This window comes from Poeciliopsis prolifica, unplaced genomic scaffold (genome assembly GCF_027474105.1).
Source record: "Poeciliopsis prolifica strain line A6 unplaced genomic scaffold, Auburn_PproV2 SCAFFOLD036, whole genome shotgun sequence".
NCBI classification, from domain to species: Eukaryota; Metazoa; Chordata; class Actinopteri; order Cyprinodontiformes; family Poeciliidae; genus Poeciliopsis; species Poeciliopsis prolifica.
In genome coordinates this window covers 6,159,389-6,264,054 of record NW_026562411.1, presented here as the reverse complement: position 1 = coordinate 6,264,054, position 104,666 = coordinate 6,159,389, and the positions used below count along the sequence as shown (strand labels likewise).

Below are 104,666 nucleotides of genomic sequence, written 5' to 3'. Positions count from 1 at the left end.
CTTTAAAACTCCAGCTGTCACTCTGGATAAAGAGGGTGCTTCAGACCATTCCGCCTGCAGGTCTTGAACTCAGACCCATCGAAACCGCAACGCATGTCTTTACGCAGTGCGCCAACCGAGCACTCACCCATCAAACCGCTCGAACTCCTAAAAGTACCTCAAAGTCGATCTTCGTGTTTAACTTTCAAAACTCCAGCTGTCACTCTATAAAGAGGGTGCTTCCGTCCGTCCGCACCCGGGTCTTGAAGTCAGACCCATCGGAACCGCAACACATGTCTTTACGCAGTGCGCCAACCGAGCACTCACACATAAAGCCGCTCGAACTCCTAAAGTACCTCAAAGTCGTTCCGTGTTTAACTTTAAAACTCCAGCTATCACTCTGGATAAGAGGGTGCTTCAGACCATTCGCCTGAAGGTCTTGAACTCAGACCTCGGAACCACAACGCATGTCTTTACGCAGTGCGCCAACCGAGCACTCACCAATCAAACTGCTCGAACTCCTAAAAGTACCTCAAAGCGGTCTTCCGTGTTTAACTTCAAACTCCAGCTATCTCTGGATAAAGAGGGTGCTTCGGACCATTCCGCCTGCAGGTCTTGAATCAGACCATCGGAACCGCAACGCATGTCTTTACGCAGTGCACCAACCGAGCACTCACCCATCAGCAGCTCGAACTCCTAAAAGTACCTCAAAGTCGATCTTCCGTGTTTAACTTCAAACTCCAGCTATCACTCTGGATAAAGAGGGTGTGCTTCTGACCGTTCCTCACCCGGGTCTTGAACTCGGACCCATCGGAACCGCAACGCATGTCTTTACGCAGTGCGCAACCGAGCACTCACACATCAAGCCGCTCGAACTCCTAAAAGTACCCCAAAGTCGGTCTTCCGTGTTTAAATTTAAAACTCCAGCTGTCAACTCTGGATAAAGAGGGTGATTCGGACCATTCCGCCTGTAGGTCTTGAACTCAGACCCATCAGAACCGCTCATGTCTTTACGCAGTGCGCCAACCGAGCACTCACACATCAAGCCGCTCGAACTCCTAAAAGTACCTCAAAGTCGGTCTTCCGTGTTTGAGAGTCCCTCAGAGGGCCTCTCAGGCCCTGAGAGTCCCTCAGAGGCCTCTCAGGGCCTGAGAGTCCTCAGAGGCCTCTCAGGGCCTGAGAGTCCCTCAGAGGGCCTCTCAGGGCCTGAGAGTCCCTCAGAGGGCCTCTCAGGGCCTGAGAGTCCCTCAGAGGGCCTCTCAGGGCCTGAGAGTCCCTCAGAGGGCCTCTCAGGGCTGAGAGTCCCTCAGAGGGCCTCTCAGGGCCTGAGAGTCCTCAGAGGGCCTCTCAGGGCCTGAGAGTCCCTCAGAGGGCCTCTCAGGGCCTGAGAGTCCCTCAGAGGGCCTCTCAGGGCCTGAGAGTCCCTCAGAGGGCCTCTCAGGGCCGAGAGTCCCTCAGAGGGCCTCTCAGGGCCTGAGAGTCCCTCAGAGGGCCTCTCAGGGCCTGAGAGTCCCTCAGAGGGCCTCTCAGGGCCTGAGAGTCCCTCAGAGTTGTTTTTTTTTTTGGTTGCTCTTATGGGACTGCGTAACTGAGCACCTTTCCATTCGAGTTCTACAGTACCAAGGACCATCGGAACAGTTAGTCTTCCATGTTAACTTTTAAACGTCCAGCTGTCTCTCTGGATAAAGAGTGTGCTTCAGACAGTTCCGCACACGTGTCTTGAACTCTCACTTTAGACCCAGTGAGAGTCTAACGTTGTCCATTGTTGCTCCCATGGACTGAGAACTTTAACTTCCTTCTCTTTCCAACATTACATAGTACATTCTGGATGCAGTGTATGGTGCAGACCATTCCATAAGCAGATCTTGAACTCCTCCACTTTCCACCTCTCTGAGTAAAGCCTCCTAACATGTGCGGAATAAAGCACATGTTAGAGAGTTGGCTCCCTCACTGACACTCTGCATACAGACTATGCTTCGCAGTGTTCCGCCTGCAGGTCTTGAACTCAGACCCATCGGAACCGCTACGCATGTCTTTACGCAGTGCGCCAGCCGAGCACTGACCCATCAAGCTGCTCGAACTCCTAAAAGTACCTCAAAGTCGGTCTTCCGTGTTTAACTTTAAAACTCCAGCTGTCACTCTGGATAAAGAGGGTGCTTTGGACCAATACCGCCTGCAGGTCTTGAACTCAGACCATCGGAACCGCAACGCATGTCTTACGCAGTGCGCCAACCGAGCACTCACCATCAAGCCGCTCGACTCCTAAAAGTTCTCAAAGTCGGTCTTCCGTGTTTAACTTTAAAACTCCAGCTGTCACTCTGGATAAAGAGGGGCTTCAGACCATTCCGCCTGAAGGTCTTGAACTCAGACCCATCGAAACCGCAACGCATGTTTTACGCAGTGCGCCAACCGAGCACTCACCCATCAAACCGCTCGAACTCCTAAAAGTACCTCAAAGTCGATCTTCCGTGTTTAACTTCAAAACTCCAGCTGTCACTCTGGATAAAGAGGTGCTTCCGTCCGTTCCGCACCCGGGTCTTGAAGTCAGACCCATCGGAACCGCAACACATGTCTTTACGCAGTGCCACCGAGCACTCACACATAAAGCCGCTCGAACTCCTAAAAGTACCTCAAAGTCGGTCTTCGTGTTTAACTTTAAAACTCCAGCTATCACTCTGGATAAAGAGGGTGCTTCAGACCATTCCGCCTGAAGGTCTTGAACTCAGACCCATCGGAACCACAACGCATGTCTTTACGCAGTGCGCCAACCGAGCATCACCAATCAAACTGCTCGAACTCCTAAAAGTACCTCAAAGTCGGTCTTCCGTGTTTAACTTCAAAACTCCAGCTATCACTCTGGATAAAGAGGGTGCTTCGGACCATTCCGCCTGCAGGTCTTGAACTCAGACCCATCGGAAACCGCAACGCATGTCTTTACGCAGTGCACCAACCGAGCACTCACCCATCAAGCAGCTCGAACTCCTAAAAGTACCTCAAAGTCGATCTTCCGTGTTTAACTTCAAAACTCCAGCTATCACTCTGGATAAAGAGGGTGCTTCGGACCGTCCTCACCGGGTCTTGAACTCGGACCCATCGGAACCGCAACGCATGTCTTTACGCAGTGCGCCAACCGAGCACTCACACATCAAGCCGCTCGAACTCCTAAAAGTACCTCAAAGTCGGTCTTCCGTGTTTAAATTTAAAACTCCAGCTGTCACTCTGGATAAAGAGGGTGATTCGGACCATTCCGCCTGTAGGTCTTGAACTCAGACCCATCAGAACCGCAACTCATGTCTTTACGCAGTGCGCCAACCGAGCACTCAACCATCAAGCCGCTCGAACTCCTAAAAAGTACCTCAAAGTCGGTCTTCCGTGTTTGAGAGTCCCTCAGAGGGCCTCTCAGGGCCTGAGAGTCCCTCAGAGGGCCTCTCAGGGCTGAGAGTCCCTCAGAGGGCCTCTCAGGGCCTGAGAGTCCCTCAGAGGGCCTCTCAGGGCCTGAGAGTCCCTCAGAGGGCCTCTCAGGGCCTGAGAGTCCCTCAGAGGGCCTCTCAGGGCCTGAGAGTCCCTCAGAGGGCCTCTCAGGGCCTGAGAGTCCCTCAGAGGGCCTCTCAGGGCCTGAGAGTCCCTCAGAGGGCCTCTCAGGGCCTGAGAGTCCCTCAGAGGGCCTCTCAGGGCCTGAGAGTCCCTCAGAGGGCCTCTCAGGGCCTGAGAGTCCCTCAGAGGGCCTCTCAGGGCCTGAGAGTCCCTCAGAGGGCCTCTCAGGGCCTGAGAGTCCCTCAGAGGGCCTCTCAGGGCCTGAGAGTCCCTCAGAGGCCTCTCAGGGCCTGAGAGTCCTCAGAGGGCCTCTCAGGGCCTGAGAGTCCCTCAGAGTTGTTTTTTTTTTTGGTTGCTCTTATGGACTGCGTAAACTGAGCACCTTTCCATTCGAAGTTCTACAAGTACCCCAAGGACCATCGGAACAGTTAGTCTTCCATGTTAAACTTTAAACGTCCAGCTGTCTCTCTGGATAAAGAGTGTGCTTCAGACAGTTCCGCACACGTGTCTTGAACTCTCACTTTAGACCCAGTGAGAGTCTAACGTTGTCCATTGTTGCTCCCATGGACTGAGAACTTAACTTCCTTCTCTTTCCAACATTTACAATAGTACATTCTGGATGCAGTGTATGGTGCAGACCATTCCATAAGCAGATCTTGAACTCCCTCCACTTTCCACCTCTCTGAGTAAAGCCTCCCTAACATGTGCGGAATAAAGCACATGTTAGAGAGTTGGCTCCCTCACTGACACTCTGCATACAGACTATGCTTCGCAGTGTTCCGCCTGCAGGTCTTGAACTCAGACCCATCGGAACCGCTACGCATGTCTTTACGCAGTGCGCCAGCCGAGCACTGACCATCAAGCTGCTCGAACTCCTAAAAGTACCTCAAAGTCGGTCTTCCGTGTTTAACTTTAAAACTCCAGCTGTCACTCTGGATAAAGAGGGTGCTTTGGACAATACCGCCTGCAGGTCTTGAACTCAGACCCATCGGAACCGCAACGCATGTCTTTACGCAGTGCGCCAACCGAGCACTCACCCATCAAGCCGCTCGAACTCCTAAAAGTTCCTCAAAGTCGGTCTTCCGTGTTTAACTTTAAAACTCCAGCTGTCACTCTGGATAAAGAGGGTGCTTCAGACCATTCCGCCTGAAGGTCTTGAACTCAGACCCATCGAAACCGCAACGCATGTCTTTACGCAGTGCGCCAACCGAGCACTCACCCATCAAACCGCTCGAACTCCTAAAAGTACCTCAAAGTCGATCTTCCGTGTTTAACTTCAAAACTCCAGCTGTCACTCTGGATAAAGAGGGTGCTTCCGTCCGTTCCGCACCCGGGTCTTGAAGTCAGACCCATCGGAACCGCAACACATGTCTTTACGCAGTGCGCCAACCGAGCACTCACACATAAAGCCGCTCGAACTCCTAAAAGTACCTCAAAGTCGGTCTTCCGTGTTTAACTTTAAAACTCCAGCTATCACTCTGGATAAAGAGGGTGCTTCAGACCATTCCGCCTGAAGGTCTTGAACTCAGACCCATCGGAACCACAACGCATGTCTTTACGCAGTGCGCCAACCGAGCACTCACCAATCAAACTGCTCGAACTCCTAAAAGTACCTCAAAGTCGGTCTTCCGTGTTTAACTTCAAAACTCCAGCTATCACTCTGGATAAAGAGGGTGCTTCGGACCATTCCGCCTGCAGGTCTTGAACTCAGACCCATCGGAACCGCAACGCATGTCTTTACGCAGTGCACCAACCGAGCACTCACCACATCAAGCAGCTCGAACTCCTAAAAGTACCTCAAAGTCGATCTTCCGTGTTTAACTTCAAAAACTCCAGCTATCACTCTGGATAAAGAGGGTGCTTCGGACCGTTCCTCACCCGGGTCTTGAACTCGGACCCATCGGAACCGCAACGCATGTCTTTACGCAGTGCGCCAACCGAGCACTCACACATCAAGCCGCTCGAACTCCTAAAAGTACCCCAAAGTCGGTCTTCCGTGTTTAAATTTAAAACTCCAGCTGTCACTCTGGATAAAGAGGGTGATTCGGACCATTCCGCCTGTAGGTCTTGAACTCAGACCCATCAGAACCGCAACTCATGTCTTTACGCAGTGCGCCAACCGAGCACTCAACCATCAAGCCGCTCGAACTCCTAAAAGTACCTCAAAGTCGGTCTTCCGTGTTTGAGAGTCCCTCAGAGGGCCTCTCAGGGCCTGAGAGTCCCTCAGAGGGCCTCTCAGGGCCTGAGAGTCCCTCAGAGGGCCTCTCAGGGCTGAGAGTCCTCAGAGGGCCTCTCAGGGCCTGAGAGTCCCTCAGAGGGCCTCTCAGGGCCTGAGAGTCCCTCAGAGGGCCTCTCAGGGCCTGAGAGTCCCTCAGAGGGCCTCTCAGGGCCTGAGAGTCCCTCAGAGGCCTCTCAGGGCCTGAGAGTCCCTCAGAGGGCCTCTCAGGGCCTGAGAGTCCCTCAGAGGGCCTCTCAGGGCCTGAGAGTCCCTCAGAGGGCCTCTCAGGGCCTGAGAGTCCCTCAGAGGGCCTCTCAGGGCCTGAGAGTCCCTCAGAGGGCCTCTCAGGGCCTGAGAGTCCCTCAGAGGCCTCTCAGGGGCCTGAGAGTCCCTCAGAGGGCCTCTCAGGGCCTGAGAGTCCCTCAGAGGGCCTCTCAGGGCCTGAGAGTCCCTCAGAGTTGTTTTTTTTTTGGTTGCTCTTATGGACTGCGTAAACTGAGCACCTTTCCATTCGAAGTTCTACAAGTACCCCAAGGACCATCGGAACAGTTAGTCTTCCATGTTAAACTTTAAACGTCCAGCTGTCTCTCTGGATAAAGAGTGTGCTTCAGACAGTTCCGCACACGTGTCTTGAACTCTCACTTTAGACCCAGTGAGAGTCTAACGTTGTCCATTGTTGCTCCCATGGACTGAGAACTTTAACTTCCTTCTCTTTCCAACATTTACAATAGTACATTCTGGATGCAGTGTATGGTGCAGACCATTCCATAAGCAGATCTTGAACTCCCTCCACTTTCCACCTCTCTGAGTAAAGCCTCCCTAACATGTGCGGAATAAAGCACATGTTAGAGAGTTGGCTCCCTCACTGACACTCTGCATACAGACTATGCTTCGCAGTGTTCCGCCTGCAGGTCTTGAACTCAGACCCATCGGAACCGCTACGCATGTCTTTACGCAGTGCGCCAGCCGAGCACTGACCCATCAAGCTGCTCGAACTCCTAAAAGTACCTCAAAGTCGGTCTTCCGTGTTTAACTTTAAAACTCCAGCTGTCACTCTGGATAAAGAGGGTGCTTTGGACAATACCGCCTGCAGGTCTTGAACTCAGACCCATCGGAACCGCAACGCATGTCTTTACGCAGTGCGCCAACCGAGCACTCACCCATCAAGCCGTCGAACTCCTAAAAGTTCCTCAAAGTCGGTCTTCCGTGTTTAACTTTAAAACTCCAGCTGTCACTCTGGATAAAGAGGGTGCTTCAGACCATTCCGCCTGAAGGTCTTGAACTCAGACCATCGAAACCGTAACGCATGTCTTTACGCAGTGCGCCAACCGAGCACTCACCCATCAAACCGCTCGAACTCCTAAAAGTACCTCAAAGTCGATCTTCCGTGTTTAACTTCAAAACTCCAGCTGTCACTCTGGATAAAGAGGGTGCTTCCGTCAGTTCCGCACCCGGGTCTTGAAGTCAGACCCATCGGAACCGCAACACATGTCTTTACGCAGTGCGCCAACCGAGCACTCACACATAAAGCCGCTCGAACTCCTAAAAGTACCTCAAAGTCGGTCTTCCGTGTTAACTTTAAAACTCCAGCTATCACTCTGGATAAAGAGGGTGCTTCAGACCATTCCGCCTGAAGGTCTTGAACTCAGACCCATCGGAACCACAACGCATGTCTTTACGCAGTGCGCCAACCGAGCACTCACCAATCAAACTGCTCGAACTCCTAAAAGTACCTCAAAGTCGGTCTTCCGTGTTTAACTTCAAAACTCCAGCTATCACTCTGGATAAAGAGGGTGCTTCGGACCATTCCGCCTGCAGGTCTTGAACTCAGACCCATCGGAACCGCAACGCATGTCTTTACGCAGTGCACCAACCGAGCACTCACCCATCAAGCAGCTCGAACTCCTAAAAGTACCTCAAAGTCGATCTTCCGTGTTTAACTTGAAAACTCCAGCTATCACTCTGGATAAAGAGGGTGCTTCGGACCGTTCCTCACCCGGGTCTTGAACTCGGACCCATCGGAACCGCAACGCATGTCTTTACGCAGTGCGCCAACCGAGCACTCACACATCAAGCCGCTCGAACTCCTAAAAGTACCTCAAAGTCGGTCTTCCGTGTTTAAATTTAAAACTCCAGCTGTCACTCTGGATAAAGAGGGTGATTCGGACCATTCCGCCTGTAGGTCTTGAACTCAGACCCATCAGAACCGCAACTCATGTCTTTACGCAGTGCGCCAACCGAGCACTCAACCATCAAGCCGCTCGAACTCCTAAAAGTACCTCAAAGTCGGTCTTCCGTGTTTGAGAGTCCCTCAGAGGGCCTCTCAGGGCCTGAGAGTCCCTCAGAGGGCCTCTCAGGGCCTGAGAGTCCCTCAGAGGGCCTCTCAGGGCCTGAGAGTCCCTCAGAGGGCCTCTCAGGGCCTGAGAGTCCCTCAGAGGGCCTCTCAGGGCCTGAGAGTCCCTCAGAGGGCCTCTCAGGGCCTGAGAGTCCCTCAGAGGGCCTCTCAGGGCCTGAGAGTCCCTCAGAGGGCCTCTCAGGGCCTGAGAGTCCCTCAGAGGGCCTCTCAGGGCCTGAGAGTCCCTCAGAGGGCCTCTCAGGGCCTGAGAGTCCCTCAGAGGGCCTCTCAGGGCCTGAGAGTCCCTCAGAGGGCCTCTCAGGGCCTGAGAGTCCCTCAGAGGGCCTCTCAGGGCCTGAGAGTCCCTCAGAGGGCCTCTCAGGGCCTGAGAGTCCCTCAGAGTTGTTTTTTTTTTTGGTTGCTCTTATGGACTGCGTAAACTGAGCACCTTTCCATTCGAAGTTCTACAAGTACCCCAAGGACCATCGGAACAGTTAGTCTTCCATGTTAAACTTTAAACGTCCAGCTGTCTCTCTGGATAAAGAGTGTGCTTCAGACAGTTCCGCACACGTGTCTTGAACTCTCACTTTAGACCCAGTGAGAGTCTAACGTTGTCCATTGTTGCTCCCATGGACTGAGAACTTTAACTTCCTTCTCTTTCCAACATTTACAATAGTACATTCTGGATGCAGTGTATGGTGCAGACCATTCCATAAGCAGATCTTGAACTCCCTCCACTTTCCACCTCTCTGAGTAAAGCCTCCCTAACATGTGCGGAATAAAGCACATGTTAGAGAGTTGGCTCCCTCACTGACACTCTGCATACAGACTATGCTTCGCAGTGTTCCGCCTGCAGGTCTTGAACTCAGACCCATCGGAACCGCTACGCATGTCTTTACGCAGTGCGCCAGCCGAGCACTGACCCATCAAGCTGCTCGAACTCCTAAAAGTACCTCAAAGTCGGTCTTCCGTGTTTAACTTTAAAACTCCAGCTGTCACTCTGGATAAAGAGGGTGCTTTGGACAATACCGCCTGCAGGTCTTGAACTCAGACCCATCGGAACCGCAACGCATGTCTTTACGCAGTGCGCCAACCGAGCACTCACCCATCAAGCCGCTCGAACTCCTAAAAGTTCCTCAAAGTCGGTCTTCCGTGTTTAACTTTAAAACTCCAGCTGTCACTCTGGATAAAGAGGGTGCTTCAGACCATTCCGCCTGAAGGTCTTGAACTCAGACCCATCGAAACCGCAACGCATGTCTTTACGCAGTGCGCCAACCGAGCACTCACCCATCAAACCGCTCGAACTCCTAAAAGTACCTCAAAGTCGATCTTCCGTGTTTAACTTCAAAACTCCAGCTGTCACTCTGGATAAAGAGGGTGCTTCCGTCCGTTCCGCACCCGGGTCTTGAAGTCAGACCCATCGGAACCGCAACACATGTCTTTACGCAGTGCGCCAACCGAGCACTCACACATAAAGCCGCTCGAACTCCTAAAAGTACCTCAAAGTCGGTCTTCCGTGTTTAACTTTAAAACTCCAGCTATCACTCTGGATAAAGAGGGTGCTTCAGACCATTCCGCCTGAAGGTCTTGAACTCAGACCCATCGGAACCACAACGCATGTCTTTACGCAGTGCGCCAACCGAGCACTCACCAATCAAACTGCTCGAACTCCTAAAAGTACCTCAAAGTCGGTCTTCCGTGTTTAACTTCAAAACTCCAGCTATCACTCTGGATAAAGAGGGTGCTTCGGACCGTTCCTCACCCTGGTCTTGAACTCGGACCCATCGGAACCGCAACGCATGTCTTTACGCAGTGCGCCAACCGAGCACTCACACATCAAGCCGCTCGAACTCCTAAAAGTACCTCAAAGTCGGTCTTCCGTGTTTAAATTTAAAACTCCAGCTGTCACTTTGGATAAAGAGGGTGATTCGGACCATTCCGCCTGTAGGTCTTGAACTCAGACCCATCAGAACCGCAACTCATGTCTTTACGCAGTGCGCCAACCGAGCACTCAACCATCAAGCCGCTCGAACTCCTAAAAGTACCTCAAAGTCGGTCTTCCGTGTTTAACTTTAGAAATCCAGCTGTCACTCTGGATAAAGAGGGTGCTTCGGACCATTCCGCCTGCAGGTCTTGAACTCAGGCCCATCGGAACCGCAACGCATGTCTTTACGCAGTGCGCCAACCGAGCACTCACCCATCAAGCAGCTCGAACTCCTAAAAGTACCTCAAAGTCGGTCTTCCGTGTTTGAGAGTCCCTCAGAGGGCCTCTCGGGGCCTGAGAGTCCCTCAGAGGGCCTCTCGGGGCCTGAGAGTCCCTCAGAGGGCCTCTCGGGGCCTGAGAGTCCCTCAGAGTTGTTTTTTTTTTGGTTGCTCTTATGGACTGCGTAAACTGAGCACCTTTCCATTCGAAGTTCTACAAGTACCCCAAGGACCATCGGAACAGTTAGTCTTCCATGTTAAACTTTAAACGTCCAGCTGTCTCTCTGGATAAAGAGTGTGCTTCAGACAGTTCCGCACACGTGTCTTGAACTCTCACTTTAGACCCAGTGAGAGTCTAACGTTGTCCATTGTTGCTCCCATGGACTGAGAACTTTAACTTCCTTCTCTTTCCAACATTTACAATAGTACATTCTGGATGCAGTGTATGGTGCAGACCATTCCATAAGCAGATCTTGAACTCCCTCCACTTTCCACCTCTCTGAGTAAAGCCTCCCTAACATGTGCGGAATAAAGCACATGTTAGAGAGTTGGCTCCCTCACTGACACTCTGCATACAGACTATGCTTCGCAGTGTTCCGCCTGCAGGTCTTGAACTCAGACCCATCGGAACCGCTACGCATGTCTTTACGCAGTGCGCCAGCCGAGCACTGACCCATCAAGCTGCTCGAACTCCTAAAAGTACCTCAAAGTCGGTCTTCCGTGTTTAACTTTAAAACTCCAGCTGTCACTCTGGATAAAGAGGGTGCTTTGGACAATACCGCCTGCAGGTCTTGAACTCAGACCCATCGGAACCGCAACGCATGTCTTTACGCAGTGCGCCAACCGAGCACTCACCCATCAAGCCGCTCGAACTCCTAAAAGTTCCTCAAAGTCGGTCTTCCGTGTTTAACTTTAAAACTCCAGCTGTCACTCTGGATAAAGAGGGTGCTTCAGACCATTCCGCCTGAAGGTCTTGAACTCAGACCCATCGAAACCGCAACGCATGTCTTTACGCAGTGCGCCAACCGAGCACTCTACCATCAAACCGCTCGAACTCCTAAAAGTACCTCAAAGTCGATCTTCTGTTTAACTTCAAAACTCCAGCTGTCACTCTGGATAAAGAGGGTGCTTCCGTCCGTTCCGCACCCGGGTTCTTGAAGTCAGACCCATCGGAACCGCAACACATGTCTTTACGCAGTGCGCCAACCGAGCACTCACACATAAAGCCGCTCGAACTCCTAAAAGTACCTCAAAGTCGGTCTTCCGTGTTTAACTTTAAAACTCCAGCTATCACTCTGGATAAAGAGGGTGCTTCAGACCATTCCGCCTGAAGGTCTGAACTCAGACCCATCGGAACCACAACGCATGTCTTTACGCAGTGCGCCAACCGAGCACTCACAATCAACTGCTCGAACCCCTAAAAGTACCTCAAAGTCGGTCTTCCGTGTTTAACTTCAAAACTCCAGCTATCACTGTGGATAAAGAGGGGTGCTTCGGACCATTCGCCTGCAGGTCTTGAACTCAGACCCATCGGAACCGCAACGCATGTCTTTACGCAGTGCACCAACCGAGCACTCACCCATCAAGCAGCTCGAACTCCTAAAGTACCTCAAAGTCGATCTTCCGTGTTTAACTTCAAAACTCCAGCTATCACTCTGGATAAAGAGGGTGCTTCGGACCGTTCCTCACCCGGGTCTTGAACTCGGACCCATCGGAACCGCAACGCATGTCTTTACGCAGTGCGCCAACCGAGCACTCACACATCAAGCCGCTCAAACTCCTAAAAGTACCTCAAGTCGGTCTTCCGTGTTTAAATTTAAAACTCCAGCTGTCACTCTGGATAAAGAGGGTGATTCGGACCATTCCGCCTGTAGGTCTTGAACTCAGACCCATCAGAACGCAACTCATGTCTTTACGCAGTGCGCCAACCGAGCACTCAACCATCAAGCCGCTCGAACTCCTAAAGTACCTCAAAGTCGGTCTTCCGTGTTTAACTTTAAAACTCCAGCTGTCACTCTGGATAAAGAGGGTGCTTTGGACAATACCGCCTGCAGGTCTTGAACTCAGACCCATCGGAACCGCAACGCATGTCTTTACGCAGTGCGCCAACCGAGCACTCACCCATCAAGCCGCTCGAACTCCTAAAAGTTCCTCAAAGTCGGTCTTCCGTGTTAACTTTAAAAATCCAGCTGTCACTCTGGATAAAGAGGGTGCTTCAGACCATTCCGCCTGAAGGTCTTGAACTCAGACCCATCGAAACCGCAACGCATGTCTTTACGCAGTGCGCCAACGAGCACTCACCCATCAAACCGCTCGAACTCCTAAAAGTACCTCAAAGTCGATCTTCCGTGTTTAACTTCAAAACTCCAGCTGTCACTCTGGATAAAGAGGGTGCTTCCGTCCGTTCCGCACCCGGGTTCTTGAAGTCAGACCCATCGGAACCGCAACACATGTCTTTACGCAGTGCGCCAACCGAGCACTCACACATAAAGCCGCTCGAACTCCTAAAAGTACCTCAAAGTCGGTCTTCCGTGTTTAACTTTAAAACTCCAGCTATCACTCTGGATAAAGAGGGTGCTTCAGACCATTCCGCCTGAAGGTCTTGAACTCAGACCCATCGGAACCACAACGCATGTCTTTACGCAGTGCGCCAACCGAGCACTCACCAATCAAACTGCTCGAACTCCTAAAAGTACCTCAAAGTCGGTCTTCCGTGTTTAACTTCAAAACTCCAGCTATCACTGTGGATTAAAGAGTGCTTCGGACCATTCCGCCTGCAGGTCTTGAACTCAGACCCATCGGAACCGCAACGCATGTCTTTACGCAGTGCACCAACCGAGCACTCACCCATCAAGCAGCTCGAACTCCTAAAAGTACCTCAAAGTCGATCTTCCGTGTTTAACTTCAAAACTCCAGCTATCACTCTGGATAAAGAGGGTGCTTCGGACCGTTCCTCACCCGGGTCTTGAACTCGGACCCATCGGAACCGCAACGCATGTCTTTACGCAGTGCGCCAACCGAGCACTCACACATCAAGCCGCTCAAACTCCTAAAAGTACCTCAAAGTCGGTCTTCCGTGTTTAAATTTAAAACTCCAGCTGTCACTCTGGATAAAGAGGGTGATTCGGACCATTCCGCCTGTAGGTCTTGAACTCAGACCCATCAGAACCGCAACTCATGTCTTTACGCAGTGCGCCAACGAGCACTCAACCATCAAGCGATCGAACTCCTAAAAGTACCTCAAAGTCGGTCTTCCGTTTTGAGAGTCCCTCAGAGGGCCTCTCAGGGCCTGAGAGTCCCTCAGAGGGCCTCTCAGGGCCTGAGAGTCCCTCAGAGGGCCTCTCAGGGCTGAGAGTCCCTCAGAGGGCCTCTCAGGGCCTGAGAGTCCCTCAGAGGGCCTCTCAGGGCCTGAGAGTCCCTCAGAGGGCCTCTCAGGGCCTGAGAGTCCCTCAGAGGGCCTCTCAGGGCCTGAGAGTCCCTCAGAGGGCCTCTCAGGGCCTGAGAGTCCCTCAGAGGGCCTCTCAGGGCCTGAGAGTCCCTCAGAGGGCCTCTCAGGGCCTGAGAGTCCCTCAGAGTTGTTTTTTTTTTGGTTGCTCTTATGGACTGCGTAAACTGAGCACCTTTCCATTCGAAGTTCTACAAGTACCCCAAGGACCATCGGAACAGTTAGTCTTCCATGTTAAACTTTAAACGTCCAGCTGTCTCTCTGGATAAAGAGTGTGCTTCAGACAGTTCCGCACACGTGTCTTGAACTCTCACTTTAGACCCAGTGAGAGTCTAACATTGTCCATTGTTGCTCCCATGGACTGAGAACTTTAACTTCCTTCTCTTTCCAACATTTACAATAGTACATCTGGATGCAGTGTATGGTGCAGACCATTCCATAAGCAGATCTTGAACTCCCTCCACTTTCCACCTCTCTGAGTAAAGCCCCCCTAACATGTGCGGAATAAAGCACATGTTAGAGAGTTGGCTCCCTCACTGACACTCTGCATACAGGACTATGCTTCGCAGTGTTCGCCTGCAGGTCTTGAACTCAGACCCATCGGAACCGCTACGCATGTCTTTACGCAGTGCGCCAGCCGAGCACTGACCCATCAAGCTGCTCGAACTCCTAAAAGTACCTCAAAGTCGGTCTTCCGTGTTTAACTTTAAAACTCCAGCTGTCACTCTGGATAAAGAGGGTGCTTTGGACAATACCGCCTGCAGGTCTTGAACTCAGACCCATCGGAACCGCAACGCATGTCTTACGCAGTGCGCCAACCGAGCACTCACCATCAAGCCGCTCGAACTCCTAAAAGTTCCTCAAAGTCGGTCTTCCGTGTTTAACTTTAAAACTCCAGCTGTCACTCTGGATAAAGAGGGTGCTTCAGACCATTCGCCTGAAGGTCTTGAACTCAGACCCATCGAAACCGCAACGCATGTCTTTACGCAGTGCGCCAACCGAGCACTCACCCATCAAACCGCTCGAACTCCTAAAAGTACCTCAAAGTCGATCTTCCGTGTTTAACTTCAAAACTCCAGCTGTCACTCTGGATAAAGAGGGTGCTTCCGTCCGTTCCGCACCCGGGTCTTGAAGTCAGACCCATCGGAACCGCAACACATGTCTTTACGCGCAGTGCGCCAACCGAGCACTCACACATAAAGCCGCTCGAACTCCTAAAAGTACCTCAAAGTCGGTCTTCCGTGTTTAACTTTAAAACTCCAGCTATCACTCTGGATAAAGAGGGGCTTCAGACCATTCCGCCTGAAGGTCTTGAACTCAGACCCATCGGAACCACAACGCATGTCTTTACGCAGTGCGCCAACCGAGCACTCACCAATCAAACTGCTCGAACTCCTAAAAGTACCTCAAAGTCGGTCTTCCGTGTTTAACTTCAAAACTCCAGCTATCACTCTGGATAAAGAGGGTGCTTCGGACCATTCCGCCTGCAGGTCTTGAACTCAGACCCATCGGAACCGCAACGCATGTCTTTACGCAGTGCACCAACCGAGCACTCACCCATCAAGCAGCTCGAACTCCTAAAAGTACCTCAAAGTCGATCTTCCGTGTTTAACTTCAAAACTCCAGCTATCACTCTGGATAAAGAGGGTGCTTCGGACCGTTCCTCACCCGGGTCTTGAACTCGGACCCATCGGAACCGCAACGCATGTCTTTACGCAGTGCGCCAACCGAGCACTCACACATCAAGCCGCTCGAACTCCTAAAAGTACCTCAAAGTCGGTCTTCCGTGTTTAAATTTAAAACTCCAGCTGTCACTCTGGATAAAGAGGGTGATTCGGACCATTCCGCCTGTAGGTCTTGAACTCAGACCCATCAGAACCGCAACTCATGTCTTTACGCAGTGCGCCAACCGAGCACTCAACCATCAAGCCGCTCGAACTCCTAAAAGTACCTCAAAGTCGGTCTTCCGTGTTTGAGAGTCCCTCAGAGGGCCTCTCAGGGCCTGAGAGTCCCTCAGAGGGCCTCTCAGGCCCTGAGAGCCCTCAGAGGGCCTCTCAGGCCTGAGAGTCCCTCAGAGGGCCTCTCAGGCCCTGAGAGTCCTCAGAGGGCCTCTCAGGCCCTGAGAGTCCTCAGAGGGCCTCTCAGGCCCTGAGAGTCCCTCAGAGTTGTTTTTTTTTTTGGTTGTCTTATGGACTGCGTAAACTGAGCACCTTTCCATTCGAAGTTCTACAAGTACCCCAAGGACATCGGAACAGTTAGTCTTCCATGTTAAACTTTAAAAGTCCAGCTGTCTCTCTGGATAAAGAGTGTGCTTCAGACAGTTCCGCACACGTGTCTTGAACTCTCACTTTAGACCAGTGAGAGTCTAACGTTGTCCATTGTTGCTCCCATGGACTGAGAACTTTAACTTCTTCTCTTTCCAACATTTACAATTGTACATTTCTGGATGCAGTGTATGGTGCAGACCATTCCATAAGCAGATCTTGAACTCCTCCACTTTCCACCTCTCTGAGTAAAGCCTCCCTAACATGTGCGGAATAAAGCACATGTTAGAGAGTTGGCTCCCTCACTGACACTCTGCATACAGGACTATGCTTCGCAGTGTTCCGCCTGCAGGTCTTGAACTCAGACCCACCGGAACCGCAACGCATGTCTTTACGCAGTGCGCCAGCCGAGCACTGACCCATCAAGCTGCTCGAACTCCTAAAAGTACTCAAAGTCGGTCTTCCGTGTTTAACTTTAAAACTCCAGCTGTCACTCTGGATAAAGAGGGTGCTTTGGACAATTCCGCCTGCAGGTCTTGAACTCAGACCCATCGGAACCGCAACGCATGTCTTTACGCAGTGCGCCAACCGAGCACTCACCCATCAAGCCGCTCGAACTCCTAAAAGTTCCTCAAAGTCGGTCTTCCGTGTTTAACTTTAAAACTCCAGCTGTCACTCTGGATAAAGAGGGTGCTTCAGACCATTCCGCCTGAAGGTCTTGAACTCAGACCCATCGAAACCGCAACGCATGTCTTTACGCAGTGCGCCAACCGAGCACTCACCCATCAAACCGCTCGAACTCCTAAAAGTACCTCAAAGTCGATCTTCCGTTTAACTTCAAAACTCCAGCTGTCACTCTGGATAAAGAGGGTGCTTCCGTCCGTTCTGCACCCGGGTCTTGAAGTCAGACCCATCGGAACCGCAACACATGTCTTTACGCAGTGCGCCAACCGAGCACTCACACATCAAGCCGCTCGAACTCCTAAAAGTACCTCAAAGTCGGTCTTTCGTGTTTAACTTTAAAACTCCAGCTGTCACTCTGGATAAAGAGGGTGCTTCAGACCATTCCGCCTGAAGGTCTTGAACTCAGACCCATCGGAACCACAACGCATGTCTTTACGCAGTGCGCCAACCGAGCACTCACCAATCAAAACTGCCGAACTCCTAAAAGTACCTCAAAGTCGGTCTTTCGTGTTTAACTTCAAAACTCCAGCTATCACTCTGGATAAAGAGGGTGCTTCGGACCATTCCGCCTGCAGGTCTTGAACTCAGACCCATCGGAACCGCAACGCATGTCTTTACGCAGTGCACCAACCGAGCACTCACCCATCAAGCCGCTCGAACTCCTAAAAGTACCTCAAAGTCGGTCTTTCGTGTTTAACTTCAAAACTCCAGCTATCACTCTGGATAAAGAGGGTGCTTCGGACCGTTCCTCACCCGGGTCTTGAACTTGGACCCATCGGAACCGCAACGCATGTCTTTACGCAGTGCGCCAACCGAGCACTCAACCATCAAGCCGCTCGAACTCCTAAAAGTACCTCAAAGTCGGTCTTCCGTGTTTAACTTTAAAACTCCAGCTGTCACTCTGGATAAAGAGGGTGCTTTGGACAATACGCCTGCAGGTCTTGAACTCAGACCATCGGAACCGCAACGCATGTCTTTACGCAGTGCGCCAACCGAGCACTCACCCATCAAGCCGCTCGAACTCCTAAAAGTACCTCAAAGTCGATCTTCCGTGTTAACTTCAAAACTCCAGCTGTCACTCTGGATAAAGAGGGTGCTTCCGTCCGTTCCGCACCCGGGTTCTGAAGTCAGACCCATCGGAACCGCAACACATGTCTTTACGCAGTGCGCCAACCGAGCACTCACACATAAAGCCGCTCGAACTCCTAAAAGTACCTCAAAGTCGGTCTTCCGTGTTTAACTTTAAAACTCCAGCTATCACTCGGATAAAGAGGGTGCTTCAGACCATTCCGCCTGAAGGTCTTGAACTCAGACCCATCGGAACACAACGCATGTCTTTAGCAGTGCGCCAACCGAGCACTCACCAATCAAACTGCTCGAACTCCTAAAAGTACCTCAAAGTCGGTCTTCCGTGTTAACTTCAAAACCAGCTATCACTGTGGATAAAGAGGGTGCTTCGGACCATTCCGCCTGCAGGTCTTGAACTCAGACCATCGGAACCGCAAACGCATGTCTTTACGCAGTGCACCAACCGAGAACTCACCCATCAAGCAGCTCGAACTCCTAAAAGTACCTCAAAGTCGATCTTCCGTGTTTAACTTCAAAACTCCAGCTATCACTCTGGATAAAGAGGGTGCTTCGGACCGTTCCTCACCGGTCTGAACTCGGACCCATCGGAACCGCAACGCATGTCTTTACGCAGTGCGCCAACCGAGCACTCACACATCAAGCCGCTCAAACTCCTAAAAGTACCTCAAAGTCGGTCTTCCGTGTTAAATTTAAAACTCAGCTGTCACTCTGGATAAAGAGGGTGATTCGGACCATTCCGCCTGTAGGTCTTGAACTCAGACCCATCAGAACCGCAACTCATGTCTTTACGCAGTGCGCCAACCGAGCACTCAAAACCATCAAGCGCTCGAACTCCTAAAAGTACCTCAAAGTCGGTCTTCCGTGTTTAACTTTAAAACTCCAGCTGTCACTCTGGATAAAGAGGGTGCTTTGGACAATACCGCCTGCAGGTCTTGAACTCAGACCCATCGGAACCGCAACGCATGTCTTTACGCAGTGCGCCAACCGAGCACTCACCCATCAAGCCGCTCGAACTCCTAAAAGTTCCTCAAAGTCTTCCGTGTTTAACTTTAAAAATCCAGCTGTCACTCTGGATAAAGAGGGTGCTTCAGACCATTCCGCCTGAAGGTCTTGAACTCAGACCCATCGAAACCGCAACGCATGTCTTTACGCAGTGCGCCAACCGAGCACTCACCCATCAAACCGCTCGAACTCCTAAAAGTACCTCAAAGTCGATCTTCCGTGTTTAACTTCAAAACTCCAGCTGTCACTCTGGATAAAGAGGGTGCTTCCGTCCGTTCCGCACCCGGGTTCTTGAAGTCAGACCATCGGAACCGCAACACATGTCTTTACGCAGTGCGCCAACGAGCACTCACACATAAAGCCGCTCGAACTCCTAAAAGTACCTCAAAGTCGGTCTTCCGTGTTTAACTTTAAAACTCCAGCTATCACTCTGGATAAAGAGGGTGCTTCAGACCATTCCGCCTGAAGGTCTTGAACTCAGACCCATCGGAACCACAACGCATGTCTTTACGCAGTGCGCCAACCGAGCACTCACCAATCAAACTGCTCGAACTCCTAAAAGTACCTCAAAGTCGGTCTTCCGTGTTTAACTTCAAAACTCCAGCTATCACTGTGGATAAAGAGGGTGCTTCGGACCATTCCGCCTGCAGGTCTTGAACTCAGACCCATCGGAACCGCAACGCATGTCTTTACGCAGTGCACCAACCGAGCACTCACCCATCAAGCAGCTCGAACTCCTAAAAGTACCTCAAAGTCGATCTTCCGTGTTTAACTTCAAAACTCCAGCTATCACTCTGGATAAAGAGGGTGCTTCGGACCGTTCCTCACCCGGGTCTTGAACTCGGACCCATCGGAACCGCAACGCATGTCTTTACGCAGTGCGCCAACCGAGCACTCACACATCAAGCCGCTCAAACTCCTAAAAGTACCTCAAAGTCGGTCTTCCGTGTTTAAATTTAAAACTCCAGCTGTCACTCTGGATAAAGAGGGTGATTCGGACCATTCCGCCTGTAGGTCTTGAACTCAGACCCATCAGAACCGAAACTCATGTCTTTACGCAGTGCGCCAACCGAGCACTCAACCATCAAGCCGCTCGAACTCCTAAAAGTACCTCAAAGTCGGTCTTCCGTGTTGAGAGTCCCTCAGAGGGCCTCTCAGGGCCTGAGAGTCCCTCAGAGGGCCTCTCAGGGCCTGAGAGTCCCTCAGAGGGCCTCTCAGGGCCTGAGAGTCCCTCAGAGGGCCTCTCAGGGCCTGAGAGTCCCTCAGAGGGCCTCTCAGGGCCTGAGAGTCCCTCAGAGGGCCTCTCAGGGCCTGAGAGTCCCTCAGAGGGCCTCTCAGGGCCTGAGAGTCCCTCAGAGGCCTCTCAGGGCCTGAGAGTCCCTCAGAGGGCCTCTCAGGGCCTGAGAGTCCCTCAGAGGGCCTCTCAGGGCCTGAGAGTCCCTCAGAGGGCCTCTCAGGGCCTGAGAGTCCCTCAGAGGGCCTCTCAGGGCCTGAGAGTCCCTCAGAGTTGTTTTTTTTTTTGGTTGCTCTTATGGACTGCGTAAAACTGAGCACCTTTCCATTCGAAGTTCTACAAGTACCCCAAGGACCATCGGAACAGTTAGTCTTCCATGTTAAACTTTAAACGTCCAGCTGTCTCTCTGGATAAAGAGTGTGCTTCAGACAGTTCCGCACACGTGTCTTGAACTCTCACTTTAGACCCAGTGAGAGTCTAACATTGTCCATTGTTGCTCCCATGGACTGAGAACTTTAACTTCCTTCTCTTTCCAACATTTACAATAGTACATTCTGGATGCAGTGTATGGTGCAGACCATTCCATAAGCAGATCTTGAACTCCCTCCACTTTCCACCTCTCTGAGTAAAGCCCCCCTAACATGTGCGGAATAAAGCACATGTTAGAGAGTTGGCTCCTCACTGACACTCTGCATACAGGACTATGCTTCGCAGTGTTCGCCTGCAGGTCTTGAACTCAGACCCATCGGAACCGCTACGCATGTCTTTACGCAGTGCGCCAGCCGAGCACTGACCCATCAAGCTGCTCGAACTCCTAAAAGTACCTCAAAGTCGGTCTTCCGTGTTTAACTTTAAAACTCCAGCTGTCACTCGGATAAAGAGGGTGCTTTGGACAATACCGCCTGCAGGTCTTGAACTCAGACCCATCGGAACCGCAACGCATGTCTTTACGCAGTGCGCAACCGAGCACTCACCCATCAAGCCGCTCGAACTCCTAAAAGTTCCTCAAAGTCGGTCTTCCGTGTTTAACTTTAAAACTCCAGCTGTCACTCTGGATAAAGAGGGTGCTTCAGACCATTCCGCCTGAAGGTCTTGAACTCAGACCCATCGAAACCGCAACGCATGTCTTTACGCAGTGCGCCAACCGAGCACTCACCCATCAAACCGCTCGAACTCCTAAAAGTACCTCAAAGTCGATCTTCCGTGTTAACTTCAAAACTCCAGCTGTCACTCTGGATAAAGAGGGTGCTTCCGTCCGTTCCGCACCCGGGTCTTGAAGTCAGACCCATCGGAACCGCAACATGTCTTTACGCAGTGCGCCAACCGAGCACTCAACATAAAGCCGCTCGAACTCCTAAAAGTACCTCAAAGTCGGTCTTCCGTGTTTAACTTTAAAACTCCAGCTATCACTCTGGATAAAGAGGGTGCTTCAGACCATTCCGCCTGAAGGTCTTGAACTCAGACCCATCGGAACCACAACGCATGTCTTTACGCAGTGCGCCAACCGAGCACTCACCAATCAAACTGCTCGAACTCCTAAAAGTACCTCAAAGTCGGTCTTCCGTGTTTAACTTCAAAACTCCAGCTATCACTCTGGATAAAGAGGGTGCTTCGGACCATTCCGCCTGCAGGTCTTGAACTCAGACCCATCGGAACCGCAACGCATGTCTTTACGCAGTGCACCAACCGAGCACTCACCCATCAAGCAGCTCGAACTCCTAAAAGTACCTCAAAGTCGATCTTCCGTGTTTAACTTCAAAACTCCAGCTATCACTCTGGATAAAGAGGGTGCTTCGGACCGTTCCTCACCCGGGTCTTGAACTCGGACCCATCGGAACCGCAACGCATGTCTTTACGCAGTGCGCCAACCGAGCACTCACACATCAAGCCGCTCGAACTCCTAAAAGTACCTCAAAGTCGGTCTTCCGTGTTTAAATTTAAAACTCCAGCTGTCACTCTGGATAAAGAGGGTGATTCGGACCATTCCGCCTGTAGGTCTTGAACTCAGACCCATCAGAACCGCAACTCATGTCTTTACGCAGTGCGCCAACCGAGCACTCAACCATCAAGCGCTCGAACTCCTAAAAGTACCTCAAAGTCGGTCTTCCGTGTTTGAGAGTCCCTCAGAGGGCCTCTCAGGGCCTGAGAGTCCTCAGAGGGCCTCTCAGGCCCTGAGAGTCCCTCAGAGGGCCTCTCAGGCCCTGAGAGTCCCTCAGAGGCCTCTCAGGCCCTGAGAGTCCTCAGAGGGCCTCTCAGGCCCTGAGAGTCCCTCAGAGTTGTTTTTTTTTTTGGTTGCTCTTATGGACTGCGTAAACTGAGCACCTTTCCATTCGAAGTTCTACAAGTACCCCAAGGACCATCGGAACAGTTAGTCTTCCATGTTAAACTTTAAAAGTCCAGCTGTCTCTCTGGATAAAGAGTGTGCTTCAGACAGTTCCGCACGTGTCTTGAACTCTCACTTTAGACCCAGTGAGAGTCTAACGTTGTCCATTGTTGCTCCCATGGACTGAGAACTTTAACTTCCTTCTCTTTCCAACATTTACAATTGTACATTCTGGATGCAGTGTATGGTGCAGACCATTCCATAAGCAGATCTTGAACTCCCTCCACTTTCCACCTCTCTGAGTAAAGCCTCCCTAACATGTGCGGAATAAAGCACATGTTAGAGAGTTGGCTCCCTCACTGACACTCTGCATACAGACTATGCTTCGCAGTGTTCCGCCTGCAGGTCTTGAACTCAGACCCACCGGAACCGCAACGCATGTCTTTACGCAGTGCGCCAGCCGAGCACTGACCCATCAAGCTGCTCGAACTCCTAAAAGTACCTCAAAGTCGGTCTTCCGTGTTTAACTTTAAAACTCCAGCTGTCACTCTGGATAAAGAGGGTGCTTTGGACAATTCCGCCTGCAGGTCTTGAACTCAGACCCATCGGAACCGCAACGCATGTCTTTACGCAGTGCGCCAACCGAGCACTCACCCATCAAGCCGCTCGAACTCCTAAAAGTTCCTCAAAGTCGGTCTTCCGTGTTTAACTTTAAAACTCCAGCTGTCACTCTGGATAAAGAGGGTGCTTCAGACCATTCCGCCTGAAGGTCTTGAACTCAGACCCATCGAAACCGCAACGCATGTCTTTACGCAGTGCGCCAACCGAGCACTCACCCATCAAACCGCTCGAACTCCTAAAAGTACCTCAAAGTCGATCTTCCGTGTTTAACTTCAAAACTCCAGCTGTCACTCTGGAAAGAGGGTGCTTCCGTCCGTTCTGCACCCGGGTCTTGAAGTCAGACCCATCGGAACCGCAACACATGTCTTACGCAGTGCGCCAACCGAGCACTCACACATCAAGCCGCTCGAACTCCTAAAAGTACCTCAAAGTCGGTCTTTCGTGTTTAACTTTAAAACTCCAGCTGTCACTCTGGATAAAGAGGGTGCTTCAGACCATTCCGCCTGAAGGTCTTGAACTCAGACCCATCGGAACCACAACGCATGTCTTTACGCAGTGCGCCAACCGAGCACTCACCAATCAAACTGCTCGAACTCCTAAAAGTACCTCAAAGTCGGTCTTTCGTGTTTAACTTCAAAACTCCAGCTATCACTCTGGATAAAGAGGGTGCTTCGGACCATTCCGCCTGCAGGTCTTGAACTCAGACCCATCGGAACCGCAACGCATGTCTTTACGCAGTGCACCAACCGAGCACTCACCCATCAAGCCGCTCGAACTCCTAAAAGTACCTCAAAGTCGGTCTTTCGTGTTTAACTTCAAAACTCCAGCTATCACTCTGGATAAAGAGGGTGCTTCGGACCGTTCCTCACCCGGGTCTTGAACTTGGACCCATCGGAACCGCAACGCATGTCTTTACGCAGTGCGCCAACCGAGCACTCAACCATCAAGCCGCTCGAACTCCTAAAGTACCTCAAAGTCGGTCTTCCGTGTTTAACTTTAAAACTCCAGCTGTCACTCTGGATAAAGAGGGTGCTTTGGACAATACCGCCTGCAGGTCTTGAACTCAGACCCATCGGAACCGCAACGCATGTCTTTACGCAGTGCGCCAACCGAGCACTCACCCATCAAGCCGCTCGAACTCCTAAAAGTTCCTCAAAGTCGGTCTTCCGTGTTTAACTTTAAAACTCCAGCTGTCACTCTGGATAAAGAGGGTGCTTCAGACCATTCCGCCTGAAGGTCTTGAACTCAGACCCATCGAAACCGCAACGCATGTCTTTACGCAGTGCGCCAACCGAGCACTCACCCATCAAACCGCTCGAACTCCTAAAAGTACCTCAAAGTCGATCTTCCGTGTTTAACTTCAAAACTCCAGCTGTCACTCTGGATAAAGAGGGTGCTTCCGTCCGTTCCGCACCCGGGTTCTTGAAGTCAGACCCATCGGAACCGCAACACATGTCTTTACGCAGTGCGCCAACCGAGCACTCACACATAAAGCCGCTCGAACTCCTAAAAGTACCTCAAAGTCGGTCTTCCGTGTTTAACTTTAAAACTCCAGCTATCACTCTGGATAAAGAGGGTGCTTCAGACCATTCCGCCTGAAGGTCTTGAACTCAGACCCATCGGAACCACAACGCATGTCTTTACGCAGTGCGCCAACCGAGCACTCACCAATCAAACTGCTCGAACTCCTAAAAGTACCTCAAAGTCGGTCTTCCGTGTTTAACTTCAAAACTCCAGCTATCACTGTGGATAAAGAGGGTGCTTCGGACCGTTCCTCACCCGGGTCTTGAACTCGGACCCATCGGAACCGCAACGCATGTCTTTACGCAGTGCGCCAACCGAGCACTCACACATCAAGCCGCTCAAACTCCTAAAAGTACCTCAAAGTCGGTCTTCCGTGTTTAAATTTAAAACTCCAGCTGTCACTCTGGATAAAGAGGGTGATTCGGACCATTCCGCCTGTAGGTCTTGAACTCAGACCCATCAGAACCGCAACTCATGTCTTTACGCAGTGCGCCAACCGAGCACTCACCCATCAAGCAGCTCGAACTCCTAAAAGTACCTCAAAGTCGGTCTTCCGGCCTGAGAGTCCCTCAGAGGGCCTCTCAGGGCCTGAGAGTCCCTCAGAGGGCCTCTCAGGGCCTGAGAGTCCCTCAGAGGGCCTCTCAGGGCCTGAGAGTCCCTCAGAGGGCCTCTCAGGGCCTGAGAGTCCCTCAGAGGGCCTCTCAGGGCCTGAGAGTCCCTCAGAGGGCCTCTCAGGGCCTGAGAGTCCCTCAGAGGGCCTCTCAGGGCCTGAGAGTCCCTCAGAGGGCCTCTCAGGGCCTGAGAGTCCCTCAGAGGGCCTCTCAGGGCCTGAGAGTCCCTCAGAGGGCCTCTCAGGGCCTGAGAGTCCTCAGAGTTTTTTTTTTTTGGTTGCTCTTATGGACTGCGTAAACTGAGCACCTTTCCATTCGAAGTTCTACAAGTACCCCAAGGACCATCGGAACAGTTAGTCTTCCATGTTAAACTTTAAACGTCCAGCTGTCTCTCTGGATAAAGAGTGTGCTTCAGACAGTTCCGCACACGTGTCTTGAACTCTCACTTTAGACCCAGTGAGAGTCTAACGTTGTCCATTGTTGCTCCCATGGACTGAGAACTTTAACTTCCTTCTCTTTCCAACATTTACAATAGTACATTCTGGATGCAGTGTATGGTGCAGACCATTCCATAAGCAGATCTTGAACTCCCTCCACTTTCCACCTCTCTGAGTAAAGCCCCCCTAACATGTGCGGAATAAAGCACATGTTAGAGAGTTGGCTCCCTCACTGACACTCTGCATACAGACTATGCTTCGCAGTGTTCCGCCTGCAGGTCTTGAACTCAGACCCATCGGAACCGCTACGCATGTCTTTACGCAGTGCGCCAGCCGAGCACTGACCCATCAAGCTGCTCGAACTCCTAAAAGTACCTCAAAGTCGGTCTTCCGTGTTTAACTTTAAAACTCCAGCTGTCACTCTGGATAAAGAGGGTGCTTTGGACAATACCGCCTGCAGGTCTTGAACTCAGACCCATCGGAACCGCAACGCATGTCTTTACGCAGTGCGCCAACCGAGCACTCATCCATCAAGCCGCTCGAACTCCTAAAAGTTCCTCAAAGTCGGTCTTCCGTGTTTAACTTTAAAACTCCAGCTGTCACTCTGGATAAAGAGGGTGCTTCAGACCATTCCGCCTGAAGGTCTTGAACTCAGACCCATCGAAACCGCAACGCATGTCTTTACGCAGTGCGCCAACCGAGCACTCACCCATCAAACGCTCGAACTCCTAAAAGTACCTCAAAGTCGATCTTCCGTGTTTAACTTCAAAACTCCAGCTGTCACTCTGGATAAAGAGGTGCTTCCGTCCGTTCCGCACCCGGGTCTTGAAGTCAGACCCATCGGAACCGCAACACATGTCTTTACGCAGTGCGCCAACCGAGCACTCACACATAAAGCCGCTCGAACTCCTAAAAGTACCTCAAAGTCGGTCTTCCGTGTTTAACTTTAAAACTCCAGCTATCACTCTGGATAAAGAGGGTGCTTCAGACCATTCCGCCTGAAGGTCTTGAACTCAGACCCATCGGAACCACAACGCATGTCTTTACGCAGTGCGCCAACCGAGCACTCACCAATCAAACTGCTCGAACTCCTAAAAGTACCTCAAAGTCGGTCTTCCGTGTTTAACTTCAAAAACTCCAGCTATCACTCTGGATAAAGAGGGTGCTTCGGACCATTCCGCCTGCAGGTCTTGAACTCAGACCCATCGGAACCGCAACGCATGTCTTTACGCAGTGCACCAACCGAGCACTCACCCATCAAGCAGCTCGAACTCCTAAAAGTACCTCAAAGTCGATCTTCCGTGTTTAACTTCAAAACTCCAGCTATCACTGGATAAAGAGGGTGCTTCGGACCGTTCCTCACCCGGGTCTTGAACTCGGACCCATCGGAACCGCAACGCATGTCTTTACGCAGTGCGCCAACCGAGCTCTCACACATCAAGCCGCTCGAACTCCTAAAAGTACCTCAAAGTCGGTCTTCCGTGTTTAAATTTAAAACTCCAGCTGTCACTCTGGATAAAGAGGGTGATTCGGACCATTCCGCCTGTAGGTCTTGAACTCAGACCCATCAGAACCGCAACTCATGTCTTTACGCAGTGCGCCAACCGAGCACTCAACCATCAAGCCGCTCGAACTCCTAAAAGTACCTCAAAGTCGGTCTTCCGTGTTTGAGAGTCCCTCAGAGGGCCTCTCAGGGCCTGAGAGTCCCTCAGAGGGCCTCTCAGGCCCTGAGAGGCCCTCTGAGGGCCTCTCAGGCCCTGAGAGTCCCTCAGAGGGCCTCTCAGGCCCTGAGAGTCCCTCAGAGTTGTTTTTTTTTTTGGTTGCTCTTATGGACTGCGTAAACTGAGCACCTTTCCATTCGAAGTTCTACAAGTACCCCAAGGACCATCGGAACAGTTAGTCTTCCATGTTAAACTTTAAAAGTCCAGCTGTCTCTCTGGATAAAGAGTGTGCTTCAGACAGTTCCGCACACGTGTCTTGAACTCTCACTTTAGACCCAGTGAGAGTCTAACGTTGTCCATTGTTGCTCCCATGGACTGAGAACTTTAACTTCCTTCTCTTTCCAACATTTACAATTGTACATTCTGGATGCAGTGTATGTGCAGACCATTCCATAAGCAGATCTTGAACTCCCTCCACTTTCCACCTCTCTGAGTAAAGCCTCCCTAACATGTGCGGAATAAAGCACATGTTAGAGAGTTGGCTCCCTCACTGACACTCTGCATACAGACTATGCTTCGCAGTGTTCCGCCTGCAGGTCTTGAACTCAGACCCACCGGAACCGCAACGCATGTCTTTACGCAGTGCGCCAGCCGAGCACTGACCCATCAAGCTGCTCGAACTCCTAAAAGTACCTCAAAGTCGGTCTTCCGTGTTTAACTTTAAAACTCCAGCTGTCACTCTGGATAAAGAGGGTGCTTTGGACAATTCCGCCTGCAGGTCTTGAACTCAGACCCATCGGAACCGCAACGCATGTCTTTACGCAGTGCGCCAACCGAGCACTCACCCATCAAGCCGCTCGAACTCCTAAAAGTTCCTCAAAGTCGGTCTTCCGTGTTTAACTTTAAAAACTCCAGCTGTCACTCTGGATAAAGAGGGTGCTTCAGACCATTCCGCCTGAAGGTCTTGAACTCAGACCATCGAAACCGCAACGCATGTCTTTACGCAGTGCGCCAACCGAGCACTCACCCATCAAACCGCTCGAACTCCTAAAAGTACCTCAAAGTCGATCTTCCGTGTTTAACTTCAAAACTCCAGCTGTCACTCTGGATAAAGAGGGTGCTTCCGTCCGTTCTGCACCCGGGTCTTGAAGTCAGACCCATCGGAACCGCAACACATGTCTTTACGCAGTGCGCCAACCGAGCACTCACACATCAAGCCGCTCGAACTCCTAAAAGTACCTCAAAGTCGGTCTTTCGTGTTTAACTTTAAAACTCCAGCTGTCACTCTGGATAAAGAGGGTGCTTCAGACCATTCCGCCTGAAGGTCTTGAACTCAGACCCATCGGAACCACAACGCATGTCTTTACGCAGTGCGCCAACCGAGCACTCACCAATCAAACTGCTCGAACTCCTAAAAGTACCTCAAAGTCGGTCTTTCGTGTTTAACTTCAAAACTCCAGCTATCACTCTGGATAAAGAGGGTGCTTCGGACCATTCCGCCTGCAGGTCTTGAACTCAGACCCATCGGAACCGCAACGCATGTCTTTACGCAGTGCACCAACCGAGCACTCACCCATCAAGCCGCTCGAACTCCTAAAGTACCTCAAAGTCGGTCTTTCGTGTTTAACTTCAAAACTCCAGCTATCACTCTGGATAAAGAGGGTGCTTCGGACCGTTCCTCACCGGGTCTTGAACTTGGACCCATCGGAACCGCAACGCATGTCTTTACGCAGTGCGCCAACCGAGCACTCAACCATCAAGCCGCTCGAACTCCTAAAAGTACCTCAAAGTCGGTCTTCCGTGTGAGTGTCCCTCAGAGGGCCTCTCAGGGCCTGAGAGTCCCTCAGAGGGCCTCTCAGAGGGCCTGAGAGTCCCTCTCAGAGGGCCTGAGAGTCCCTCTCAGAGGGCCTCTCAGAGGGCCTGAGAGTCCCTCAGAGGGCCTCTCAGAGGGCCTGAGAGTCCCTCTCAGAGGGCCTCTCAGAGGGCCTGAGAGTCCCTCTCAGAGGGCCTCTCAGAGGGCCTGAGAGTCCCTCTCAGAGGGCCTCTCAGAGGGCCTGAGAGTCCCTCTCAGAGGGCCTCTCAGAGGGCCTGAGAGTCCCTCTCAGAGGGCCTCTCAGAGGGCCTGAGAGTCCCTCAGAGGGCCTCTCAGGGCCTGAGAGTCCCTCAGAGTTGTTTTTTTTTTTTTGGTTGCTCTTATGGACTGCGTAAACTGAGCACCTTTCCATTCGAAGTTCTACAAGTACCCCAAGGACCATCGGAACAGTTAGTCTTCCATGTTAAACTTTAAACGTCCAGCTGTCTCTCTGGATAAAGAGTGTGCTTCAGACAGTTCCGCACACGTGTCTTGAACTCTCACTTTAGACCCAGTGAGAGTCTAACGTTGTCCATTGTTGCTCCCATGGACTGAGAACTTTAACTTCCTTCTCTTTCCAACATTTACAATAGTACATTCTGGATGCAGTGTATGGTGCAGACCATTCCATAAGCAGATCTTGAACTCCCTCCACTTTCCACCTCTCTGAGTAAAGCCTCCCTAACATGTGCGGAATAAAGCACATGTTAGAGAGTTGGCTCCCTCACTGACACTCTGCATACAGACTATGCTTCGCAGTGTTCCGCCTGCGGGTCTTGAACTCGGACCCATCGGAACCGCAACGCATGTCTTTACGCAGTGCACCAACCGAGCACTCACCCATCAAGCCGCTCGAACTCCTAAAAGTACCTCAAAGTCGATCTTCCGTGTTTAACTTCAAAACTCCAGCTATCACTCTGGATAAAGAGGGTGCTTCGGACCATTCCGCCTGCAGGTCTTGAACTCAGACCCATCGGAACCGCAACGCATGTCTTTACGCAGTGCACCAACCGAGCACTCACCCATCAAGCCGCTCGAACTCCTAAAAGTACCTCAAAGTCGGTCTTCCGTGTTTAACTTCAAAACTCCAGCTGTCACTCTGGATAAAGAGGGTGCTTTGGACAATTCCGCCTGCAGGTCTTGAACTCAGACCCATCAGAACCGCAACGCATGTCTTTACGCAGTGCGCCAACCGAGCACTCACCCATCAAGCCGCTCGAACTCCTAAAAGTTCCTCAAAGTCGGTCTTCCGTGTTTAACTTTAAAACTCCAGCTGTCACTCTGGATAAAGAGGGTGCTTCAGACCATTCCGCCTGAAGGTCTTGAACTCAGACCCATCGAAACCGCAACGCATGTCTTTACACAGTGCGCCAACCGAGCACTCACACATCAAGCCGCTCGAACTCCTAAAAGTACCTCAAAGTCGGTCTTCCGTGTTTAACTTTAAAACTCCAGCTGTCACTCTGGATAAAGAGGGTGCTTCAGACCATTCCGCCTGAAGGTCTTGAACTCAGACCCATCGGAACCACAACGCATGTCTTTACGCAGTGCGCCAACCGGGCACTCACCAATCAAACTGCTCGAACTCCTAAAAGTACCTCAAAGTCGGTCTTCCGTGTTTAACTTCAAAACTCCAGCTATCACTCTGGATAAAGAGGGTGCTTCGGACAATTCCGCCTGCAGGTCTTGAACTCAGACCCATCGGAACCACAACGCATGTCTTTACGCAGTGCGCCAACCGAGCACTCACCAATCAAACTGCTCGAACTCCTAAAAGTACCTCAAAGTCGGTCTTTCGTGTTTAACTTCAAAACTCCAGCTATCACTCTGGATAAAGAGGGTGCTTCGGACCGTTCCTCACCCGGGTCTTGAACTCGGACCCATCGGAACCACAACGCATGTCTTTACGCAGTGCGCCAACCGAGCACTCACCCATCAAGCCGCTCGAACTCCTAAAAGTACCTCAAAGTCGGTCTTCCGTGTTTAACTTCAAAACTCCAGCTATCACTCTGGATAAAGAGGGTGCTTCGGACCATTCCGCCTGCAGGTCTTGAACTCAGACCCATCGGAACCGCAACGCATGTCTTTACGCAGTGCACCAACCGAGCACTCACCCATCGAGCAGCTCGAACTCCTAAAAGTACCTCAAAGTCGATCTTCCGTGTTTAACTTCAAAACTCCAGCTATCACTCTGGATAAAGAGGGTGCTTCGGACCGTTCCTCACCCGGGTCTTGAACTCGGACCCATCGGAACCGCAACGCATGTCTTTACGCAGTGCGCCAACCGAGCACTCACCCATCAAGCCGCTCGAACTCCTAAAAGTACCTCAAAGTCGGTCTTCCGTGTTTAAATTTAAAACTCCAGCTGTCACTCAGGATAAAGAGGGTGATTCGGACCATTCCGCCTGTAGGTCTTGAACTCAGACCCATCAGAACCGCAACTCATGTCTTTACGCAGTGCGCCAACCGAGCACTCAACCATCAAGCCGCTCGAACTCCTAAAAGTACCTCAAAGTCGGTCTTCCGTGTTTAACTTTAGAAATCCAGCTGTCACTCTGGATAAAGAGGGTGCTTCGGACCATTCCGCCTGCAGGTCTTGAACTCAGGCCCATCGGAACCGCAACGCATGTCTTTACGCAGTGCGCCAACCGAGCACTCACCCATCAAGCAGCTCGAACTCCTAAAAGTACCTCAAAGTCGGTCTTCCGTGTTTGAGTCCCTCAGAGGGCCTCTCAGAGGTCTGAGAGTCCCTCAGAGGGCCTCTCAGGGCCTGAGAGTCCCTCAGAGGGCCTCTCAGAGGTCTGAGTTCAAGAACTGTGTGCGGAACGGTCCGAAGCACACTCTTTACCCAGAGTGACAGCTGGAATTTTAAAGTTTAACACAGAAGACCGACTTTGAGGTACTTGTAGGAGTTCGATCGGATTGATGGGTCAGTGCTCGGTTGGCGCACTGCATAAAGACGTGTTGTGTTTCTGATGGGTCTGAGTTCAAGACCTGCAGGTGGAACACTGCAAAGCATAGTCTGTATGCAGAGTGTCAGCCAGGGAGCCAACTCTCTGACATGTGCTTGATTCAGCACATGCCAGAGAGGCTTTACTCAGAAAGGTGGAAAGTGGAGGGAGTTCAAGATCTGCTTATGGAATGGTCTGAAGCAGAGGTGCTCAAGTCCAGTCCTCAAGAGCTACCATCCTGAAACTTTAAGTTGCAGCCTTACTCCAGTAGACCAGGCTCAGCTATGAACAGGTCTGGTAACAAGTCATTCATTTGATTCAGGTGTGTTGGAGCAGGGATGCATCTGATAGTTGCAGGATAGTACCTCTCGAGGACTGGACTTGAGCACCCCTGGTCTGAAGCATACGCTGCTTCCAGAGTGTACTAATGTACATGTAAGAGAGTTGGAAGGAGCAGGAAGAGAAACTTCTCAGTCCATGAGAGCAACAATGGACAACTTTAGACTCTCACTGGGTCTAAAGTGAGAGTTCAAGACCCGTGTGTGGAACGGTCTGAAGCACACTCTTTATCCAGAGAGACAGCAGGAGTTTTAAAGTTTAACATGGAAGACTAACTGTTCCGATGGTCCTTGGGGTACTTGTAGAAGTTCGAATGGAAAGATTGGTAGGTGCTCGGTTGGCACACTGTGTAAATACATGAGTTGCGGTTCTGATGGGTCTTCATGGGTGAGCTGAGGTCGCTTCACATCTAGGAGTAGAGCATCTAGAATGCGGCGAGAAACCCCAATCATTCTTTCCCAAGTCCCACCCATGTGGGACGCATGTGGTGGGTTGAATTCCCAGGTGCACCTCTGTTCTGTTAGATAGTCTTTGATTGTGTTATTAGGATCCTTCGGTGATAGTTTCAGCTCATTACAGGCGCCAATAAAGTTGGTCCCTCTGTCAGACCTGAGTTGCTTGGCAGGTCCGCGGAGTGAAAAGAATCTCCGGCGAGCGTTGATGAAGCTTGAGGCAGTCATTGTTTCCACAATCTCAATGTGGGTGGCCCTGGTAGACATGCATGTGAACAACACCGCCCACCTCTTGTTGTTTACTTGGCCTCCTCTTGTACGTTTTGTCACAATCTCCCATGGGCCAAAGACATCCAGGCCCACATATGAGAATGGTGGGTCCACTTTGAGCCTTTCTTCAGGTAGGTCGGACATGAGTTGTTCTTCTGACAGTCCACGTAGCTTTCTGCAAAACACACACTTGTGAATGATGGTACTTATGAGCCGCTTACCTCCAACCAACCACAGTCCACTGGTGCGAACAGCTCCTTCTGTTAGATGCCTTCCCTGGTGTTTCACTCTCTCGTGATGATGACGCACTAGCAGAGTTGCAATGTGGTGTTTGTTGGGTATTATGACCGGATTTGACTCATTTCTTTGTAACATAGAATGCTGCAAACGTCCTCCAACACTCAGGAGCCCATTGTTGTGGATGAATGGATTGAGTCTGAGAATAGGGCTGTTCTTTGGTAATCTTTGGTCTTTCTTGACTGCAGAGATTTCCTGTGCGAAACACTGTTGTTGCACTGTGTGAATGATCAGTCGCTCTGCTTTATCCATTTCTGAAGATGAAATGTTGCAGTAATGCCAACCTCGACAGCTGTTACTGTTTTTGTTTGAGAAGCTTTGAGCAATGTGAAGGAGTCTGGCAACCGCTTTCAGGAGAGATTTCCAGTTGGAAAAATGTTCAAAGCGATTTGAAAATAGTTTATGAGTTGATGACTCTGTTACCACATTGGTGGCATTCACTCTGACCTCTGTGTCATCATGTGGATTGATAAGCAAGTATTGTTCGTCTGAACCAATCTTTGTCGAGTTCATGTCTGTGAGGAATCTCGGTCCAGTTAACCAGAGGGTGTTGACAAGCTCTTCTGCCGCAGCTGATCTCGAGCCACAATCTGCTGGATTGAGTTCGGTGGGCACAAATCTCCACTGATTAGGCTGAGACACTTGTCTGATGCGCTGCACTCTGTTACTGACAAAAACATAAAATCTTCTCTCATTGTGAATGTAGCCTAAAACTACCTTGCTATCTGAGAAGTACCTGACGGCATCCAGTTTTACATCTACCTCATGCATAATAGTTTCTGCAACTTCTACTGCTAGGACAGCTGCACAGAGCTCTAATCTTGGGACTGTTAGCTCAGGCTGGGGGGCGAGTTTTGATTTGCCAAAGATGAACCCCACTTCATGATGACCATCATCATGGGTGACTCTCAAATATGCGACAGCTGAGATAGCCTGTACTGACGCGTCAGAAAAAACACAAAGCTCAATTGTCTTGGCTTGACTCACTGGAAATGTGACGTATGTTCTTGGAATATGAAGGTTTTTCAAAGCTGAGAGGGACTCTTGTCAGCGTCTCCACTCTTCGTATTTACTTTGAGGCAGCGGAGCATCCCACTCAATATTGTCTGTAGTAATGTCTCTGAGAATCATTCTTCCTCTTATTGTGATGGGTGCTAGAAAGCCCAATTTGTCGAATAAGCTATTTACCGTAGACAGCACACCAGGTCTGGTGAATGGTTTCTGATTCTCTGGGACCTTGAATGTAAAAGTATCTGTCACGAGGTTCCAGATAACCCCCAGGCTGCGCTGTGCAGGAAGATCATCTGTGAACAGGTCCAGGTCTTTTATATCCTTGGCTCTGTCTTCAGCTGGGAAGTGGTTGATGACATTGACACTGTTTGACGCTACCTTGTGTAGTCGCAGGTTGGAAATGGACAGCATTTCTTGAAGCTGCTTACTGTCTTTGTGGCCTCAGCTTCTGATGTGAAAGACAGCAGTGCGTCATCCATGTAAAAATGTCTCTCCACCAACTCTGTTGTTTTGCTGCCATAGACTTGCTCCATTTCCTTTGCTGCCCTCGTAGGCCAAAATGGCGATTGCAGGTGATGGACTGTTCCCAAATATGTGAACTCTCATGCGGTATTCAACCACTTTGTTACCTGGCTGATTGTTGCGGTACCACAAAAACCTGAGCATGTCCCTGCACTCTTCTTGAACCACAAAGCAGGGGAACATCTGCTCTATATCTGCTAAAACTTCTATTGGGCCTATTCTGAATCTCATCAGAACTCCAAGTAGACTGTTATTTAGGTCTGGACCCTGCAGCAAAACGTCATTCAATGAGACGCCGTCGAACTGTGCAGATGAATCAAACACGACACGTATTTGATTGGGTTTTTGCGGATGATAATCTCCAAAAGTGGGTAAGTACCATCTTTCCTTTTCTTCTTCGAGTGGCGGAGCAAGCTCAGCATGATGATTATCAAACAATCTTTGCATAAACTCAAAAAAGTGCCTTTTCATTTCAGGCTTCTTCTGAAGATTGCGTTCCAGAGAGGCAAAACGTTTCTCTGCATATTCTCTGTTATTAGGTAGCTTACGACGAGGATACCGGAATGGGAGAGGGGCGACCCAGCTATTTGAGTCATCTTGGAGAAAGCCTTTTTCCATTATTTTCAAGAAGCGTTTGTCTTCAATAGAGGGAGCTAACTGGTGATCCTGAATTGTTCTTGAAAACACTGAAAGTGTGTCTGATGTTTCTGTGTACAAGTCTCTTACTTTTATTTTGTTCTCACACTCTAAAAATGTAGAAGGTCTGCCACTGTCAGATATGCATGTCTTCATGCTGCTCACTGTTGGAGACCCATGCATTCCATTGACACAGACATCACCGACTATCACCCAGCCGAGGTCCAGTTTTTGTGCAAATGGTTCATTATTCAGTCCGTTTATCTGTTTTCGTACTTTGTGCACTCTCAACAGATCTCTTCCTATCAGCTGGAGAATCTCAGCCTTGTGGTCGAGAGGAGGGATTTCTGAAGCTATTTTGTTCAGGTGTTTGTGGTGATAGGCCGCTTCCGGTGTCGGGATTTCTTTCCTGTTGTTAGGGAGATTGTCACATTCAATCAATGTGGGAAGCTGCAGACATGTTTCTTTGTCTAGAGACTCTATGACATAACCATGGGCTCTTCTTCCATAGGCTTGTGTTGCGCCCATACATGTTGTGATGCTGTAAGGAGCCTCAGTGCCGTGTATGTCAAACTTATCAAAAAACTCACTTCTCGCCAGGGAGAGATTGCTCTGGTCATCCAGAACTGCATACATCCTCATACTCCTTTGCTGTTGACTTGAGGGATACACGTTAACCAGAATAATCTTGGAACACGATTTACCACTTTGTCCTATGCCACAGACTTTAGTGCAGTTTGAGCTTATTTCCTGTTTCGTCTCTTCCTCCCCGCCGTCCTCTGCACACGGTGGGGGCTGTCTTGAGGATTGAACAGTGCTTGTTCCACTGAAATGCATGGCACTAACATGTTTGTCACTTGCACATTCCAAACATTTGATTGGAGCTTGACAGTTTTTGGCCATATGACTTGTAGAAGCACAGCAGCGATAGCAGATCATGTGTTCTTTGAGAAGTTTTTTGCTTTCATCGAAAGTCATTTTAACAAATCCTCTGCACTTACTCAACGGGTGCGGATTTTTATGGATAGGGCATTGTTTTTCTGGGTTAACAGGGATTTTCTCTGTTGGTTTGACAGGAGTGCTTATTTGATCTTCTGTGACATTTGTTTTATTGACAGCAACTGGGTGTCTGACTGGTGCACCTTTTTCCTTTCTCTGAGGAGCACACGTGAGTGAGAGAGTCTTAAAACTTGGGTCATTCCTTACTTCAGCTTCTGAGCACACAAATTCTTTGAAGAAGGAGAATGGTGGGAAAGACACGTTATATTCTTTTTAAATCTAGAACCTTGTGACATCCAGCGTTCCTGTAGAGGGTAGGGGAGCTTCTCTACAATTGGCTGGACACCTCTAGCCGTGTCCAAATAGGCTAAACCACACAACTTGCCACTTTGCTTTGCAATCTGTAGCTCTTGTAGAAGATCTGCTAGCTCTTGAAGTTTGCGGTTATCTCTCGATTGGATTTTGGGAAAAGCTTCAAGTCTTGAGAAAAGAGCATTTTCAATTGCCTCTGGTGAGCCATATATTTTGTCCAGTCTTGCCCATATTGCTTTTAGTCCATCCATAGGGTGGTTAACATTAACTGCTCTTATTCTGGTTGCATGCTCACTTGACTCCTTGCCAAGCCATTTCACCACCAGATCAACTTCTTCACTAGGTGTCAGCCCTAGTGGTTCTATAGCATTGAGGAATGAAGCTCGCCATGCTTGATAATGTTCTGCAGTGTCATCAAATTTGACCAAGCCAGATGTTATCACTTGGTTGCGTGCTAGAAACCTTGCCAGATCAAATGTGGGATTTCCTGGGTTTACGTTAGAGGTAGGGACAACAGTTTTCACATTAACATTGTGCATTGTGTCACCTCCATGGTAAGAGTTGAAGTTGGGGGATTGTTCCATGTGTCCTCCTATCATGTCTGCCTGATGAATGGGAAGAGACTTGAATTCATCTGATGCTGCACATTGAGTGGTTACAGCAGCAGGCATAGGTACTGTATATTGTTGCATGTTAACAGCATTGGGCATAGTGTTAGATGGGTGTGAGTGAGCCCGCTCATCCTTGTGGTTGTACTGACTGAAGTAAGATGACTGCTCTTTTACATAGTCTTCTGTCTTATTCAATGTTCGTATGGCTACAGACCTGTGCTCGGATGCCTCACTGTATTTTCCTTCTTCTATGTCTGCGGCTACTGCCTCAAATACTTTTCCTTCAGCATTAGCAGCTGTAACTTCCCTTTGGAGAGTGAGTGCATGCGGTGATGCTTCAAGTTTTGCCTTCTCAATCTGAATATATGTCTCTTTTTCATGAAACTCCAATTTAGCTTTAGCTGCTTCAGCCTTAGCTCTTGCTTTTGCTGCTGCCAAACTGACTGAGGAGCACGTAGATGAGCGTGAGCTACAGAACGGACATGGTACACTGTATTTTGATCCATGTCCTTATTTGATTGCACATCACTTGCCTTCTTTTCATTGTCTTTGTTGTCCATGGCTCAGAAGTTGTCTTTTTCCTTCGTCTACTTCTGCACGGGACGTCTTTTTACTGTCCTGGCCTCGCTAAGCACTGTGACTTTTAACAGTAACTCAGCTATACAGGTAGCTAAACACTTTCCCATCCGTCCACCAAAAAGCACTCTATTTGGTTCTTTAGCAGGATTTAATGAGAATCGTGTAAAACTGTAACACACAAAAGTACAGAAAATGAATGCCAGTTAGGCTAACGCGTCGGGCTAACACGAGTAAAAGAAATATCTATCGTCACATAAAACATGTCAACGGGTTCCAAATTATGATTTATATGACAAGCAAATTAGAATAGTACTTACAGACGATGCCGTTTCTGAACTTAGATTAAAGAAAAACACAACAAAGAGGGCCCCTTTCGGACTACATGGGCCAACGGCTTTCTTCCTGTCTCGTAAACAAACCGTAGTAATAAAAGTAACCACAAGATGGCGTCAGTAGATTAACTTAACATTGAATAACAGGTTAAATTAAAGCTGCAAGCAGCCTCGAGCGGCCCTCGGCTGAATCCCATCCATTAATTAGGTATTAATCACAGGAAGTGCTGCAACTAAATATTACAACCCCAATGAATCGGTAAAAAGATACTTAGCATTTTCTCAGAGCTCTTTTAAACGACATTTTAAACATCTTCTATACATAATAACAAACAACTCTCAATGTATGAAACTGGATGTATCACACACACTATTCAGTTTATTGAATTAGTAAAGCGCTTCGTTAGCATTAAAAACGTTGCAGGCCTCAGGCATTGGGTTAGCATCCTCCTCAGAATAACTGTTCCAAACATGACGGCTTCCAGAACCAGCAGGAAGGAATAAATTACTCACCGCACCGCGAGTTACACTGTTTAAACGAACAGCAATGGGCTCTTTGCACCTGCCGCGCTGACGTCACAACTGTATACCCGAATGCGGCTCTTTATTCCACTTTCAGAAACTATGACTGCTATAAAAGACAAAGTCGTACTTAAGACACAAATAAAACAATACTATGTACTTTGTTTAAGTTTTCATGGATTTCCAAGCCATCCTCAATTAAGACAGCTTGTAAATATTCGTTGCTACAAGTTAAAGCTACCACTTGAAGCTAACGCCGTACACAACGCTCTAAGCACCGTCTTAATGAGCCATTCACAACAAGCATGCAAAAGTAATAAAACGAAATAACACAGAAATCTTAAGCAACACTGCCATATTTTTCTAAAAGTAATAACTCTGAAGCTGAACAGTCAGCTGAACTAGAACTCCGATACCAGAGTAAGCTCTGGCTGTTTTTCTTCGTCATAATTCAAGCAAAAACTCTGAACTGTAATCTGCCCCCCCACCCCCTCTCCAGTTAACAATAAACACACGTAATATGCTTGAAAATAAGGCACAAACTGTCCGTTAGAATGGCTGAGAAATATTTAGATAATTAAATAGCAGATTTTTCCTAGAAAGCTAGCAGGCTTGTGCTAGCAGTTTAAAGAAAATAAAACTCATATCTGTGAATGTATAACGAGGTGAACATCTTAAAACCTTTCTTTGCCTTACTTGTTGGGGTTTCGGATCGATGTACATTATTAATTGTTACCTTGGTGTAACCGGTGTATACTAACAGAGTTCTTTTCTGGGAGTCTTATACAACTGGTTAACCTTGATATGTTCTGCGTTGTGTTCAATTGAAGAAGGGAGTCGAACCACAGGAGTTGCTGGTTGTTCTTTAATGCAGGTTACTGGCAGAGGCCTGGACAAAAAGAAATAAAAATGTCCTTTAACATGCAGCTCTTCCATTCACAGGAGTCGGAATTCCCCTCTTCTCAGGCAGCCTAGCGCCAACTGCAGGTAGTACAGTACTCTAGTTCTTGGAAATAAATCTACAATAATATAAAAAGTAGATTTGTGACCTTAATACAACCAGTTTAAACATTGTGGAACAAAAGAACCAAATACACATACCTGGACAAAAAGAAATAAAAATGTCCTTTAACATGCAGCTCTTCCATTCACAGGAGTCGGAATTCCCCTAGCAGATAAGCACATGAAGAAACCCTGTGACTAACTAATAACTAATAACAATATCTGCCCTAACATTTAAGTAAAATGTTCTTAACTCGTCCAAAAGAATGCTTCTCTGTTTGTATTAAAACAAATAGACATTCACAGCTGCATGTACATACAATTATTTCAAATATTTCATAAAATGTGAGCTCAACCAAAAGCAAAGAAAATCTCCTACCTCTTCTCAGGCAGCCTAGCGCCAACTGAAGGTAGTACAGTACTGATGTCATAAGATGCTCTCTTAAAGTGACAGTACAGATACTGGTGCTTATCAGAATAAGTAGACTAATACAATTCTTAAAATATAATAGAAAAATAAGATTCTTCAGAATTAATCAGGATTTGGTGGAATTTCAAACATTATAATAAAAATAAATAAAAGCATATTTTCTAAAGTTGTTACATTGGCAAAACATTTCAGCCGTTTTTCCCGAACGCGTAAGCTGAGGTGCAAAGAGCCCATTAAACTTCTCCAACTCCGGTCCAACAGAGCCTTCTTGCTCAAAAGCGTGGTTCGGATTTGCAACTCCAAAATCCAAGCAAAATGTTGAGAGTAGTCCAGTTCTGTGGCTCCAAAAAGCAGGCAAACTGTTCAGGAAAACTTCGCAGCTCCAGCTGTCGCGGGCTGACTGTTATTACGTAGCGTCGATCTGTTTTCTCATTGATGGAGTACCACTGCCTCCTGCTGGCGCAATACTGGTATTGCACTAGCAGTACCAGTATTTCGCCACAAGGTGCCAGTGGTACTCCATCAACACTGACCCCAGGGTGTTCTTACTTCGCTGTGTCATAAGTTTTGCTGAATGACTTTGTTTGTATTATTTCTAGCAAAAATGAATGAATGTTTGTACTTTAACCCACAAAATAAACTTATATATATAAAAACTTATAATAATGTATATTTAAATAATTAATAACATAACATAACCTATGGGCTGCTGTTTTCTAGGGGGCGCTAGAGAGAAATTAGGCCACGCCCTACAAATATTGTGATGGCTTCCTGTAAGGGAGTGTATGAGGATCCATCCTTGTGAGTTTGGAGCAGCTGGGCCCGAAAATGTGGAATTGAGAGCCAAACGTATGGTGATGGCGTTACAGGTCACTTCGCCACGCTGCCCCGCCCACCTACTCCATCGAAGCTGGTTGGGGTTGGAATCCTCAATACACCAACATGTCTTCTGTGTCTGGGCACAGTTTCATGTTGATGAGGTCAAAGGGGTGAGATAGCGACCGTTAACAGTAAAACATTACACTTCCTGTTCTCAGGGGGCGTAGCCTAAGTGATGTCATCATTCGACCATAGGGTATTGTCGGGCAGCCGATGATGATCAATCACAGTAACTTTGGTGCCTCTGTGAGTTTGTGTGTAGGAAATATAGCAGTTTATGTTTTTATGGCGTGTAGGTGAACTTTGACCCCTGCTAGCCCCCCTTCAGCATTCTCAAAAACTCACCGTTTAGATAACTTTAGATGGGACATGCCTTATGAACAGACTGACTGAGTTTCAAGCCGATCAATGAAAATCCCTAGGAGGAGTTCGATCAAATACCAACGCTGTAAATGGCAAAAATGGGGTCAAAATCTGAACTTCAATCTAAAATGGCTGACTTCCTGTGGGGTTTAGACCATGGCTCCAAGAGACTTTTTTGTAAGTCCTGACAAGGTACACATGTGTACAACGTTTCGTAATTGTAGGTTAAAGCATGGCTTGGGGCTGATCATTTAAAGTTTTCTAGGGGGCGCTATAGAGAATTTAGGCTACGCCCACCAAATATTGTGATGGATTCCTGTCAGGGAGTGGATGAGGATCCATCCTTGTGAGTTTGCAGCAGCTGGGCCCGAAAATGTGGAACTGAGAGCCAAACGTATGGCGATGGCGTTACAGGTCACTTCGCCACGCCGCCACCACCTGCTCCATCGAAGCTGGTCGGGGTTGGAATCCTCAATACACCAACATGTTCTCTGTGTCTGGGCACAGTTTCATGTTGATGAGGTCAAAGGGGTCAGATAGCGAAAGTTCACAGTAAAACATTACACTTCCTGTTCTCAGGGGGCGTGGCCTAAATGATGTCATCATTCGACCATAGGGTATTGTAGGGCAGCCGATGATGATCAACCACAGTAACTTTGGTGCCTCTGTGAGTTTCTGTGTAGGAGATATAGCAGTTTATTTTTTTATGGCGAGTAGGTGAATTTTGAGCATCTTGGGGAGCTCTACAAGTGTACCAAATTTCATGTCTCTACGATGAAGTAAATGAATAGCAAAGGGTCCTTTGAAAATTTCTAGGTGGCGCTATTGAGCCATTTCTTGTGCAATTTTTGTGACGACTTTAAAATACGTAAATTTGAAAGAGGCTTAAGGCCTCCGCCAAGTTTGGTGAGTTTTTGAATATGATAAAGCCCCCAAAAAGCCAATTCATTTGGAGGGAGAATCGTAATAATAAGAAACAGTACAGAAACAATAGGCCTTCGCAGCGCTTAGCTGCTCGGGCCTAATTAAACAGGTTTCACTACATAGTGTATTAAATACACTTAAATAAATACACTGGTTGAAAAATTTATCTTAATTTTAATATACATGAAAATCTTGCTTCTTTATATGTAATGAACTTTAATACTCTAAGACACATGAATCCTTCAGATAAATTGGTGAAAGAAATGCGAGTTTAAAGAAAATCTGATTAAGACAACATTAACTTACCATAATCCCACCACATACACTGTATCTATCTGTAGTCTGCAACATGTACTAATTTTCTAAAGAGAAAATGACAACCACATTATTTTTCTTTTGGATTTATTAAAAAGGTTCGTTCCACAGTAGTTCATAGTCTGGCAACAACATAACAAAACAAAAGAAAAACCAAAAACAGTAAATAAAAATAAAGTTTACACCCCAAAAATAGCACTGAGCAAAATGCCTAAGTAGAAAGGGATAAATAGAAGTAAAGGCTTTAAAAATGCAAACATGTAATTTAAACAGATTTTGTTTGCAAATTTATCAACAGTTTTGGTCAGTGAGCTTTGAGTTTAATTTTTTTTTTGAAAAAGTTTATCTATTTCCTTATTTTAAGAAAATACTAATTGTCAGCTACAGATAATGTCCACATCTGATGAATTGAAAAAAAAAATGTACACAGTAAAAACGGCTGGCAAATATAATACCACACCAAAAGTAACAGTGCTTATTTTTTAGAAAAGAAGGTTTGTTTAGTTCATTTTTTTTCCCTTTTCATTTAAAAAGCAGAATAGGCAAATGAATTCCTAACCTGCCCAACAGAAAGCAGCACACTGACCACAGAAAGACAGAACACCTGAAAGTAATTTTAAGAAACAATAAAATACTGTATGGCTTTGCAATTCTTCTCATAAAAATATTTTTGATTTGAAAATATTTCTGCATTTGAAAAATGCAAGTTTTTGTAAAATGCTGAATATTGAATTAATTTGTTGCAGTGGCACAAAAATAGACAAGATGTAAATTGCTAAAACAATTTTAAAATGTTTTTTGTATATTTTTGCCTATCTTCAGATATATTTTTATTTTAGCAGAAGAAATAAAGCTTGTAGAATTACTTCCAAACCTTTCTGTGTGCAGTGCAGTATGTTTTGTGCAGTGCAGTATGTTTTGTGAATCCGAGTTTAAGGTGACGTTGCAGTATTTGTGCTGTGAGAGATTTGTGTAAAAAAATGTGAAAGAAAAAATGTAAAAAATTCTCCACTTCTGCTGTAATTTATAGAGAATCAAATCACTCCAGATCTTTGATAAGGCACAGAGTTCTTTAAGGCACAAAATGTAGGTGCGGTGAAAATCCTTAAGGCACAAATGTGATGGAAATGTTGTTTCTTGATGCACCAGGAGGAAACTTCCTTCTTGAAGTGATGACATTTTCAAGGGTTTCACTTCACAATTCCTCCTTTCTTCCCACTCCTTCTCTACTCCAAGGGGCTTTGAGCATCTGCTAGCAGCTCTGGATTTAAACATTCAATTGGACACTGGATGTTCTGTAAGAAAACAACAAGAAAATAGGTTTTAATTCTATCTGGGATGAATAGAATCACAAGTACATTTTTAAAAGGTTCACAATGCAAACCTATTTGCACTAAGCATCTAAGAAATGCCCAAACCATACATATAAAAAGTTAATCAATCATCAGAAAATGAATTCCTGATGCTCAATTCAGTATAACAAAACAGAGTCTCAAAGATAAATTCAATATTCTTTCTAAGAGTAAAAACATCCACTGACCAGTTTACGTAGAGCATTTTCCCGGTAGCGCTGGAAGGCATCTAAGCCACCAGGCTGCAAGACCTCAGCCTCCACATTGGTTTGTCCTCCAGGCCTTCTGCAGTTCTCACATCGCCAGCCCTTTACGAGGAGTTAAATAGCACAGTCAACACAAAATTAAAGCTTTCTGTCCATCAAATATATAAATGTTATGATGCAAACTGAAATCAAATTTCAGGTTTTCCAGCCTGATTAGTGACCAGCTGGTGCCTTTTTTGTGCATCCAGACCAAACAAAGGCCAGCAGACACAAACAATCAAAGAAAAGTTCATACAGTTTATTTTAAGAGTTTTCTAGACAATGCTAAATTATGCACATGAAAATGCAAGATTAAAGAGTGCTGTAAATTTTTTGAAAATTCAATTTTCCAATCAAAATGTACATTCTAATTGCTAAGAGGTTGCTAAAATGACACATCAGCAGATAACAAGAAGCCAAGCTTCTCCATTCTTTTGAACACTTGACATTTTTGAGGATTTTTGAAAAACTCTGTACCAAGTAACTTCAACCTTGCAGAAATAATGACTGATCAAATCTATCAAATTTTCTAAACTTTTTTTTTTACAATTTTGTTTTCTTGCAAGAAATACTGAATCATTCATAACATCTCTATTTTATTTCTTCCAAACTTTACAAAGACACTACACTGAGTAAAAAGCAGCCGTGATGACAAAATGAAAGAGCCAGACACTTTAAAAATGCAGTCTAGGTTGCATTAATCTTTGACCCAAACATTTTTTAGATGAAAAAACAATATTTCAATCAGCATCTGATTGAAAAAAAAAGTTTTCTTCTTTTTTTTTTGTAAAACTCTAAAATGCCATTCATTACTTGCATGTTTTTATCAAACTGATCGGGCAATATAAATACTGAGCTGGAATAAATCTGTTGCATTACAAGGCCTAAAACGTTTGCATTACCAGGACTAAGGCATTACAGCCTCATCTCACCTGTTGTCCTCCATAGCAGGTACAAGTACAGATGGCACCCATATATTCCTTCTGCCACTGGTTCCCAACTTGATACATTTTTCCATCATCGTAGCAAGTGGACTCATCTGAAAAATAAAGCAGAGTAATAAAGATCAACGAAAAACAATTTACATGACAATTAAGGCGGAGTATATAATAATTTGAGATTTAAAGAGTTAAAATTTTGAGTACATACGTGGTTCGCATTTGAACTCTCCTTTGCCGTTGCCCAGACAGGTGCAGCTCATCATATGACCGTTCTCAGCACGACGATCCCACTTTTCTCCAATGTGGTAATTATTACCGTTATCATGGCACCACTCTGTGAAAGGGAGTGGTGGCAAACAAAGGCAGAGAGGATAGAGTTGAAGTGAAGAGGCAGGTGAAAAAGTTCAATACATGTGAGAAGAAGGTCTTTAAAGAGTGCATTTATTTATATTAAACAAATATAGAACTCTCAGTGAAGTTGTCTAATTATGTGTGGAATAAACTTTTTTTTCCCCAGAGTAAAGTACCAAATATAATCCAGTGATTCTGATCCCAGTTCCTGGTATTGTCATGTTAGCTGTTAACTGTTATGGACAATACAAGAAACTGAGTTCTGATGCTTAGACAGAGCAGAGGCTTTGGCATGGGCCTTCAGACGCACTCACACATCTAAAATCTGTTCAAGGTGTCCACCATGAATATCTGCAGCACATAGAGCTCTATGGCATTTAATTCACAGCTAAGGAATTTATACTGAGGATAGTATTTTATGTTTATTGCCAGCATTTAATCTCAGTTGGCTGAACAATACTACATTAATAAATTCCTTTTGTGTAAAAGTGCTGCAATGAGTTATTAAGTGTTTGCAAAGCACTGCAGAGATGGGTTAGTAAGCCACTCACTGGATGAATCACACCTAAAGTGACCACTGCCGAGCCCCAGGCACCGGCACCACAACTTGAAGCCTGTCTCGGACATGCGTTCCCACTCAGAGCCCATCTGGTGGTATGTGTGCGTGAATGTGTCGTAGCACACGTCTCCATTGGTGGTAACAGGAATGTCATCTGGAACTTCAAGAGGAGTCCAAAAAAGAAGTGAATTTATGTAGTCTTGCTAAAAATTTAGATGGAATGTTGACACGGAATTTAAAACAAGATTCTCTACCTGCATTGCCAACAGTAACAACTTCTTCCAGAACTGTCTGTTTGTTTCCATCCTTCACAGCCTCTACGACAACATTATAGGATGCTCCAGAAGTCAGTCCGATCAGGGTGGCGCTGTTGGAGGTGCCTGGCAGGCGCATCTGAGTGTCAAACAAGAAGGAGGCTTAGTTGTGATTGCTACTTTAGATTTCATGTATATTAATATAAAGAAAAATGTCAATGAATACCTGAATGCCTCCTTCCTCCAGGTCTGTAATTGGGCTGCAGGACACCTCGTACTCAGTGGTTTCAGGGACAGGTTGCCAGGAAATGGTTGTGATTGTCTTTGCTTCTTGGGGGAGATCAGTTTCGTTGTCAGGGAAGCCGAAAGCGAGGCCAGGCAGTGGGGTGTCGCTCACCTACCGGTTCCAAAGGCAAAGTTAACTCAGTAAACAGAAGACAAACACATTTCATTTATAAATATTGAAAGAAAATGCATAGGATTGCACATGACAATGACAGTCATTACCATGAGCAAATCTTATACTTTACATATTTGACCTTAAATATTTTGCACTGTAGAACTGAAGTATAAGGAATTCTTGTTAGATAATAGATTGGTGTTAGAAAATGCTTAAGGGTATTTAAAAGGTAAACTTGGTAATTTAAAATAGTAACACAACATTAGAGTTTTCTAAAACAGCAGGTCAAAGTGTTTTGAAAATCCAAACTTGTAAAATGGACACTATAATCTGATCAGTGAATCTCCATGGCTATGAAGCAGACCAAACCTCAGTGCATAAAAGGTTCCATAGCACCATAAGCTTCATTAAAAGGCACTGTGCCTGAAGAATGCAACAATGAATGTATGCACTTAAAATATGTAAATAATTAAAAAGAAAAATTCTAAATCTAAAAAGGTGTTTTAAAACAAAATTTTCTTAGGTTGATTCTTAGTCTTGGTTGACTAAATATATATTATGGGATCAGATTAGGAACGTAATGCAAATATTACACACCTTGACCAGAGGTACTCTGTTTCCATCAGGACCAGCGACAGGAATATAAATCAGGGGCTCTCTGACTGTGGGTCTCCGGCCTTCCTTGGGTCCACCATAGGGGCTAGGAAGTCCAACATTTGGGCCCAAGTTCTGATACTCTGTATAAATGTGCTGCCCCTGCTGGCCCGGTTGGTTCTGACCACTTGTGCCAGCCAGATGGACATAGTTAGAGTCAAAACTGAAAAAAAGGGAAATACATGCAAATGAGAACAAAATGTGCACTAAAAGGTGTTTTAAAATAATCCCAGCTATTTCATCAAATCATTTTCATAAGGTCCTTATTTATGCCTCACATCTTTTCGTTCAAGGTCTCTGGAACATCCAGGATGTCGGTGCTGGGCCGATGGGAAAGTTGCGGCAGTTCAGGTACCAACATCTGATGAACAGTGGAATAGTCTGCAGCTGGCTCTGATTTCACAAAGAGACAGATAAATGTAAGAAGGAAATACTTTAACCACCTTTATCTATACAACATTAAAAACAAATTCTGGCCTAAACTACTCCAGTTAAAATAGCGCATCTAAGCATTTAAAAAAAAAATACAAACATGTAAGATATAGTTAATCTGTCGTTTTTATTTTTAAAAAACTGAGCAATCCATATGATTCTACTACAGCTTTCTTTTTTCTTTTTTGCTAAAGTCACCTGTTTATTGTGCTTTCATTTTCGTCATGACAATCTGGAATTTCACTGCCTTTTGAAGATGCAATTTTGAAAACCAACCAGCTGCTAAAATACATTTTAAATACAAAATATTACCTGAAAAAAATATTCCATTTTATTTGTTTAAACACCACTTGTTTGTGTGATTACACGGCAGAAATCACCAAAAAGATTAACATACTCAATGTGGTTATTTAACATTATTCTAAACCACTAGAGGGCAACACCGACTAGATTAAAAACGCACTAGGTTAAACTATAAATGTAAGACAAGACACCATTAAGTTATGTCTATGATAATGTTTTATTTATGATTTTCAATCTAAATTTACTAATAACAATTATGTTACATGCACAACAGAAACGCTACCATCTTGTAAAATCTAAAAAAACTGTAAAAACAAACAAAAGAAAAAAATATATATATAGTTGAACTTACGGGTTCTGGCCTTGCCCACAAGCGGTGTGCTTCTCAAAGAGTTCTGCAGTGCCACAATCTTAATGACATACTCCGTTCCTGGTTTAAGACCTAAGAACAAATCAAAGCACAAAATTAAAAGTTTTTTTTCAACATTTGCCGAATTTAGTGAAATATTTATAGAATTTGTATTTAGCCTTTTTCATTAGCCCACTCACCATCGATGGTGGCGAAGCTCATGCCTGCGTGAGGTCTAGGAGTCAGCTCGCGAGGCAAACCCCCAGCCTCCTCATAAGTGACATAATAGCCGGTGATCCTCGGACTGTGTGATGGCTCCCACATGAAGGAAATGCTGGTAGGATTCAGTGAGGTAAAGCGAATGTTGGTGGGAGGAATGACTGTTGGTTGAGCTATAAATCAAACAAACAAAATATTACTCAGAAAAACTTGTTTTCTCATCAATTTGAATAGCATTTCTTGATAAATAGCTGACATCTAATCACGTTTTGCTACTTATTATTGTCATCTTCCTGCAACTGCAACAACATAAACTACACCTGATACTTCTACACTCTCTGTGCTATAAACCCATAATCTTTTAAGTTCACAAACAAAAATAATTTAGATTGAAAAGTCAGGAAAGTTTAGTAGAAAGTAAAAAACAAAAAGCTAACCGAAGATGTAATAATATAGCTGATGTTTTCTTTTTACAAAATTTCACAAATACATAATTCACACACTAAGAATCATAATTGAAAATAGACAACAGAGAGATCAGTAAGACTGAAGATGAAAGGACTGAAATGCTGGTTAGTACAGTCCTGGAAATGTTATAGAGGACAAACTGTTTGCATTGCAGATATCCTCAACTGCATAATTAAAACTTCATCACCTATCTTAACTTTGCTTTCATGGTGCACTTTTGAAAAGAGACTGCTGACAGAGTGGTGAGAACAAAAGTAGAATAATTGAAAGGCTTTTGGCAAAATCCTAAATGATCCTGTAAACAATGACCTGTAAACCCCATTTTCAAACATTAAGCTGCGTGTTTTTGTTTTCATTTACCAGGTAAAGTCACGTGGAGTTATTTTTAAAGCTGTACATAAATAAATAATGTTTTCCGGGCAGCTAACGCTAGACAACAAACCTGACAGCCTCTTATGCAAACAGAAACAAACTGGAGATTTCTACTATGCTTCCCTCTCTCCTTTCAAATGTCCAAGTTTCTCAACAACTCTACCAAAACAAATGAACAAAACTAATAGTTGGAGAGAGGTTTTACCTCATACATTTTTTTTAATAATGACTGATTTTTTTTACAGCAACAATAAAATTTTACTGTGGAGTTTTAATAAAAAAAATCTATTTCTGAATATTTCCTTAGTGTAATACATCTGTTTCTGAACACAGGCGATTGATTACCTGTGGTAGCTGTAAGTGTAAAAGGTATGCTGCGTCCATTGCCCTTCAGTGTATAGAGATTGACCTTGTAGGTGGTACCAGGCTCCAGTCCTACAAGTGGACATAAACAAGTTAGTGTATCTAAGTAAGTCTAAAACCAAAACTAGAAGCTTTTTGCATTCTTGTGATTTGAGAAACTTGTCTACCTTTGAGAACGTATGTGCGTGAGTCAGGCCCGATTGTCCTCTGAATGGGAATGTTGCCTGGAGAAGTGGTGGTGGGCGTGGCTTCGATCAAGAATCCAGAGATGGTGTCGACCTTTGTCCTCCAAGTGAGGGTGATGGAGGAATCTTTAACTTCGGATATACGCACACGTCGAGGCGGGCTGATATCTTCACGAAAGTGAGTAAAGGAATAAAGCATGACTTTGCATAATGTTACACCAAAAACTGTCAGTCTTTCAAAATGTCAAAATTAGAGACTAACTTTCCAGAGTGGTGACCTCTCCTTCAACTGGTCTGCTGGTGAGAGAGTTCTTCAAAGCATAAACATAGACTTCATAGGTTGTTGCAATCTATTAAGAGATAAATGAACAAAATGAATTACAGTAGAGACTGAGACAGTTTTGTTTATGAACCTGTTTTGTCACAATAACAACTAAATGTGCAGATCTCCATCTCATTAGTTATTGTGCATGCAAGTTAAAAAAGATGAAAAACTTCCCATTAGAAACATTTATTTTGCAAAGTACTTTGAGGTGATATTTGTTGTGCATTGGTGTTATACAAAGTGATTGAATATTTTTATCAGCTAGCTCACTATAGTCAAGCATTGTATCCATGGCATACCCTAAATACATTTCAAGTGTCTTCTGGTGGATTTCAGTCACACTCACCATAAGTCCAGGGATGTGGGCCTGAGTGGTATCTGGGGCTAGGTTGATCTCCTTGGTGGGTCCACTCTTCTTCTTTGGGTTTACTACAACACGGTATCCAGTGAGGCCCGGAAGACCAGTAATCAGATTTCCCTGACCGGGTGCAGTCCAGCGCATGGTAAAAGACGTTGGACCAACATCAGAGAACTGGAGGTTGGTGGGAGGGGAGATGGCTAGAAGGAGTTAAAAAGAAAAAGAGTCAGAAAGAAATAATGATCTGTGTTTTATGAGCCATAAGTTTTACAAGAAAAAGATAAAACAAGTACTGCAATGCTGGATAAAGTAGTTGTAAAAGTTTCTTACCTGTAGCTTGTGTACCGATCAGAGGAGTACTGGTTGTACCATCATGCATGGCAATAACTTTCACTGTATATTCGGTTCCTGGCTGTAGTCCACTGATAATGGCTGACTCAGCATCTCCTCTCGGAGATGGATACAACTCTCTCTCGCCTTCCTCCGAACTTGAGTACAAAACACGGTAAGATGTGACAAATCCCTCTGGACTATCCCAGGAGATCCGCAAGGAAGTGGAATCAACGTCTGCGAAGGTAAGGTCCTTGGGGCGGTCCACATCTAAAAAGGTCAGATTTGGGGTTTTATTCCTGTTTGTGCATGGTAAGTTACAGTTATCACTTCTCTCTAGAGCAATAGACTTACTTGTCACAGCATTCACCACCAAAGGAGAGCTCTCACCATTTTGACCAAGGGCATTCACACTAAAAATGTATTCTGCAGTCGGCATCAGGCCTGAGAAAGTGAACTCAGTTTGATCTGAAGAAGAAAGCCAAAATGCAGCAATTAAATCTCAACTCATGCTAAAATAGCACATACCATACAAAGATATTTATGGAAGGTTTCCGTATTTTGTCAGGTTTGTGTATTTTATTATAATTTTAAGCAATAGGTGAACAGAGTCTTGCTGCAAATACATTTGGTAGAAAAAGTGAGTTCAAACACTATACCTGGAGCCACCACTTCAGTGAATGACACCCCTTGTCCATTTCTAGGAGCCCCAGTCACCCTGTAGCCTTTGATTGGACCCTGAGCTGGACTCCATCTCACTGTGATGCTGTTGTCATTCACATTTGTCACCTCCATTTCAGAGGGAGAATCCACGCCTAATAAAGGAAAAGAAAGAGAAGAAGAAAGAAAGACAGGTTCTCAACCACAAAAAGCTTAATTGCCACTAATGTTAGTGTGTCTGGTGTGTGTGCATACCAGTCCTGTGTGTAACGTAGATGGGAATGCTAGAAGCAGGACTGTCTCCTCTACCTGTCACAGCATAGACTGTGATAGTGTAATCAGTACCAGGCCTTAAATTGCTGATTGTAGCAGTTGACTTGGTGCCAGGCACAGTAAACTCCTTAGTGTGACCACCTGAGGAAAGCAGCGAAAGTGTCAGACAATTTAATTTTATCTTCAGATCTTTTTGTCAAGCATAGAAAAAAGAAAGACTAATCAGAGATGCTAATTTTTCCTGATTAAATCACTTTTAGGTATGTTCTCTCATTTGTTTAAAACATTTTGAACTGCTGTGAATTATAATAAAAACTTTTAGGGTTACTTTAAAAAAGTAGAAATGTGTAACACAAGTAAGTGCTTTTCTTCTAAAAGACTTTTCTCACTAACAAATCAAACTTAATTTTTGCAGCAAAATACAACTAAATTGGTTCAAATATGCAATCTTTTTTTCATCAATTAATGGTCACCTGACTCTCCGTGAGTAATCCTGTAGTAGCGCACTGTGACTGGCGGCGCGGCCCAACGAACGGTGATACTCGTCGGGGTGGAGTCAAGCACTTCTAGGTCAGTTGGAGCATCAGAAACTGGACAAACAGTAAAATACCACTATTGACATATTTGTGGCAATGTGACCACTTAAAATATAATTAAATACATCCTGGATCCATACTTGTTTTCTGTGTCCCACTGAGCGGGAGGCTCTCTTGTAGTCCGCTCACAGCATAGATGTTGACCAAGTAGTCAGTGTCCGGAGTGAGACCAGTCATTGTAAAGTGGTTTCTTGAAGGTGGTAACCTCTCATCCTTGGCTCTTCCACCACTAATCATCTGATAGCGAACTCGGTATCCAGTGATTCTACTTTGAGGAGGTTGCCAGTGGATGGTGAAGGAGTTTGTCATGATTTCAGAGAAACGCAGGCCAACTGGTGAATCCAGAGCTGCATACAACAAAGGACAGTTAGAGATAATAAGAGAAAACATGTCCACAATGCCAATGCATAAAACAGGATACAATAGACGCTGAGAGTTTGTTTTTTAGAATCTCAAGTCACCTGTTTTCTTGACACCAATAGTAGGTGAGCTCTCTCTCTGCTCGTAAACACACACCACTCTCACCAGATACTCTGTGTTCGGCAGCAAATCTAAGAATAGCAAAAATATCAAAATTAGAAAATGCATCCACTCCTGTATTTGCATGTTCTTGCATCATCTGCGCTCAAAGCAACTTACGTCTTAGCACCACTCTATTTGTATCACCTCCAACACTGGTTTCTGTAATTTCATCATTATCAATGGGGTGGTATCTAAATAAAGAACAGTTCAGTGGTGAGGGTACAAACACAAATTAAAAGGCCTGAGATATAGTAATATACTGTTCAAAAATGCTCAATGTTTTGTTTATTCTTATACCTAATGATGAAACTGTTAATGTCTGAGGTGTTTGGAACTTGAGGAGAAACCCATGTGACCTCAAGACTGTCTGGTCCAATTTCACCAAAGTTCAAATTAGTGGGGGCTGGTACAGCTAGTGGAGAGAAAGGTCAGCTTAATTCAGCATATAGCAATAAAAAAACAAAAAAAACAAAGTGAACAAAGAATCTGTTGTTACCACTGGTCAGAAAGTTATGTTTTTAAAAAGTGACAACAAAAAAAAGACAATAACAAAAACAAAATTCAAGAGTGAAACTATGACATTGCCATATTTTGTCATATGAACAACAGGGTTTGTGTGTCAGTCTGACATTTAACAGCCTGTTTAAATTTAAAGACCAAGAGGTAATAAAAGCGTTTTAATTGAAGCCAGATGGTTCACGCGTACACTGAGGCACAAAATCTTACTAAACTGACAACACAGCATATAAAGCAATTTCACCAGCAATTTTAAAGGTTTTTCATTTGAAGTTCCAGAAAATTAAGGTTGCCAAGAACATTTTTCAATCTGAATATCTAATACTTTATAAAAAATATTGTCTGTGTTTAAATATGCGCAGTCAATTATTTTGTGAATATTGAGATCGATTATATGTTCATTAAGCTCATAATTTAGACTAAAGTTGGTAAAAAGAATAGTTAATGGAACAAACACTGATTTAGAGAGAAAATATCTCAAATAGGCAAAAACATCTGAGAAATCAATGCATAAGTAGGAAATCTTACATGTTTGTTGTGTGAACGTGGTGGGTTCACTCTCGCCGTGCTCTGTTACTGTGGTAACGCTAATGTCATAGTCGATTCCAGGTTCCAGACCATACACCGTGTACTGGCCAGTGGTCGGCGTCACCATGTCTTCAAAAATGGGAATGCTCTCACCAGCTGCAACGACTGTAATCTTGTACCCCGTAACGACAGTGGTGTCAAGCGGCGACCAACGGAGACTGATGGTTGTGTCAGTCACTCCTTCGAAGGTGACGTCGGTCAGTTTTGGGACTTCTGGATGAGTGGGAAAAGAAAGAGCCACACAAGCTTCAGGATGCTAGCAGGTTGTACAGCTAAAATGCACAAGTTTTTCTTTAAAGCTATTCATTTTATTTCATATCCATGTTTTAATGTTTACCCCAAGAGACAGTGTTACATGCTAAAGCTAAAGATGAAGGAGTTCCTAGATCAGATTTATCACATTTTCTGTCTATTTTAGAGCATAATCAGCTAGTTTAGATTTAGTTTTCTAAGTATTACCTGCCAGTTATCAACACAATGAAGGCTAACAACCACATATTCTGACAGACAATCTGTTGTTTGACCTGAAGCCAACATAAAGTTGTTCTGTCTGTCTTTGAAAGCACCTCAAAGCCTACAAGATGTTCTGGCAGGTAGGTATCTGGTTCAGGAGAGGGCCTAGTGTGGGATTGTGTTGTGGGATGCTTTCCTGAATCTGATGAATGAGCAGCAGAAATGGAGCCATTAATCCAGAGAGAAGAGAATGAGGGGAAGAGGACGAGCAGAAATCAATCTTTCTGCCTCTTTTTACTCCTTGGCCTCTCGTTTGTAGCTCCCCAGTTATTTTTCTTTTAATCTGAAAACTTTTTCCATCTTTAATTTTATTTCTTATTGCATATTAGACATTGTGCTTTTTATTTTTTACTGTTTTGTACTCATGTTTTATTTTCCCTGCATCGTATTTAAGTTTCTTCCGCTTATGTTGCTGTTGCCATATTTTTCTGATGGTTTTTCTCATCCTATCCAGCACCTGTAGATGACTTGTAAGCTACATTTTCTTCTTCCTGGATCTCTTATAAAGATACCTCGTTAAAATGTGTTTTGATGCAAAACGATAGAAATAAAATTTTGTCTTTGGAAATGAGTGGAGACTCTAGATTCTTGCTGAACAATGTGCATAGAGGCTGATAAGTCTAAGACTGAGTTTTTTCCACTGATGGGTAAAAATATTAATTCTGTACATTTATGCTTTAGTAAATAAGAATTATATATATTTAAACACCAACTCCTCGTAGACCGCACAGTTGCCCGAGACTGCAAAACCCAACACTCCAACCTGTGCATGGCTTGGATTGAATCCGCATACTTGGATTATTGAATGCTTAGAGATGTATAACATCAACAGGACTCTGAGAGCCTTCATTGCAAACTCGATGAGGCTGTGGAGAACCACCCTTGAAGCCAACTGCAAACCACTTGCACAAGTGTCCATAAAATGTGGCATATACCAAGCATATACCGCTACTGTTCTGCATAGGCCTGAAACCCCTCAGCCAAATTATCAACAAGACTGGCTACGGATACAGACTCAAAAATGGGGCCAATATCATTCACCTTCTCTACATGGATGACATCAAGCTGTACGCCAAGTGTCAACGAGACATCGACTCACTGATCCACACCACCAGGATCTACAGCACTGACTTTGGGATGTCATTCGGACTAGAGAAGTGTGGTCGGCTGATCACAAAGAGGGGGAAGGTCATCCGCACAGAAGGGGTCTCACTCCCACAAGTAACAATAGCAAACATAGAGGACAGTTACAAGTACCTAGGTATACCACAAGCAAATGGCAACCTCGATGAGGTCACAAGGAAAGGAGCCACAGCCAAATTCCTCTAACGAATAAGGCAAATCCTGAGAAGCCAGCTCAATGGCAAGAACAAAATCCGTGCGATAAACAGCTATGCCCTGCCAGTAATCAGATACCCTGTTGGAATAATTAGCTGGCCAAAGGAGGAGATAAAAGCCACAGATATTAAGACTAGAAAACTACTAACAATGCATGGAGGGTTCAATCCCAATTCCAGCACCCTGAGACTGTACACGAGCCGCAAGGACGGAGGGAGAGGACTAGTGAGTGTGAGAACCACTGTCCAGGACGAAACAACTAAGATCCATAAATACATCAGGGACAAAGCCTCAACAGACAATGTGCTCAGTGAATGTCTCAGACAACAGGGAACGGAGGTTGAGGTGCCAGAGATACCATCATGGGAGGACAAGCCCCTACATGGGATGTACCACCAGCAAATAACCCAAGTGGCTGGTATCAGTAAATCCTACCAATGGCTGGAAAAAGCTGGACTCAAGGACAGCACAGAGGCCCTCATCCTGGCCACCCAGGAACAGGCCCTAAACACCAGAGCAATAGAGGCCCAGATCTACCACACCAGACAAGACCCAAGGTGTAGGTTGTGCAAGGAGGCCCCTGAGACAGTCCAGCACATCACAGCAGGGTGCAAGATACTGGAAGGGAAAGCGTACATGGAACGACATAACCAAGTGGCAGGCATAGTGTACAGAAACATCTGTGCAGAATATGGACTGGAAACCCCGAGATCAAAGTGGGAAACACCCCCAAAGGTAGTGGAGAACGCCAGAGCTAAGATCCTGTGGGACTTCCAGATCCAGACAGACAAAATGGTAAGGGCGAACCAACCAGACATTGGCGTAGGGGATAAACAACAGAGGAAAGCCGTTGTGGTAGATGTAGCAATACCAAGTGATTGCAACATCAGGAAAAAGGAGCACAAGAAACTGGCGAAATACCAGGGCCTCAGGGAAGAACTGGAGAGGGCCTAGAAGGTGAAGACCATAGTGGTGCCTGTGGTCATCGGGGCCCTCGGGGCAGTAACCCCCAAACTGGATCAATGGCTACAACAGATCCCAGGAACAACATCAGACATCTCAGTCCAGAAATGTGCAGTCCTTGGCACAGCCAAGATACTGCGCAGGACCCTTAAGCTCCCAGGGTAGAGGACCCGAGCTCAGAGGATAAGAACCACCCGCGGTGGGTGAGAAGGGAATTTTTTAAAATATTGAGCCCTCATTTTGACACCAGTTTAACGGTTGGTTCTTTCCAGAATCCCCTCACCCCCTGTCGCTGCCAATTACATCAACAATCACAGAACAAACATCCGGCACTGTTCTCAAACCAGAATCTTTCCGACTTCTTGTTGTGTGCAAATATTCAACTCAGAAAGAAACTTAACTTGATTGTCTTTCAGCTGTCTTTGTCCTGGCATTGTGATCAGACCGTTAGCAGCCAACGGCTCCCAACCGCTAACGGCTCTGTGATCCAGGTTTCCTGTTTAGACAATCTCTGATGAATTTTCTCCAATGGTGTGCAGAAAAATCACTGCAAACACTGTGATATTCAGGTCACCGTTGAATGTTGAATCCAAACCAGAAACTGCTGCTGCGCAATTGACGCAACGGGGTGTTGCTATGTAACCAAAGAATGAGTGAGTTGCTAGGTAACAATAACTGAATACCAGCTTGTTGTTGTTAAGCCAGGTTTACGTCAGGCAAAGAACGGCACAGACCTTCATCTCTGCAGAAACCCTCAGCCTCAGATGCAACAAATCCACTTTCTTATTCTTATTCTTATACAGTCGGAAATGGTGGCTTCCAAGACATCACCTGGGTTTCCCCTTTTTCTACTTTTGGGCACCATTTGACCATCGGTCCTCGCACCCTGCCGTGCAAGTCCATTGTCCTCAAGAGCAGCTGTCTCCCAAGCGTGGATTTCAGCCTTGGTGATGTATTACCAGCTGAACTGTCTCCAGTGGCCATCAGCTTCAGCTGTAAAGGTTGTTTTTATTCAAACTTCAGCAGTTTTCTAGTTGTCCTTCTGAGGTAGTGACATCAATTTGTGACATCACGCAATTTGATGTCACAAAGAGTGATGCACCCTTTTTGGAGTGAGAATGCATCACTTCTGAATCTACGGTCATAGCTATTGCAGCAGTTGGAGAGAAAGCACAAGTGTTATACTAATCATACTAACAAGCAAACAGTCAATTTTCTGATCAATTTTCAGATTTTTTCAGAGAAAGAATTAAAAATTAATAAGACCAGTAAGATGAATAAGCCTTTTGATTTAAAAGACAAGGAAATGCAACAGACCATAGCGAGACAGATGCAGCAGCTCAATGACTATGTGAAAAAAGTCAGCAACTTGTCCATTGAGCGAAAGTCTTTGCTTAAAGCAAATGAGGAGCTGAACGCGCAAGTTCTAATTGTGAAAAAAGCTGCGCTTGAAGTTGACACTCTGCTTCGGGAGAAAGACAGGGAATTAAAAGAACAGCTAGAGGCAAACAAAGCTTTAAAGAAAAATATCACTGCTCTAGAGAATGAAAAGACCACCTTGAAGAACGAAAAGACGGCCTTAGAGATAGAAAAGACCGCCTTGGAGATAGAAAAGAGCGCCTTGGAGATAGAAAAGACGGTCTTAGAGAACGAAAAGACGGCCTTGGAGAGGAAAAAGACCGCGTTAGAAATAGAAAAGACCGCCTTGGAGAACGAAAAGACGGCCTTGGAGAGGAAAAAGACCGCGTTAGAAATAGAAAAGACCGCCTTGGAGAACGAAAAGACGGCCTTGGAAGAGAGAAACGTAAACTTGGAGCATGACAAGGCTGCCTTGGAGGAGAAAATCACCATCTCTGACCACATAAACATGATCTGGAAAGAGGAAAACACCGCCCTGAAGCTGAAAAGCGGCGTCTTGGAGCAGACAAACACCACCTTGGTGCATATAAACTCCACCCTCGAGCAGGAAAAGAATGCCTTGGAGGAGGAAAACACCACTCTGAAGGTGAAAAGCGCGGCTCTGGAGCAGAAAACTGACGTCTTGGAGCAAACAAACACCACCTTGGCGCATATAAACTCCACCCTCGAGCAGGAAAAGAATGCCTTGGAGGAGGAAAACACCACTCTGAAGGTGAAAAGCGCGGCTCTGGAGCAGAAAACTGACGTCTTGGAGCAAACAAACACCACCTTGGCGCATATAAACTCCACCCTCGAGCAGAAAAAGAATGCCTTGGAGGAGGAAAACACCACTCTGAAGGTGAAAAGTGCGGCTCTGGAGCAGAAAAATGACGTCTTGGAGCAGACAAACACGGCCTTGGCACATATAAATACCAACCTTAAGCATGAAAACACCGCCCTGAATAAGGGAAAGACCGCCTTGGAGGAGGAAAATACCGCCCTGACACTGAAAAGCACTACTCTGGAGCAGAAAACAACTGTCTTGGAGGAGATAAACAATGCATTGGAGCATAAAAAACGTGCTCTGGAGCAGAAAACTACTGCCTTGGCTCAAATAAACAACATCCTCAGACAGGAAAACACCACCCTGGGGCAGAATAGAACCATCTTGGAGGAAGAGAACACCACCCTGAAGCTGAGAAACACCATTCTGGAGAAGAAAAGAACCCTCTTGGAGAGGAAAACCACTGCCTCGGAGCAAATAAATGCTATCCTCAAGCGGGAAATCACTGCCCAGGAGAAGAAAATCACCGCTTTGGAGGAGGAAAAAAGCTCCGTGGAAAAGGAAAACACCACCCTGAAGCTGGAAATCGATACTTTGATGAAATATAGCACCAACCTGCAGGTACAAAAAGAGAACATGGAGAAGATAACCAGTGCTTTAGAGGATATAAACACCGCCGTTGAACTGCAAAACACCGCCCTGAAGCTGCAAACTATCGGAAATGTGTGGGAAGAGAAAAAGCAGAACAAAAAGATGAGGGACAGAGTGGAACAGCAGAACCAGCAGCCACCTACAGAGGAAACCCATGAAGACAGCCCGTCGGATTCAGACCAGCCATCAGTAATTACACGTGTGGTCAGAGGTATCTGTAAAACATATCAGAAAATGTACGAAAATGGTACTCTGAGATACTGGACTGAACTCTAATTTAAAAAGTGTAATGATATTTGCTTCAGGATTGATTATCAGTGGCAGAAAAGTTTTACAACAAAAGGTGTCAAGGGAGCTTGACGCTTAGGGGCTGATGGCGGAAGATGTTGGCAGAAGAGCTTGCGGCCCGCAGGACTGCGGTGCCATGGGAACTTGAGGCCTCGAGTTCCCAGACCATCAGACTACAATCCCATTTGTCGCCAGGTCATCAGACACTCTCTGGGTTGACCTCCGTGGCTTCGTATGGAGTCCCGTTGGACTCCGGCTGACCTCCGGGGCTTCGTATGGAGTCCCGTTGGACTCCGGCTGACCTCGGGGGCTTCGTATGGAGTCCCGTTGGACTACGGCTGACCTCCGGGGCTTCGTATGGAGTCCCGTTGGACTCCGGCTGACCTCCGGGGCTTCGTATGGAGTCCCGTTGGACTCCGGCTGACCTCGGGGGCTTCGTATGGAGTCCCGTTGGACTCCGGCTGACCTCGGGGGCTTCGTATGGAGTCCCGTTGGACTCCGGCTGACCTCTGGGGCTTCGTATGGAGTCCCGTTGGACTCCGGCTGACCTCCGGGGCTTCGTATGGAGTCCCGTTGGTCTCCAGGCTGATCTCCAGGGCTCCGTGCCAAGTCCCATTGGTCTCTGGGCTGACCTCCAGGGCTTCGCAAGGAGTCCTGTTGGTCTCCTGGCTGACCTCCGGGGCTTCGTTCTGAGTCTTTCTGCACAAAGTTTGCATATTCCCCCCATGCTTGTGTGGGTTCTCTCCGGGTACTCCGGCTTCCTCCCAAAGTCCAAAAGCATGACTGTTAGGTTAATTGATTTCTCTAAAATAAATATGTTAGCATTCCTGTATATATATATATATATATATATATATATATATATATATATATATATATATATATATAGGGGTTGGACAATGAAACTGAAACACCTCTCAGTTTAGTGTGGGAGGTTTCATGGCTAATTGGACCAGCCTAGTGGCCAATCTTCATTAATTGCAACTGCACCAGTAAGAACAGAGTGTGAAGGTCCAATTAGCAGGGTAAGAGCACAGTTTTGCTCAAAATATTGCAATGCACACAAAATTATGGGTAATGCCAGCATACCACCAAGAAGAACGAACCACATCCAACAGTATTATACTCTAATACATAAAAACACGGCTGCTCAAATCACGGCAGAATTAAATGTGCACCTCAACTCTCCTGTTTCTACCAAAACTGTCTGTCATGAGCTCCACAGGGTCAGTATACACGGCCGGGCTGCTATAGCCAAACCTTTGGTCACTCGTGCCAATGCCAAACATCGGTTTCAATGGTGCAAGGAGCGAATATCTTGGGCTGTGCACAATGTGAAACATGTATTGTTCTCTAATGAGTCCGCCTTTACTGTTTTCCCCAACATCCAGGAGAGTTACGGTGTGGAGAAGCCCCAAAGAAGCGTACCACCCAGACTGTTGCATGTCCAGAGTGAAGCATGGGGATGAATCAGTGATGGTTTGGGCTGCCATATTATTGGTATTTCCTTGGGCCCATACTTGTGCTGGATGGGCGCGTCACTGCCAAGGACTACTGAACCATTCGGTAGGACCATGTGCATTCAATGGTTCAAACATTGTATCCTGAAGGTGGTGCCGTGTATCAGGATCACAATGCACCAATACACACAGCAAGACTGGTGAAAGATTGGTTTGGTGAATATGAAAGTGAAGTTGAACATCTCCCATGGCCTGCACAGTCACCAGATCTAAATATTATTGAGCCACTTTGGGGTGTTTTGGAGGAGCGAGTCAGGAAACATTTTCCTCCACCAGCATATCAGAAAATGTACGAAAATGGTACTCTGAGATACTGGACTGAACTCTAACTTAAAAAGTGTCATGATATTTGCTTCAGGATTGATTATCAGTGGCAGAAAAGTTTTACAACAAAAGGTGTCAAGGGAGCTTGACGCTTAGGGGCTGATGGCGGAAGATGTTGGCAGAAGAGCTTGCGGCCCGCAGGACTGCGGTGCCATGGGAACTTGAGGCCTCGAGTTCCCAGACCATCAGACTACAATCCCATTTGTCGCCAGGTCATCAGACACTCTCTGGGTTGACCTCCGTGGCTTCGTATGGAGTCCCGTTGGACTACGGCTGACCTCCGGGGCTTCGTATGGAGTCCCGTTGGACTCCGGCTGACCTCCGGGGCTTCGTATGGAGTCCCGTTGGACTACGGCTGACCTCCGGGCTTCGTGGAGTCCCGTTGGACTCCGGCTGACCTCCGGGGCTTCGTATGGAGTCCGTTGGACTCCGGCTGACCTCCGGGGCTTCGTATGGAGTCCACTGGACTCTGGCTGACCTCCGGGGCTCCGTGCCAAGTCCCATTGGTCTCTGGGCTGACCTCCAGGGCTTCGCAAGGAGTCCTGTTGGTCTCCTGGCTGACCTCCGGGGCTTCGTTCTGAGTCTTTCTGCACAAAGTTTGCATATTCCCATGCTTGTGTGGGTTCTCTCCGGGTACTCCGGCTTCCTCCAAAGTCCAAAAGCATGACTGTTAGGTTAATTGATTATATCTAAAATAAATATGTTAGCATTCCTATATATATATATATATATATATATATATTATATATATATATATATATATATATATATATATATATATATATATATATATACACATATACATATATATATATATATATATATATATATATATATATATATATATATATATATATACACACATATACATATATATATATATATATATATATATATATATATATATATATATATATATATATAGGGGTTGGACAATGAAACTGAAACACCTCTCAGTTTAGTGTGGGAGGTTTCATGGCTAAATTGGACCAGCCTAGTGGCCAATCTTCATTAATTGCAACTGCACCAGTAAGAACAGAGTGTGAAGGTCCAATTGGCAGGGTAAGAGCACAGTTTTGCTCAAAATATTGCAATGCACACAAAATTATGGGTAATGCCAGCATACCACCAAGAAGGATGAACCACATCCAACAGTATTATACCTAATACATAAAAACACGGCTGCTCAAATCACGGCAGAATTAAATGTGCACCTCAACTCTCCTGTTTCTACCAAAACTGTCTGTCATGAGCTCCACAGGGTCAGTATACACGGCCGGGCTGCTATAGCCAAACCTTTGGTCACTCGTGCCAATGCCAAACATCGGTTTCAATGGTGCAAGGAGCGAATATCTTGGGCTGTGCACAATGTGAAACATGTATTGTTCTCTGATGAGTCCGCCTTTACTGTTTTCCCCGACATCCAGGAGAGTTACGGTGTGGAGAAGCCCCAAAGAAGCGTACCACCCAGACTGTTGCATGTCCAGAGTGAAGCATGGGGATGAATCAGTGATGGTTTGGGCTGCCATATTATTGGTATTCCCTTGGGCCCATACTTGTGCTGGATGGGCGCGTCACTGCCAAGGACTACCGAACCATTCGGTAGGACCATGTGCATTCAATGGTTCAAACATTGTATCCTGAAGGTGGTGCCGTGTATCAGGATCACAATGCACCAATACACACAGCAAGACTGGTGAAAGATTGGTTTGATGAACATGAAAGTGAAGTTGAACATCTCCCATGGCCTGCACAGTCACCAGATCTAAATATTATTGAGCCACTTTTGGGTGTTTTGGAGGAGCGAGTCAGGAAACATTTTCCTCCACCAGCATAACGTCGTGACCTGGCCACTATCCAGCAAGAAGAATGGCTTAAAATCCCTCTGTCCACTGTGCAGGACTTGCGGCTGTCTTGGCCGCAAAAGGAGGCCCTACACCATACTAATAAGTTATTGTGTTCTAAAACCAGGTGTTTCAGTTTCATTGTCCAACTACTCAGATGCGTAACATGCCGGCACAGACGTTGCCCGGCCAAACAAGGTCTGCGTCAGGTGTTGGGGAACCAGAGCCCCTTGATGAAAAATGGGCTAGTGGAATAAGACGGAAATGGGCGAGAGGTGAAAATGTGGATCTGTTGGAATGCTACTACTCAAGTAACCCTAATCAGAGAGGTTATATGCAAAGACTGGGGAAGGAATGGTTACTTCAACATCCCGAATCAACATTAAGCACGAAACAAGTGCAAACGGCAACTGCTATCACAATTTGAGAATGACGAGATACAACACAAATGCTACGATAAAAAGGAGGAACCTGGATGTCAGAACTGTGGGGACTTAACTACAAGTCCCCAACCAGCGAGGGGATACACGGCCCCAATAAGCAAATCAGAGCTGAAGGAGATAGCTGCTGACCTGAGAAAGAGAATCATGACCCAAATGACATGCTTGAGATGCTTGGCTATAAGAGCAACCATGACACCCAATAAAATCAAGGAAACAAGGAGGGAAGTGAGCCAACTGTCAGAGCTCTACAAGGATGCAATGAAAAGACCAGTACCCAGAAAGTACAGGCAGATGCCCATTCTCAAAACTGCCGAATAGAGGCTCCAAGCCTTGGCCAGCCGCCTAAAGAGATACACAAGGGAGAATGAATCCAGAAGGATTAACTGGCTAAGGTGTACTCTCAATAACAATGGAGCAGACCCGCCAAGGCTGGAGACTGAACAATACTGGAAAGGCATATGGGAAAGGGAGGCATCCCACAACAGCAATGCACAGTGGTTGATCTCTCTACGAGATGCCCCGGTAACCATCACTGTAACAGATGTCCAAGAAAGAGTTTCAGGCCAGTAGGCATGATCATGCCTACTGGCTAAAGAAACTCACTGCCCTCCATGAGGGACTGGCAGCCCAAATGAACCAGCTGCTACAAAGTGGGACTCACCCTGAATGGTTAACTGAAGGGCGGACAATCCTAATCCAGAAGGATCCAACATAGAGTCCAGACCCACCCAACTACTGACCAATAACCTGGAAGCTCATGTCAGGCATCATAGCGGCCAAGATAAACACATGAGGTGTAAATAGTTGAGGAGTCAAACACCAACTTCTCGTAGACAACTGTGTGGTCTATGAGAAGTTGGTGTTTGGCTCCACACAGTTGCCTGAGACTGCAAAACCCAACACACCAACCTGTGCATGGCTTGGATTGATTACAAGAAAGCCTATGGCTCAATGCCGCATACTTGGATTATTGAATGCTTAGAGATGTATAACATCAACAGGACTCTGAGAGCCTTCATTGCAAACTCGATGAGGCTGTGGAAAACCACCCTTGAAGCCAACTGCAAACCACTTGCACAAGTGTCCATAAAATGTGGCATATACCAAGCATATACTGCTTCTGTTGTGCATAGGCCTGAACCCCCTCAGCCAAATTATCAACAAGACTGACTACGGATACAGACTCAAAAATGGGGCCAATATCAGTCACCTTCTCTACATGGATGACATCAAGCTGTACGCCAAGTGTCAACGAGACATCGACTCACTGATCCACACCACCAGGATCTACAGCACTGACATTGGGATGTCATTCGGACTAGAGAAGTGTGGTCGGCTGATCACAAAGAGGGGGAAGGTCATCCGCACAGAAGGGGTCTCACTCCCACAAGTAACAATAGCAGACATAGAGGACAGTTATAAGTACCTAGGTATACCACAAGCAAATGGCAACCTCGATGAGGTCACAAGGAAAGGAGCCACAGCCAAATTCCTCTAACGAATAAGGCAAGTCCTGAGAAGCCAGCTCAATGACAAGAACAAAATCTGTGCGAGAAACAGCTATGCCTTGCCAGTAATCAGATACCCTGTTGGAATAATTAGTTGGCCAAAGGAGAAGATAAAAGTCACAGATATTAAGACTAGAAAACTACTAACAATGCATGGAGGGTTCCATCCCAAATCCAGCACCCTGAGACTGTACACGAGCCGCAAGGACGGAGGGAGAGGACTAGTGAGTGTGAGAACCACTGTCCAGGACGAAACTACTAAGATCCATAAATACATCAGGGACAAAGCCTCAACAGACAATGTGCTCAGTGAATGTCTCAGACAACAGGGAACGGAGGTTGAGGTGCCAGAGATACCATCATGGGAGGACAAGCCCCTACATGGGATGTACCACCAGCAAATAACCCAAGTGGCTGATATCAGTAAATCCTACCAATGGCTGGAAAAAGCTGGACTCAAGGACAGCACAGAGGCCCTCATCCTGGCCACCCAGGAACAGGCCCTAAACACCAGAGCAATAGAGGCCCAGATCTACCACACCAGTCAAGACCCAAGGTGTAGGTTGTGCAAGGAAGCCCAACCTGGATATTAGACTGTCCAACACATAACAGCAAGGTGCAAGATACTGGCAGCGAAAGCGTACATGGAATGACATAACCACGTGGCAGGCATAGTGTACAGAAACATCTGTGCAGAATATGGACTGGAAACCCCGAGATCAAAGTGGGTGGAGAACCCCAGAGCTAAGATCCTGTGGGACTTCCAGATCCAGACAGACAAAATGGTAAGGGCGAACCAGCCAGACATTGGCGTAGTGGATAAACAACAGAGGAAAGCCGTTGTGGTAGATGTAGCAATACCAAGCGACTGCAACCTCAGGAAAAAACAAGAAACTGGCGAAATACCAGGACCTCAGGGATGAACTGGAGAGGGCCTGGAAGGTGAAGACCACAGTGGTGCCTGTGGTCATCGGGGCCCTCGGGGCAGTAACCCCCAAACTGGATCAATGGCTACAACAGATCCCAGGAACAACATCAGACATCTCAGTCCAGAAATGTGCAGTGCTTGGCACAGCCAAGATACTGCGCAGGACCCTCAAGCTCCCAGGCCTCTGGTGGAGGACCCGAGCTCAGAGGATAAGAACCACCCCCGGTCCACCCACAGGACAATACAACAGGTAAACATAGACAAAACGGGAGAGAATTGAGAAAAGGGAAAGAAGAGAGCACAAGAAGCAGAGTTTAACGTGAGTATCAGAGTTTCTCTGCTTCCAGCATTTTGTTTCACCAAACAAATCAAGTCAGCTTCTCCTCATATGCACTAATGACGCAATGCAATTGCCTCGGAAGTCAGAATTCAAATCTTGAGAAAAAAAATTTCTCTCAGTCAAAATATATTTCAGTGATATGTCTGAAAGCCAGCAGAGGTTGTCATTTATTTCATTGATGGCTAACTCCAAGACATTAGCAATGCAATTCTCAGAGTTCTGTGCATGGCAGCCATGTTGGATCTTGAGTTTGGGGATTGTGATTAACCTCAAAGTCTCCAAGCCAAATTTTTAACTTTATAGACATTTCACTTCCAAGAAATTCTAACTTCAGAGGATAAATTGAATACATCATTTATCTTTTAGGCTACTCAATGAAACAACTTCATTGAACATGTAGTTAGCAGCTTTTATTGTGTGTTAAATGCTAGGATGTGAAGGAAGTGATATTTTGATAAATCTTGCAAATGAAAAGAAAAAGAAAACTTAAAAGAAAAGGTACTAAATTGTCAGAAACCTTTTTAAGACATAAGGAATTCTTAGAAACCGACCTGGGGTAATGACAGTTGAGACAGGAGTGCTTTCCATGTCATCCTTCACCGTGACAACACTGACATTATACTCCACCCCAGGACTCAGGTTTTCCAGGGTGCAGGAATTCTGCCCAGCCTCCACAAATTCCTCCAGGCTGTTTCCTTGTTGCCCGCTAGTGGGGGTGCATTTCACTCTGAAGCCTGTGATGTCTAAATGGCAAGAAAGTTAAGTTTATATTTGGAAACAGATCTTAAAGCATGTTTCTCATTTGACCAATTGTTTTAATTTTCAGTGTGTACCTGGTGTGTTTGGTCCATTCCATTGGACAGTAATGTCACTGTTGGTTGGGTTGGACTCCAAGTTCAGATCAGTAGGAGGAGACAAAGCTAGATTTAAAGGGACAAATATTTTGAAGTAAAACGTGGTTAAGGATACACACAAGAAAAAATTGGAGGAGTAAAGATTTACAGATACATACGCGTGACAACATGTCGAGTGATTGGGGTGCCTTGCTCTTGACCATCAAAAACTGGCTGGACACTGTAGGTGTATTCCACTCCAGGAGTCAGACCAGAAATATAAATACTTCCTGATTCAGAGATGACGTCTCTGGGAGCTTCCCCTCCCAGACTTGGTCGGACTGACAGCTGAAAGAAAAAAATGCAACAGGAGTCAGGAACACAGAGGTTAAAGAACCAAAGGTTGGGGATGCGAGAGGTAAAGGTCAGAGATCAGCGTTTTCCCAAGCAAACTGAAGCCAAATAAACATTTTCATTTCTGTCGTAACGCGTTCTGACCAATCAGATACATTTCTGAGCTCCAATAATCCTAAGTGTTGTGATATAAAGGTGCTTGCAGTCTTGTGATAACTGGACTGCACTTTCCAAATGTAATCTAAAGTCTTTGGATATAAAGTTAACCCCAAAACACGTGGCTGTTTCTAAATAAATGGTACAAAAGACTTCTAAAACTTTCAATCAAACATTAAGTGCTGTCCAAAATATAAAAGTAGGATGCATCCAAAAATAGATAATCGGGATGCCCTAATATTTTTTTAATTGAGGCAAGGTGGACAAATTTCAGCTAAATGTTGAAAAATATTGTACAGCTGCTTTTCTATTTCCAGTCATTCCGCTAAATCTTGCACCCATTTAGTTGATTTTACTAAGTAAACTGAGCATTTTCTATTGACATGGCAAATACCTTGTATCCGATGCGGGGAACTGGAGACCAGGAGATTACTATGGAGGTATCTGTGACATCTGTGTTAAACTGAGGGGCATTACCCATTGCTGAGTCTAGAAACAATCAGAAGGAGAGTTTGTTAAACTTTTCTTCAGATATTATGAAACAACAAGAGTTTGCATGTCTAAAATCCTACCATTAATGAAACATACAAAGTTTCCAGTACTCACTAGTAGTGAAAACGGCACTCTCTCCAACACTTAGTGTATTGTCTTGCTCTGAATGCAGCGTGACTTTGTACTCTGTGTCCGGTCGCAGGTTAAGGAGGGTGTACTTTGTCATGTGGTCAGGAAGGCGGAGCTGTATGGGATTTGAACCCTCGACGGTCACGAAGAGACGATATCCAGTAATTTTGGAGCGCGGTGCATACCACAGCACTACTGCACTATTGTCTGTAATGTCATTGAAGTGAATGTCTGTGGGCGCATCGGGATCTTAAAAGAAAAAAAATAGGAGACATCTGTAAACATTGTTGGAGGCTTTGGAAGCACCGATTTAGATGTCTTTCAAAAGCTTTTTTGAGTATGATTCATCAAACTCACTGGTGGCATGTTCCCCAATTAATGGTACGCTCTCTTTTCCGTTGTAAATGGTGTAGACACTGAAGCGGTAAAGTGTGCCTGGATTTAGGTGTGTCACTTCAACGTAGGTGTTCTGGTGCACAGGCAAAGTCATCTCGCTCTGCGGAGAGCCTGAATCATCAACAGGCAACACAGTAACACGGTAACCCGACACGCTTCCGGTTGCTGGGCTCGACCAGGTCAGAGTGATTTTCTTGTCAGACACCTCAAAGAACTGCAAGTCAGATGGGGAATCCACTTCAACTGTGAATTAGAGGAATAAAAGAATGTTTTTAGCATTTCCTAATCACATAAAATTCTGCTGGTCTATTTCTTTAAACAAACCCATTCAGTTTTCCAAATCAACTAACACTTGTGCAGTGACACAAGTGTTACTGCACAAGTAACACTTGTAGATGTACTATTTGTCGTAGATGGTTATTAAATTGCAACACTGGTGAATTTGCACAAGCTAAATGGTTTAAATTCTTGTTCCAGACATGATATCATACTCTCTCAATTAGGTCAAGGTTTCTCAATGCATCACATATACAAGTGTTCTCAAACTTCTTCAACATCTGGTCCAAATGCATGTTCAACTTGGCAGACTGGAAAGTTTTACACAAATCCATTGAAGCTGAACAACCATGGAACAGCTGTGAACTCAATGCCTTGTCTTTGCATTTTAAAACTCTTCCCAAGTTATGTCCTGACCTGGATACTGTACAAAACAAATAAATAAAAAATAAAACACTAAACAGACCACAGCATGGACTGCAGATTGATCCAAGAGCAATAAATCACATTTACAGAGTTTTAGACTCCCCTCTGTGCATACACAGGAAAAACAACATTCCTTCACAGTTAAGCATTTTTGGAAACTTCACACTAACTTATTGTGTTGAAAAAGAAAAATTAACAATTTTTACCATAGTAAATTCCTTTAAACTACTGAATGTTGTGGTAAGGAGTTTCAGTGACTATTTGTAGAGAAATTAAGACTAATATCGGTATTGGCCAATGCCAGTAAGTTTTAAAAACTTTAGTATTAGTCCCACAACTAAAACTGGCCTTATATTACTAGTATTTCCATCTTGTTGCAGTTATCAACCTTTAGAACATTATTGTGATATTAATATTGGGCAAAATCTTCATAATGGTGGATCCCTAACATCGTCTGACATGAAGTTTAATTGGTTGACGCGTTTTTGGAGGGTCTTTGACCCATTTCATTCACAATCACAAAACAATCTCATATTTCACATACAAAGTGATTTCCAGCTGTCTTTCAAACAATAATTTTAAAATTGGTAAGACATGCTGTTTCTTAACCTGGCAGTGGTTCTCCAGTAGTGTTGACTTGAACAAAGAGAGGTTCACTCTCCAAACTGTCTTCCACGGCAAAGATGCTGATGTTGTAGGAGATTCCTGGCAGGAGGTCACTCAGCGTCACAGACGTCGCAGTATCAGGAAGGGTCAGCTCTGTGCTTTCACCCTCCTCTGATGGCATAAACACAACACGGTAACCTGCAAATACAAATAATATAGTTGATTTACGGTAAGAAAGATGACCCACAGGAAAGTATTAGACTCAATGAGGTTTCAAGATGTACTGCAGTCCTAAAGCATCATGTTGAAACCATCACTATTGCAAATGCATCATTTTTCCACCATTATATAAGTCTCTTTTACATACAGGACTTTTTAAAATTATCTTTTTGATCACAGTTTTGTGTTTTGCTTTCTAAAAATATTTGGTACTGTTTGTGATTAAATCAAGAACTTCAAGATATTCACAGACTAATGCTGTTTCTAAATTATGATGCAGTGAATTAATCTTGGAGCTTGAATCTGTAAATGAAATCAGAGGTAAGATGAGCACATTATAGTATAAAAACCAGCTGTATTGTTTCGGTGCCAGCTGCTGGTTTCAGCAAAAGCCAATCATAACATTTTTCTCTGTTTTATGTGTTTCATCAAAGGGAACATGAACACAAATAGAGCTTGAACAGAGCGATGAGTGCCTCTAGTTTAGAGATACTTACTACCAATTGGTCTGATAAAATACATCTGCAGCTTTCATTGTTTATATTAAACAATCAGCCACATTGTGAGCTGAACTAAAAGACCTTCAAATTATTAAGTCAAATTTCAAAATCTGTCTTCATTCTTGATGCATGTCTGGGAATTTGGAAATCTGCGCACAAATGACCGAAATATCTGAGGCTGATCCTACATAGTGAAAATGCCTATATGTGGCATTGCTGTTTGAATCAAAATAGAAAGTGCAGGAAAACAGTTTAAATATTATTGTGGCTGTATTGAACATCAATATTGTAATATAAATGTTCTTAACATGTAATTCCATCAGAATTTCATAGAAACTCATGTCTTATAACATACCAGTGATGGGAGCCAGGGGTCTATTCCAACTGATCACAATGGAAGTATCTCCCACCCCCTGTATTTCATGTTCCTTTGGAGCATCAGGTGCTGTGAGTAATGAAAAAAAAATCTTGACAACCTGATATATATAAGATCTGAAAAAGATGTCTTGCATGTTGCCTTAGTCTACCCACCAGTTGTTTGTGAAGTAGTAAGAATGAGGTTGGTCTCTTCTCCATCTGTGACCTCGTAGACGTTGACATTATATTTCCTCCCTGGCAGAAGCTCATTAATGTTTACTGAGGTGGCTGAACGAGGCAAATCTGAGGGGAGGAAAAACATACAGCAGCGAATTAAACTGGGTAACTCTACCTTGAAAGGGTTTTAATACAAACAAATGTTGCCATTCCACTTACCTAGGACAAAAGGTTGTCCAGTTCCTTGACCCTGTTCAATCAGCTCATACTCCACCCTGAAACCAGACACGGTGTCAGAGGCAGAAACCCAGGAGACAACGAAGCTGTTGGAGGTAATTTCTGTCACTGATTCGGAGATCTCAACTATGGGGGGAGGAGGAGTGGCTTCTCCATACGATGGAATCACTAAAACAGAAGAAAAGTCTTGTTTAAACATCATTGTGGCAGACGATAAATAGAAACTAAAGAAAAAAAATGCTATGGGGTTGTACACATTCAGTTATCACTGAGATCTGTCTCCTTTTTAACTCACATGATCCGTAGGTAGTGGTGAAGTCGAAGCGCGTAATCTCTCTGTGTCCAAACCGAAGCACACTGATCAGCTGGCCCTCATATGTAATCCCCGGTTTGAGGCCAGAGATGGTGTAGGAATTAAGATGACCAGGAATCGCGACCTCCATCCATGGACTAACTGTGCCTTTCTGTATTAGAGACATTTTAATCACAACCCCAAGTTAAATATATTTATACGTAATCAAGCCCATTAGATTAAGAAAGTTTATTTTTGTGATTTCCTTTGCTCAAATGGACGAAACTCACCACTCTCCATTTCAGAACGTACTGGGTTACGTGTGCTGATGATGGGGTGTTCCACTGGACAGGATGGGAATTTTGTTGGCCTCCAGACTCTGCAATGATTACCTGAACAGGACGATGGCCACCTGGGGTAGGAAGAGTGCACAGAGCGGTGTAAACAGAACTGCTCTGGTTGTTAAAATACAAATCAAAAGGAATTACCAGCGACACATAAGTAAAAAAACAGTACATTTACGTAATGCAGCTAAATCATGTTAAGACATTAAAAATGGAAAAATTTACTGTATAGTGATATCAGTTAATTTCCAGTTTAACAATCTGAGAACGTGTCAAACACCAATCATTTTACTAGACTGCAGTCAACAAAGAGTCAACCAGTGTGCAGCTGTGTTTTCCTGAACAGAAAAAAAGTAGCAGGCTCCCGTGAGATTCCAGCACAGATTTCCATTCCTGGAGAAGAAGAAACTTCTGTCCCTCTTGTTCTACTTTATCAATTTGGAAACACAGATCAAATGAGAAGAACCAAATCTATTTAACTCATACCTTCTGAAGCTCATCAATCAACCATTATTCTACTATTCCTATGATTATTTATAGAACTAAAACATATAAATATTTCAGCAGCTCTTGGGGAAGGAAGTTTCCAGTTTGTCTATGTCCAACTGGCATGTTAACTCTGCAAAGAATTGTTGAAAATATATCCCAGAAAGACATGGCAGGCTGTTCAAAAATAAAGTTGTATAAATATAATTCCTTAATTTAACTTCTTGATATTTAAAATCCTGATCATCTAAGGGTGATCTGGACAATATCATTGAAGCAGGAAAAATGTAAGAAACAAATTATTAAAATCATTCGGTTTTCTACTTCTAAAATACAGACTTTATCAGATAACAAGAAGGCCTGACATACAAATGCAACATGTGCTGTATCTTGTTCTTCCTAGCTTATGTTTCAGGCTGAAGCTAAGGATCAACACCCAGAGACTGCTGATAACAATTGCTAATGTTAACCACATTAAGTATTGCACAATATCCTAAAGACAGTCTACCATGTCAACTGTGTGATTCTGAATCTGTTTTCAGATACAAAAACATAGTAAAAGTCCATTCTCTCACAATGTCATATCAACTCTACTTCAAATTTATGGCCACATAGTTTTCAATCCTGTTTGTCTCAGGTTTTGAAAATAAATCTGTAGAACTGGAGATAAGAACAGAGCCACATCACTGATTAGTGTGTCTTTATTGCCTAATTTAGACTCTAAGTTCAAGCCAAATAGATCTAAACAACATTTAACAGCTTTTCCAATGAGGAGAGCCTGTGGGAAAATCTTTTAATTGTTGGTCATTATTCCACCTGATTGCACTCTGGAAGGATTTGTGGTCTGCTTCTCAAAACAACTATGTTGAATGAGGAACCAACTTGGTTAACTTGATATCCAATGATATCATGTTTCCTATTTTATATAAAAAATTAAGCAATTTCAAAACTGCAGCCATTAGAAATAACTTGAATGAAGTTGTTTCTAACACAAGCAGAAGTCATGTGTTCAACAGACTCCTGACATAAGCTGTGCAGATACAATCTAGTAGCTTCTATAAAGAACTGGGGTTTTCTAACCATTTTTCCAAACAGCAGACCTGTAATAAAAGTTTTTGAGCAAGTGGCTCGGTTAACCAGATGCTGCTATCAAATACACAAACCTCAAAAACAATCTGGGACCAATTACTGCCTATTACAGAGCCACAAAGCCACTGGCCAGGGTAAGGGTTATGCAGAATCACATGGAGGACAGCCATTAAAACAGATGCTTGCTTGCAGCTGAGATACTAAATTTCAGGCACAGTTTCCCAGAGTTGCTTGTGCACATCTTTGTAGTGCACAAAGATACATTCTTGCATCCTCACCATCCTCCTGTAGACAAAACATTCACCCTTGATATTCAGGCAGATGCACAGCGTGCGATGATAAGGAGGCAGCAAAAGAAAGCATTAATAGAAGTCATCCTGATAATAAAAAAATGGTTTGAAGATTAAAACCACCAGGGGCAGGAAGAGAGGAACAGATAACAATCAGCAGAACATTTTAAAGAAGATTGTATCAACCTTTCTGCCCAATTAGAGGCTTGTGAAAACTTGCAATGTGACAAAAAAAATCTACATCTTTGGCTTCTCTTTGACCTTTTATAGTGTTTTGCTTTCTAAAGCAACTAACTTACGGTCTGGAAATCTTGCACATGCTGTATTTTCCCATACACACAAGAACATGTACACACACACACACACACACACACACACAAAAAAAAACAACACGCACACACACAGTGCAAACTTGCAGATGGTTGCTATTATGGCCACTTGTGACAGAGAAGTGGCCTACATTTTGGATTTCCCTTCAACTTGTTTCAGCAAACAAGTAAATGTAATATTTCTTCACTTAGGACTAAGTAATTTAAATATGAATTTGCTTCTTCGACTTTTACGACTGTGTGTGGTATTTCCATTTTACTCACGACTTTGAAACTATTTTGTATATCTAAAAGTCTAAATTTATACAACCAAACAATTCATGCATCTTCTTTTTTACTGTGAGTAAATATGTAGGATAACATGAACAAAACTACCCAAACACTGAAAAAAGTGTTAGAAATGTAAGAAATCAAGACACTCTAAATTGAACTGTGATACTTGAGATTCAATGTTACAGATGTGTAGATATTGAAGATTTGAGGGTACCACGTGTGGTGTGGTTATATCCAGAGTCATGGACTGGGGCGTTTTAGTACAGCTGTGGCAACAACACAAGCATTGAACCACATGCTGGCAGGAACAAAAGCTCAAAGTAGGGGAGTGTACTTGTAAAAGAGGAAATGACACCCCCCTCCTATAACTGTCTGCTTCACATCAAAGTCAAGGGTTTCATATTCGAGGTGGCTGAGACAAACATTTTTTCTGTGCTAGAGCTCAGTTTGCAAATCTGGAAAAGAATTATGCTAAAGGTGACTCGGGTAAAATAGTCGGATCTGTCCTAAACCATTTCATGAATGAGACGTAGATGAGTCGAATAAGTAATTAATAAATTAAATGCATGAAAATTTAAATGAGCTTGATCATTTCCATTTTGATGACTAGCATTTTTTGAAGGGCAATTTTAAGAGCAGAAATATCATGATCCATTTTTTTAATGGTTTCAGTGCCGTGTGGTTTTTATTTTTATTTTGTTGTTTTTGGTTGTTTTATTTTTTGATACTTCAAATATCTTCCAGTTCCAGTGAGGAACATACAATGTGGAACTGGAAGACAGTTTGTGTGCAAAACTATTTTTGAGAGGGTGAACTTGCATTATTATCTTATTATTAATATACTAGTTGAAAATACTCTGAGACCAATGTGATACATTTATCACAATAATTTATAATAAAATTTATCATCCAGCAACACTTATTATGACATGTTTTCATGCGTATGCATGGACGATTTGAAGTTTTTCTACATTTTCATGTACTCCATATCAGAGCTTGCTTTCCTGCAGATGTGCCACTGCAATTAAAAAATAAAAGGTCAAAATGTGAGAGAGCAAAGAGCTACAACAAAGTATGTTTACACAAATGTAGCTGACAAGAGAGTGACAGCTGCCCCATAATGTAGCATGACATGTAGCAAACTAACCCACTTCACACCTGTTCGTCAACTTAGCTTAGCAACCTCATCTCTTAGAAACACAGAGCAGCAGCAGCAGGTTGACTGTGAATTACCATGCATTACCATTGTTTGCATACATCACACCAAGACCAAATGAAAGCATCTCAGCATGTAAACATGAAGGCTTTACACGACAGAGGTAACTGCCATCTGACCACCTTACTACTAATGTTTAACCAAGTACAAAATCCATGCAAACATGACACACATTCTTCTTCACTTATGTCATCCCCACACAGCATCTGAAATACATTACAGAACTACAGCGTGTGCAATAAAGTGTGTGAAGCATAATTATAAGGCTTTGAGGGAAGTATCTTACCGGGATATGACAGCTGGGGCTCGCATCCATGCTCCGCAACACCGTTGCCATAACAAATGCATTTATACATGACGCCTTGGATAACTTTGTCCCAAGACTCTCCAACCTGATAGATAGTTCTTGTCTCTGGATCCTGGCAATGGTCTAAGAGCAAAATAGTAACAATCAGCAACCAAAGTCATGTTGATATCCTTTATTTCTACAAACTGTATTCTAGTCTATCGAAATGGACTTGGTACTGACTCGGTTTTTTTAGTTGCATTGCCTCAGTTTATTCACTGATTTATTTATTTACTTATTTTTATTCCACTCAACTCTGATTTATTCATTTTCTGATTTAATCTGTATAAATTTGTTAATTTACACAGACTGAAAAAAATAATAATAAAGATTTCCTAAAAATATTATCAATTGAAATCTTGGCATACACTGGATCACAGGGACTTTCCATATTGCTGGATTTAACTTTCAGATGCTCCTCATTTACTATCTTGTCAATGTTACTCATTTTCTCAGTGTTTAGTCATTGAGAACTGCTTTGTTACTATTTTGAAACCATTTATGTCCATCATGTTGACTTGTTCATTAATTTCTTAGGTAGCAAGTTGCAGAACCTGAAACATTAAAGTACTAAACCCACCAATTGCGTCACACTTCCAGCGACCGCGGCCCTGTCCAAAGCAGGTGCAGTTCATCATGTATCCTTCTTCATGCTCTTTGGTGAAAGTCTGGTTAACCTCATAGGTCACACCATCCACAAGACAATGCTCTGCAGCAGAGATAAGCAGAAAATGAACGTGAGCCAAACAACCAAACACTTTTCAATGTGTTTTTTTTTAACTATGTCCATTCAGAAGGCTGAACTGACACATACCTTTAAGCTGGGAGTAAGCGACACAGCTCCATTCCCCTCTTCCATTGCCGACACAGGTACAACGCATCATGTGACCTAGGACATCATGTCTCTTGTCCCACTGGTCACCTACGCGGTACATCAGCCCCTCGCTTGTTGTGCACACTTCTTCATTTGCTAAAACACACAAGTAGAACAAAATACAAAATCAGTCCACGTTTTCAAAGATCTTCAGGAAATATCGCAGGAAATATCACCCCATAAGTATCACAAAGAGTGATGCAAATACAACAGTCATAAAAATGCCTGGGCACAGAAAGGAAAATTTGATCAAAAGTTAGAAACAGCTGTCTTGTCTTTTCATGTGTGAATGACTGTGTGCGCTCACCACATGGGTTCAGTTAATTAATAGAGTGAGTGTCAGAGAGAAAGTTTCCAAGTGTGGCTACAACAAGCAGCGGCCTGCCCTTACGTGTGCGAGTCCAAAAATGTGTTATCAAAATGAAGTTGGAGGCACACTGGCTTTATTTCAGTTCTATTGTGGGTCCTAGATAAAAGAAGGAAAACATAAGAATAATGTACAAGAATTACTGGAGGAGAACAAAGCTTTCATTGTTTAAACTTACAAATTGATCATGTGTTTAATTTCTTTGCAGGGGAAAGAGCAGACAGAAATCAAATAAGGATATTGATGAGCTTACCCTGCCCAGACCAATTTGTAGAGATGTTGATATGATAGTAATGTCATCAACATCACTATATGATGACTCATCAAACTGCAATGAAGCCTCTCATGAGTAAATAGAAATAATAAAGAAAACAGACTCCGAAGACAGAAAAAGTGCTTTAGAAAATTAGATAGATCAAGTTTTATAACATTTCAACTTCTTCCGGCTTCTGCAGACAAAAGGTATTTTAATGTTCTGTGTGTTGTGACTAAGGACATAACTTTTCACTAACTATATTTGACATGAATAATAACCCAAACTCAATGCTATTAAACCTCTGTCGGTAATAGCGTGACACTCAGGAGGTCAGACAAAAAGCACAAAAAAAAAAAAAAACTTGTAAATGTGCACACGAGGTTAGTGTGACCTCACCAGACTGCACAGAGGGTGAAAACCTGGTGGGGTCTAAGTGACCCCATCTCCTAAGACTGAGGGATGGTCAAAAGCGCTAATTGGTTTATTTCTTATATGTTAACATTGTAAAAGTATAAACAGCTCTCTTTCAAATGATGGGTTTTATGTATTAAAATCAGAACCACAAGAAGAAAAGTTCTATTCTTTGAAAGATTAAAAAGTTATTTAACTCTAAACATAACTGTGTCTGTCCCAGCAGACTGTGTAATGCTCAGAGAAATTGCAAAAAAAAAAAAAAAAGAGAAGGAAAAAGGTTCCTTCTCAGGCTCTGCAGGCCTCAGTTAGCCTGTTAAATTTCAAGAAAAAAATATTGCCAAAAAAGCATCTGGTTCTAAGGAGAGAGCAGCAAGAGCTACCATTTCTTTTCTAAAACAAATAGGGCAGCATGCTTTAGGTTCAAAGTTTGAAAAGCATTTGAATGAACATAAAAAGATTCAGAACAATGTATTGTAGATAGATTGGGGCCAAGGTAGAAATGTGTAGTAAAAACCAAACATGGTATTTCAACCATGATCTCCCCTGTACACCAAAATGCTGCAAAATCAAATGTGGCCATCTGTGCAACAGTTAAAGCTTGGCTGAAGTTGGGTTATGCAAGAAATGACATAATGTACTAAGAAAAGAGAGCCAAAAGACTTTCTCAATGATGAGATAACCTGATGAAGTCATAGAGAAAACATCTTCAATCACTGCTAAATATAATTCCCTAGAGATTTAATTTGTCCTTACCCAAAGACAAAATTCTCATTTTGTATTCATTTGTATTTAATAAATAACGATGGTGTGATATGTTTTGAAATTAAATAATTTAGAGATTAAAATTCTAACAATTTAACAGAAATTAAGAGAATCTGATCATTACCAATTAAAAACCTGCTGATGGTCAGGTCATTGTCATTATATCCTTAAAAAAAAAGTATCATACTTTATGTCACATCTACTTCAGACAAAAGAACATAATAATAATCTTGTTTCAGTCTGAAATTTGACATCCTAAAGGAACGTCACATCTGGATAGTGGAGATTTAAAATCCAGACATATCCACTAAAACTTTTGTGTTTTCCATACACAAAAGTTTTTTTATTGCAAACAACTGTGACCCCTATGAAAACATTTTTAATCAAAAACTTGTCTGAAGAATCAGAAGACAGCGTTGAGCTCATATGCATTTTAAGGCATGTGCAACTACTTAGGTTAATTTAAACGACTTAGTTATCTGCTATCTGATACTGGCTCCTGATGCTGATGGTGACATAGTTCCTGGCTTCGGAAGATAAAGCCCCTTCTATTCAACACTGCTATTCCAGTGCGAAACCTGAGAAGCAGATAAGATGAGCTGGAGGGTTTGATCAAATAATGTTCGTCTTCTGAGTGATTAGAATGGGACAGAGAGTCATACAATGTAAATGACTGAATTTACATTATGGGATTGAGTCCTGGATGCTAAAATCACACCTGGAGAGAGTTTTCTGGTTAGATCACAGAGGATTACCAAACCACCTTTAAAGAAGCTTGAGGAGAAAGCATGAACTCCTGTTAAGGCTAAACAATCCATTAACACCTCAAAATCTCTGTTTGTTTTGACAATGGCTCAAAAGTGGGTAATTCCAATGAGAAGACAGTCTGCTCCTTTCAGCAGAGGAATGGGTTTACCTCACACAAGCAGCACAGACAATAGCCAAGGTGTTTAAACAGACACCCCTCACCAGCTGTTGTTAAAACTTGACAGGATAGTTTTAACAAGTTGGTGTCAGCCCAGAGGTGGTCCCATCAGTGAGAATTTCTGAAGGAACTTTACATCTGGATGGTGGAGATTTAAAATCCAGACATATTCACTAAACCTTTTTGGGTTATGTTTAAATAATTTCTATTTAATCTTTGCTATATGGACTTTACTGTTGGTCACTGACCTAAAGTTGTCTGGAAATTGGCTGTATTTTTGGATGTTAATTGGGGAAAAGTTTCACGCTTAAACGGCACCACCAAGATACCTTGAATCTGTTGTAATGGTCATGTGCGTCCACTATGTGACTTTAGCAAGAGCTTTCACCTCACTTGGAAAACAGACACCCACCTCCGATGAACCATGTGCCCATGTAACACAACTGCATTCCTTATTAGAAGTTATGTTGAGCTGAACAGGCGAGGAATGTTAGCAAAACGTTTCACTCCGAGATCCGGTTTACCTGATCACTGGAGACGTGTAAATTCTGCAATGTTGTTAGTATAATGTACACGATTAAACACCAGCCAGGATTCCACTCTAACATCACCCTGATAAGACAACTCAGCTTGGGTTGTTGATAAAATTCACATGGGGCTGGGAGGGACAGGACAATTAGCAATGTTAATCAAGTTTGCTACCATCTGGAAGGAATTGTAGTCTGCTACTTCCATTTGGTACTAAAGCAAGATTTTGAGCCCAGATCAACCCAACAACTATTCATGAGGCAGACAAAAATGGCTGTGTGGGCATTTTGGCAGACAACTTCTTTTGCATTCCGAAAAGTTGGGTACAAAGTAGCCACAGCCACAAAAGTATAAAAAGATGAATGGGTGAAATGGTTTGCACTCTGTAGTGATAGTAAAACCCAAAAAAACCAACCAATAAAATGCCAATCCGGCTTGAATTACTTACCAGTCATTGGACAGAACCCAAACCGATGGTCTGCATCGTAGTTTGTTGTTGTGCCACACCACTTCATGCCATCCCTCCGGCCATCTGAGGTACAGTCAGTGTAATTTCGGCCATTGTAGAGGAATGGAAACTGACACAGAGCCCCGTTGGAATTACCACCTCGTGTCATCAAGACCACTGATAAAGAAAAAGAAATCAGACATTTGAAATCCTGGAATTTATTCTCTATAAAAATTTGATTCTTGTAAAGTTTGAGTATGAATGCAGAATGCAAACAATGTGATAAGAATTCATTCCTACTGATAATTTCCACCTTTAATAAAAATTCCTCACCATTCTTCTCTGTACAGAAAGAATATTTCTGGTCTTTGTCAAAGTCAGAAGATGTAGAACACCACAGCTGTCCATCACTGCGGCCCTCAGAGGTGCAGGAATGGTACGTCTTCCCCTTGTGGACAAACGGGAACACACAGGAAAGACCTCCAGAGTTTCCACCATACACTGGAGCTGGTCCATCTGGATGCCGACAAGAAAAGTAAAGTTACTCAAAGTCTACTTTTGTCTTTTGAATATTATTTTGGGTGTGTTTAAGTTCACAGAATGCCTCTCCTGGGTGGCACGAAAAAAAAATTGACCAATAAAAGTCTGGAAAAGATCGTCTCTTACCCCACTGATCGCAGCTAACTCCATTTCCCATGCAGGTGCAGATCATCTTTTTATTTCCCTGGTTCTTGATCCAGCGCTGTCCATTGAAGTACGTCAGTCCTGAGTCAGTCTTGCAGGATCCCTCCAAGAGAACCTCCGGCACGGGGACAGGGTGGTAGACTGCAGGCTGGATGTTGGTTACCACATGAGAGCCAGTGCCTGTAACACAATGTGCAACTCAAATTAGATATGTAAGGAATATCAGCTTTGTTTTTTTGCATAATGTGGCATAATGGAATATGTGGCATATTTCTGTTTTACACAAAAGTTTTAAAAAATGTTAGTACTAATTTTAGTTCAAAATTATAAACGTAAATTTTGCATTACAATGGTTATTTATAAGGCAGAGCAACATTTCATTTCATAGAAGCTAGCCAGTTTGAGTAAAATTCTAAAATGATTAAGAACTTCATACATTTTGATCAGTAAACTTTACAAAATGATTGGACTTTGGGGAGTAATTTGCATAAATTCTGCTCAGAATTTAACAGTGAAGTGAAATATATGCAAATAGTAACACTAAATTTACTGGTTAACATCTAAAAGTGAGCAAACCAAAACAAGAACAAATTGATACATCTGGATGGAATTAAAAAAGAAAATTATTAACCGTATTTTGTAATCACTAATGAAGATCAAGGTGAGGACTCTTTACTTAACCCCCAAGATGCAAAAAATGCTCAAAACTTGTTTGATGTCTTTTGGCCACACTTGAAAGTCAAGAATATGCATACTAAAAGAATTCAAAGAAAAAAATGAACAATTATCTCAGATAAAAGTGATGAATTGCTGCTCATTCTTTTGGTTTTTACCGACATTGTATCACAACAACCACATTTTTCTACATCACTCTTCATAATCGCTTCAATGACAGCCTATTCCTCTTCCCATCGTCCCCATGTGTATTTTTCTCACAACATCCCCCACACAATCTTCTCATCTAATGAGGTAATGATCTTAAATTCAAAGATACGTCATTCTCACTTCGTCACTTGGACAGTTGGCACCTCACATTTCTCACTCCTTATAACATCTGTCTTTGGTAGAAATTCTTCTCCATGTGGAGTTGAGGGGGCACAGGGACAAAAAGTAAACATGGACATGATCAGTTCTCACCCAGGCTAGTGGTGTGAAGTGAGGCATGTCGTTCGCACTTCATCTCCCCACGGCCGTTCCCGTTGCAGACACACTGGAGCTGGTGGCCGTAAGAATCTATCTTAGTCCATCTATCTCCAATACGGTATGAGGTCCGAGTTTCCTGATCATTACAGCGATCTAGAAGAAAGAACTTTAATTAGTATGGAAGTGATAAAAATCACAAAAGTAAATATGGTGCAAGTGTGGCAGTAAGAAATGCTGTGAAATCCTAAGTTAAACTATTTGTAATTAGTACGTACTACTCTTCATAACTAACAGTTGTTTTCATGTTATTATGTTAAAGCTTTGCTGGTCATTTGTGCACAAAAAGAAGGAACTAATGACCTCCAGTCAATAAAAAAGTCTTTATGACCACCCAAAATTCCTGCATGTAATAACAAGCTAATAAGCTATAAAATCTATCATCAACTGTTGCATCAGACAACATAATTGGGGATGAATGTGACTGTTTAAAATGATGAGACAGCTGTAGAACATTCCCTCCAAAGCCTGTTGAGAACATCCAATAATTACAAGCTCGACTTTCCCCAGCCAGAGAGAATAGATAAACGTCATTCTTGATTCAATACAGTTGAACTTCAGAAGATTTTATTTTCTCTTTAAAGGACTTTCAGTGACCCATATTTCTTGTTTGACAGACTCTAAAGACACCAAATTTACTGGTGTCTTTAGTGTCTGCAAAACACTAAAGGCACCAGTAAATTAGAATTGAGCTCAAATTAATTTAATTGAAATTTGCTCAAGAGACCTATTTAAATTTCAAGGTTTTAACTAAGAATGCACCAATTAGAAATCATAAGGTCAATTTCCAATCACAGATTTTTTAAATCCTCTGACCTGTAAAAGCTAATTCTAATTGCTCTTTTTGAACATTTCTGTCATACTGATTTATTTCATAAACAACTCACCGGAAATCCCTAACAAAGTGTTTTTCACTCAGTAAATGCATCCACACTGAAGATTCTTGTAAATCCCATGTACTATGCATTTCCGCATGGTACATTTACTGCTTTAATCTTAATTTACAACAATTAAGGTTCGCTGCCAGGAAAGAAAACGCAGAGGAAGTAAGATAAATAATTACTTCTGGATGTGCATGTGATCAGTCCATTTCCCTCTCCTAGACAGGTGCAGTCGATTATCATCCATCCCTGGTATTGCTTCTCCCACGTCTCCCCAACAACGTAGGATGTTCCAACCGCCTGATCAATGCAACGCTCAGCTGCAAAAAGAAAAATCATCTTAAGATTGTTTTACCCCCAACTTGTTAGTGTCTCAGTATCAACATTCAGAACAGCCCTAAAATAATGTTAATAATGTGAATAGTATTCAACGTTTTGGCAGAAATAAATAATCCAAAGTCAGAGAATTCTAGCAAACCGATTCAAAGTTTCCTAGTCTTGTACACTGAATAATAAGTTAGCTATCTTAATGACTCACCAACAGGTTTACAGGTCCATTCTCCCTTCCCGTTACCCAGACAGACACACTCCAGCATGTAGCCTCCTTCATGGGGTCTCCTCCAGGTGTCTCCGATCTTATAGGAGGCGCCGCCATCATGACAGCGATCTGGTTAGACAGAGAGAAAAGAGTAGATTTAAAGATTGTCTGTCTGTGTAAATGTAGTCAAGAAGAGGCACAGGAAATTAAATAACTCAAACATTTGCACCATTATCTAACCCTTCAGCTAACTGCAAGCAGCTGCAGGAAAGCCGTTTTTAATCAGCTATAAGGAATACAGAGTTTTAGAAGTTTACTGCAGTCAGTCTGGCACATGGCGGCAGGAAAAGAGACTACCCACCAACCAGAGAGGTTGTGTGCTGAACCACAAATAACAACACGTACTTGCAATGGTGCAACTGATTCTGCCCTTCCCCGATCCAATACACGTGCAGTCCCAGATCATGCCATCCTTTGGGCTTTCGAAGGTTTCTCCCACGCTGTAGAACTTCTGGCTGAGTTTGTCGTAGCACTTTTCCTCTGCCATAGGTAAAAAAAAAAAAAAAAAAGCAAAATAGTTTCAAAGTTAGTTAGAAAAATAGTGCAAACATATGCATTTCAGAAAATGACAAACTTCCAGTGATTTTACTAAGACTTCAAATCACAGACAAACACCAAGAAGTGCATAATTGTAAAGAAAAAGGAAAATTGTATTTGATTTTCTAAATTTTTGACACCTAAAACTAGACAAATATGTTATTTATCTTCAGTCAGTTATTTTTAAGTCTTTCAACAAATTATTTAAATCTAGGAATACTCTAACACATTAATAGGTTTTACTGTTGTTATGGTCACTGGCCTCTAGGGGCTCTCTTCATTAGAGCTCTCTCTTTGTGTTTCAGTTCTACCTGGTTGCCACAGGTGTAATGTGTTGGAGCTTGTCAGCCGCCCCATAAAGAGCTTCATGCCAGTGATGTCAAATCCCTTTTTCCCTGGGCCTTGATCTGAAGAGGTCTTGTCTGTGAGTTTGTGGCTTCTTAAATAATTTTGCAGTGGTCTTGGGGAGGAGTTGTAACAACTATATTTATGACATTTGTCCTGCTGGAGGGTTAACCTCTGCCATTTCTTTTACAACCTCGACCAATCTTTCTTTCAACTACACTCTGACCAGCTTCTCTGGTCCCCACAGCATGATGCTGTCACTACCATGTTTCACCACTGGGATGGTGTGCTAAGGGTGATGCTCAACAATAACTTTCCACCAAATGTATACACTTTAGATGTAGGCCAAAAAGTTCTCTTTTGGTGAAAGCATCTTCTTTCCTATAATGTTTGCAAACTGCAAATAGATCTTGTTGCTTTCATCAGAGGCTTTCTTCCAGCCACTTTCTTTTTGAGCCAGATTTGTGGAGTGCAAAACCAACAATTGTCAGCATAGGTGGGCAGTCATGCCTTGTTAGTTTTATTGTTCCCATTTTCAGGCCCCACCCACATGAGGGCATTTCCAGAAATGTTTTTGTCCACATGGATGCACAAAGAATGGCACAAAACACTAATTTTACTCCCCTAGAATTGTAAGTGGCCCTGAGAATGGAGTTCTGCACCAACTATAATTAAGTTATACACAGCTAAACCATTAAGGTAGTAAGTTCAGAATTAGATTGGTTGCAGTGCATTTTATTTAGGGCTATCAAAAAAAAAAAATTTTTTTCAAAAAAAAAAAAAAAAAAAAAAGTCTAAGTCTAAGTCTAAGAAGCAGCAGAACACAAATGCATGCCACATTAATCCAAACAAACAAAAAAACATACGGATATTGTAATAGCATACAAGCTAACCTTCTGGCTTGCTTCTGCACTTAATCCCAGCAACTCCTTGACAGGTACAGATCAGGGTGCCACTCAAATAAGGACGCTCCCACTGGTCGTTTACGTTATATGACTGGCCGTTCTCTATGCAGCCATCTGAGCAGAGAGGAGAGAAACAGATGAGACAAAGAAAATAATACAAAACACTGGTGAAGACATAGGAGCAGAACTGAGAGAAATTGTTTTCTTTTTACCCTCAGCTTCACACACAGATCACTATCTCTGATGATACATTTTATATATATATATATATATATATATATATATATATATATATATATATATATATATATATATATATATATATATATATATATATATATATAGTATCAGAATAACTGATGTCTAGATTAAACATTCAGATACCAGAGTGAAACTCTGCCCTTTATGTTTCTGAACATAATCCAGCAGTGGTAACAAGGCTTCAAAGGAACTTCTAAACTGTCATAAATCATTTGCACAGGGTGGAGAAGAATAGTCATCCTCTTTTTCTCCCCCACCAGGAACATTCTTTGTACAGAGCTCCCTATTTCCAGAGCAATTATCGTTTCCCCCCTTTAATCCACTTTACAAAGTCTTCTTTTAACTTTGTGTGAACTTGGATGGTTTCAGGTTTCATATGAACGAAGATGATGTAGGACATGAGCTAAAGGTTAATCCGGTGACATAGCGAGCAGAGGCTGATGAAGGCAATTAGTGCTGGATGTCATCATTAGGCAGATGCCATTAAACGCAACCGCATCAACACATAAACGTTGTCAGATCAGCGAAACTATTTTATAAATTCAAAGAAAAATATTTTGATAACTGTAAAAAGTCAACAAGTACCCAAAAGTAATAAAGGAATATCAATTTAGAAAACACAGGAGAAGATAAAACTGTTTTACCTGGAGAGACCGAGGCAGCGCGATACAGCTGCGGGTTGGTGAGCGTCCCCTGGGGCATGGAGTGCACCGCGCTCCCGATGCACAGAGCGACCAGCACCCCGGCTATGGTGCTGTGACCGGACATTTTGTTTGCAATCAAAGCCCACTCGGGTGCCGCAGGACGTGCACGGCCACAGGTGCTCCCAGTGAGATTTTCAGACTGTGATCACTTCTCCGCCGCTTTGGGGTTTCCAGCACCTCTCCACTTTCTGCAGCTCTTCAACCTCCCCCGTCTGTCTGCGACCCCTGAGTGGAGGTTCCCTCTGTGCTGGGAGTGATTTATCTGGGCATGGCTTAGTTTCAGGCGGAGGAGGGAGGTCCGACGACGTGAGAGACGACCCACGCAGCGTGTAACAGAAGCAGAAAATCTTCTCTAACAAACCCCTTTCTCAACTCCCTTCTGGGTGCTCCTTTTGCATCTGGCACGCAAAACTAAGTACTATACAATGTCCACGCTACAAATGTAATCCGGAAAATTGTCAATTTTAGAGGTTTCCAAAATATGGAAAGCATCCCATATTCTCAAAATAATAACTTTAATCTTAGTGTAACTAATATATAAAACATACAGCCCAACTTTTCTGGGTTTTGCCTTGTTTATGTGACGGACTAAAACAATATGGTGCATGACTGTGAAGGAGAAAGGACACTTTTCGTTTTTTCCAAAAGTGGTGCAAGTTGTGTTCAGGCTCGCTTACCTCAATGCCTCGAAATAAACAGTTTAGTGAAAGCTTGTTTGTTAAAGAACATTAGAGACTTGGTCCCCTCCCAGCAAACCTATAAGTACAACCTAAACATAGAATCAAAACTTAAATGGAAACCATTTTCTTTTATTAGAAGGGTCCAGTCAAAGTCCAGCTCTACATCCATTTTTGAATATGTAGAAAAAGTGGAAATCTGATATTTGCATACACTATCAGTGCATTTAACAGAGCTTAAGTTACTTTGAAAATAAGAATCAGTCAATAATTGTGAAAAATGTAAGAAACATATTTTTCAAAATGCATACAGATGTCATAGCAATACAGAGAGTACATTCATTTGTAAGAAATCATTTTTCATCCACTTCCTAGTTAAATGTTAGTCTATGAAATTCAAATAAAATACACTGCAGTTTATGGTTCTAATGTTACACAATGAGAAAAGGGCAGTGTGGTATGTAGGTGTCTGTGCTGCACGGTAACACATTGATGCAGTTCTCCACACACATTGGCCGTCAGTTTTACACACGCAGGAGCAGCGGTCTGTCGAAATTAGGTCACATGGCGTCACTGCCTGGAAACTCTCTAGTCGTCTAACGTTTCAATGCCTGGAAAGTTTTTGCATGACCAGGTGTTTTATTGTAATGATTTTTCAGTAATTTAAACTGTTCTGTATTTGTAATCTGGAAATCCAAGATTCAGTGTTTATGTTTTACTGTTTCTTTTTCAGGCTCTCCCATTGCTGTGTTTTAATACAATTAGACCCATTAAAGGTAGATTTGAAATTACAAATAAATAAGTTTAACAATTTAAAATACATTCATATCTAGTTTACCACATGAATTAAGTTATAAAAAAATCTATGAGGAAACAAGCAGATTACATCGAGATTCTTTTACAATTTGATGTATTAAATGACTATAAATCTTCTCTATTAAGTATCTGGGATAAACCAACTTACCTAAAATTTTCGTAATCCTTTGTGCATCTCTTTCAATTCAATCAATATTTATATTCGTGATCTGTTCAGAAATTTATGATACAGTTACAGCAACAAAACCCACTTACTCACGAAAGTCAATGTTAAACATAATCCTGTTTGACTTAAATGTTATTTCATGTTTTGTGACCATTAGAATCCTAAATAAATCAATTTAATGATCCATGAGTGATGTGAAATTAATTCAGGTTTAATTTATTTTTTGTTTTGTTTCTAATGAAGTAAGACGCACATTGACATTTGACATATAGTTTACGTTTAAAACCCTTTTAAACTGTGAAATAACCCTGATAGAAATGAAATACTTCTCATTTCCTCTGCAATGTCATGAGCTCAACTGTTACCGCAGTGAAATGGATTAATCTTCAGTCAACTGCTACATGAAGCCAATCAATCTGTCGGGAAAATGTGAGAAAATATTCTAACCACTGTGTTATGTGTTATGGAGTAGGGAAACATAAATCCATAGAGTGCATGGAAACATTATTGAGGTTTTATTCTGCAATCATTTGTGACATCTGTCTTAACACTTCATTTTATTTACCAGTTGCCTCACAACAGTATTTGTGTAGTTGATTATAGAGAAATCTATATATACTCTCTACTGTAAATTTGTTCATATAAGGAAAATGTTGCCTGTTATGCAGTTTTTCTATACTGCATGTTCAGTTTTGGCTGTTTCTCTTCAGAATCTATAAAGAAATTACCTACTGAAGCTGATGTGTCTTTAAAGCAGATGTGGATGATATCACAGTTGGCTGGAAGGGCCAAATATGCGCTTTAGACAGTTGCTGTTGTCAATCCTCTGAATCTGCAACACTGCACATCATAAAACACAGTGAAACAGAACTGCTCAATCTATGTTCAGTTTGTCTGTGTAAGCAAAGACAGAATAATAACAGCATTTTTTATTTGTTACATCAGCATAAACTCTCACATCTGTGATTTTTTACAGTTTACATTTTGGTCCTTGTGAAGCTCTAAAGCAGAGGTACGTCCTTGTGTCTTGTATTTTTTATTTGTTCTCCTGTTTCAACACACCTGAATCAAATGAAATCACCTGCAGTACTTGATTACATGCAGAGGAGACAACTGAGGTGTTTATTAGGCTGAAGTAGGTGACACCATGGAAACATGCAAGACACTGGATTTTGAGTGCTAAAGTTGACCACTGCTGCTCTAACATCTATAAAAGTTTTTATTTAAACTGCCAAGATGCACAATTTGGAGATGTGTGTGTTTCTCCTCATCTCAGACCGAGTGGAGTCACTCAGGTTATGATGTAAGAAATCACAAAGAAAAAGAACTATATTTTCATTTTGTACAATTTCACACAGAGCCCCAATATAAAAGTGGACACAGAAAAACAGACATTATTACAGATTAGTAAAAAAAAAGTTGTACAATACTCATGTGGTTTCACAGAATTTAGAGGTATTTTCCATGCAGTCTCGAGCTTCTGTCTCCACTCCTATAAAAATGAACGGCGGTGAGTAACGATTATTTCTGGCACTAAATTTCTTCAAATATATATTCTATATATCATGTCTCTTTCATTGTCTTGTTATAATCTGGTGACAATTCTTTCACTTCCCAATGCTCAACAACTTGATTATTGATCAAGAAATAGTAGAATCCATTATTTCCTCCGTTAAACAGTGCACTGCTGTGTGACATCTATGCTCTTCTTCTGCACATGCAGGTCGGTTCGGGGTCAGAAACCATTCACAAAGAAGTCTGATGCAAAAATAAATTGTATTTCAGCAAACAATTGGAATTGAGTATCAAGACCTGCTGTGTTTATTTATCTCTTTTTTGCAAGGGGGGGATTAATTGTTTCAATTTGCTAAAATTGTTGTTGCTACTAGAGTGAGGTGAGGTCAGCTTTTGGAACCTATTAGTAATTCAAATAAAAGTTTTACTGTGGCTTTAACATTGAAATATTATCTTTCTTAATTCATTCAAAGCATTGAAAATGGAAACAAAACATGGCACTCCCTTACTCGAGTGGTACAGACTACATTCATTTTTGTGGTTTCCCTCTGTTAACCATACCAACTACTGCAGAGCGATGACCAACGATGATGAAGCTGCTAATCCCTATTTAAAGACGTTATTGTGCAACATAAGTGCCTGATGTGGCTTCTTGTATAAATATACAAGCATTCTTGTTGTTGACTGGAATAAATTAAAGTGGAAATTTTCCATTTAAAGTGAATCAGAGATGATCAAAATGGAGATTAGACAAAAGATTTTCATTTACAGAAAAATTATAACAACAAGCTTAAAGAGGGTACAGACAGTTTTTTGCTACACTCATGTTACACATTTTGAACCTATGTTAAACATTGATAAACTTCTCAGATAGGTGAAAAAGTATTGTTTGCAAGAGAAGAAGAAAAGAGGAACTTGTTTGGTAGAGATGAATATTGTTAAAGCTTTTCAGAAAGGAGTGGAAAGTCAGGGAGAATTGAGAAATTTAGGGAGAGCAAATAAAGTTCAGTGCTGATTTATCAAAATCATGTTGTACATTTGTACATTAGTTGCTCAAGATAGTCAAGTGTTAGAGCTGATGGAAGGAATGAGGCATGACCTGATGTTCTGCATGATTCCAGACGCACTTTCCTCAAATCCTGCTGTTCATAGTGCTGTTGCGCAGTTGCAAGCTGAATATTTGTCATCAAACAAAGAACATTGTCAGCATTGAAGATCAGTGATGAGTTTATACCCACATTATTTTGTACAAATTAACCTGATCTCAGAACTAAATATTGTCAAATTTCTAAAATAATGCTCAGTTATTTTTTGAGTTTAGCAAAAAACAAAACAAAACAAAAAAAAAAAAAAAACACTTTTCTTTTCAAAAGATGCTTTAGAAAAAAATAAATCACTTTTACCAAAAAGTGACATAGGCCATTATTTTAGGAAAGTAACATATAATTGAGGTAGGTCTCTGAAAATTTCACTTCACGTATGCAAAATGCATTTTTTTGTAAAAATATTGTTGTCTTAGTCCAAACACTACCCTGACCTATAACCCCAAACGCATCAGACAGGGCAACAACAACGGTGGTGAGCACAATACAAACTACTTATCTTATTTAAAAAAAAAAAAAAATTATGCAAAATGGAAAAACTGTCTCTTAAGGTCTCCTGTTTTCACTCCCGGCTTTGCCTTCGGCTCTTTTGCCTCTATCGTCACCGCTTCGTGTCCTCCAAGGAGATAAGGTCACAGTCTGAAGAAACATGAAGTGATAAGAAGAGCAGCCTCAACACTTTATTGTATTCTGAGCAGTTCTACATATCTCCAAGTCTTATGACCTAAAATGTTTCACTAAAGTTGAGTAAGTGAAATAACTGCCTTGTGTTTGTTGAATCAGTTGCTTGAGGCAATTTATTCGTGCCTTAAAATGTTGGCTATCCAGCAGCACAGAGCTGTTTTTTCTTGCATGTTGTTAGAAACTAAAACCCGCCTGTAGGCTATATTGTGTTTTCCTCATTTTCTGAGACAAGTTTCTTTATGATCAGTTTTTATAGTTCTTGATTTTGATTAAATGTTTGATTATATCACATCTGAACATTGTACATTTTCTCCACTTTGAGTGCAGAAGCAAATTTAAAACATCATAAAATTTTATTTCTTTTTATGCTACTCTTTCACTTACGGGTCACCTTTCACAGCCATTTATTGTAAGAGAAAAACTGAAAAACCAGCAGACTTTGGAACAACATGATTTCAGCCACCTCACTAAGCGTGAATCACATCTGTAAAAGCCAAGTTAGCACGTAGGTTGGTGGTAAATGTTATGCAGGAAACCTGCAGATGTGTCATGCGCACGTCACCGGCTGCTTCCAAAGTTACTTTCATCGGAGTAAGAAATGTGTTTCCTTTTTATAGTCATGGAAAGTTTGATTCGGATGTTCTTCATTAAAGTTACAAAATCTGTTGTACTATTCTGCCGCTGGAAAAAACATGACATGTAACATCATTTCGAGCTGGTAGTCTCTCATTATTCCTTGCTGGTGTTGCTTGGAGGATAGCTTTTGAAGTACAGTTTATAATTCTTGGATTATAATTTTTAAATGAGCTAAAAATATGGCTAACATTCAGTAACGAAAATACATTTTGATTATACAACTTAACATGTAGCATTTTCTTGTCATGTTCATTTATCACAAACAAAGTTGGAAATATATGACTGAGCATAGTTTATTTTGTAAGCTTTACAATTAAAAGATAAAAATAATAAAAATGAAAGATGAAGGCAAAACATAACAGTATTTTTTCTATATAACAATTTTTATAGATTTGCTCCTAAAGCAGCTTGTGATAGGCTGCAGGATGCATTGTAGATTAGTAAATAAATGTATATGATTTGTGTTTAATTTATCAAAAAAAAAATAAAGCTTCCAATATATCATCTTAATAAATGGAAAATGAAATTTACAAATTTTTCATTAATAAATGTATTTCTAACAAATATGTCTGTTTACCCCCTGCTTTTGGCATTTGTTGAGTTGTATTTTCTTTAAACAATTTCTTTTCCGACCTCTACATATGTGACCAGAGTGAGCGCTGACATTTCCATTCTCTTTAAGGAATAATACACAAATCTAAGCAGAACTTAATTGAAAAACTTGCAGACTAAGCAGCAGCGCTCTGAAAGCAAACAGGCAGTAAAGTCCAAACAGCAAGTGTTTGATTATTCAGCGAGTCTACTGGCTACGCAAACTGGGGCGGTAAAAGTTTTCCATGCATCCTGTTTCAATCATTTTCTTTTCTTTAGCAGTTTCTGATTTATCCTGTTTCTCAACACAGATTTCTGGCCTCTCCTTCTGTCTTTATCCTTTTTTTCTATTTCCCCGGGGACACCCACATCCCCCCACCAACAAGCAAACAGACAGATGATGCCATGGCTGCAGCATTTGGTTTATCTCATAGTGACAGACCAAAACGTAACGGGCTGTTGGCCCCCCACAGGGATGGGAGGAAGTTAGGAGAGTCTCTCAGGGGAATAGTGGTCTGTGTGTGGGAGGAGGTATGTTTCAACCCGAACAGCTCACAGACAAATGCGAATCTAACCAACTGACTGAAGGCAGAAGCTTTGGTAGAAACTACACACAGTATTTCTTCTATTTCTCATTGGTACTAAATTTTACTGATTAACAATGAATATTTGCAGTAAATGTGAGATGTTTTCAAGCATGTTTGACACTTAAAAAAAAAGCTATGTAGTTTGGGCAACATTACTGCAACAAACCAGAGTATCAACTTGTGATGTTTTTCAGGAGTGCTATTGTAAGGACTGCAATTTAATATTTTGGCATGACCATCTTGGATTTTGTTGCAGCCACAATGAATACATTTAAATTGTAAGGAGTGTTGAGTTGTCAACTTGTGGAGTGAAATGATTAATATTTATGATTGCACTTAATCTTGGACAGTATACATAAAGGGACATGGACATTCAAGTCCAGTTTTCAAGAGCTTCCATCCTGCATCTTTTTGTTACAACCCTTCTCAAGTAAATCTGAATAAAATTGCTGAATTCCCTCATCTTCATGTCAACCACCAGTTTTGCTCTTTCAAATCACCCGTAGTCTTCGGAGATAAATGTTGAGGACAAAAATGAAGCTCCTTTGGAAGTTTTGTTCCACTCGTTCCAATTGTGCTCTTCTTTTTTTGTGGGAAATAATCCAGACTTACCTGTTCAGTGGATCTTGCCATTTAAAGGGGTGGTTTGAGAGTTTTAAAACGAGGTTCTATTATAAACATTCCAAGCAGGTTATATGTTATTTATAGCAGATTAATATCATAGCATCTACACTAACAGTTCAGGAGTGAAAACTAATTTCTTCTTCAATTTCAAAAACATCATCATGGTTTATCTGAATCTGCTCTTACATTTGGATTGGTGATTACTTAAAGAGGAAATGTGTGAGGACGTGTGTGTAATACAGTGAATATTTAAAAGAAAAGCAAAATAGATTCCATACTTTCTGTTTTTACATCAATTTACTTTTCTGTGACTGAAAAACTAACTCAGACGTACGAAACATGTTCCAGGAAATTTAAAAAGCAAAATGTTACATTACTTGAACGAAGAGTATATCTTTCATCTTGACCTAAAAAATATTTGAAGCAAGCACATTTATCATTTAGGATCTTTTGAAAACTTCAGAAAATTATCAACAAGGGAAACACTCAGGGAAACTATGTGCTTGGATGGCATGAAAGGGATTTCTTTGTAAGGACATTGCTTTAAAAATCTAAAGGCCTTGATTTTTTGAAGGCCAACTCCTTCTTCATCTTGTCGGGTTATCAAGTCATTTCTTGGGTAGTTTCCATACAGGATGTTGTTGGTTTTTTTCTTTTTGAAAATTATTTTCAGTATATTGACCTGGTCAGGTTAAAAAACATTGCTGTGTGTCACTAAATGACTCACAAAACAGATGAATGAGCCAGAAAATGACCTTCAGTGGCCATTGCCCTCTCTCTGACCTGCAAATAAGATTCTTATTTCCATGTCTGGACCTGCTGGTTTCTGGGAAATGAAAAGGCAGAATTTCACAGGAAGTAATATGATGTAAAAAATGTTTTTTAATTGTATTTCTGCAATTGAAAGTAATATAAAAATTTTTAGTTGATGGAAAAAAAAAACTTTTAGAAACTGTGTGAACACAGAGACGTCTAAGTGCTGTTTCCATGGTTTTCTCACAACATTGGGGAGGAATTTCAGTGTCAGAATTCCAGAAAAGAGAAATGGAAGAAAAAGTTTTGTGCGTCATTATAAGCAGTGTCATGCAAAACTGAACCTTTGCAGATTTTGTCACCTTGCAAGCACAAAATACAATGTATTTTATTGGAATTTTATATGACAGACCAACACAAAGAAGTGCATATTTGTGAAAAGGCAGCAAAATGAGAAACTCCTTTAAACGTTTTTTTTTTTCTTGTTTTGCTTTGTTTTGTTTTATAAATTAAAACCTACATAAATACGTAAGGCCAATTTTTTCTAACACCTCTAAATAAATTCAAGCTCTTCCCAAAGGCATTTAGTCAACATATACAGTCCAACTCTGTGAAAAGTAATCACATATAAATACTGCTGATCTATGAAAACTATGTTTCTAAGACAGCATAAGTGAGCAAAATTCACTATGCAGACCAAGGATCACAGCAGAGATAAGATTGTAGATCAGCTTAAAAACTAGTTTTGAAATAACCCAAGTGTCAAACATCTCACACAGCATGGTTCAATCTGTCATGTAAATCCAGTATCCAAAAATGGAAAGAGTCTTGCACAACTATTGTGGTAAGGACTAAAGGAAGTCCTGCAGAGACCACAACGCATCTGGACAGATGTTGGCTGGATAGATATTAGTTGTGCAATAAATAAAACCCTTTTTAAAAAAAAAAAAAAAAGAAGAGAGCTATTGTTGAAAGAAAAAATATCATGTTTGTATTTTGTAACAAGTCTTGTAGCAGTGGCAGCAAACATGTGGAAAAGGTTGATCTTGTCAGTGGATTGTTTTGTCCAACATGCAAAATGAAATGTGGGGAAATAACTAAATCTGCATATTATCTTTAACACAATATCTCACTATGACACATGGTGGTGTCAGCATCATCCTGAGGAAATGCTTTTCCTCATCAGGAGCAGATGACATGGAGGTAGATCTATACAGATGTTTACAGACCCTTTGTATCCAATCTGACTGAGATTTTGATATGTTTACTGTGCCTCAATAGATTGAAAATCATCTGTCATTTTTTTCCCTCTTCTCAAAATTGCCTTCTTTGAGTTCTAGTACATAAAATTTCAATAAAATACATATCAGCTTAAGTTTGTAACGTGACAAAATCTGAAAAAAAAAAATGCTAAGTGTTTGCAGTAACTTTGTGGATTTGGGCTATGAAGGGAGCAAGATGGTTAAAAAGCAATAGAATGGGAACACAAAAAATCTTGACAATAAAAGAAGACACCCTACAATGTTCTGCTGATTTAATATGTTTTGCCTGAGTCACTAAAGTGCCAAGGAAAAGCAAGACAGACTGCATGGAAAGAGAGGAGAGCTAAGGAAATATTGCCTTCCCTCAAGCATCTGACTCATACTTGTTCAAATAGAGGTAGAACTGCAGATGCAGATGTTTTGGAAGAAGAGCGTGCATGCTTGTGTCCTGGATGCTGTGTATTTGTTGTTCTCTGTGGCCACCATTAAGTGCAGCGACTGCCATCCACATCATGGTTTGATCTGTTTGATAAACTCTGGATGAACAGCTTGACTTTTCACATCACATTTCTGCTTTTCTATTTCACAAGAAGCCTGGATAAGGGAACCAAACAAATGAGGGACATTTTTTAGAGTCATAAAAATATTTAGATCAGGGGTCAAACCAAAAATTATTTCCATTTTCCATTTAATGGATCTTTTGGTTACTCACATGTACCAAGGGTTTGACAGTACTTTTATTTGTATCAGTACTATAATTAGAGCAGATCATTAAAAAGAAATAAACAACATTTTCTCTTTTAGGATTGGTGCTTTCTAACAAAACCTTCTTTAAGGAGTTAATAGAAGATATTTAGGAGTTAATAGAATATATTTTTGAAAAAATTTAGTGCCAGAAATAATCGTTACTCACCGCCGTTCATTTTTATGGAGTGGAGACAGAAGCTCGAGACTGCATGGAAAATACCTCTAAATTCAGTGAAACCACATGAGTATTGTACAACTTTTCTTTACTAATCTGTAATAATGTCTGTTTTTCTGTGTCCACTTTTATATTGGGGGTCTGTGTGAAATTGTACAAAATGAAAATATAGTTATTTTTCTTCGTGATTTCTTACATCATAACCTGAGTGACTCCACTAGGTCTGAGAGAAAACCAGACTCTGGAAACAGACTGGGAAATGCATATGGACATGCACCAGGAGCTCAGCAGCCTTGGAAAAAAACATCTGTTCCACTGACCAGAGTCCAAGGAAGAAAGAAATCATGATGTGATCATGGTGGTGTAACAATGAGAGTTAGCTTAGCACAAATGAGAGTAAATGCACACCTGTTTAGTGAAGATTTCTTTCACACTTGTGTTTGTAAGTGGAAACAAAAGTGTGGTATTATTATTAGGTTACCAAAGCAACATCTGGGTTTGCACTTCAATAGCGAATCTTTCCATGGCAAGAAGGAAAACACTGACCAGACAATAATGAAAAGATGAGTTGGGAAGAAGCAAATTGAGAAGGAAGGGAAAATTCAAGTTATGTAATATCTGGGTAATGCTCTGGTTCTTTTTGAATTTCATTTCAACAAAGTATGGTTAGAATTTAGCTAAAAGGATTAACACTTCATATATGAAAAAACACTCAAGAGAAGACTTAGGGTTCTTTCATGTCATTAGTTGAGCTACGTTATTGGAAGAGACCAACCTGTCCACTGAAGCGCTGCAGATAAATCAGGTCATAGCCTTTGATGTTGTGCATTGAACTGCCCCAAAATATCTGTTCTGAACAAAAGAGAGTCTGTTTTACTTATGGCATGTAGGCCAATCTCCTGCAGGCCTTTATTAATCCCTCGACAATGCATGATTGCCAAAAGACAGACAAAATGACAAGTGAGAAAGATCTTATTGGAGATTATAAAAATACAAGTCATCAATCAGACATGAAAAAATTCCTATAATATGTCTTACACCAAAGTTTTCGTCATAAGGTTTCTTCAGTTGCACCAAAAGAAAAACATCTCTATGAAACATCTCTGAAATATGGGAGGACATCAAGTTCTTCATTGCTTAATCAATTATAATGCCTGTAATAGGGGCTAACATGGGCAGTATAGCAGCAAAGATGCTGAAAGCCAGGCTTGCTTAACCCATTTGACCAACCATATTTGGATGTCAAATTACATCTTTACGGAGGTATCTTTTTTTTTTACTTTTCAATAAAATTTTGACTTTTTAAAAGAGGTTTTTGTGATACTGGTGGCCTTTATTCAACATGTCTCTGCATATGGTGGGCCTTCTTCACTGAGTCACGTTTCAACATTGAAACATTTTGCATCTTTTCAGCAACATTTTGCTGTGTGAGATGGTAATATATTTTCACCAGTTTATAGTCTGTTGGTTTATATTGGTATCATAGTCCCATTTACATTCTCTAAACTGAAAGGCTCTCCTTCTGTGTTTACTATCCATATAAAAGTAGACATGGGACCAATACAATCTAACATTGAAGCCAGACCCAAAACTGTCCTCATTTTTGGATATCTATTAACATTTGTGTTTTTGAACTATGATGGTTACAAAAACCATCATTTGTGCTTCTGTACTAAGTCCAGATGTAAAGATTATATTGCCTCAGACCTATTCCCAGTATTGTTTTGAACTTCTCTTACCTCAGAAAAGTCCCATCTTAAGCAACGATAGATGATTCATTTTCTGTTGCATCCACTAGTTAGTTTTACTTTCTTTATAAGTTGCTGTGTTTGTGCAACATATGAGCAAGACGGAAGAATAAAAACGCCATTTTGTAACTTTTTTTTGTGTCAGGCTTACCCAACATCAGAAATGAAATAGGATAAATGTGTTACAAATATGCTGATGAAAAACAAATGTACCCCACTCACTGCTCCTAATGGAAGAAATGTATTATTGAATAAATACTGGAGTATCTCCAGGTTTTCTTTTGGTTACAACATATGAGTTCATTTTTGATGCTTTATTCTAGATGAAAGAACCTATTAGCCTCCGGAGTGTTTTTGGGAAACTGGATCTTCTACCAAATTGGGTAGAAGAACAAGAAATTTGTTTACTTTGTCTCTGGGGAGAACACAAAAAAAAACTGCGATTCACCACGTTGCTTCACATTCTCTCAACTGCAGGACCTTTTTCCCACCATAGAAGGACACAGCTTGCTGCCACTGCTGCTGCTGAGAGTATTCATGCCTCAGACATTTCAGCCATAACATTTTGTTTAGTGAAACAACACGTCCAAAATGACAGAAACCAAAAACAAATCTTTAATTTTGTCTTTGATGTATGACTTGGCAAATAATTTCACCAACTGAAAACAAAACCGCATGCCATAACAATGGTCATTAGGCTAGGATCTGGTAAATGCTAAAGATTTGAAGACTTTTTTTCTGTGCAGTCACATAGTCTCAAATGAGAAAGAAAAAGTCGAGAAACAACTGTACCATGACCTCAACTTGCATTTTGTTGCATTACAACCATAAAATGTTGTGTATTTTGCTTGGATTTGATAAAAATAGTGTATAATTGTAAAGTGCAAGGATAAGATTACATGATTTGAGGTTTGATTGGACCCCCTTTGTGTCTACTACAGCAGCAAATCCTTTGGGCTTTAAAATGTTTGCACATTCAGAGACATATTCTTGATTGCAAAATAGTTCAAGCCTCATCAAATTAGGTGTAAAGAGCAAATTTATCACAGATCACAGGGCTTAAAGGTTAACATTCTTAAATATACTTTATTCTTAATCATCCCTTTAGAGATCCAACTACTTAAATTTATCTTTGTGTTCACTCCAACCAGCTTCCCTGTTCTTGCTGTTGGTGATGATGAATTCAGGGTTATGTGCAGTGCTCAAACATTTGCTTTGTTCTCACTAAACACCCTTAGAGACCAAATATGTGGAGTGATTGACAACTTGTTTTCCTTATGACAGATTCTCCCACCTGAGCCGTGGGTCTTTGAAGCTCCTCCAGAGATAAAGAGTTGTATCAGTATCAGATAATGAGAGCAGTAGGTTTACTCTTCTGCTTCCCATTTTCACACCCAAACTTTATTCCTGAGCTGTCTGTCGTGTTTCTTCATCTTCATGATGCTATTTATTCACTAATGTTCTCTAATAAACATCCATTACCTTCCAATGAAATATGCATTTACGTTATTGAGAATTACGTTACCGTCTTTGCTATTTAGGTGTCCCACAAAGCTATTTTATAGACATACATCACATAAAATCCCAACAGTTTCATTTAAAGTGACAAAATAGGATAAAGATCATACAATGTTTTTTGAAAGAAACCGTATAAACTGATCTGCTCTTACTTTTGTTTTCTCTGGAGCAAAAAATATACAGCAAAAGCTTTTCAAAACAGTATTAACTGGAATAAACGTAATAAAAAAACAGAAAGCAAATAACACAAGGCTGTTACTGATTTACTGATTTTCTTTTACATACAAGTGCTGCAGACAACCTCAGTCTGAGTCAAGTGCTGTAGAAGTCTTTGAGAAAACAAAAGATTTGCAGCTCACAATTACAACCACTGGCTGTAACAGCTATTACTTAAATAACTCTCACTGTTATTTTCTCAAAGAAATTTCCCACACATCCCATTTCTTGGTTTTTCCGTGTAACTTTCCCATGACTGGCTCTCTGCTCAAAGTTGTGATGTTTTCTTTTTTTCCAACAATTAATTTCAGCAAGTACCCCCAGTTAGGTCAGAAATGGCATTGGCTACTGCATCAGTGTATATAATGACATTTTCCACCGAGGTGTTGATGCCTGCTTTCCACTTTTTCTTGTTTTTTCCATTTTTTCGTTTATTTCTTCTGTATTTTCCTTCTTACTTTCCTATTTATGTTTCATTTAGCTTCTGGCCCCACCCTTTCTTCTGTCCATTGTCTTACTTCATTCTTGCCTGTAATCTTCTTCCTCCTCCCCGCTTGGATGACCCAAGCTGATCCAAGAGCTCCAATGTTTTTATTCATCTCTCGTCTTCACCCTCTAATCACAACAGCCGGTTCCTATAAAAAGAGATGCATTTTGTGTTTTCTTACATGTGCAGCACTCATGTGTTGCCTATATTTGTGTGTGGGCATGCACATGTGCGTGTGTGTGTGTGTGTGTGTGTGTGTGTGTGTGTGTGTGTGTGTGTGTGTGTGTGTGTGTGTGTGTGTGTACTGTCCATCACAATTATGTGTGTCAGTCTGCAGGTTACACCCTGATAATTCATCGTGATAACAGCTGCATGGGGTCTGATAGTGTGTATGTGTGCTGGAGAGACAGTTTCAAACAGGAAAGCCATCACCTCATGAGTCAGGAATTAGAACTGTAGATAAACAGTTAATTAGCCTTTAGCTGGGGTTGCTAGGCAGAAAACAAATTCCCCCTTTGGGAGGTTTTTGGAACATCAAAGAAGACCAGATGCTGTCCTAATTTGTCACGTTTTATCTTCTGCCTTCCTTCTAATCTGCTCGTCAACTCCCCTTTGCTTCAGATTTCTGTCTTTGCTGTGCTTAAAGAGACAAAGACAAACCATCAATTCAACCTTTAGTGCTATTTGGATCCCAAGGTGAAAACATCATCTAGTTATATTTCTGTTACATGATGGTTAAGAGGAACAGAACTCAGCAGATAAGTAGGAAATTATCAAAGCCTTGGTTTCTCCCCTTTTTCCAAGAAATGGAAGTTTACCACATTTGGCTGTCATCCACAATCAGTGTATCAGAGTCCCTCCTTCCCCTCCACTACACGTACCCTTTCATATGCCTCACTTCCTCCTCTGCTTAGTTTTCCCTTTTTCAGACATCTATCTTATCCCCAAGTGACTTCCTCTGCTCTCACCTCCTCTCCTCCCTCCATCTCCTCTCTAATTTCATCTTCCGCCCACCCCCATCACTATCTGGTCACCCTCCTCCTCCACAGCGAGCTTTCAAACAATAGAGAGTGTCCGTAGAAAAACATCTGCCAACTTTTGATATGTTCTCTGGAAAATGTTGTTTTGCACAAAGCACCACTGTGGTAGATTTTGATATGAATGATAATGTTTCTCCACCGGGGGGGCAAATCATGTAATGGGAATAATTGTCACTATTAATAAAAAAGAATTTCCCTATTGCTTCTTTACATATTTATACATTCTGTTCACAAGTGGAGTGAGAAAATGTTAGGTACAGGAGGCTGACTAATGACACTGATGTTGGCATCTGATTCAAGCTGCAGATATTGTGCTAAATTAAAGGTCATAGATTTAGTTATTGGTGTCTTCAAAATCAAAAATTGCCTGCATTTCCTCAGTATTTTGTAGAATTGCTTTTCAACTGGATGACTTGGGTCAAGCATTTGTGTCTCTTTCCTGTGGAAGGAAAGCACAATAGTTTGCTGGAGTTCTGGGCCATTCCTCCTGACAGAACTGATGTAACTGAGTCCATATTGTAGGCCACATCTCTCACACATGCCTTTTCATTTATGCCCTTAATTTATTTCTAGGATTGAGGTCAGTACTTTGTGGTCCTTAAGCTACTTTGTGACTACTTTGACTGTATTCTCAGGGTCCATTTGGAAAACCCATTTCCATCTGAGCTTCACCTTCTCAGCGGATGTTTTTAGATGTTGCTTCAACATTTCCACGTCACTTTTACAAGCATTCTTCTTTTTCTCCACTTGCAACAGTGGTAATTATTGCCAAACATTTCCACTTTAGCTTCATCAGACTACAGGGAATGTCTCCAAAAGGAAGCTTTTTGTCTACATGATTTTGGATTTATGTTTCTTTTGGAGCAATGGCTTTTTCCTTCTTCCATGTTGGTACAAAACATGTTTTATTGTGGATGATGGTACTATATTAACAGCTTCAATCAACATCTTTACAAGGGCTTCAGTTTTTGTTCTGGGGTCGATTTGCACATTCTGGACCAAACCATGTTGATCTCTGGCATACAGATCCTGTCTCTTTCCTGAGTGGAATAACGGTTGGACATTCCCATCATGTCTCTACTTGCATAGTATTGTCTGAGCAAATGAATGCGTCAGCATCTGGAAATTGTTCCCAAGGATCAACAAGACTTGTGCAGCTACACACTTCTCTTCCTCTTCCCTCCGCTGATTTCTTTTGACTTTTTCATTGTGTCAAACAAAAAAAGCAGTGTGGTTCAGATGTTGCCTTAAAATACATCCAATATAATCATTTTAGGAATTCTGAATTCATGTCTTTTTATTTAGTGCATTTTTAAACTCCTGGTTTCAACTTTATGTGTTCTAGTCTGAATATTTATCACTCAGTTTTTAATAGATAGTTTGGACTTTATGAAATAAAACAAACAAAGAAGGAGACAAAGAAGGGGTAAGCATAAGGCAAAATTTATAAATAAATTTAAAAAAAATCACTGGTGAGCACAAACAGGAAGTACTAAAAAGACAAAAAAAAAAACAGAAACTGTTTTAAATCCCTTTTCCAGGGAAGGTTAATTAGTTCTGAGCTCTAGTATCTAAGGTTCCTTTACAAATT

At 43.3% G+C, this 104,666-nt stretch overlaps 1 protein-coding gene across 1 annotated transcript; it reads right to left on the bottom strand.

Annotated features, from left to right (window-relative positions):
- Positions 1-42,831: 42,831 nt before the first annotated feature.
- Positions 42,832-87,959, bottom strand: fn1a (fibronectin 1a). The gene is made up of 49 exons (XM_055052791.1): positions 87,671-87,959; positions 86,754-86,879; positions 85,324-85,458; positions 84,919-85,047; positions 84,563-84,700; positions 83,437-83,595; positions 82,282-82,479; positions 81,949-82,131; positions 81,616-81,792; positions 77,856-78,011; positions 77,622-77,750; positions 76,982-77,125; positions 72,959-73,080; positions 72,672-72,840; positions 72,359-72,544; positions 72,137-72,265; positions 71,961-72,050; positions 70,890-71,084; positions 69,540-69,821; positions 69,168-69,431; positions 68,956-69,050; positions 68,231-68,399; positions 68,052-68,138; positions 67,770-67,961; positions 54,317-54,589; positions 53,570-53,684; positions 53,390-53,463; positions 53,212-53,301; positions 52,831-53,097; positions 52,628-52,744; positions 52,137-52,295; positions 51,881-52,036; positions 51,576-51,689; positions 51,222-51,491; positions 50,880-51,091; positions 50,471-50,558; positions 50,191-50,376; positions 50,006-50,095; positions 48,802-48,993; positions 48,605-48,694; positions 47,796-47,910; positions 47,461-47,680; positions 46,690-46,860; positions 46,464-46,602; positions 46,202-46,369; positions 45,508-45,633; positions 45,291-45,397; positions 44,302-44,421; positions 42,832-44,056 (listed from the first exon to the last, which is right to left on the bottom strand). The coding sequence occupies exons 1-49, from the start codon at positions 87,792-87,794 to the stop codon at positions 43,988-43,990; spliced, it is 7,506 nt and encodes a 2,501-aa protein (XP_054908766.1). The 5' UTR covers positions 87,795-87,959; the 3' UTR covers positions 42,832-43,987.
- Between the last annotated feature and the right edge of the window lie 16,707 nt (positions 87,960-104,666).

What these genes read in the sequence shown, in the direction of transcription:
- fn1a (XM_055052791.1), bottom strand. Translation starts at nt 87,794, where the DNA reads ATGTCCGGTCACAGCACCATAGCCGGGGTGCTGGTCGCTCTGTGCATC. An exon ending in AATCAGTTGCACCATTGCAA is followed by an intron (nt 85,048 to 85,323) that starts GTACGTGTTGTT and finishes CTGTCTAACCAG; the next exon opens with ATCGCTGTCATGATGGCGGC. An exon ending in GGTGGTGAATGCTGTGACAA is followed by an intron (nt 51,492 to 51,575) that starts GTAAGTCTATTG and finishes TGACCTTTTTAG; the next exon opens with ATGTGGACCGCCCCAAGGAC.